Source organism: Heloderma suspectum, chromosome 2, assembly GCF_057233095.1.
Source record: "Heloderma suspectum isolate Gila_16-S chromosome 2, 16-S_ref, whole genome shotgun sequence".
NCBI lineage: Eukaryota > Metazoa > Chordata > Lepidosauria > Squamata > Helodermatidae > Heloderma > Heloderma suspectum.
Genome location: NC_139459.1, coordinates 206,443,212 through 206,549,303, shown reverse-complemented (window position 1 = coordinate 206,549,303; position 106,092 = coordinate 206,443,212). Strand labels below are relative to the sequence as shown.

The following is a 106,092-nucleotide window of genomic DNA, read 5'->3' as shown; positions in this document are numbered from 1 at the left end:
CTTGCTTGGGTGGTGTTGGCAGCAGATTGTTTGTAGCACAGTCCTGTGCATGTGTACTCAGAAGTAAGCCCCATTGAGTTCAATGGGGCTTAGTCCCAGGAAAGTGTGTACAGGATTGCAGCCTTAAGGTAGCTATCAGGTACCTAGAATTTTGTGTGAGAAGTATGACAGTACAGTACACACACATGCTGCAGGGGGGCAGGATTTTTTTTTATTTTTTTTAAAGAAGGATGCAAATTACAGTTGTACTTGCTGTTGGACAGACCAGGTACTATAGCCTCTCCTCAACTTTAGATATCCCTTCCACAGAGGTCTCCCTGATGTCAGGACATTTTTGTTTGTTTCTGCTCAAGCAAACTCTCATTGGCTTGTTAGAGGAACAGGCAAGTCTTAATTGTGCGTGTTAGTTTGTATTTTATACCCTTCCTATTCCTGATTTGACAGTGCGGTTATTTTTTACTAAGTAGATCAGACTTAAAAAGTTATACATATCTGAGGCACTTGGCCATCTCCTATGCTTCATAGCAGGCATCTTGGTACAAGTAAATTGTAGGAACTGTCCATACCTGCAGGGTTGGCATCAGCACCTGGCACCAACAGGTAGTTGCTGGGGCCCCAACACTCTAGTAGGGCCCACCAGCACGTGATACGACCCCGAGCCCCCTGCAGACGGTTACAAGCTGCCATTTTACATTTCCCAGAGCCTACAACGTAGCATTGCTCCAGGGCATTGTGGGAAGTGTACGAGAGTGGCTTGTGGCCACTCGCTGCTACTGCTGTCCCTAAGTAAGCCTGCAGCCCTAAATAAGCCCATAGAGGTTACTTTGCTGCGGGCACCCTCACAACTGGAGCTGGCCCTAACTTAAAAAGAAGCGGAAGCATTACAGACGTTTGACATTATGTTAGATGGTGACTTTTCATGGCCTAGCAAATATGGCACGAATAGACTGCTTTAAAAGTTCCTGGTAAACTGCAGGCTCCACTGAAGTAAAATGAATGTAGAGACGCTGAAGTAAGTTCTCACGTTTTCCTAGGACCAGGTTCACACCACACTCTCCCCACTGCCTGGTGCTAAATGTTCTCACTCAGATACACACTTGTATGGACAAAAGTAAAGTAAGAATTGTATGTGACTGGAGCAATTCCTGTGATATCTGCCACTATTTCCCAGTTCATAGAAATTGCTGTCAGCCTCCTCCATTATCATACGGTTCACATGCTACATATCTGCATTAGTATGGACTGCTTGTGTAGAAATGAAACCAAAGGAACTGCATAAACGAAACCCTGCAGAACATATTTTAAACACTATAAATCTATTTTGTTTTTCAGGGTGTCATGCAAAGCTGAGTCCCCAGTTCTATCATTTTCAGAATTTAAACATTCACTTATACTAGCAACAACACTAATAAAATAGACATATTAAATGCTGAAGTGCAGTATTTGGTCTAAAATTAGTACAATTTTTTTCACCATATGTACTATTATCTACTTTACAGGTATAGTTGGTGGGTATATTGTAGGTCAAAACCAAAATAGAAATAGAAAATAAAACAGCCCTGCATTATAAATATTTTGTTGAATTGCTCTGTCCTTTCTATAACACTGTTGTATTCCAGCCTGTGGAAGCTGGTGACTTTGATGTGAGTGGGGCGGTGAGTCCACTCTGGGGTTCAGTCATAACTCTAAAGAAGCACCTTGGATAGCTCCGTTTGAGTTCTGTCTGAAACCTGGAGTGGATTCACCACCCCACTGGCGTCAGAGTCACATCCCCCCCCCCCGACTCCAGCCAAACAGTGCCATGTTCTAGAACTTTTCTTTCTCAGGCTCATAATTGGGTTTCAGGGACACATCTCTGCTGCAAGGGTACAATTAGTGCTGTTGTGTCTGACCCAAGGACTGCTGCCACGTTCATCCACCGGAACATTTCCAGGGGGAGGGGGAAGCTCCACAGTGGTATGTGGTTGTAATTCACACACACTGTGCACCACTAAAATACACCTGCACATTTTCCTCATGCGTGTTCGTTGTTGCTTAGCATCACATTCCATGGCATTTACATAGAGTGCCAGAAAATCCTGGGAATTCGACAGCACTAATGCAGAAGAGTTATATTCAAGCTTCACACAAGAGAGGCTTAAGTGAGATTGGTGGTAAACTTTATGGCCCTAGAAATAAAAGTAAAAAGCTATCTGGGGTAGTCGAGGGAGAAGTCCATCAGCAGTTGATTGGGAAAAGAGCAGAACTGAAAGCTCTTAAAATTGGCAAGATCCATGAAAATGGATCATATCAAAAGTACTATGAATATGAGTACTATGAAAACTCAAAACCGTTGGCCAACCGTTTGAGAAGAAAATCATGCTATACATAATCTTATTAACAGACTAGGTGATTTAACCTCCATAAAGCCAAAGATATTAGAAATCAGCAAAATCTGCACCATCAGCAACTTCAATCCACTAAGGACACAATCCTATGCATGTTTAGACAGAAAAAAGTCCTACATTTCCCAGCATGCCTTAGCCAACCATGCTACCTGGGGCACGCTGGGAGTTGTAGGACTTTTCTGTCTAAACATGCATCGGATTGCCTCCTAGTAAGCAAAATCTGGACAATACCACTACTTTACCTGAGCAGATTGGAGAGCCTGATGTTGAGCGCAGAGCATGAAAAGCATCTAAATCAAAGAGTCTCAGGAGAGGTGATCCCAGACTTTAGAATTTATAAAAATCACTAGAATTGGATGGATTTATAACAGAGTTCTGTACACATTTAAGGATATATTAATTCCTCATCTAAGGAATGGTGGAGTTCATGTCCAGAGACATGAAGATAAACTGAAATAGTTATTCCTATGCCTAGAGAAGATTCCATGTCTCTGGGATCTTATAGGCTAATCACCTTGCTAAACCTTGCCAAAAGACTCAGTGCTATTATTGAACGTTATATTAATAAGGATGAATCAGGTTTTATTCCCAGTTACCAAGTCCATTAAATGTTATGTATCCATGGGTAACCATAGAACTAGCTCTGAACAATGTCCTTCCTGGGGGACAGTACCATTTATCCCTGGGGCTTTTACATAGCCTTAGAACTGTGCAAAAACAAAAAACAAAGGCAGCCATGTTGGCCATAAGGAAAAATTCAATACCCATATACCGTAATATATTCACTCTTTATATTGACTATTTTTAATCTAGCACAGCATCTAAATTTATCTCCACCTTGGTAATGTAAAGGCTGCCTAGTTGATCTCCACCTCTTTTTCCCACCAACCAAGGAGCCAGGATAGAAACAGCTTTGAGTTCATAGCTGGATTTTTATCTTTTTAAAAATGGAGCAGGAACAGCTATCTGCTTGTTCTGTCTTCTTAGCCATAGGGGCACTGAAACTATCATATCACCTGGTAGAGGCAAATCACCAATTTGAATGCCTCCTTCTCCATATCATCTTAAGGCTCTGACTATCCAGATGCTGACCTGGGGGGTGTCTCCACCAGTAATTTACTCCGAGCTGGCTGCGTGTTGAGGTTGTTAGGGATAGACGAAGTTGAGGCCATCCAGAGCTTATCAGAGAAAAAACAGACTTCCTGAGACTGCTTAAAGTCTGCTTCTTTTCCTCAAATCGGGTTCTCCCCAGTATAGCTGTTGTGTGCCCCAACCCCCGCATTGACCTCGGGTATGCCAGCCATGCCCAGGGGTGTGCCTTGTCCTGGGTCAAGGGGTGTTTCCTGTCACCTGTGTTTCCAGGCACAAACCAATTAGTGTCTACTCAGAAGTAACTCCCACTGTGCTCAGTGAGACTTGTGGACATCAGAATTTACAGATCCCTGAAGCCTGACAAAGAGCTTTACGGAACTGCAATTTTCCATTCCTTGGTTTATTGCCTTCGGAAGTAACTATGTCACACCTTTGTTATAGAGATCCTGTGGTTAGAGAGGGAGCTGGTTTCCCATCCCTGTGTCCCCCCTTTCCCAGCACAAGTATATATGTGTCTACTCAGAAGTAACTCCCATTGTGCTCAATGAGGCTTGCTCCTGAAGTGAAATGCAGGGGCATCTGGAGTTTCGGGGGAAGGGAGAAAGGGGGGGGAATGAGGGAAGCCTCTCTTATTGGTTGAGCAGCCCCTGCCAGTCAGATGACCTTCACTCCAACCCCCACCCCACCAGGAAGCATGTTCTGTGAAGCGATTTTTACAGGTGTGGAGAACCTGCTCGTGGAGCTCTGCATGGACCAAATCTCAGCAAAGCTGATTCCTTCTTAAAAATCTGGTACGGCTCCATTCACTTCTCCTTCTGTTGTCATGGAGACATGGTCCTGGTTTGCACATAATGAGAAGCTACTATGGGTGAATTCCTGCCAGGGATTTAATTGCAGCAGCAGCCACCATTTTGAATATTTGGGTCACGGCAGGGGGATGCCATAGCTTCTCATTATGTGAGAACCCAGAGAGGGTGGGCTGTTGGGATGGGTGGCAAGCCACCCAGAACCCATGGGATGTTTTAAGGTTCTGGGTTTGCATGTAACACCCTCACTGGGTTCGCATATAACAAAAAGCTACTGAGGACCCATATCACACCCAAACACTCAAAATGGTGGTGGGGAAATTTCCTCATGGTGGCTTCTCCTTACGTGAAAACTGGGGCACCCTTACTACAACATCCAGTCAGCCTCCCCCCTCCTCTCCACCACTCCATTCCCTCCCTCTGCTGGCAACTTGGCTTTTGTAACATCTTGCCTGATGGAGAGATCCAGAGATCTTGAATGCTTGCATATTTTGTGATCTCTGAGTTGGCCTAATCAAGGTATTGAAACCAATTGTTTATTCCTTAGGTCCACATTACTCACATGGAAACTCTGGGCAAGCAAGTTAGCCCCTCCTATCTTGCTTTTTATTCCAATTTGAGATCACTCGCTTTTCCAAGATGTATAAAAGTATGAACAGTTTAAAGAATGGGAAACTTGGGGAATCTATAGGCTGAAAGATTCATCTAGAGGCAATCATTCCCATTCTCATGAGTGCAGTAGTACATTTTGAAGTGCAGGAGCTCAGAGAGAGAGAGAGAGACATAATACATGATTTATTAGGATCAGTATGATCCTATGCTTACCTGGGAATAAGCTCAATTGAACTTGTTGGTACTTACTTCTGACACATTTAACAAAGGTCTTCAGCTAGCTGAGATGCAGACTTTAGCTTTTAATTAGAAATGCAAATAATCTTGCAAAGAAATATTATCATTTAACCTGCTAGTGGCAGAGTAGAAGCCCCATCAAATGGAAAATGAAAGAGGTGTCCAACCTCTGCTTGATTATTTTCTTAATGCTGACTTCCTATATGCTTATCTTTCATAAACAAAAGTAAAACTTGAAAGCCTCCTTATCACTTCATTCACTTGCCAGAGCAAGGAGCATCCATCAATTACCCTGGCAGTCTGACCAATTACTTCATACCTCCTGCTCTGAAAAACAAAATCTGGAACTGCACTCCCCTTCCCACCATTTTTTTTCTCCCTCCACCTCAGTACTGCACGAGAAACTAACTCAAAAAGTAGGAGGTATCAATCCCAATTGGTTAAAAAAAAAAAAAGCACTTTATCATACAATAAGGTAACAGGCTATTTGGCCACTGACACATTTTAAATTCTTGGCAATGAATGTATAATACGCTGCTTGGTGTTTCAGACAGCACCATGGAAAGGCAGAAATTTGCATGGGAAGTGGATCTGTTTCCCACCTCCCAGCTGAGCAGAGCAAAGAAAGCTGCTCCAGCTGGTCTTGGGACTATAGAAGCAAGCAAGCTCCCAGAGAGAGAGTGATCAGAGCAAGGGGGAGAAAACAGGAGTTGGCCAGGGGAGTTGCAGCGGAAGAAGAGCCAAAGACAAAGAGTGGGACTCTGTTTTTAACCTCCAGTGAGGAGAGGATCAGGCACAGGCTATTCTAGAACAATCAGAAAGCTAGACACAAAAGAAAAGAGCCTATGGAAGGACAAGACTCTCCAGTGGTGGTGACCTGCAAGGTGTGTGCAAAGTTTGTTTTCTTGCCTGTGAACAACATGGCCTACACCTGCAACAAGTGCAAGTTGATCACACTGCTGGAAGAAAAAGTAAGAGGACTGGAGCAGCGAGTGTCGACCCTCCAGGGAATAAGAGACCATGAAGAGTTCTTGGACAGAACAGTGGAACTGCAGCAGCAAAGTGAAGAACAGAAGCTTGAAGAGCAACAGCAAGCTGAGGCAGAAGAAGAAAATGCTGAGGTGAGGAAAAACGCAGTAGAGGATATTCCTTGGGAAAGAGTGACAGTTGGGAGCAGAAGAACTAGAAGCCACTCTGCACCAGTGGAAGCAGTGGAGCTATGGAACCGTTTCCAGGTACTCGAGGATGAGACTGGAGGACAGCCTGCAGAGGAAGAATTACAGGGGACCCTGCATGAGAGTGAGCTAGAGGCTGAAGGTCAGCCAAGCAGAAGCAATGAAACCAAGGCCTACAACAACAAGAAGAGAAGAGGAGGAGGAGTGGGAGACTCCTTGCTGTGTGGGACCTAAACCCAAGTATGTCATGAAGGCCCGTGGACTCGCCAGATATGCTGTCTCCCGGGAAGACAGATTAGAGACGTGACTGAAGGATTGACTGCACTCATAAAGCCCACTGACAGGTATCCCTTTCTTCTCAACCACGTGGGAACAAATGATACTGCCAAGCAGAGCTACGAAGAGATCACATCAGACTTTGAAGCTTTGGGAAGGAAACTCAAGAACTTTGGGACCCAGATAGTTTTCCCATCCATCCTTCCAGTAGTTAGAAGAGGGATAGAAAGGGAAAGAAAAATACTCCAGGTGAATGACTGGCTATGAAGGTGGTGCCGATGAGAGATATTTGGATTCTGTGGGACCACGGGCTATACTTTCTGGAAGATGGACTATTGGCAAGGGAATAGTTGCATCTCACAAAAGCTGGGAAGAATGTGTTTGGCCACAGCATGAAGAACTTCATCAGAAGGGCTTTAAACTGAATCCTATGGGGGAGACGTAAAGTTGGGGGTAACAATGGATGAAGGCTCATGTACCGCAATGGAGAGAACAGCTCTAATAGCACCCAATAATAGTCTTCACAAACATTTAGGAAGAAGGCCAGACCATGAAGCACATGGTCTTCGATGTCTATATACTAATGCTCAGAGTATGGGAAACAAACAGAACAAACTTGACCTCTTAATACAGGAGGGAAATTATGACTTGATAGGTGTAACTGAGACTCGGTGGGATGACTCTCAGGACTGGAATACAGCAATTGAAGGATATAACTTGTTCAAAAAGAACAGGAGGAACAGAAAGGGCAGTGGGGTTGCACTATATGTGAAAAATACATATCTCTGCACAGAAATACGGGAGGATGAGCTTGGTAGCCCCATCGAGAGCATCTGGGTTGAAATAAATGGAGCAAAGAATAAAAGGAACAAAGTGGTTGGAGTCTACTCCGGCCACCCAATCAAGGAGAAGACGAGGATGAAACTTTTGAAAAGCAAAAAGCCAATGTTTCAAGGAAGCATGATGTAGTAGTAATGGGGGACTTCAATTTCCCCGATATTTGTTGGGAGGCAAATTCTGCAAAACATGGCCCCTCCAAGAAATTCCTGACTTGTGTGGCAGATAACTTCCTCCTACAGAAAGTAGAGGAAGGAACTTGAGGTTCGGCTATCCTTGACTTGATCCTAACCAACAGAGATGACTTAATGGGTAAAGTAGCAGTTACAGGAACTCTGAGGGAAAGCGACCATGCTATATTTGAGTTTGTGGTTCTAAAGGAAGCAAAAGCCAAGTGTAGCGAAACCTGAACCCTGGATTTTAGGAAAGCTGGTTTTAATAAACTCAGAACAATGATCAGTAAGGTCCCATGGCAAGTGACTCTAACAAGAAAAGGAATCCAAGATGGGTGGGAGTTTTTAAAAAAGGAAATTCTAAAGGCACAATCACAAACAATTCCAACAAGAAAAAAAGGCGGAAGACAACAGAAGAAGCCAATGCGGCTTCACAAAAAGCTTAGGGATGACCTGAAACCAAAAAAGTACACATAGAAGAAGTGGAAGGAAGGCCAAGCAACAAAGGAAGAGTACAGGCAAGTAGCTTAGAATTGCAGGGATGGCGTCAGGAAGGCTAAAGCTGAGAACAAGCTGAGGTTAGCGAGGGATGCTAAAAGCAACAAAAAGGCTTTTTTCAGCTACATCCATCGTAAAAGACAGAGGAAAGAAATGGTGGTTCAGCTATTAAATAAGGATGGCAAAATGATAACAGATGACAAAGAAAAGGCAGAAGTGCTCAATTCCTACTTTGGCTCAGTCTTTTCCCAAAAGAGGGTCTGTGAGCCCCCTGGCAAAGGCGAAGTACAGGCTGAAGGGGCAGGATTGCAGCTTGAGATTCATAGGCATATGGTCAAGGAACACCTAATTACTTTGAATGAGTTCAGATCTCCAGGGCCAGATGAACTGCACCCTAGAGTAATAAAGGAACTGGCAGAAGAACTCTCAGAACCACTGTCTATTATCTTTCAGAAATCATGGAGGACAGGTGAAATGCCAGTTGATGGGAGGGGGGCTAATGTTGTCCCTATCTTTAAAAAGGGGAAAAAGGAGGAACCTGGGAACTACAGACCAGTCAGTCTGACATCAATCCCTGGGAAAATTCTGGAGCAGATGATAAAGCAATCCATCTGGAAGCACTCTGAAAACAATTCAGTGATTATTCGAAACCAACATGGATTTGTCAAGAACAAATCCTGCCAGACGAATCTGATATCATTTTTTGATCAAGTAACCTCCCTTGTGGACTGTGGGAATACTGTGGACATAACATACCTCAACCTCAGCAAAGCTTTTGACAAAGTGCCCCATGATATCCTGATGAGCAAACTAGCTCAAAGTGGGCTAGGTGAAACAACTATCAGATGCAACCACAGTTGGCTACAGAATCGGACTCAAAGACTGCTTATCAATGGGACCTTCTCAAACTGGGGAGAGGTAACGAGTGGGGTACCGCAGGGCTCAGTCCTGGGCCCAGTGCTCTTCAACATTTTTATTAATGACTTGGAGGAGGAGGTGCAGGGAATGCTGATCAAATTTGCAGATGACACAAAATTGGGCGGGATAGCTAATACTTTGGAAGACAGAAACAAAATTCAAAGTGATCTGGATAGACTGGCGCGCTGGGCAGAAAACAACAGAATGACATTTAACAGGGATAAATGCCAAGTTCTGCACCTAGGAAAAAGAAACCAAATGCACAGTTACAAGATGGGGGATACTTGGCTCAACAACACTACAAGCGAGAAGGATCTTGGAATTGTTGTCGATCACAAGCTGAATATGAGCCAACAATGTAATGTGGCTGCAAAAAAGGCAAATGCTCTTTGGGGCTGCATTAATAGAAGCACAGCTTCCAAATCCCAGGAATTACTAGTTCCCCTCTAGTCAGCACTGGTTAGGCCTCATCTGGAGTACTGTGGGCAGTTCTGGGCACCACACTTTAAGAAGGATGCAGACAAACTGGAGAGGGTTCAGAGGAGGGCAACAAAGATGATCAGGGGACTGGAAACAAAGCCCTATGAAGAGAGACTGAAAGAACTGGGCATGTTTAGCCTTGAGAAGAGAAGACTGAGGGGAGATATGATAGCACTCTTCAAGTACTTGAAAGGCTGTCCCAGAGAGGAAGGCCAGGATCTCTTCCTGATCATGCCAGAGTGCAGGACACGGAATAACAGGCTCAAGTTACAGGAATCCAAATTCGAGCTGAACATCAGGAAAAATTTACTGAATGTTAGAGCAATACGACAATGGAACCAATTACCTAGGGAGGTAGTGGGCTCTCCCAGATCGGAGGAATTCAGGATGAGCCTGGACAGGGATGCTCTGACTTGGATTCCTGCATTGAGCAGGGGATTCGACTTGATGGTCTTGTAGGCCCCTTCCAAGTAGAGATGTACGGATTCCCCACCTTCTGATCCTGGAGGATTCTGCGGAGCTGCACACCGGCTCTGTAACACTGGCGATACAATAATGGCAGCTGCCATTACCATATTCCTGGGAGACACACAGCTGCAAATGGCATAGTGGATGCCACTTGTGGCTGTAAAGCGCTTAGTTTAACCTAAATGCAGCCATTTACAGCTAGCCTATTGTGGGAAAAAACACAGATGCAAACTATGTATTGGATGCCACTTGTGGCCGTAAAGCCTTTAGTTTAACCTAATTGCAGCTGTTTACAGCTGCATTTAGTTTAAACTCAGCGCTTTACAGCCACAAGTGGCATCCAATACACCATTTGTGGCTGTGTGTCTCCCAGCAATACGGTAATGGCAGCCGCCATTACCGTATCGCCAGCACTCCGGAGCCGGTGTGCCATTCCACCTGCAATCCTCCTGGAGCGGAGGCAAGTGATCAGTTCCGCTGCATATTCCGGAGGCCGGATTCCAAAGAATCTGGCCTCATTTGAGTCTGCGGCAGAATTCTCCAACATCCCTACTTCCAACCCTACTATTCTATGATTCTGTGATCTGTAGGAGCCTTTGTCTGCAAGGGGGGAAAAGCGAGCATCTAGTGACAACAGCCTATCAGAGCAGTCACAGCCTGGCTTAGAGAACGCTAGTTGAAATTATTCCACCATTGTCAGCTGTCCGCAATGAAACTACACCACATTTATAAAAATCTACTCCCCAGTCTAGGGGGGAGTTTAGGGAAACAGGTACTTCCTTTCTTCTGTGAAGTTGTGGCATTATAGGTCAATATTGGGAATGAACTTTTAATGAGATCAGCAAAATACTTTAGGGCATGATTATCCCCACTGCCAAATTCCCTTTATTAAATATATTTCAAGGAGATCTTCAATATTCATATAACAAAAATCATGGTGATTGTTCTCTTGGCAGCCCAAATGGAAATATCCAGTCATTGGAAAAGGCCTCAGTTGCCAACCACTTAGCACTGTTATCAATGTGTTTGGAATTTAGCACTAACGGATAACCTCATACACCAAATGTGAGTTTCTAATGGGCTTGCTCGCTCAGATTCCATTGTTGAACAATAGTTCCCTTTCATTTCATGGTTAATAAATGCCAGGGCTAGAGACCAGGCAAAGGTCAAGGCTAGAGCAAGAATATTAAGGCCGGCCCCCCCAAAGACAGGTATAATCAGGGCTGGGTTGGGTTTCAGAAAAGAGTGGGGCAAGGCACTAGGAGTCTATTCTTGCTATTGATAGTAGTGTGTTACTTAGACTGGAGACCCAAACTTAGGAGAGTTTGCAAATAAACTTTATATGGAGAATCACTCCTCCTACAGCTATTTGGCAGGCTGATGGGGGCAGATTCTGCTGTCAAATGGGCGTGCAAGGAGAGTCATCCCAGCACATGCATTTCACAGCAGAATCATCCAATTCTGCTGGGAAATGGGTGCACAGGGCTGATTCTGCTTCACGGGGAGAGTAACTTGTGCTTGCCCTGTTTTCCAACAGAAGCAAGCTCCTGCAAGCCTGCCAAGCACTTGATTGGTGGGCTGGCAGGAGCTCGATTTTGTTGCTACCTACAGCATATGGGGGAGACTCTCCTTGTGCCCCCTATGGAGCAGGGGTGGCAGCATGTGCAGAGGAGGAATTGGGGGGGGTAGCATGTGCAGGGGTAATTGGGGTGGCAGAGTCACATAGGCAGCCTCCAGAGGCTGCATGTTGCCAGCAGATTTCCTGTTGGCTTCCCAAGTTACCTGATTCCTCTTAGTTGGCTCCCTTCCTCCTACTGTTAGGCTGGTGCTGTGGAGACCCAAGGCTCAGGCCAGCCTCTACCTGCAAACTGCCCTGCTGGTGCAGAAAGTAAGGTGTCTGGATGTTGGTGATAGATTTTATGGTTTGAGCCCACTGGTGTCTTGCGAGACGGGTGGGGAACCTATGGCCCCCCAGAGGACATTACCCCTGACATTGGCCATACTTGCAGGGCCTGATGGGAGTTGTAATCTAACATCATCTGGAGGGCCATGGGTTCCCTACTCCTGCCTCACAAGAACAGAGTATCATCCAACTACTTTTACAAGAAATGTAAATATTTTTGGTTAGCTGTTCTTGGTGTAAATGACAGATTTTTAGAACTTTGTCATATGTGCAGCGGGAAAAGTAACAGTGTCCCATGCACCTTGGTGTTCAGTCATGCCGGCCACATGACCACGGAAGCGTCTTCGGACAGCACTGGCTCTTCGGCTTAGAAATGGAGATGAGCACCACCCCCTAGAGTCGGACACGACTGGTTGGGGGCACATCTACCTTTTTACCTTTTAGTCTTATATTAGGCTGACCATACGTACCGTTTTAAACAGGACAGTACCATTTTTTATATTTCCCGACTGTCCCGTCGTTTTAACATAAATGTCAATTTTGTCCCGTTTTTAATTTTTTGTAAAAAAAAAAAATGAACGCGTTTATCATAAGGTTCTATGCTAATCAATGCGTGCGGTAAAACTACTAGTGTGATGAAAGAGGAAGTTCCATTTACTTTATCCAGCCAGAGCCAGGCTTCTGGAGCTGGCGACGATCAGACGCCGCCCCCTTGGTTGTCTGCAGTGGCGGGGAATTCAAGAGGCGGTTGCTAAGCCCCATTCAGCATGTGGGAGCCAGTAGGGTGAGTCTTACTGTTATTTCTACCATCATTCCGCCGATAAATGTTGAGACAATGAGGTCTATGTTAGTTGTAAAACAAAATTGTGTCATGGAGTGTGAGAAGTTTTATGATAAGGTGTTGAAAGACTGAAATTTGCTGCGTAAGATTACTTCATCGGAGAAATATTAATGGTACGATCGTGGTGAAATACGGTCCCCGGTACGTCTACCTAAATTTTTGTCTGAGTTCTGTCACTGAAGAATAATTGTTAGCTCAATATGTTCATGTAATAAAACTTTTGTTATCGTCTTTTTCATGAATATGGAATATTACATAACCTCGTCCCATTTTTGTCATCCCAATATCCCGTTTTTGTCTCAAGAAAATATGGTCAGCCTACGTATAGTAGACCTTTCTACTCCGTAACTCTCCAGTTCTACTATACTTTGGATGATTCACTTTTCTGTCATTTTTTTTTCTCGGTATCATTAAAAACCGAATGATCATTCAAAGGGAAAGTAAACTAAGTACTGTTAATTACTGGCCGATTTGTATATTTCATACACACAGACACCCCTCATTCACACAATGCAGCCTGCCAAGATGCCAGTCATTTCTTTGATTGCTCACAGGCCAGTAACACTTGTTAACATCAGTTACCCAATAGGATGAAAGGATCAGGGGAGAGGATTTGGGTGCTATCTACTGTAGAGTGACAGTAATTAGTAAAGGGAATTACATCTGCACATAAACATACACATGTTCAAGCAAACAGGCTGCTTCTGTTTAGTGTTGTTTTTTAGACCTGAGAAAACTGGAACATGTCAAGTCAGGGTGCAATCCTATTGATGGTCAGACGTCTCTGAACTTGGAGGTGTCTAATCATCCAGTGCAAGGTGAGAGGATGCGGCAAAGGCATGCAAGGAGAGTCATCCCTACACACACCTCCCTGTCTCCTGCCCTGCAGATTTTGCTTCAGAGGGGTCAGATCTCTGACACCCCATTCCAAGGTCACCCAGGGACCATAGGATCACTCTTTTAAGGTCCTTCACACACACCAACTGGTTTAGAGCCAGAGCGATGATTCAAAAGACATCTGATGATCTGTGAAATCTAGATGGAACGGTTTTAACAAAATCCATACATCCCTACCACTGAATTTAATGCATGTTTGTAGTCCCAGGCCCATCAAATCATGGACATATTAGAAAATCTATTATAAACGAGAACTATTTGGATGTGGAAGCATAAACCCAAGTTGACTATGGGTGGGAAAGGTCCAGAGAACTACTTTAGGTGTGCCCAATGGTTTGGGCCTGCCCAGTAGCATTGTTTACTTTTTAAAAAATTGAACAGCAAATCCCTACTACTCCCATGTAGAATCCCAAAGTTGCCTTGTGCATTTGGAATTAGTTGTACAGTTCTTGGTATCCATTCCTGGCCTATAAATGCAAAGCTTAAGACGATGTTTGATAATGTTCAGTATAAATGACACGTTACATCTTATAAGTTAAAAATGGTTGTTGGAGAGGCAATTGTATTAAAGAGGATTTTCTTGGATATTTTTCTGGAGTTCTTTTGTTAGGGATGTCGGAGAATTTCTCCACGAATCTCTGGGAGGCCGAATGCCAACACATTCGGCCCCCCGAAATTGGTGGAGAAACAGTCCGCCCCCCCAGGATGGGACTTACCTTGTGCGAATGTCCCTCGCGGCAGCGGGTCCCAGCGGCGGTGCGGCGGCGGCCAGTCTTCCAACTGGCTGCCGCCGCCACCATTTCCAAGTAAAAAACAACAACAACGTGATAGGCTATGTAAAGATTTACGTAGCCTATCACGGCTAGATTTTCAAAAAACACCGTGATAGGCTACGTAAATCTTTACGTAGCCTATCATGGCTGACTTTGAAAAAAAAAAAAAAAAGAGCGTACGCAAATGGCAGCGCCCATGGGCGTTGCCCTTATTTTCGCTGTAGTCTACGTAAATCTTTACGTAGACTACCCATGCCAAAATAAGGAACGCAAATGGCGGCGCCCATGGGAGCCGCCATTTGCGTATGCGCTTTTTTTTTTTCAAAGTCAGCTGTGATAGGCTACATAAAGATTTACGTAGCCTATCACGTGTTTTTTTTTTTTTTTTTTACTTCTTCCCGGCAGAAGAACTTCTGCGGCTGGAGAGGCAGGGCGCTCCCCTCCGGCCAGAATTTCGGCGGGGAGGGATGGGGCGCCTCCCCCCCCGGCCAGAATTTCGGCGGAGAGGGACGGGGTGCCTCCCCACCCGCCAAGAATTTCGGGGGGAGAAACGGAGCGCCTCCCCCCACCGCGAAGCAAGCTGCGGGACCAGGTAAGGGACTTTTTGTCCATCCCTACTTTTGATACTGGACAGTGGCTAGAAATATGAAAACCAATAAAGGAAACTACAGGATGCATCATACCGATGGACCCTGTTATCTGTCCTGCTTAAGGCCGGCCTTAGGGATGGGTGAACTGGGTGGTCACCTGGGCACCAAGCTGAGCTGAGGGGGTGCTGAGCTGAGCTCAGGGCAGTGTTTTTTTTAATGAACTGGCTGCACTGAGGTAGGGTGGCAGAAAACAAATGTCTGTAACCTTTCTTTTAAGGTTCTACAAGTTGTTTAGGTACTAACTAAAGAAATGATCTTCCTTCAATTCGCTTTTAAGTATTTTCTTTTTTAATTTCCACTTTGATGTCATTTGCACCAGGCAAAAATCAGTGGAACAAGCTTTACTTTGAGGCAACATTACCAAGCCCTTAGCACTTCAAATACTGTAAACACTATAAGTACTATAAAATAATAATAAAATAAAGCCAAAAGTGTAAAAGGTCAACTAGATACCTTTTTATTTATAACTTTATTACTTTTTAAAGATAAAAATAATGGATATTCTAAAATAAAGAACGCATACCAAAAGACAGGAACTGCTACAAAACAAAAAATATTATAAGTAAAACCTGTAATTGCTCTGCTGTGTGTTGCATGGTGCACTGCCTCTGCTGAGAATGTGGCTTTTTGAACTTTGGCATATGAAAACTGTAGCTCAGGGGCTTGGAGATCAAGTTTTTGAGCCATGTCGTTCTGATGGACATCACACCTGCACCAGGCTCCATAAATCCTCTTGATGGCCTTGCAAAACTGACTCTGCGGGAGTGTGGGGCACCAAAGGCATTCCTCACCCAGGGTGCTATTTATCCTAGGGCCAGTCCTGGTCCTGCTTGATTGTTTACAGCAGTCTTGGATGACACCAATTATGGAATGTTATAGAACAAACTACAACATTCAAATGTCAGTTACTAGTAATTGGAAGAGCAATAATTTTGTTGTTGTTGTTCAGTCGTTAAGTCGTGTCCGACTCTTCGTGACCCCGTGGACCATAGCACGCCAGGCCTTCCTGTCCTCCGCTCTCTCCCCGAGTGTGCTCAAGTTCATATTCATTGCATCGGTGATGCTATCTAGCCATCTCATCCTCAGCCATCCCCTTCTCCTTTTGCCTTCAATCTTTCCCAGCATCAGGGTCTTTTCCAGTGACTTTTCTCTTCGCATTAGGTGGCCAATATATTTGAGCTTCACCTTCAATATCTGTCCTTCTAATGAGCACTCAGGGTTGATTTCCTTTAGTATGGACTGATTTGACCTCCTTGCAGTCCAGGGGACTCGTAAGAGTCTTCTCCAGCACCACAGTTCGAAAGTATTGATTCTTTGGCGCTCAGCCTTCCTTATAGTCCAGCTCTCACAGCCATACGTTGCTACTGGGAAAACCATAGTTTTGATTATGCAGACCTTTGTTGGCAAGGTGATGTCTCTGCTTCTTACTGTGCTGTCTAGGTTGGCCATAGCTTTCCTTCCAAGGAGCCAGCGTCTTTTAATTTCATGGCTACAGTCACCATCTGTGGTAATCTTGGAGCCCAAGCAAGTAAAATCTGTCACTGCTTCCATTTCTTCCCCTTCTATATGCTAGGGAGTGATGGGGCCAGATGCCATGATCTTAGTTTTTTTAACGTTGAATTTCAAACCAGCTTTTGCACTCTCCTCTTTCACCCTCAACAAGAGGCTCTTTAGATCCTCTTCGCTTTCTGCCATTAGGGTGGTATCGTCTGCGTATCTGAGGTTGTTGATAATTCTCCCAGCAATCTTAATTCCGAGCTGTGATTCATCCAACCCGGCGTTTCTCATGATGTGCTCTGCATATAAGTTAAATAAGCAGGGCGACAATATGCAGCCTTGTCATACTCCTTTCCCAATTTTGAGCCAATCGGTTGTTCCATGTCCGGTTCTTACTGTTGCTTCTTGTCCCTCGTACAGGTTTCTCAGGAGACAGGTAAGGTGGTCTGGTACTCCCATCTCTTTAAGAATTTGCCACAGTTTGTTGTGATCCACACAATCAAAGGCTTTAGCATAGTCAATGAAGCAGAAATAGATGCTTTTCTGGAATTCTCTTGCTTTCTCCATGATCCAGTGAATGTTGGCGATTTGATCTCTAGTTCCTCTGCCTTGTCGAAACCCCGCTTGTACTTCTGGTAGTTCTCGGTTCACATGGTGCTGAAGCTTGTAGGATTTTGAGCATCACCTTGCTGGCATGTGAAATGAGCGCAACTGTACGGTAGTTTGAACATTCTTTGGCATTGCCCTTCTTTGGAATTGGAATGTAAACTGACCTTTTCCAGTCCTGTGGCCAATGTTGAGTGTTACAAATGTGTTGGCGTATTGAGTGCAGCACTTTAACAGCATCATCTTTTAGGATTTTAAATAGCTCAGGTGGAATACTGTCATCTCCGCTAGCTTTGTTGTTAGTAATGCCTCCTAAGGCCCACTTGACTTCACTCTCTAGGATGTCTGGCTCAAGTTCAGTGACCGCACTATCATGGCTATCAGGGACATTCAGATCTTTCCTGTATAGTTCTTCTGTGTATTCTTGCCACCTCTTCTTAATCTCATCTGCTTCTGTTAGGTCCCTGCCTTCTTGGTCCTTTATCATGCCCGTCTTTGCACAAAACGTTCCCTTGAGATCTCCAATTTTCTTGAAGAGATCTCTAGTCTTTCCCATTCTGTTGTTGTCCTCGATTTCTTTGCATTGTTCATTTAAGAAGGCCTTCTTGTCTCTCCTTGCTATTCTCTGGGACTCTGCATTGAGTTGGATATATCTTCCCCTTTCTCCCTTGCTTTTCACTTCCCTTCTTTCCTCAGCTACTTGTAAAGCCTCATCAGACAGCCACTTTGCTTTCTTGCATTTCTTTTTCTTTGGGATGGATTTCGTTGCTGCCTCCTGAACAATGTTACGGACCTCCATCCATAGTTCCTCAGGCACTCTGTCTATCAGGTCTAATCCCTGAAATCTATTCCTCACCTCTACTGTATATTCATAAGGCATATGATTTAGGTCATACCTGAATGGTTTAGTGGTAAGGCCTGGTGTGCTATGGTCCATGGGGTCACGAAGAGTCGGACACGACTTAATGACTGAACAACAACAACACAATATCCCAAATTCAAAAATACATGACAAAACATACTGCATGGTTAAGAGAGCTATGTAAGTTGAGCTTTACTTATTGCATTTTGGAATGACAGATATGCTAACAATGTAAATCCATCCAGTCTGTTTGCTTTGTTTTAGCTGCTACAACATCAAAATAAATTCAAAAATTAAACATGATTTCTAATCAAGATGCTCTTGTTTAACTAAACATCAGATGGCAAACTGTTTTTATCACATAACAGAAATTAACGGGGACCACCATCCATTAGCGCTTCCCCAGACTCTGGAATTAACAAGCTTCTTCTACAGTCAAAAAATCCTATCTTCAGCCCAAATTGTCTTGAATTAGCAGCAAATTGCGCCTCTTGCCTTGCCTGAGGTTATGTATTCTTTGGTGCTTTGCTTGTGTACTTGTGTGAAATGAAAGAGAAGAGCTCAGATTCACACCTAAAGAGAAGACAAAAAGGCTTGTGCACAGAATGCGGCGGCACATTTCAGAGAAGGGACCAGTTCAGTCTTGCTGGTCACAGGTTGGTTATAACTATTTATTTATTACATTTTTATATCGCCTAATAGCTGAAGCTCTCTGGGAAGCTCACAACAATGAAAACCACAAAATGCAACGTAACATACAATATAAGATTTAAAAGTTTAAAAATACAGTATAAAACTAAAATAAAACCTAGCAGCATTGCAGAGATTTAAAATACAATAACAGAAATAACTGGAGAAGGAAATGGCAACCCACTCCAGTATTCTTGCCAAGAAAACCCCATGGAACGTAACACAAGGCTAAAAGAGATGACACCGGAAGATGAGCCCCTCAGGTCGGAAGGTGTCCAATATGCTACTGGGGAAGAGCAGAGGGTATTTCCAAGTAGCGCCAGAAAGAGTGAAGCGGCTGGGCCAAAGCCGAAAGGACACTCAGCTGTGGATGTGTCTGGTGGTGAAAAGAAAATCCGATGCTGTAAAGAACAATATTGTTTAGGAACCTGGAATGTCATATCAATGAATCAAGGTAAGTTGGAGGTGGTCAAACATGAGATGGCAAGATTGAACATCGACATCTTGGGAATCAGCGAATTAAAATGGACAGGCATGGGCGAATTTAATTCAGGTGACCATCATATCTACTATTGTGGGCAAGAATCCCTTAGAAGAAATGGAGTAGCACTCATAGTTAACAAAAGGGTGGGAAAAGCAGTACTGGGGTACAATCTTAAAAACGATAGAATGATCTTAGTACGAATCCAAGGCAAACCATTCAACATCACAGTAATTCAAGTCTATGCCCCAACCACTGAGGCTGAAGAAGCTGAGGTTGATCGGTTCTATGAAGACCTACAACACCTTCTAGAACTAACACCAAAAAAAGATGTCCTCTTCATCATAGGGGATTGGAATGCTAAAGTAGGAAGTCAAGAAATCACTGGGATAACAGGCAGGCATGGCCTTGGTGTACAAAATGAAGCAGGACAAAGGCTGATAGAGTTCTGTCAAGAGAACACGCTGATCATAGCAAACACTCTTTTCCAACAGCACAAGAGCCAACTCTACACATGGACATCACCAGATGGTCAATATCGAAATCAGATTGATTATGTCCTTTGCAGCCAAAGATGGAGAAGCTCTATACAGTCAGTAAAAACAAGACCTGGAGCTGACTGTAGCTCAGATCATGAGCTTCTTGTTGCAAAATTTCGGCTTAAATTGAAGAACATAGGGAAAACCGCTAAACCGTTCAGGTGTGACCTAAATCATATCCCTTATGAATACACAGTGGAGGTGAGCTTATTTAACTTATATGCAGAGTACATCATGAGAAATGCCGGGTTGGATGAATCAGAGGTCGGAATTAAGATTGCCGGGAGAATTATCAACAGCCTCCGATATGCAGACGATACCACCCTAATGGCAGAAAGCGAAGAGGATCTCAAGAGCCTCTTGTTGAGGGTGAAAGAGGAGAGTGCAAAAGCTGGTTTGAAACTCAACATTAAAAAAACTAAGATCATGGCATCTGGCCCCATCACTTCCTGGCATATAGAAGGGGAAGAAATGGAAGCAGTGACAGATTTTACTTTGTTGGGCTCCAAGATCACCACAGACGGTGACTGTAGCCATGAAATTAAAAGACGCTTGCTCCTTGGGAGGAAAGCTATGGCCAACCTAGACAGCACAGTAAGAAGCAGAGACATCACCTTGCCGACAAAGGTCCGTCTAATCAAAGCTATGGTTTTCCCAGTAGTAACGTATGGCTGTGAGAGCTGGACTATAAGGAAGGCTGTGTGCCGAAGAATTGATGCTTTCGAACTGTGGTGCTGAAGAAGACTCTTATGAGTCCCCTGGACTGCAAGGAGTCAAATCAGTCCATACTAAAGGAAATCAACCCTGAGTGCTCATTGGAAGGATAGATACTGAAGCTGAAGCGCAAATATTTTGGCCACCTAATGCGAAGAGAAAACTCTCTGGAAAAGACCCTGATGCTGGGAAAGACTGAAGGCAAAAGGAGAAGGGGACGGCAGAGGATGAGATGGCTAGATAGCATCACCGATGCAATGAATATGGACTTGAGCACATGCCGGGAGAGAGCGCAGGACAGGAAGGCCTGGCGTGCTATGGTCCATGGGGTCACAAAGAGTCGGACACGACTGAACAACAACAACAACAGATTTAAAACAACAGAATCCAGGTTTTTGTGGGCCCTTGGAAAAGGCACCCTCAATGGGCCCCTTCCCTCAGTGAGTCTACATTCCCACTGCCAGTCACCAGCTGCCATTGCTCTTTGCTTTTTCATCATCATTATCATTTGCTTGCATGACAGGCAGACACCCAGTGAACAAGCAGGAAGTGGCATCTACTGCTCCTCCTTCTTGCCACCACCGTGAACAAGCAGGTTGCAATCACCAAGTGGAGGAGCAAGTCTAGGAAGCTCTTGTTAGTGGGTCCCTGCTGGACTGTGGGTCCTCAGCAGGTGCCCGACCATGCCTTCCTTGATGCGCGCCTTGCATATGAGTAAGCACCAGAGATTTGCCTCTAAAGGTGCATAAGCTCAGACTGGACGGCATGACAGCCAGATATGCCCTATTAAGGCTGCAATCCTATACCCACTTACCTGGTAGTAAAGCCCATTGAACTCAGTGGGGCTTCCTTCTGAGTAGACATGCAGAGGGCTGTGCTGTTTCTATATACAGCTTCATTTGGCATTAAACACTTTGCAGAAGCGGTGTCCTCCTATGTACGTTCATCAATTCCGATTATTCATAACTTTAGAACAAGTAGGGGTGGTTATTCTTTTAACGCACACCTATCCTGTAACTTTCTGTGGTGCAGAAAATTCTGACGCGCTGTGGCCAGGATGGTGCGGGTGGGCTGAACATGTTTATCGCTTGTTATGTATTAGCGCCCGTGCGAAGAGCCTGTTGAAATTCTTATTCCACCCGGCCTTGTAGAGGGCAGCGCGCTTCTTCGGCTCCCGTGATTGTGGAAGAACGTCTATTTTCTCTGTAAGGCCCACGCGCGTCGCTTTTTATTTTTATTTCGCCGGAGTGGCTGGTCGAGGGGAGGGAGGGGGACGACTTGCTCTGCCTGAGCAGCGGGGAGGGAAACTGGCTCCTGGCGAGAGACGACGCTCGCTCTCCTCGGAGGACAAGACACAGCGGAAGCGGCGGGGACGGCGGCAGCGGCTCCCTGGCGGGAGCTCGTCTCTGTCTCTCGCCGCCGCCGCCGGCTTAGGCCCTGCTGCTTAGAGCAGAGACGAAGACGCCCCGCCCGAGGGGCAGGCGGGCGGTGCAGCTCGGCCCTTCCGCCTGCCTAGGCTGGCTCCTTAGGAGCGAAGGTGGGTAAGCCGAGCCACGGCAGCAGCAGCGCGTCGTGGTCGACGCTCAGCCCTGACCAGCGGGCCGGAGGCGAAGTTGCTGCCCGGCGGGGAGCTGGGGGCCGCGGCTTCCCCCCGGCACCGCCGAGGGCTCGCCGAGCGGACAGGGACTGTGTGGGGCGGCAGTCGAGGGCCGGAAGGGAAGGGCGGCGTGGTGGGAGAAAACGGCGCGGCGACAGGAGAAGAACCGCGCGCGGAGGAGGGCGGCGGCGGCTGGAAAAGGGCTGGGGAGGGAAAAGGTGGGGCGGGCGGAGGCAGGCAGGGTGGAGACGGCGAGGAGGCAGGAAACGACGGGCGGTGCGGTAAAAGGCGGGAGAGCTGCGGCGCGGCAGGGGAGGCGTGTGAGCGAGAGGCGAGAGGAGCCTCCGCCTGGCGCCACCCCCGGCGCTCCACTTCCACGGCTGGGCGCCAGGCTTCTTGACTTGGGGACCCGCGTGGGGGTGGGACGGAGGGCTGCGAAGCCCATGGTGGCACACGCCTGCCCGTTGCAAGCCCAGGCGGAAGCCGCTGGCTAAGAAGGCTCGGCTGCAGGAGTGTTGGCTGGAGCGGTCAATCATTCAGAAGCCAGCCGGCCTGGCCTTGCGGGCTCCGACTTCTTTGCCTGCTGGCACGGAGCACATTTGCCTCTTCCCATTGCGTGGGGGGCGGGAGTTGTGTTTTTATAGCTGTGTGCTTCTGGTCGTTTCAAAGGGTTCCTTTTATTTGTGGGCATTTATGCATCGCTAATACAGTGCTTTTCTTTACTCGCCCCTTTCAGCGCCTGCTCTTATCCTTTCCAGAACCTCATTGTGTTACATATTAATTAGGCATGAAGTTGACATCGTTCCATTTCTACAGATAATTATATGTGTACGCAGAGGGGGTTAGCAGGGAGGGAGAGAAGAAGAGACTATCAAAACGGATTCAAGCCATGAGGCTTTACTACTTAAATAACAAATACACATTACGATGGCATCACTAATTATGTGACAACTGTGTATTGTGGTTGGCACGTGGACAGTAATTTAATGCTCTCTTCAGAACAAATCTTAAGGCTGTACTGTAAGAGGCGCAGCGCAAATGATGAGCTATTGTTAAGATACAAATTCAGTCATTATCAGTTGTCTCTGAACACATTCATGCTGCACAAACTCAGATTATGGGAAGGAATAAGGGCCCATATCAATTTGTAGACAAAGAAAGGCCATCTTGTTTAATCTGAGTAGCAGTTACAATTTATCGTTATTTTTCAACTGCTGTTATGCAGCTAAAACATGCTTCTGCAAATATTTGGTGTCTGATAGTGTGTTAGGAGTGTTTTTATTATTTAGCAATGAAGAGAGGCTATGAGAAAAGACCAAAAAGGAAAAAAAAATAATTCTCTGGATCCCACCTCACATTGACATGTCAGGTCCTCAACTGATGCTGCACCTTCCTGTGGTGCAGGGCATGAGGTAAACATGCATAGGATTGTACTGGAAGAGCAAATGAGCATTGTAAACTAATATGCCAGGATGTTTGTGTTCTCACCAACATTGCTTTGTGAATGTTCCCTATAACAGTCTGCACTTTTGGCATCTTATTTCCTTATAACCTTACTGTTTACATCTCTGCCCCCCAAGTATGTGTATATATACTTACGGTAGTACTTCATGTATCTGATGAAGTGGACTCTAGTACATGAAACTTTATTCCATAATAAACTTGTCAGTCTTTAAGGTGCCAGAATACTTTTTTGTTGTTTTTGCCGCAGCAGACTAAGATGGCTACTGGTCTGGAAATTTAGAATTATAGAGATGGAAGGGACATTAAAGACCATCTAGTCCAATCCCCCGCTCAGTTCAGGCTCTGCACTGCAGGATGCAGCTGCAGCAATCCCTTGCAGATGGCTGTGTAGTCTCTGCTTACATATCTGCAGTGAAGGAGAACCCACCACCTCACTAGGCATTCTGTTCCACTGCTGAACACACTTACTGTTAGGAAGTTTCTCCTAACAATGTTTGGCCAAAATCTGCTTCCCTGCAATTCCAGCCATTGGTTCTAGCTCTTCCCTCAGGAGCAACAGAGAACAACACTGCTGCATTGTCTTCATGACAGCCTTTCAGATATTTGAAGACTGTTATCATATCTCTTAATCTTCTCCAGGCTAAAGATACCCAGCTCTTTCAATCATTCCAAATAGGACTTGGTTTCTGGACCCCTGATCATCTTAGGGCGCAGTCCTATGGGGATAGTAGGCCACCTCCGAACTTGGAGGCTGACAACTATCCAAGGCAGGGCAGGCAGAGCATGGAGGGGATTTTCTCCTCCACGCTCCGCACACCCTGCATTTGTGGCTAGACAGCTGATTTTGGCTGTTCAACCAGGGCATGTGGGGGGGGGGGGAACCAGTTAGCATATAGGAAGCTTCATAACAGCGTTTACATGTTCCTTCCCCTCCCTGCCTCCAGGAACGCCTTTTCAACCGCTCCATGCAGCTCTTACAAGCGTAGAGCCAGGGGTGAATTGCACCTCCTATGAGGGGATGGGGAGTCACATTTCTGGGAACTGAGCTCGGAGCGCTGGCTCCAAGATCGATTCCCAGAAACTGAAAAATCCTATAGCCATCTAGACACTGTCTAGCAGCCATAGGATTGCACCCTTAGGGCACAATCCTATGCATGTTCAGGCAGAAAAAAGTCCTACATCTCCCAGCATTCCCCAGCCACCATTGCACCCTCAGTTGCTTTTCTCGAAACATATTCCAGTGTGTAAAGAACTGTCTTAAAATGTGATGCCCAGAACTGGATACACTACTGCAAATCCAACCTGGCTAAACACACAATAGAGTGGAATTTCCTTTGCTTCTGTTAATACAATCTAAGCTTGTATTAACTTTTGAAACAGCAGCATCTCAGTGCTGGCTCATTCACCTTGTGATCCACTAAGACACCTATGTTTTTCTCACAAGTATTTCTTTATTTTTATTTATTTAAAATTATTTTTAGGTCGTGTTTAAGGGTAGAACCATCTCAAAGCAACAGACTAGATTAAAAAATAGTATACAAGTAGGCATTAAATATACAATAAAAAACTACAAAAAAAACAGATTATACCAATGTACTGCTGCCAGGCCAGGTTTTTCCCACCCTATGCTTTTTTTTTTTTTTTTGTACCTAAATGCAAGATTTTACATTGATCTCTCTTGAATTTCATCTTGGAACCCAGTAGGCATGGGTTGTTCTGGCCTTTACCAGCCTTGGGACACAGTGGAGTAATCACTTCAGACCACATGTCTTCATTTCTATTCAGGCCAGGCTGATTTAGGCAGTGATGGGGAGACTGAATAGCTGGCTAAGCTGATAGTAGGGGTCCTGGAACCATGCAAAGAAGGGAAGTTAGGTTAGTGTATATGTGGTTGTGCTAGGCTGAAAACCCTGAAATACCTCAGCACGCTGTCCTAGGCTTTCATATGTCCATTGAACCCCCCCCCCCATGAGTTTAAAGTCCACAACCTTAATAGTCCTGCTGCCCCACTATGAGACATGGTTATACTGAAGTTATAGGCCACAGATATCCACAGCCCCGTGAATGTGTCTGCACATCCAAGTGGAGGTCCCCTTCCCATACCCCTTGTGATAAATGGGCTTCCAGTCTGTCTTTGCAGGGGTGGAGGGAGGACACTGCTAGAAAGGATGCATTTCTGAATGTGGCAATGGGTGCTTCACGGGTGAACCTCTGGGAATTCAAGGCAGCGAGGTGGTGCAAGCAAGAGAAGAACTCTGGCCCTGGAAACATGGGTTAGGCACCAGAGTAGAAGAGGGGAGAGTGCTAGGAATAGCATGAGGAATGGGCTGTGAGCCAAGCAAACACTGGGTGAATCTTGGTAGAGTGTCTACTCATACTGGGTCCCACAAATTTTGCAGGGGGTCCAGATGACATTAGTTTCAGTTTGAAACCCTCATGTGTTTTCCCACTGCTTTTTTCACCTCTCTTTTTTTTTTTTACCAGAAAACTTCCATTAAGGAGAAAAAGGTGCAATAGATGTATAATGCCTTTTGATTAGTTTCGCTATGCGTCTTCTGTCTGGAAGCACCCTTAGATTAACGCATAGCTTTTCATAAATTCCGATTTATTGGCATTATTGCTGAGCAGACCATAGAGTAATTCTATTCCATTTGCTAAAAAGTATCTAGTTGGCAGAAAAGACAGGATGCCTGTAATGTTTGGAGCTTAATCTTGTGCATATATTAGATTAAGGATGGGATAACAACAAGGCAGTATTAAAATGCATAGATGCTTAACTTGCAACAATTACATGGTATAGGAAAAGGTATGTAAAATGCAGTTAGAATATACAGGCCAATTTCAGTTAACTTGTATTCAGTTAACTATTATACACCTTAATTAAATCAAAATTTTCATAGTATTCCAAGGCCTTGGATTCTCCCTGAGAAGAAAAGTATTCAAACAAAGACTTTCAAAAGTGAACTACCACTAGTAATTTTTATCCACATCAAAAATCCTGGACATGAACTTGGAGGTTACCCTTGACATCCCTAGGTTTCTAAAACAGCATTTGCAGGGAGGTTTGTCTTATAGGGGTATGATCCTAATCCTTTGCAGTTGACACTTCAGTTATCTCTGATTCAATGCATTATCCTTGGGATGATTGAAAGGCCAGTGAGAGCCATGCAGCTGTACATGACCTCAGTGCAGGCTTCCTCCATGACACAAGCTAAGCAGGGTCAGCCCTGGTTAGTACTTGGATGGGAGACTGCCTGGGAATCAGGCCTCCTACACTGAGCAGGGGGTTGGACTTGATGGTCTTGTAGGCCCCTTCCAACCCTATGATTCTATGACTTCTATGACATCACCCCTGCTTTCTTTAAATATGCTTCTTGTGCTCCTTGTTTAATATTATAGCACTAAGTAGAATGTTGGAAGGTCCCTTTGTAGATATGTCTGTAGTTCTGTAAGCCCACAGATGTGGAATTCTCTGGTTTTTTAACAAAATCTGTATCTCTAAAATATAATTCAGTTCAGTAGAGGTTTCAGTCAAATATCACAGCCATTAAATAGCTAAACAGAATATCTCAGTCTGGTCAGGATTCAGCTGTCTTGAAGTAAAATCTACCTGCTCAATAACATTAGGTCTACTCCTAATTGGCTCTCAGTGATGTCTCATATTGTGTGCTTTTATTTCAGTATACCAGTATTTTAATTATTTTTTTAATGCTATGATGACAGTGCTGAATCCCCAGAGGGATTGTGTGTTCTTTACGTGAGAGGAGTGTCACCCAGGCAATGTTGACAGTTTTGATAGAAAAGCCCTTTAACCTTCTCCGAATGCGTTCTGTGATAAGTCAGATCCCTACAAAGAAGAAATGGCTGTCAGATTATACAACTGTGTCTAAAGCATAAATATGCCCCCCCCCGCAAGATTACATAAGTTTTAAAATACAAAATAAAACACCTTTCCAGAGAAGGGAAGCAAGTTTAGCAGTGCTAATTAATATTCTCTTAATATAGCAAATATGCCACCTGTGAAGTTGGGGTTATCTGTGCCATTTTTAAAAAGCTATTTCTTTTGAAAAGTAATATATAATTTTGCCTACTTTTGGAAAATACTAAACCTATATGTATGTTGAATTTATATCTTCTAAAACCCTTAACATCCAATACAATGAAAGAGAGATGTGCAGAGATGCATCTGCTGTACAGGAATCCCCTTCTCTGGATCAGGAATAACTATGGGTGTAAATTGTATGCACATGTGGACCCACATCTGAATAGGGATGTCCATCCACAAGACATTACTTTGAATAGGATGTGCATTTGGATGCACATTCAGATGCATATTGTTACAGAGAAGCACCATGTGTGCTGGCTGTCTAGCACGTGTAGCATGTGCTATGGACTGAATAGCCTGGCAGCTTCTAGGAATGATGTTAAGACTCTGGAACAGACACAGAGGGGCAAAGGAGCTATAGAATGTACATACTTCATCCCTGATTAAATTAAAGAAAGTTATTTGCTGCATCCAGGGAAAGCATTCAAATGCCTATCTAATTTCCATACTACCACCCAGCCAACTAATCTACGAGGGTACTTTTGAACTGGCGAATCAAAAGACTTGGTTGGAATAATCCTGAAGTGTCCCTACCTCCCAAACAAGTCAGCCATGTCAAGCACTTCCTGAACAAACAAAATGACATCTTTTTGTTTTGAATATTGAGCTACACTACTCTGTATTGCAAACTCAGAAAAATTAATCAAGAGGCAAAGAACCTCCCTCTGGCCTTCTATTCAGTGACCAGAACCAAGCTATTGTTTCCTTTGTTTTAAGTCTGCGACTGGGTCCAGTTTCAGAGCCATCAAGGTCTTCATTCCCTTTGTTCCAAATCTATAACTGCCTTGGTGTTTGGGCAGTCAGTATTCGTTTGTCTGTTTGAACATCAACACATTGGTGCGTCTCAACTCTGAAAATAAATCTGGGGTCTCATTTGCTTTTAATATCATTCCTCGTTACTGTTTCCAAGTACAACTCTCTGCTGTACTCTGGTTCCTATCCCACATTTCCAGGGCCAAAGTTGCCCCACTCTCCTGCTCCATTTGCCCCAAATAGATCAATTTCCCCCATATACTCAAAGAGAGCCACAGAGAAGTTCAGAGGCTTTCGCTTTGTTTCTATTAACCACATTTTAGCATGTTATTCAAACCCTAAATGATGGTTAATATTAACTATGGTTAACTGAAGCTGAATCCTGATAAGACAGAGGAACTGCAGGTGAGTGGTTCCAAGGTCTGGGAATTAGGGGAATTGTACTCCACCTGAAGTAACAGTTTTGCAGTTTGGGGACTCTCCTGGATTCATCACTGTCGTTGGAGACCAAACTGACCTCAAGTGACCTCTGTGTCATGGAGCGCCTACTACAAGCTTAGGCTGGTATGACAGTTGTACCAGTTCTTGGGCAGATATAGCCTAGCCACTGTGATCCATGCATTGGTAACCTCCAGATTGGATTAGTGTAATGCACTGTATGAGAGACTATCTTTAAGGCTGGTTTGGAAGCTGCAGCTAGTGGTTATTGATTGGGGTACTTTACCTTACATTTAGGGCTTCTTCACCAGGAGATTTTATCCTGCTATTGAGATGGCTTCATCACGGAAGTTTGCAGGTTCTCATTTTTTGATCAGGTAACCTCCCTTGTGGACTGTGGGAATGTTCTGGACATAATATACCTTGACTTCAGCAGAGCTTTCGACAAAGTGCCCCATGATATCCTGATTAGCAAACTAGCTCAGAGTGGGCTAGATGAAACAACGATCAGGTGGATCCACAGTTGGCTACAGAATCGGACTCAAGGAGTGCTTATCAATGGGATCTTCTCAAACTGGGGAGAGGTAACGAGCGGGGTACTGCAGGGCTCAGTCCTGGGCCCAGTGTTCTTCAACATTTTTATTAATGATTTGGAGGAGGAGGTGCAGGGAATGCTGATCAAATTTGCAGAGGACACAAAATTGGGTGGGATAGCTAATACCTTGGAAGACAGAAACTAATTCAAAGTGATCTTCATAAGACTGGGCAGAAAACAACAGAATGACATTTAATAGGGATAAATGCCAAGTTCTGCACCTAGGAAAAAGAAACCAAATGCACAGTTACAAGATGGGGGATACGTGGCTCAACAACACTACAAGCGAGAAGGATCTTGGAATTGTTGTCTATCACAAGCTGAATATGAGCCAACAATGTGATGTGGCTGCAAAAAAGGCAAATGGTCTTTTGGGCTGTATTAATAGAAGCTTAGCTTCCAAATCTTGTGAAGTACTAGTTCCCCTCTACTCGGCACTGGTTAGGCCTCATCTGGACTACTGTGCCCAGTTCTGGGCACCACATTTTAAGAAGGATTCAGACAAGCTGGAGAGGGTTCAGAGGAGGGCAACAAAAATGACCAAGGGACTGGAAACAGAGCCCTATGAAGAGAGACTGAAAGAACTGGGCATGTTTAGTCTTGAGAAGATAAGACTGAGGGGAGATAAGATAGTGCTGTTCAAGTACTTAAAAGGTTGTCCCAGAGAGGAAGGCCAGGATCTCTTCTCAATCATCCCAGAATGCAGGACATGGAATAATGGGCTCAAGTTACAGGAAGCCAGATTCTGGCTGAACATCAGGAAAAACTTCCTGATTGTTAGAGCACTACAACAATGGAGCCAATTACCTAGGGAGGTAGTGGGCTGTCCCACGCTGGAGGCATTCAAGATGAGGCTGGACAGCCATCTGTAAGGGATGCTCTGATTTGGATTCCTGCATTAAGCAGCGGGTTCGACTCGATGGTCTTAAAGGCCCCTTCCAACCCTACTATTCTGTGATTCTATGATTCTCTGACGCTGTTACCCTAAGGTGTCACCTGCCATTTTCCCCAGCCTATCCCATGTTTTCCCCAAACACAAAAATGTGGTGTTTTTTCCAGCCAATGGAACAGGAGTGCCATGACCTCCTGGTGAAATTTTCCAATAGCAGAAGAAACCAGCTGTGGGCATTTGTTTTCAGTTGTTGGGGGTGTGGTCAGGATGACAAAGGCATTGAGAAGGGGCTGCAGGGCTGTGGGCAGATTTGACAGGCATGAGTGCTTGTGCTCTCTCTCCCTTCCTTGCAAGGAGGGGAGGGCTCACGGTTTGGCAAAGACTCCTGCCTCCACTCAAGTCTTGCTGAGGAAAGAAAGATCTGTGCCCGAATCTCCCCCCGATGGCTCTTTTCCCCTTTGCTTCAAGGCGACCGCCCCTGCCAAACTGCCCAAAGCCTGGCTGCAACGCAGTGCACTGCTGGCTCGGCAATAGCACCAGACGGCACCAAAGAAGTGCATTGCTCTCAAACCTCTTGTCTGCCATGTTAATGCTTGAGCACATTTCTCGATTGGAGGGAGCAGAGGGTAAAATGCCTCCCTGCAACAAAGGGAGACAGATCTGATCCCCCACCCCACCAAGCTCAGAAGCAACGTCCTCTGTTGATTCAGAGCACCCTATTAAGTTCATTGGGGCTTCCTCCCAAGTAAGTGTGCTGAGGGTTGTAGACTTACAGCATGTCAGTCCCCACCCACCAGTAACATGCAAGGGGAGGGAAAGGGCCAGGAACCAGGGAGGAATTATCACTACACCCCAGGCGGCATCAACACCCCTGTGAGAATGAACGAAACAAAAAATAACACAACCAGGGACAGCCATCTCAAGAGAATAACACAGTCTTGCAATGATACTGGATGGGTATCAAATGGTATCAAATTTCTAGACAACATTTCTCTGAAAATAGTTTTCTTCCTTGGAATTCTGGTGTTCAGTTTGCTGGAGGGCATAATTCCCATAACATTGTAACATAAAAATTTCATTTTTATATCGTCACAGACCTGCTTATAGTTTGTTTTGCTTTAAATATAAATACTTACTGGGATAGACATTCTAGAAACACTTTGGCTCAGCTTAGACATCATTTTCCCCATCAAACAAGCCTTCGTTGTTGAAGCAGGAATAAGCAATTAGTTCAAATGCAATATTCTTTCCTTTCATACCTTGCTTTACGGAAAATTTCCTGTGATGTCTATACCAGGAAGATATGATTTAAGCTTTCCCCATAAACCAGGATCACAAATAAAGTTTTATCCCAGATTGCATTCCTGATTTGTAAGAAGCACTTAAATTACAGTTTAATTCACAATGTATTAAAATATTTAATTCCTTTGAAAAAATCTATTACTATGGAACAGTTGTCCATATAATTTGATGGAACACTTAATTGCATTGCTGGTGCCTGTGAAAAATACTTTTGCGAAATGCCTACAGGTATTTAAAAATTCATTTTAGAGTAATGTATTAATGTGAACTGTAAAGAGAGCACCTTCTCCTTTACCAACCTGCCCGGTCACTGAGGTTGTCATAGGGCATGTTCCTGGTGGTTCCACATGGACCCCTGGCCCAATTGGAGTCTACCAGGAAAAGAGCCTTCAGTGTGGTGGCCCCCTTCCTTTGGAATTCCCTGCTTTTGGAGGTCAGGCAGGTGCCAATATTGTGTTGCTTTTGGCGTCTCCTGAAAACATTGTTATTTCAGGAAGCCTTCCGTGAGCAACTGGCCGTGGTTTATCAAACTTGGTTTTATCAGAACTCTGTCTCTTTTAAAACAATTTTAGATTATTTTAACATGATGTTTTTATTCTTTATCCTGTCTGCTGTTCACCGCTCTGAGATCTTTGGATGTGGAACAGTATACAAATACTGTAAATAAATTTTAAAAATAAAGAGCGTGACTGGATCTTGTGAGATAATGCTCACAATAGACTATAGGTTTGACAATATTAAACTGCTGGTGTAATCTTTGTCTCTTTTAAGATAAAATATTTAAACACAACTACTTCATTAAAGAATTGTCCTTATATTTCAAAGATAATATGCTACTAAGAATGCTGACTGTTCTATTTTCTGAGGTCCCTTCATGTTGTTGTGTTGCTTCAGTAGATGTCACCAAATTAATTTCATCTTGGTTTATATTTGGAATATTTTCTTCCAATCAGAAAGCCTGGAAATTTATGTACCTAATTCAATCCAGGGCTTTCCAGTATGTTTTTTAGAAACTAGTGTCCAGTGTCAGAACCTGAATCTTGCATATCACGCACATGCTATTAACAGTTTTCCCTGTGCTTGCAAGGCTGGATGGACAGAAGAGTTTTCCTCTCCTGTGCAGAGGTGAAGTCTGGTGAAAATGTGTGTAATAAAATTTGGAGGGCTGTTTGTGAGGAGCAAAATTAAAAATTCTGAGATTTTGGCATTTTTCACCAGAAAATTTATAACTCTCCTAAAAATGAACAATAAATGTACCACCTTTCTAAAGCTTATCTAGAAAACAAGAATTAGATTATCATCGTATATCTAATTTAAATAAAGAGCAACTGTTTATATATGGGGCTGTATCCACTGTTAGTCCTACTTAGAATAGTCCCATTAAAATGAATGGGACATTAGTCATTAGTAACTTGATTTCCACTCATTTCAGTGGGTCATTCTAAGTAGGACTAAGGGTGTTTCTACATTAAGCAAAACCCCTGCAAAAACCAACATCCTTTCTGGAGCTTTCTGCTTTCGGTTTCTTTGTGGGATTAGGAAGGGCTTCTTTACATGGCAGACGTGGTTTGAACTGAGGGAGTGCCTTCCTCCCTCCCTGGCATCCGTGCAAAGAGGGGGCGGGAGTCTTGTTTTCATAGCTTAACTTCTGCTGTACGGTTTACTCACAGCCCCCAGGAAACCTCTGATTTACTTCTGAGTAGACAAAAAAAATGTAAGATTGTGCTGTAAGTCTGCAACCCTTGGCACACTTATGTGGCAGTAAGCTGCATTGAACTTAGTGGGACTTACTTCTGATTAGACTTAAGATCACCCTGTAAGTCTGCAACCCTCGGCACACTTACTTGGGAGTAAGCCTTATTGAACTTTGAAACAACCGAAGACATTGCTTCTGAGCCTGGTGGGGTGGGGGATCAGATGTGTCTCCGTTGCAGGGAGGCATTTTACCCTCTTCTCCCTCCAATTGAGAAATGCAGAGTCAGGAGATGCAATTGTCAGGCAATTCTTGTCCTCGCGTCTGTCAAATCTCATCCAGACCGTGCCCCCAACAACTGAAAACAAATGCCCACAGCAGGCAGACATAGTGGTTTCTTCCACTATTGGAGAATTTCACAAGGAGGTCATGGCACTCCTGTTCCATGGGCTGGAAAAAATACCACACTTCTTGCGTTTGGGGAAAACATGAGATAGGTTGGAGGAAATGGCGGGAGACACCCTGGAGGACACCCGGCATCATCTAAAGAGCCCACAAACTTCTGAGAGAGAGCCATCTCAACAGCAGGATAAAAGCTCTGTGATGAACCCCTAACATTGGATACAACTCACGGTATGCTGCTAGATTGTGTAACATAGACTTATCTCCCTGAAGGTGTCTTGTTTCTCAGAAGTCTAGCCATTAATCGGGTAGTTATAATGTCAACAAAAGTTTCTGTAAGAGTCAGCTGTTTGTTATTCCATAGTTATAACAATATGAATGTGTGGCATTTTAAAAGGTACAATTAAACATATTTTATTTGCTTTTCAGGCTACGCGTGGAAAATGTCCACAGATGTTCCAAGACAAAAAGGAGTATGGCGACAAACCAGAGCTCTTTTATACAAGAACTGCCTAGTTAAATGGAGGACTAAAAAGAGTAGTGTTCAGGTGAGTTTACCAGCAGTAATCTAGACTGTGTTTTCGAGATTTAAAAGCACCTTAATTCGGGGAATTAAAAACAATGTGGATGCCTTGTTGGCAGTGGTTTATTAGGTTGGAATTCCATTTTGAATAGACCTGTCAGAATTGTTCTTGTGCTCTTGTCATAAACTGAATTGTACAATGTGATTAATTACACCAAAGGTAATGTTTTACTTTAGCAGTTTCAATGCTTCATGCTATACATATTCTAAATAATATAGTTGATGAGTATAAAGAATGCATATGATGATTACGATGAGCTTAGTGTGAAACAACCTTTTCCTCTGAGCTGATGCACTCACGATGTCATTTCCGTACTACCACAACTCCAGAGGGAGCCTTGGTGCCTTTCTACCCATGCTGCTGCTGCTCCTCCATAGTAGTCTTTGTCTTCTTTTTGTTATTGTTATTTTTATCAGCTGAGGGGCCAAAAGGTTTTCCAGACACACCACTGCCACAATAGATATACTGATATAGCACCCCAGATATGCTGGCAGAGCATGGTGCCAGTGGAGCTGTTCCACCCTTGATTATATGCCTGAAGAATAGCTGAAATGGGGCAGAGTCATGGGTGGGACATGGGTGGCACAGAGTAGGAGCATGAATACATCATATCCTGTGCCCCTGCAATCCATGGCTCTGTCTCTGGTACAAGAATTTCCCTTCCATTGGCTTCTCTTGGCCTCAGGATGGGACTCTGGCAGTGAGCAGAGAGCTTGTTGAACTCAGGAGCAGTGACTCCTCTTCTGCTCATTCAAGTTCCATAGATAATGAGGGGGCAGCTTCTCAGGGTGCACAAGTGGTATGGGTGCTATTGCCAAGATTTCTGAGGCATTTGGGGTTGGGCAGGAGAAGGACAGATGACAAGGGGGAGGGAAAAGGACAGGCATTTAGGTCTGCTGGGATGCTACCCGGTTTATCAGACAATGTGGACTGGGGAGAAGGATGGTAAATGGGTTGCCTGGAAGAGCAGTGGACCAAAAGGGCTCATTGGGCCAATGACGTGCTCCTACTGATTTACTCAGTTATGCCTTGGTGGATGGCTGGGGGCTCCCTTCCTTCCTAGTGTGCAGTTGTACCCTGAATTTAAACTAGGGACCTCCACCATGTAAAATATAAACTGTTCCACCTGGCTAGGGCTTCTCCTGCAGCCCCTGTGCTTGTAGCATCTATGATTGGGTGTTGAGGTGTGTGTGTGTGTGTGTAAAACAAATGCCCTTGATGCTGTCTGCTGCTGTGGATGAGTTAGGGAATTGCTCTGTGATGTTTGCAGTATGGATTCAAATTCCAGGAGTTCCCTCTTTTGCCCCCAGTGTGACTATTTTGGCCAGGCATACAAAAGATGAATAGGGCTAAGTTGCCCCATTTCCCCAGTGGGGCTTAAGCTCATATCTCCTGGTTCACAACCCCAGGCACTATGGAGTGAGCTGCTGCTGCTGCTTCTGTCAGTGTGTTATGTGTGTTATGTTTCCTGGCCCATCTCCATGGCTGCTTGGCAAAAGAGTGAGGGGGCATGTACCCATCATCATGAGTTCATTGGTTGCCTCCATGTCTGGGTGGAAGGTGGGTGTCGTTGACACAGTCCATGATTTGTGGGCACTGGCAGAGTTTCCAGATATGCTGTGGATGTGTCTGGTTGTGTGTCTTTTCTTTATTCTCCTATGCTTAATATGTATTGGAAACAGCAGCTGTTCTGTCAGCATAATGGCATTGTATCTCCCCCACCCTCCCATCATGAAGTGAATTTAGGATTGCTTGTCCTCTTATGTAAAGATAAATAAGCAGCAACAATAGCAGCAACACATTTCAGGGAGCTGGAAAACGGAGGGGAATAAAGGCAGACACAAGGTAGCAGTGGATATACAAAATATATACAAAAGCAGTTACTTATATTTAGATGGTCCAGTTGGGATCAAGACTAAGGGGTTAAGCCAGAGGTCTACAGAAGAGTTGGGTTTTGAGTTGCGGTTTGAAGGAAGAGACAGACACCATATTTGTATACTGTGAGACAGTAACCCTTAGGCCCATGCACAAGGTCCTTACACAACCCTGCCAGTGGCATATGAGAATGGGGACAAGATAAAGTCTTCATGGCAAAAGGGGTAGAACCAACCAATTGCTACTTGCACCAATAACACTTAGGATTTGTTTTGAGAACGTGTGGAAGCATTACATGAGCTGGTTTTGGCACACTTCTATTAGTATTAACTGTTTTGCAGGGTATTCATGGCACAATAGAGAATAACTGCTAAAATCTGGAAACCTCTTTCCCCAGTAGCACAGGACAACAACCCCATTGCTATCATGATAGAGGTGTGTATGTTTTTGTACAAATGACACATTGGATAGTACCTGTGACCATCACTGATCACAAGACACCTTACCACCTCCCTTCACACACACAGAGCCCTCAGTTTTGGAACAGTTTTAAAGGGATTACATATAAATAAAATTTCAGTGAAGAATAATACTGATCTGCTTTACCATAAGCATTCTGGTTAACTTTTAAAAAGGTCAAAACTATTCTTTCCTCTGTACTAATGCATTTTAAGAAACTTTTCTTATGTTTGCACTCCTCTCAACTTAGCACTATACTTAGCATCTCTGTTCAAACAAGAAGATGAGAACAGCCTCCCCACATCCACTTTACTCTGTTACAAGGACCTAAACATTGGGCATTATGTTTGTACAGTGATTGCAGTAATGTTGGAAGTTAAAGGATAGTATCTCCTTGATCCACAAGAAGTTGCTCCCATTACCCTGAAGGAAATGATAATTTGTAGAACCCCTAAAGCACATTCTTTAAGCTTTTCTGCTTCATAAGATTTGTGTCTGTTAGAATAATCTTCATGAATTTGATGTACTACTGGGAGGGTTGGTGCAAACCTGTCTCAGTTTTGTGGGGAGGGGACAGAGGCTCGTTTCTGCCTTTGTGCGCAATGGGTGCTCTGATTTTTGGAACACTCATCGAGCGCCGAGCAAGCCCACGCACCTCCCTCTCCCCTCTCCAGCTCAGAAGTGGAAGAGGGAACTTCAACAGACCTTTGGGACTGGGAAGGGGTGGGTTTTATCTCCTCTCCTCTTTAGCTCCTGGTTCTGAGGAAGCCTGGGCCTCATCTCACTTGCTAGAGCTTGGCTCCTCTCTGACCTTGGAGAGGAGGGTGAGCAGGATTATCGAACCCTATACATGCATAGTAATATGTGATGTTTAAATACTGAAACAGTGCTTAAATGGCATCATAAAAAATGAACATAATTCATGTCTAGTAATTAAAATATCTAGGGTAGTATCTGAAGATCTGTGTGTATGTATGTATATATGTATGTATGTATTTATTTGTGATACTTCTATACTGCTTAATATAATAAAGTAGTTAATGGGATGTATGAATGGAAAGCACCTGTTTATGCATGGTGGAGACAGGTTGGGGGGTGTTGCTGATTTTCTCCCCATGCTGCAACCCAACGAGTTGCATTATAGTACGCTCTGGAGAAAGAAAATCATTGACACATTCCCCCATCCTCCCTGATGCAAACAGAAGTGGATCTTTGAATCAAACCAAGACTTCTTTTTAATTATTTAGAAGTGTTTTATTACCACTGTCAGTTAATTACAATGCGTTCTACAAAATCTCATTTATATTTACACTTTGTAATTAGCACTAGGATTATCATCCTGTTCCTGATTATGTATGCTTAAACCCATTGCCTTTTATAGGGTTAGGTGCAGGAATGTAGCCTTAGATGGTTCTTTCTTACTGTTGTACATTTAACTTGTTCATTTCATTTGTGCAGGAAGTTCTGCTTCCACTTTTCTTTTTATTTTGGCTAATATTAATGAGCATGCTGTATCCAAACAAGAAATATGATGAGGTGCCTGATTCTGATCTTTATACTGTGGATCACTCCAGCATCTCTGAGTTTATTGTTGGCTACACACCACCGAATGACGTAACACGAAAAATCATGCACAAAATGTCTGCAGAATACTTTACAGAAGGTATTGTGAGCTTTTATGCTACTCTGTCCTTCCAGAAATGTGTTCTGTCTTTTTTCTTGCATTTACTTGGAAGATAGAGTCATTAGAATGACCAGTGAAATATGTTCTCTGCATGGAAAAGTGTTTCTTGTATCATTTGACTTTTATTCACATATTGTTATACTACTAACCAGGCATCTAGTCACACAAGGGCATCCAGTTCAGATGCAAATAAGGGCTCAGGCATGTCTCAGGAGGAAGGTCTCTATACTCTGAATAGAACCGAACCTCCCAACATGCCTCTCGCTGGTGAGAGTGTTAAAAGCCCACTCTCACACAGCTCAGCTGCCTCTGATATCAGGAGTGGGGCATGGAGGCCTTGAAGAATAGAACTTCCTACTGAGCAGTTTTCCCTTTCCTGTCTTTACCCACAGTCAGGTTCCAACACCTTAATGATAGGAATGTCACATAGTATTTATACCTTCCGGGAACAAAGAAAACATGCTCAAGATTTTTGTTTCTCTTAGCAGAACAACTGGATGACTATCCCTTCAGCTAATTGGCATCCTGAGTCTGGCAAGCAGAATAGAGTTGACCCATCCCCCATGTCTTGTGTTACTTGTGAGTGAAAGAACTGGGTTCTGCCATGATATTGCCAGTTTTTACATTGCATGAGTGGGGAGACACTTGTACCTTATCCATCATGAGGAGCACACACATAAAGCTCTAAGCTATAGGATGGAGGAGGAAAAGGAGGAGAACTCCTGTTTTGCAAATATATGATAACTGTGTTCATTTACAGGATGTGATACTTCTCACAGAGGCGTATGATTTTAACTTGGTTATATGTTACTCTGAGTAACTTCAGGGACTCTCCCAGCCTGCAAAACTAGACATGCCTAACCAGCATATATGTGCAAATAGGGGATTTTTTTTGGCTGGGCTTATAAATGAGGAGAAAGCTAAAATACACGATTGCATTTCTTTTGGCCCAGATGTTTAGATATGAGAGTAATTAGGAGAAATGCTTATCTTTTGCAGGAATAATTACAGAAGAATTTCTAAGTGAACAAGAAATGCAAGAGGCTAGTCTCCGCACCCCCCGAAACTTTGTGGGTGTAATTTTCAAGGATTCTATGTCCTACCAACTCAGATTTCCTCCTGCAAAGGTTCCAGTATCTGTGATTCATGTGGAATCAAGAGGTAATATATATGTATGGAGAGCTGAGACCTGCAGCAAATGATGCAGTGCACCCTTGTGTCTTAACAGAAGTGATCATGAGCACTCCTGCAGCCAGCCTGGAGCAAGAGCCTTGTAGAAGACACTTTTCCCATTTCCCTATATAGTGCTGAATGGCTGAGTTTTGTGGTCGGCTGCCAGCTGTGAACTGAGCATATTGTTATATGGTGGTGTGGACAGTTTTTTTTTAAATACTATAGCACAGGTCCCCCCTAATGCTCATCTCAAGGATACTATAAACACATTCGGCATTCCATGGCTAAACTGCAAACTTAATTGATAGACTCACACAGTTTGCCTGATTTCCAATTCTGGACTCTCTCATTTCTTTTTTCTCCTGTGAAAAAATTGACATGAAAGCAGCCCATAGAGAATGATGAAAAGAAAAGCACCCCATAGAAAGCCGCACCCCACACCCCTGCACAAAGGTAGCAGCAAAGACAGGAGTTCTTGCCTTTGATATTCAATGTGGACCAGGAAGTTCCCTTTCTAGAATTTTTTTGTATTTCTTTGACCTCAACATTCCAAAGGGCGTGTGTGTGTGTGTGAGTTAAATTATTTTTCTATTAATTTGCAAACGGATATTCTTCTACATACTTAGGGGACTCCCTAAGTAAAAACACCACCTTATTTTTGACAGTGCCATTTCCAGATAAGCATACAATCATCTGAATTTACTATTAGAGGAGATTATGTATATGTGTTTGCATGTGTTGCCAGTTATTTTGAAAGAGTCATCGGACTGAAGATGAAGATAATGATATTTAAAAACAACAACTGCCTAATAGTAAGATAGGAGTCCTTTCCACATGTTTTTAAGTCATGTGCATGTTTTCAAGCAACTCCCACTTGTCACCATGCTTGTATCTTTTATGCCTGTAGAACATATAGAACACATAAAACAGTTTCAACCATGGGAGTAGCTTGCAAGTTTTTAAAACTGTCAGTGCTGCCTTGACTGTCTCTTAGAAAGAACGGTGTATTAAACACCCCCCCCCCCCCATACTGTTATATCATCTCTCTACACTAGACTCTTGGAATCTTGTACAGCATGGAATCATAAGGCAATCTATCCATGCCAATCCATAGGTTTTTGGCATCGAACATATAATGCAGAAACTTAATGGTAATCCAGTCTTAGTGTATTTAAATAGTTAAAAAGGGAGCTTAGTTTGCCCTTTTTATAATTCGATTTTCTTCTACAGCCAGTTGTCCAAGCCCTTCCAAGATATGTGAAGCTGAAACATACTGGCGCTATGGATTTACAGCTCTACAGATCTGCATTGATGCAGCAATTATACAGGTAAATATAAATAATCAGAATGTGAAAAATCCAAAATCATTAATTCTTTGTAATAGCTGAAATATTAAAAGGCATTATGTTTTTGTTTCTTCTTGAACTGTAAGAAGGTTCACATAATGGGGTATTTTCACCAAAATTAGTCACAGTGATATCATGACTGAATATTAAGTTTATTATTATTATTATTATTATTATATAAATATTATTTATTTATTTATTTATTTATTTCTATAAGGACATCTATGCCAGTGATTAGCTGGATATAAAACACTTTTTCTGAGTGATGCCACTTACATTTACACAAATGGATACTGTGGATATACACGCAGTACAAGGAGTAGTGGCCAATTGTGGGTTCTTATATATGATCACAGTGTAAATCCTTGTGTTAAAAAGCACACGTATGTTGCAGGGTTTCACTGTAGCAAACTTCAGTACATGCTCAGTAAACACTCTTACGATACAATCTTATACATGTCTACTCAGAAGTAAGTTCTGTTGAGTTCAGTGGGACTCCCCAGCCATGGGCTTTAATTCTATACACACTTACCTAGGAGTAAGTCCATTGAACTCAGTGAGTTGTATCCACCAGTGGCTATCCCCCAATGGGTTGACCCTCTGGAGCAGATTCGGGGTGCATGTGAGGAACTGCTGGGGGAAGAGAGCAAGGGGAAGTCCAATTGCATGAGAGGAAGTGTGCTCATGCAATGTTAGATTTAACCCAACAGTGCTTACTTCTGAGTAGACATGTATAGGATTGCACTGTAAGCAATCTGAAATACAAACAAAGAAAGTGTGCTCCTTTAAGGTCCCTTACTAAAAGGTGTACTAATCTCCTCATCACAGGTGCTAGATTATAATGCCAGCCATCACATCCTGCTGTGCTAATGATGTTATTCCAGGACTTTGAGAAATGGATAATTTTTAGTGATTGATATTGCCTTTCTTTACGTAGTAAAATCATTTGTTCTAACACACACACACACACACACACAGACACATGGATTGTGAGATCACTTCCTGGAAAGAAGTCTCAAAAGCTGGTGAAACTAGGATATTACAACTTGGAATCTGGATGAGATTTGTAACCAGAATTATTTATATATTTTTAATTGATCCACTTTTTCTCCTTCAAGAATCCCAAGCTGATAACAGCAAAAGATTTAAAACAAACAAGCAATTGGGATAATAGTTTTGTGAAATTCAGAATATTTTTTGAGTTTCATGGGTGTCAGGGTTGCCTCTGAGCATACAGAGTGTCGGAGCAGTTCGGATTCTGAGGAAGAGCTGCAACACGTGGGGGAGGAACTTTCCCAGGCTTCAGAGGCACAGCTGGATGGAGAGGCCCTCCCTTCACACATCCCTGTGAGTGATAGTAAACGGGGAGGCAAGGGAAGGACAACTTGAACTCTTAGATGCAAAGCGCAGATGCAGGCACAAGCAGGAAATCGCAGGGGCTGAGCTTAGGCGCTCTGCCTGATTGGCTCTTCGTCAACAGCTGCGCCTAGAGGTGTCACGGGAGAGGGGGAGATCTCCTTAAATTATGAGAGTTTGTCGCCTTTTTCCCAAACGGAGACCAGCTTTTGTAGCTCCCCTTTGAACTCCTTGAAGGCTTTTCCTCTTAGTCTGTGAGTCTCTAGCAGTTTGCATCTGTATCCCTCATTTAAATGGAATTAAAGCCTTGGAAATGCAGCCTCTTGTCTGAGTGTTGATTTGGCGATTGGAGTTCCCAGCAGGGCAAAAGGGAATCCTGACAATGGCTATACATGCAATACAGGAGTAGTGGCCAGTTGTGGTTTGGATTAGGAGTGTAAACTAAGTAAAGCAGACATATTGTTATATTTGTGTTTATGGCCTTGGAAAGAAAAATCACTTAATAGTAACAGCAGCAGCATAGAAACTGATTTAATATTCCCTTTCTTTTTTTAGTTGAAGACTAATCATTCAGTTTTGGAGGACCTGGAACAAACAAAAGCTGTCATGATGGGAGAGTCTGCCATTATGGAAATAGATAATTTTCCTCGTGCCATCATTTTAATTTACCTAGTAATTGCATTTTCACCCTTCGGTTATTATTTGGCAATCCATATTGTGGCAGAAAAGGAGAAGAAATTGAAAGAATTTTTAATGATAATGGGGCTTCATGACACTGCCTTTTGGTATGTATGTGCCTTCGTTGTTTGATGTTAAGTAAACTATAGATATTGTCTTATTATACCACTTCATTCTGTTACTCTGGGAAGAAGAAGCATATCATATCTTGGCCTTAACTTATTCTTAAGATAATTCAAGTTATTTTTGTGACAGACATTTTGTGCTATTCCTGTATCCCCAGTCTGTTTTTGAAAATTAGGTCGGGCTCTCTCTCAACAGTAAATGCTGTGAATACTGGGCTGTTTGGACCTAAGTTGCTGCTGTAGTTTTGAAATGTTACCACATATTCTGAAGTGCTTTGTAATCAATGACCAAAATTATATTGGTAAATCATAGTTGTATATTTGCATTTGTGCTAATTACAATACAGTTATATTGTGAATATGATCAAAGCTTTTCATGGCTAGTAGGGATGGACATTTAAATATTAAAATTCTCATCCAAATGCATCCCTCCCCACCATTCCCTGATGGGTTTAGGGGGATCTTTTTCATTCAGCACTAGTCTTTTAAAGACTAGTCTTTTCAAAGCTCAGTCTTTTCATCAAAGCAGATAAATTAATAATACCAAGACATCGGAATTCAAAGTTTTCCCCTTAAGAGAGGAGGGGTAGCACTCTATGGTGAAAGCACTCTCTATCAGGGCCAGGAAGCAGTTTCCAGTCTTGAACTGGAAAAGAAAGGGCCTCTCCCTTCACTCTTCAGATTACTTTCTCCCCTCATCACAGGAGGCATGGTCCAGTGGGTCTTGGCTTCTAAGCTCGCCACCACCCCACAGAAAGGAAAGAGAAAGAGACTATCGGTACTGTCAGGAAGACAGAAGAGAGTGGCAGACCGGGTTAGGTGCAGTGAGCAACTCTTCATTCAGACTTTCCTTCTCAGCGCTCCTTCATGGAGTGGGCTACCCTCACCCCACCCCTAGCTCACTCACACTGTGCCTCAGCTATCAAAAGCAGCTGAATGGTGTGTGCTTGGGGCTGCTGCCAGCACAAGCCTGTTCCTCAATACTATAAGTACATTACTTACCTATCCTCCATAGGCAACTCGAGGTTTTATCATCATATGTCGTAGCCTTTTCTCCCAGTAAGGGTTGTGTAGCTTATGACTGGAGAGAGAAAAAATCCCTTGGTGGCTTTCTGGGCAGGAAATGGAGGCAAAACTGGCATTGCCATTCTGGGTTCCTAGGTAGGTAACATCATCCAAAGGTTCTGTTGGCCACAACTCCCATTCCTTTGGGCATGGCATAGCCATCAATAGACTCCTTTAGAGCAGAAGTAAGGAATTTCAGTGTTCCCCTTCCCCATCAAAGGAAAGTTATTCATTCCACTTGGGACTAAGTCTGTTTTTGACCACCACTGCTGTGCCCTTCAATCTCATTCTCTCTCTCTCTTGCACATCCATCCAGGAGAGTTGTCAGTGCAAGATGGAATCCGATATAGGGAAAGGAGTTTTTCTCCCCCCATGGTCCTTTGGGTGCCCTCTATCTTTCCCACTGGCACTCAAAAGAGGGGTCGGGACAGGAGTTCTTATAGGCATTATTCCTCCCATAGACAAAGACACAAATGATGTGGCACATCCTGGGGAGGATCTTTACGACAAAGGAATGGGAAGCGCGTTGGAGTATTATCCAGGTTTTCATGGAATCAGCTTTGGTCCATCAGGGACACATGAAGCAAGATAAGCCAAGTATAGTGTACCTTTTAAATCTGGTTTATTTATTTATTTATTTATTACATTTATATCCCACCTTTTTTCCTCCAAGGAACTCAAGGCGGCGTACATAATCCTCCTCCTCCATTTTATCCTCACAACAACAACCCTGTGAGGTGGGTTGGGCTGAGAGTCTGTGACTGGCCCAAAGTCACCCAGTGAGCTTCCATGGCCGAGTGGGGACTAGAACCCGGATCTCCCGACTCTCAGTCCAGCACTCTAGCCACTACACCACACTGGTTTTCAGGGGTCACACAGCACATACTTCTGGGTGGGGTCAGGGAAGTAAAACTGAACGCCATCAGACTGGCAGGGGCTGCTCAGCCAGTGAGAGAGGCTTGTTTCCTGGCCCATGTCTAGGCACCCCTCTGCTATTACATTATTATAAATGGAGACCAATTAATAGGCTTCCTATGGGAGATTCCCCCCCCCCCCCCAATTTCGCCACAATCCAGCAATCTGCCATGGAGTTATTCGTCTCTCCTTTTCCCCAATGTGCACACTTTTGCCTTGAGAAGCCAAAATCCCCGGTTCTCAAGCGCAGCATCTGAAGGCCCCTCCGAGAGCATCTTGACTCCCGCCCCAATTTTGGCACATTCCACAATCTGCCGTGGAGTTATTGCTCCCACCCCATTTTCCCCATGTGCACACTTTTGCCTTGAGAAGCCAAAATCCCCGGTTCTCGAGTGCAGCATTTGAAGGCTGTCCCTGAGAACAGCCTCACTCATTTCGCCCCATTACAGCAAACTGTTGCGGAGTTGTTACTTCCACCACCACCCTCCCCCCCTGCCTTTCTCCTTCGCTGGGCATTTTCTCCTGGCTTGCAATGACAGCCTACTGAGACCTTGCCAGATCGGAGAAGCGACTTTATATAACATCAAAGAAGTGACTTTACACACTATTGGGGATGTGATTTAACACAACAATGGAGAAGCAAAGTAGTGCAAACATCAGAGAAGTGTATCATCATGGAGGGTAATTACTGGCAAAATGGGAGTGCAGGGTGATTCTGAAGGCTGGAAAGGCTCAGTGAGGACATGGCTAGGTGAAAGACACACCCCTGGGCAGGGCTATCATGCTGAAGTAAATGAAGAGGATAGGGGCACACAGCACCAGAAGCATGGAGAACCCGAATTAAAGAAATAGAGTAGAAGTAGTCTCAGAAAATCTGGCTTTTCTACCAGAATCTGCAGCATCTCCAGGGATGCTGCAGATTGGCCACAATGTCATCTGCTGCCAACAGTCTTGAAATGCTCCAAATTTGCAGCAGATCCCCCATGAGGACAGCCCCCTGGAGTCTAGCTGCTCTCAAAACCACTGTAGATTTCCCTTATACCATCACAGGCTCAGAGACAGGAATTCCATGATGTCTGATCAAGGAAAAAAAAAATTCCCCCATCTCTGCTCCCAGCCTTTCACTTCAAATTGGGCAAGATCCCAAGAAGCCCTGGGAACAGTTCCCTCAGACAGCATCTTGGGCACTATTTTCAGAGGTAAAAACCTGCATAGGTTGAGTTAAATTATAACCCTAGTACATTGTTACCTACAGTGTTCCAATTCCCCTTATTTTGGGAGGTCTGAAAAGAGAGATTTTTCCCGCTTCAGAGTAGTCCTGTATCTTGAACCAAATGATCGGTTCATTGATAGAATTAGTATGACAGCCATTTTTGAAATTGTTTGGTTAGTTATGTACCTTACCTCCTTAAGGAATTCATTTCAATATTTGTGCTGCAATTCTGTGCTTCATTCATTTTGAGATTGATATGAGGGCTCATTTATGGGTGCCACTTCATACAGCACTGTATAACATTTAAGGCATTTGACTTCAGCTTATACTTCTTCATGGTTTCTGTGAAATCCTATAATTGGGTTCTGCACCTATGCAGATCAAGTTCAGAATTTTTTAGATCTTTAGTTGAGAAGCTGACAATCCTACCTCTCCCTTCAGATAGAGAGGCAAGCCCCTCTGAGCAGGTTCTGAGGCAAGCCTTCCCTTTTCGGGTCATTTCTGGCCACTGTGACAACAGCATCATTAAGTACTTTCTCCTTGAGTTCCTTTTCTGAACTGCTTACAATGCAATACTATGCATATTTACTTGGAAGTAAGTCCCACTGTGTTCAGTAGAGCTTACTCACAGGTAAATGTGCAGATGGACTGCAGCTTTAGTTTCTAACTTTCTAGTCAGAGAGTGGTCCATTTCTTTTTATTTTTATGCATGTGGGAAAACAGTGGAAAGAGTTAACACAAGGAAACAAAATAAAAGTTAATATAACTAGACTGTGCTGTAACTGTTGTGGTACGCTCTCCACACTGTACAGCCATGGTAGTCTACCTTGCCTAGGTGAAGGCCACTAAGTAGATAGCTGTGGTCATTGCCAGATTTTCATCAAACAGGCATCCAGAAATTGCTCTTCCAGCCTTTTCATCTTTGTGTGTGTGAGAGAGAGAGGGAGAGAGAGATACTTGGCAGCCATTTCCTCAGTTATGGATTCAGTAGAGATGGAGGAGAAATTTGTTCAGTCCACATTTTAAAGTTCAGATTTTAATGTGAACTTACCTAAATCTAGGGGTGTACGGAATACTCACCCCATCCGGGGGAGGGGGGAGGCGATCCGTCCCTTCCCCCCGGAGTCCTGTTTGGCTGTCTCTGCTCCGTGGTGAGTCCGGGGAGCCCCTGGCTGGGGCTGCCTGCAGCCGGACTTCCGTCCGCTCCCGGGCTGCGACCGCAAATGGTGCCCGGCGTAAGGGACGCCATTTGCGTCCCTGCCCTTGGCCATGATTGGCTACATAAATATTTACGTAGCCTATCACAGCCAAGGGCAGGGACACAAATGGCGTCCACTATGCTGGACGCCATTTTGTTCCACAGCCCAGCAGCGGATGGCTGTGGAACAAAGATGACAATCTGGACCAGCCACCGCCAGGTAGGGTCCGTCCCAGGGGGATTTCAGGTGGTGGTGGTGGTGGGGTAGTCCGTTCGGCCACAGACTCGGGGGGGGGGGCAGATTCTGAAGAATCCAGCCTCATTGGAGTCTGTGGCGGATTTCTCCGCCATCCCTACCTAAATCACACTTCCTGAACCAATACAGAAGCCAAATCCTTCAGTATTTGTAATTGTCCAGATTTGTGATACAGTTCTCTGATCAAAAAATGATTACAAAAATATGAGTTTTAGGGGGAAGTGTGTACAAAAATGCATATATTAGTGAAATTAACACACAAAAATGCATTACATTAGGGGGAATTGCTTGTAAGAATGTGTATGTTAGGCAAAGTTGTGTGCAAAAATGTGTATATTAGGAGAGATGCACATGAAAATGTGCAAGAATTTTCATCTGACTTTTAAAAAAATCGTAAACTGATGCAGGAAAAGGACAGAATTACTTGCTCTTTGTGGGCAAAAGACTCAATTTTGAGACTGCACAGATTACTATTCAAACACTACAGGTAAGTAATCTGTAGTTGTACCGATGACTTTAAATTCATAAAACTTCATTGTGTTTTTCCTTTTTCTAGGCTTTCTTGGGTCCTACTGTACACCAGTCTGATATTTGTCATGTCCCTTCTCATGTCGATCATTGCAACATTCTCTTCGCTGTTTCCCAAAAGTAGCAGCTTTGTGATATTTCTTCTTTTTTTCCTATATGGAATATCCTCCGTAAGTGTGTGTGTGCATATATGTGTGTGCTCATTGTCAGTATACTGTGAATACTGAGGGTATTGTGTTTTAGAGTCCTTGTTATTGACATACTTAAGCAATTTGTTTCTGATGTGTTTTTCTCTCCTCTGAATGGTAGCAAGTTCCTTACCCCATCACATAAGAGGTCTAAAATAGTTACATCTGTGTATACATTTTGACAAATATTATTTCCCATTTCATGTTGAATGTATTAAAATGGGTACTAAATACAATCCTTCCACCTCCTTCAATATTAGATTTAATTGCAATATTCACTGTTTTCTTTTTTTAAAAAATATAACACTTTTAAATAGTTCTTAACTTTCCAATAGTAAGGTTGCCATTATCTTGGCAAAATTATCATTGATTTTATGATAATTTCATAGATCAGTTTCATAGCTGATACTGAGAGCTTCCAACTTACTGAATGTTTAAGTCCTACCTGAATTTTTAAGGGACATCTAGTGGTTAATGTTTCACGGTGCTTGCAGACATTTAATTATATCTGTGGTGGGCAGCTACATGCAGTCTCTGTGTACCGATAATATTCAAATTATTCTAATAATGTCAAGATACCCTACATCAATGAGCATCAACAGTCAGGCTCTTTATTGGTTTCTAATTGGTTCTCTGTTCTGAATTTGTTGCCCATCCTTGACATGGAACAGTTTGCACCTTGCAGAATCAGCTTCCCCCGCCCCCTTTTTTTGTGATTCTCAATCTGCTCATCGATGAATAAAATAGTGTAAAATCTCATACAGGGTTAGATCTAGGAAAATGACATAATTACCTAAATTGTATCTCAACCATTTAAATTATTTCTGAACCTAGACTCATAATTGTAAGGTGCTATTTTTTGAAAAGGCAACCTGTTTTAGGGTACTGTCAGATATTTTTTCATCACGGTTACCTTCTTTTCTCATTCTGGTCACATAATCAAAATGAGACAATGACTGTTACATTGGATCAACATCAAGCACCCTTAGGAAAAAGTTCTCAGCATTATGAAGCCAGTTGATTTCTTGCACCAGGTGCATTAATTGTCTGTAATAGGTATTACATGAGTAATGCATTGTAATCGTTTCAAAAGAAAAAAAAAGCATACATCGACATAAAAAGTATTACTTTAGTATTTTAAAGGAACAATTCTTGTGTATTGAAATAATTGTTCTATTTCTGTTTAGGTTTTCTTTGCATTCATGTTGACTCCTCTTTTTAAAAAATCAAAACATGTTGGGACAGTTGAATTTTTGTCAACCCTGGCTTTTGGTTTTGTGGGCCTGTCAATTGTCCTGTTGGAAGACTTTCCAAAGTCCTTTGTGTGGTTACTAAGTCCTCTGTGTCAGTGCACATTTTTAGTTGGCATTGCACAGGTTAGTAAAGTATCTTATTTACTTCCTACTATGGTATGCCAACTCATATGAACAGTAATTCCACTGTGGTTCAAATATTACATTTGATAAAATTTAAATGTTTCATCTCAGACTAAAAATATATTAACATTTTATATTTTTAAACTTGCAGTAAACATGTTTGATGGTTTTCTCATCAGTTAAAATATTACTTTCTGTTTTAAAACAAGAACTATGATTTCTGTAAACAAAGAGTACTCTTAGGAACATTGGTGCAAACTCATTTAATCTGGTACAAGATATGGACAGCAAAATCATTAGCTGGCACTATCAGCTGCATCTGGTACAAGAGCTTTCTCAACAAAACAGTATTGTGACACCTTAAAGACTAACTAAATTTGGGGTGGGTGGGGGGTAGTGGCATAGGTTTTGGTGGACTAGACCCACAGTGTTTTAAGGTGCCACAAAACAAGTGTGTTACAGAAAAAACAAGAAACACAGCTACCTCTGGAAGGAAACATTTGTACTAAGTGTACTGTCTTACACTTAGTACAAATGGTGATTCCTAATGCTTTCCCCCATGTCAATTGATCACTAGGTTTCTATAGGGGCATTTCATGCCACATCAGCAAATGTGTTTGCATCATACTCATGGATTTTATTCCAAAATCTATGGTCAGGCAATACTTTTAGACCTACCAAATAAGCACAAAATTATGGGCAACTTTTTAGGATTTCCAGATGTCTTCTTCAGGCAAGATGTTACAAAAAGTGGGGTGGGGGAGAGAGGGAGGAAGGGGGAACACTGACTTGATGCTGAAGTCAGGAAGTCTGCATGGTCAGAGTCTTAAGATGGAATGGAGAAAGAATCACAGATGAATTAGACTTTTCTAGGTATGATGCAGATTTCAGGTTACCCCTAGGATTGTTGGGAGATATTATGGCGGATTCTCCCATTTTTGAACATATAAAAACCAGTAGTTACTTGAATTCATCTCCAACCTTAGTCAAAATACACAGGTTCCTTCATAGGCAGAGAGCAAAAGTGAAGGGAAACATAGTATTTTTTATATTAGCAAATATATCTATAAGACAGCAGTAAGGGTGCCAGAAATGTACATGTCTTTAAAAAATCTGCACAAATTTCTGTAATTTTTGGATTAAAAGATGCTTACTTTATCCCTGTAATTTGATGATTCTTTTATCAAAGATATATTTTTGAACTAAAGCATTATACACTCAGCAAATATACACTAAGGCTGAACCTGTTACCGCATATACTATTGATTTGCATGGAGGATGAGATAATAAACAGGCCTAACCAAATTCTAGTTGGTGTTACCTCAAAAACTACCAAGATCCAGAAGATTGATATTCCTCAAAAAGGGATGAAATGTATGGCTGTAGGAGAGCCATTAAACACACCTCCATTGGCATAGCTGCCCAGCCACCAAAAGGGGAGTTATGACTCTGCAGTAGTCACAACAGTTCAGAAGCAGTCACATATGATTAAAATCTTTTTTGACAGAAGATAAGGCTAAGCATCCTATAGTTTTGTGCTTGTTTGGTATTGTTTATTTAACTGCTACATGAAGCACCTTTTATCCAAAAAGTACAGGAATCTGCATGGATCCAGTCATTACTGGATCTACTTGTACACAGGTTACTATGGGTGCAGAAATTCCCGAAAAATTGGAAATTTCCTAAATCTTTGGATGTCAATTATAGCTGTGCTTATGCAGATTTTGACACATAGCACTCTACATTTTTGAAAGAGATCTTAAATTCAAAATGAACCTGGAGAGAGCAATCCTGTGTTCCCTGGAGAGCATCCCTGGGAGCATAAGATTTTTCAGAATCCTCCTCCCAAAGCTGTAGACACTGTTATGTCTTTGGGAGGGGGACTCCAAAGTCCAATACCTCCTCCACCCCCTCACAGCCACCATGGAAAGAACTGCTGCACTTGCTTTCCAAGATCACAAAAGTGGCCTTGGAAGACCTTGTAGAGGTCTGAAAGAGGGCATTCTGAGGGGAAAGGAGAAGAGAGGCCAGATTACAAAGAATCCTATGGCCCCTTCAGCTTCAGCCCTGCCCCCACCAGTGCACCTTTTCTAGACTGGCTCAGAGGCCTGCCTAGAGAGAAAAACAACGGGAGGATGGAGAGGTGAAAATTGTCTCTATCACTCCATCTACCCTGCTGGTAGCAGCCTGGCAGGGCATTGGATACTCAGGCCCCATTTACAAGAGCCTTTTACTCCGGGGCGGCTGCAAATTGAGGTCCCTCGGGATAGGTGATGCAATCGCCACTTCATAGCCATCCTTGTTTTTCTCCTGGAAAATGCGGATTTCCAAGGAGGCGTTTTGCTGCGATGTTTTTCATTTCCTACGTGTTTCCCGCGGTTGCGAGCCATCTGTCCCTTCCCCAGACCGACTTCACATTTTGTGGTGGGTGTGTTGTAGACGTGCATAGTGCTTGCATCACTCTGTGATGCTCCTTTACTCCCCCGTCCCTTCGCAGCTGCACGGTTACAGAGGCACAGAGAGGTGTTTTCATTTATTTAATCACATTTTCACACAGTTTTTCAGCTTCATATCTTTGCAGTGGTTGTTTTGGACTCGGTGCCCAAGGGCCAGGGGGGTCTTGGGGGAGGACCAACTTCACTCTGGCCACCATTGCGGAGTGATGGATAGGCACGTCCTGCTCTCGCGAACCATCGCAAGAGTCTCGGGATGAGGAACTGACAAACAGATGGTGTGGAAATGAAGGGACACAGAACACCCACTTTTTACCTAAGGTGGGATGGAAAAACACAACAGAACCCATAAAATACAAAACAGACACTGCAGTGTCACACCCAGATGCTCATGGGACTGCACAGCTGCACATTAAGGTATAATGGCAAAAAAAGATGGCATGGCGATGTCCATTAGGGAAGCATGCAGTAAATCGCGAGTGTATACCACCAGAAGCTAATTCGAAGCTGCAATGCTGTGCAGCTACGACAGAGTGGGGGGTGAAAGCGGTGCCATGTAAATGGGGCCTCAGAAGTCTCTGAGTTCGGAGGCTTCTGTCTTACAGGGGAGCAACCCATAGGACTGCACACTTAATGACTTTTGTAGGTAATCTCATTCTATGGCAAAAAGAATGCGCACACGTTTTATGGGAAATGCTCCGTTCGCAGTGACAGGGAAAAATATTTTGGCTGTAAATGTATTTCAGTACGTATAATGACTGCAATATTTCAACAAAATCCATGACCATCATGTGCCAAATTTTGTTGATTTGTCATAGAGTACCCCCATAGTGTTAGTTATTTTCCCTAAGTTCTATTTTTAATGCAGTAATGCTGTTCCATGGCATCTACAGCTTTCTTTTCTTTTGTTGCAGGTTATGCATCTGGAAGATTATGAAGAAGGAACTGCTTTCTCAAATTTAACTCATGGCCCTTATCCACTAGTTATTGCTCTTATGCTATTAGCCCTTGATAGTATGCTTTATCTTCTCCTAGCAGTTTATCTGGATCAAGTTATTCCAGGTATGCTTGAACTTCTAAAAAACAAAAATACTTAAGAACAAAACACCTCAAAGTGGGGTATTAAGCTCCCAACTCAGTACAAAGTTAGCAACAAAGTCATGTAGGGCAAAACCTTGAGGGTTCATTGCCCATCTGCACAGGGGTTTGCCTATTCTGATAATTAAATAGGATGAATGTTGAAAACTAAATTTAAAATATATTTTTAAAAACTATAATCCAGATATAAAAATCACAGTACTAGTCATGATTTTTTTTATTAAAAGTTCCAGATTTGGTACTTGGGGCAAGTTCTGTTGGCCTAAGGCATGCGTTTTTAGTCACCAAAGACATATCATTGATGTACTCCATATTGGTCAGAGGAACGTGCCAACCCATTAAACAAAGAAAGGTGGTCAGTTGCCAACTATATTGCGGGGGGGGGGGGGGGAGATGTATGAAACACTCGAGGGAATGAAGTCACATGTATACTGGAGACAGGGCCATTGAAATATTTCAAATCATACGTTTCTGTCTTCATCTATCCTTCCTTCCTTCCTTCCTTCCTTCCTTCCTTCCTTCCTTCCTTCCTTCCTTTTTTTCTAGTTTAAAACTGTAAATCCGAAAAACAAGTAACAATTTTTATGTCTCAGATAATACTTTTACCCACAATGGCTTAGCATTATTTGTCCAAACTGGGCAAAAATGCTAGTTGGGAATTATGGGAATTGCAGTCCAACACATCTAGAGGGCACTAGGATGAGGAAGGCTGGTGTAAGGCAAGTGGTGGGAGGAATGCTTAGGTGAATTAATATAGTGCCAAATAATGATTTGGTGTTACATCTGAATGAACCTAGTGTGTTAGATATGAGACAAAGGAATCCTTGTGAACAAAGTCTCCTAGGCTGCTATTCAAAATAATTCTGCAAAGTCTTTTTAATGTATACTCCTGTTGGATTTGGAAAAAACATTTACACTACATGTATCCGCTGATGTATTTGAGCAAAGGAATTAAGCTTTAGCTTAAATTTATTTATTTATTTATTAGATTTATTAGATGACATACTCTTGTACTGGCAAACTTTCCTGAATCAGGGACTAAACCCAAAATAAACATTAAGTTTTCTCAACAATCTAAAAATCAGGAAGTCATAAATTTGGAAAGCAGTCAAAATATATGCACCTATATACTATGCCCAACTTGTATTTACACTTTACAGACTTTTCTTCCTCTTTTATTGCTCAGGGGAACATGGATTGCGGCGAAGTTTTTTCTTCTTCTTGAAGCCCTCATTTTGGTTAAAGCGAACAAGAAATTATAAAGAATTGTATGAGAGCAGCATTAATGGGAGCTTAGATTTCAATGAGATCATCGAACCTGTATCTTCTGAATTTCAGGGAAAAGAAGCTATCAGGTATGATTGATAATGCTGTGATTTAACTTCAATTGCCGATGTCAGTTATTAATATTTTTGTGCAAGTTTTAAGTTGTAGAAGGGAGCAATCCTATCCGGATCGACAGTCGCCTCCGAGTCTGGGGACGACCGCCCATCCAGTGCAGGGCGGGAGGAGTGGTGAGGAGTGGATGTCCTCCACGCTCCCACCACCATGCTTTCACAGCTAGACAGCCGATTTTGGCTGCCTAGCTGCGGGACCTCGGAGTGCGGAGAGAGGCGGCCAGACAACACATAGGAAGTGTCATACTGGTACTTCCAACCTCCCCACCCTGCCCCGCCCCTGGGAACACCCTGTTTTCCCCTTTCCGCACTGCTCTTCTGAGCATGGAGCACGGTGCCAATCTGTGCTGCCTATGAGGCAGTGTGGGAGGGGGTGGAGGTCAATTTTCTGGGATCCAACCAATCCTGTGGCCATCTAGCTGCTGTCCAGCGGCCATAGGATTGCACCCTAAGTTAACTGTGTAACTTGTATATGCAACCATTGCGACTGGTAATTATCTGTTTGCTCGAGGAAATGTTACGTGATTTTCATATGTAAATATATGCACTCCTCTGTGAAGCTATGATTTTTATCATATTGATCATAGGCAAAGTCTACATTAGGGAAAGACAGTGTTAACTAATGGTGTCTTTGTCAAATTACAACACTGGGTTAGATCCAGACTTAGTCATGCTTTGAGTAGGCCCAATGAAATCAATGAGACTTAAGTTAGTTATGGCTGACTCAAGTCCCATTGATTTCAGTGCATCTTCTGTAAGCATGATTAAGTCTGGATCCAGTTGACTGTAAATAAGCGTCTGTGTATGTGGCCCAAAAGTACATGCATGTAGGGGTTGCGTGGGATGCAACTATTGCATGTATCAAGCATTTCTTTGCTGAGAAAAGGCAACAAGGAAGACTCTGCATCAAGTCTGTTGGATTGTAACTTTTGTCTAGCGGGATGAACCAAGGAATAAAATATAGCTACTTTAATTTATTGCTCAAGAGACAGAAGCTCTTTTCAAAGTGAAACTTAGCGTGATTTCTTGTTAAGGCAATTAAATTTTCTTCTCTAAGTGCTGAAAATAGTATGTAGGTCTTTCTGTATGAACTAACTTAGTGCTGATAAAAAGTGGTGCATATTCCTTCCAACATATATGTGAAGCCATTTAGCCAGATTTTTATTAATGTGACATGCATGCAAACACAAATAAAGTGGGTTTTGTGGTTTAGAAATGTACCATTTAGTCCTTTACAGCAGTGTTGCACTGTATTCTGTAGCCAAGCCTGTTTTCACATTAGCTATTGCTTATGTCTCTCAAAAAATAATTCATGAGAAATCTAAGTACAGAAGAAAAGATGGTCAAGTACCAAATATGGTTCAGGAAAACATATTTGGTACTTCCTTTCTGAGCAAAGAGTTATGGGAGAGAATTAAAACATGTATGCTCCACCTTCATTTTGTCTCAAGGGAACTGTGCTTCTCTGAATATGTAGATCACCTTTCATTATGAAGTGAAGCAGTATTAGTTACAGTAATATAAATATGTAATTGCTACATGTTGTTTGCTTTCATCCTGCTAGGAAGAGTCTACCAGAGTTCTGCATCACTTTTTAAAAGTAAAATTAGCTTGTCTTTTTTCAGAATCAGCTGTGTCCAGAAATCTTTTATTAAGAAGGGTGAAACTGTGGAGGCTCTGAAAAGTAAGACTTTTTAGGTTTTTAGCTATCTGGCAGAAGTGGGAGTCCTTGTAGTTCAGGTGCTTCCCATTTGTTGCATTCATTTTTAAAAATTAATTAATTATTTCCCCACCTTTCTGCCAAATAAAAATGGCCCCTAAGCCAGCTAACAATAATAAAATAATATTTAAAAAATTCAAATTAAAACATAACATGAGAACAAATATTAAAACACAGTTTAAAACACAACAATAAAAGAAATAGATGGTACCCAACTAATTAAAACCCCCTTCAGCAATATACCAGCTTATATACCAAAGGACTGCCTGAATAAAAATGTTGCCTCCTGGGAGAGAAGAAACAAACCTAACTTCCTTTGACAGGGAGTTCTAGAGTCTGGAAGTAGCCACAGAGAAAGCCCTTTCTCACATCCCCACCAAACAATGGGGGCCACAACATAACATGGGGGTGGGTTTCTCTTAACAATCAATGATCTATTAAGCTATCTGGGTGTTTAGTTATGTTAACTATTAAATGTTATATTAAATGATGAATGAAAATGCACTCTAAGGATGAATGGAAGTGTATTCTATATGGCAGTGTCTGAATATTTGGTAGGGATGCTTGGAGCAATGCCTTCTATCATCATTAATTACCCCCCACCCCCACCCTTGCTCCACTCTTTTATTAGGTTTATCCTTTAACATATATGAAGGTCAAATCACAGCATTACTTGGACACAGTGGAACAGGAAAAACAACATTAATGAACATCCTTTGTGGACTGTGTCCACCTTCTGATGGTAAATATTGTCAAAATGTATCCAGTGTGTCAGATTTGGGGGCAAGAAAAAAGCTGCTGAAAGAGGCAGTATTTCTTTCTGGTTTTTGTCTTGAAGAGTTTTTAATATATTTCTAGAAAAAATTAAACAGATGGAATTACTTGCTCAGGGTTGAGGAGTGCAGCAGCAGGCATCAAGCCTCCTGCTACACTCTTTTGTGTACATTCAGCCAAGTTCCACCCAGAACCCCTGGATATGACTGGGGGAGACTCCCCTCGCTTCTCCACAGCAGCATCTTGCACATGTACTAGAGAAAATTGGTTCACCCTTGGGTGTTTCAACTGCAGATGAGCTTATTCCTCCTGTTCTGCTCCATTATTGTTCTGTGATTCTATTCTGCTTTAGGTTCCATTGCAGAGTTCTTTCAGCAAGAAAAGATAATTTCCAGATGTTGATAATGGATTTTGCTTATATGCCCTCACACTTCGCTTACTACACATTTTCTCAGTTTGGTTTTCAAAAATTTCTTTCTGCACTTAGTGCATCAGTGTAGAGTAACAACAAACAAAACGCTGCTCCTCCTCAAAAGAAATCATCCTTTTTATTTCTCCCCCTTTCTGCACGACCCCAGGAACTAGTTTAATGTAATGGCTTCCTTTCTTCCTGCCAATTATGGAAACGCAAATGCAAATAAATAGCAGATTCCACTGTTGTAAGTGTGGTTCTAGTAATTAGGAATCCCAAAGTAGGGGAAATTCATTAGGGAAGAATTTCACAAGGATCACTAGTTCCCACATATAGGCTGTTGCTCACTAAATCAGAGTGGCCATTTTATGTTGACGGCCCTATCAGCAGTCCATGAATATTTTCAGTCTAATCTTTCTTTTATGTGGTAATCTTTTCTCCCATCATTTTTTTCATTAGGGTTTGCATCCATCTATGGATACAGAGTTTCTGAAATAGATGAAATGCTAGATGCAAGAAAGATAACTGGAGTTTGCCAGCAGTTAGATATATATTTTGATGTATTAACAGTGCAAGAGAATTTATCAATAGTTGCCTCAATTAAGGGGATACCTCCCAATGATATGATACAAGAGGTGAGTAAATTTGATACAACCTGTATAGTGGATACAATCATTTTTAATGTCAAAATGTTACCATGAATGTTTCCGTACAATAAGCTATATATTATTTTATATGAATGATTTCAGATTTTATTTGTCTAAGCTTTTTTAAAAAAACAAAAACAAAACTCTGGTCCCATAACATTCTGCTTTATTTTAGTAGTCATTCGAAAACATGGAAGCATGTCAGGGGGTGAGAGAAGAATGACATTAAGTGGGCATGAGCATCCATTTTTCCCGAGTTTCCTTTCTAGAAGTACCTGCAAACACCTCTTTAATTTCACTCATGTTTAAAAAGAAGTTTGATCTGGTACAAGAGGTTTCGTAAAAATAACAAAATATGAATATAGTGCATGTGCACCAACAATGTATTATCTTTGAAAAGTTCTCACCTCAAATACTCAAACTGCTTTTTTGAAATTTGGGGGAAGTTAAATTGAAGTTTGAGGTTCTGGATCATGTCCATAATCTATTAGATTGTTCTAAGATATACAATTGTATATAAGCCACCCTGAGCCTTGAGGATATAGCATGATAAACATCAAAATAATAACGTATTACTTGCTTTAATTACCACTAAGTACTTTTTATGCTTGATTTCATAAGGTCCAGAAAGTTTTACTAGATTTGGATATGCAGCCCATTAAAGATAACCAAGCAAAAAAACTAAGTGGAGGACAAAAAAGAAAGCTTTCAATTGGAATTGCAATTCTTGGAGATCCCAAGGTAAAGACCAGAAGAACTGAAAGGTTGATTGGTGCTGTAATAATTCGTCATTTTCATACAAAATATATTCAGAGAGGTAGCTGTGTTAGTCTACTGCAGCACAAGCTACAAATTGTCTTGTAGCATCTTGAAGACTAAGACACAGATATGCCTTAGTCCTACAGATGTGCAGGACCAAATTCACACAGACACAGCCCAAGAGGCTTTACCAGGGGTCTTCTGTCTATTACATAAAATAGCCAGATGAGGCAGTCCTGGGCATCTTATCGTTTGGGGCATTGTGACTAAGTTGGGATGTCTAGTTTTGAATAATTCATTCATTTATGTCTGGTTATATGAACACCACTCCCAGATAATATCAATTATATATTGGAGCCATCAATACTCCAAGTTACTTGCAGAACACTACTGATGGTTGGTCTTTAAGGTTCCACAAGACTATGCAATATACACATGACTCTGCACTGCTTGTATGTTACAGTTGAGGATGTGTAACAGTTAAACAATCCAGGAATTGGGAGTGTTACGTCTGAACCCACCCAGTAACTTAAGTACTTAAATTTGCACTTACAATAATCTCGTTGCCAAATATTGTTTGTACTTGTAAAACGAATACTTAAGAGTTTTATATATTGTTTTCCTGACCAATCTTTAGGTATTATTGTTAGATGAACCAACTGCTGGCATGGATCCATGCTCCCGACATACAGTTTGGAACCTCCTGAAAAACAGAAAAGCCAATCGAGTGACAGTGTTCAGTACCCATTTCATGGAGGAAGCAGATATTATCGCTGGCAAGTACAATTAGGCACCTGTGTGTTAAATATATCCCAGTCGTACATAGCATGAATAAGACTTTTTGTTAATACAGCCAGCTTGTTTTTCCTTTCTTTGTGACTGTACAAACCGTTATGACTAAAGGCCCCTTCTGCTCTTGTTTCTAGATCGGAAAGCTGTGATTTCCCAAGGAATGCTGAAATGTCTTGGCTCCTCTCTCTTCCTTAAGACAAAATGGGGAATTGGCTATCGCTTGAGGTATCTTTTAGTAGACTGCAGGCCTATTTCAGTTATATGAACTCCACTAATCACCAGAATACCATATCAGAGTGACATGCTCTTAAACCCACTGAAATCAATGGACTGTGTCCAATATCTACATCTTCACTGTTAGGAGATTAAATATGAATTCGTAGTTATAACTGTTGCTATTCAGTTGGACAAGAAAACACAGTTTCTCTTTAAATTGACTTAAAGTATATTCTTGCTGCTTATTTCTATAGTGTAAAAAATGAGACCCACTTTGTAAACAATAATGCTTCTATCTTGTGTGTGTATTTTTCCTTAGTATGCACATAGACAGGTACTGTAACACAGAAGGTACAGCATCTTTGATCAGACAGCATATCCCTGGAGCCAATTTGTTAAAACAGAATGAAGAGCAGCTTGTGTATGCCTTACCATTTAAAGACATGGACAAGTTTTCAGGTATAATTAATCTCTCTATTGAACATAGGTGAAAAGTGAGCAGATTGGGGAATTTCTGAAAACCAGGGAAAGCAAAATTGAAAAGGTCTTCAAGAGGGATAACTCATACTAGGCTTTGACTTCAGTCCTATTATGCAGAAGAAAGCAGTGGCTATTCTGAAAGAGGGCATCTGCCCCCAAACTCTTTTTTTCCATATTTTTTATTCAGGTAACCTTGTTTCTCTCCTTTGTAAGTATTGGGGTGGGGCGTTGTACAGTATACAGGAAATATATGACCCAAAACCTTCAAAACTCAGGTACAATTTTGTCACTATCATGATTGAAGAAAAATATTTTGCATGGCATTGGACCTTGAAATGTACAGTGGTTAAACAATTGTGATAATGAAAGCCTTGTTGTGATTGCGCTAAGCAGCTTAAAGAAACAAGAGAACATGATTGCAAAGAAATGTAATTGTATTTCCTAGTAGTAGCTTTACTATTACTGCTAGTTTTTCTTCTTCTTTTAGCACTGTTTGCTGATCTAGACACTCATTCCCATTTGGGTGTTATTTCGTATGGTGTTTCTATGACCACCTTGGAGGATGTGTTCCTCAAGCTGGAAGTTGAAGCAGAAATTGACCAAGCAGGTGAGAAGCAACTGCATAATTTCCTGTAGTGTTTTTTCATATGATCTGATAATCACAATCACATTATTAAAACTTTATTTCAACTCATAAAATACCATTTGTAATGTGGGAATACTGTACAAGATTGCATTCTTCTGAAGTATTTAGAATGTAGTGTGCAATCGTAAACTCACTTACTGGGGCTTAAGGCACATTGAAGTCACTGAGGCATCTTAGGATTGCGGTGCAAGAGTAGGTGGAGCTGTGTGGTTTGAAAGGGCCCTGAGCCCCCCATGCACTCCACCACCCTGCTTTTCACTGCCTGTGCTGTCCTGGCTTTCTCCTACCCCCATCCTGATTCCTCACTCTCATTCCCCCAAGAAAGGAACAGTTAATTAATTTTTGTTTAGAAGACATCATACAGCATGCTGGGCAGCCAGACAACCTCTGTAAAAAAACTTTTAAAAGAAAGGAAAGGGGACCAAACCATTTCTTTCCCACTTCCTGTTCATTCTCCCTCCTCGCTTACTCTCCCTCCTTCCCTTTTCCTTGCTGCAGTAGCAATGCCTTCTTTTCTTTTTTTAAATACTTTTTACAGAAGAGGTCAGGCAAACTGTGGGGTGATGCTCCAGTCACACACCCATCTTCATTTCTCCAAAGTGCCTCTGGACCTCTTGCGGCACAGCACACCTGACCTCTTCTGAGAAAAGTTTCTTTAAAACAGAAATTAAGGTGTCACTATCACTGCTGCACTGTCATTTGGGGGCCCTATAGGCTGTGGGGCTCCAGACCTGTACCCCAGACCTAAAAGTACCACCTTTCTAGTGAATGGTGGGGTTGGTCCTTGAATTTGTTCTTCCCATGCAGCCAATTTTTTGTTTAATTATTCCCCGTTTAAATTAACAATACCACTTTTTTCTTCCTCTTGGATAGTTCTTATATCTGGCACTACTAAAGACTGTACATCCCTTAGAATACTCTGATGCACCTAATTTAGCATTTTACTAACAATGTCAGGAAATGTTAGTATGTTACTAACAACTGCAATAAACACTAAGCTTTATGGATCAATGGTCTGGTCAGAATGACTAAATTCTAGGTTGCTTGACCTATTCGCCTCTCTTTCCCAGATTTCAGTGTATTTAACCCAGAGCAAGCTGAAGAGGAAATGGATACAAAATCTATTGATGAGTTAGAGCAAAGCCTACTAATGCTATCTGAGACAAAATCTTGTACAGTGAGCAGCAAGTCTCTTTGGAAAAAGCAGGTCTTTACTGTGGCAAAAGTTCATTTCCTTAACTTAAAACGTGAAATGAAATCAGTCACGGCAGTGTAAGTATCTAATCTTTGGGTTTATTTAATCAAAATATTAGAAAGCAGCTTATTGATGTGCGAAGGAGAAATAAAAATAAGGAGCATCAGTTTGACAAGCTGATTATATATAATCTTCCAAAAGTGTAAAACCTGTTCAGGTGCAAGCCTTTAGTGGGTAGGATTGAGTAGTTTTAGTTTCTTCCACTGATGTTAGTATATTTCAAGACCATGGGTGGCTCCAGGGTCCTTCAGTGGGGGGCCCTCTAATGGCTCCCCCGTTTACCTAGCACTGGTGGGCAGGCAGCGGCAGAACTCCAAATACCGCAGCAGTAGGAAGTGGCTGGCCAGGCAGCAGCAGCGGTGGTGTTGCAAGTGTACCTCTGGCTTCCATCTTAACTACATACAACAGGGGTGGAAACATCTTGGGACATTCGGTAGGGAGTTATAACCCTCTCTGTCCAGCACGTCATGATGGGGATGAAAATTGGGGGGCCTCCCCTCCCCAGCTGATCTGATTCTCCATTACAGCACACTGGGTGGGGAGGTTTGAACATGCCACAATGGGGCTGGAGGTCATGGTAGGAGAGGGATGAGGCCAGGGGCATGGCCTGGGAGAGTGCCATGGGCTGGATCAGGAGGTTCCCTATCTACAATGTCCTGAATATAGTGTTACTCTAGGATCAACACCACATTTGGGGAGTGAAGGACAACCATTCTTAAATAGACTGGAATATAATTTACATCAGTTTTACTTATGCTTTTTCTTTCAGGCTCTTGCTGTTCACAGTTTTTCTTATTATTCAGATTTTTATGTTTCTTATACATCATTACTTCAAGAATGCTGTGGTCCCTATCAAACTGTCTCCAGGATTATACTTTCTTAAGCCCAATGAAACTCGTCACAAGTACAAAACCACTCTTCTCATTCAAAACTTGACTGGTAAGAAGTGAAAAAGCAACTGCACTTTAATTGGGCTGCACTTTCATCAACTAGCACCATCTGGTCTGGTTTTATGGGATCACTTTCAATTCTTGCAGCCTGAGGATGTGAACAAGGTGCTTAAAAATGTTCACCAAATCAACTGTAACCTCAACTCATGCCCAAAGGGTGGGTCCAGGAGATGATTCATGCCTTGAATGAGGTGGTTGTGAAACCACGTTTTAAGGGAACCAGGGAGAGGGCCTTTCAGTGGTGGCCCCGCATCTCTAGACTCAGCTTTCATCAGGGCCCTTCTTTGCAGGTGTACAAGAAGGCTCTGAAGACCTGCCTGTTTTCACTGGCTTGCCTATCATCTGTGGGATGCAGGTTTTATTGTGTAATTTGTTTTTATAGTATTTTATTGGATTTTTATTCCCTATTTGTATACGTTGGTATGGGTTTTTTTTATCCTCTATACTGCCTTGAGAGGGTTTTACCCTTAAAGGCTTCCTAATAATGATTTTAAATAAATATGACATCCTCACTGATTCCAGAAGATTGTAACAACTATTGCCCAGTTGCAAATATCCCCATTTTTTGCAAGGTTCTTGGGAGGCTGGTGGTGGCCCAACTCCAGTTGCTGTTAGGTGAAACAGATTATTTAGACCAGGACCCTAGAACCTCAGGCCTGGGGGCCAAATCTGGCCCATCTGTGGTCTTGATCTGGCCCTCTGGGGTTCCCTGGAAGGCCACACCCCTTCTGCTGGCCCTACGCTTTTCTCCCTCCCACAGATCATTTGATGGTTTCCCAGCTTGTGTGCCTTTTTGCCATTCTAAAAGGTTGAAATGCCTCTCCCAAGGCTTAGTTACTGACAGTAAGAACTTTAAATTAAAATGTGCTGGTATTTTTGGCCCCACCCCTTTTGCCTTCCACCAGCCCCCTTTTGCCTTCGGCCTCACCCACCACTGGAATGTGGCCTCCAAGAGCTTGTCTGAAATAGAATTTGGCTGAAAGAGGTTCAACACTCCTAATTTAGACCCAGTTCAATCTGGGTTTAGGCTGTGGTTTGGCACTGAAACAGTCTTGGTCACTCTGATGAATGAGCTCTGTCAAGAGAGAGACAGGAGGAGGGTGACTTGATTCTCCTTGATCCCCCTCAGTGGCTTTGGTACCATCAACCATGATATCTTGCTCTACCATCTCTGTGGATTTGGGTTGGGAGATGCAGTAATACAGTGGTTCTAGGGTTGGTTTCATAAAGTAGTACTGTGGGATTTCTGCTCGTCCCCATGGCATTTGAGGTGTGGGGTCGTGCAAGGTTCTATCTTATCCCCCATGAATTTTAACATCTATATGAAGCCACTGGATATGGCATGAGATGTCATCAGTATGCAGACAAAACCCAGCTCTATTTTTCTTCAGCGTCAGAGTCAAGTGAGGATGTAGAAGTCCTGAACTGTCTATACTCAGTAATAGGTTGGATGACAGCCAATAAACTGAAGCTGAATCCTGAAAAGACGTAGTCATTGTGGGTTGGTGATTCTCTGGTTCAGGGAGTCAGTGTATTATCTGTTCTGGATGGGGTCACACTTCTCCTGAAGGAGCACAAGCACAGTTTGGGAGTGCTCCTTGATTGAACGGTGTTACTAGAGGCCCAAGCAGCCTCAGTTGTTTAGAACACGTTTTATCAGCTTCAGTTGCTTCATCAGCTGCAGTCTCTAGACAGTGATAGCCTGACGATGATTCAGGCTCTGGTAACCTCAAGGTTGGGTTACTGTAAAGCATTACATGTGGAGTTTGGAAACTTAAGCTAGTACAGAATTCAGTTTCTAGAATTCTGCAGGTTTACCTAGATGGAACCACGTTACATCAATTCTGGTAGAACTACATTGGCTGGCTTTTTGCTACTGAGCCCAATTCAAGATGTTGGTGCTTGCTTCTAAAGCCCTAAACGGTTTAGAGCCCAAGTACCTGAAGGAGAGCCTCCTCCTATATCAACCTGCCATGCTTTAAGATTATCAGAGGAAGCACTTGTCCACATGTGATCTATAGGATAAGTGCATGTACAGAAGAGAGAGCCTTCTCTGTGGTGGTACCCTGGCTTTGGAATGCCCTCCCAAGACAGGTATGCTTGGCACCAGTAGTGTATTCCTTTTGGCAACAGGTTAAAACCTTTTAATTGGCCCAGGCATTTAAAATTATTGCATTTTCAGCTGGCTGCATAGTTTTTTCCCCTTTTAATTGTAATATATTGTTTAACGCTTTTGTTTGTATTGATTTTAAATGTTTATGTTTACCACTCTGAATTCCATTTTTGTATGAAGGCACAGTTTAGAAATTCTCCAAATAAATAAATGAATAAATCCTGTTGACCAAAGGCTTCTGGCACCTTTGGGCACTGACATGCTCTAGGGTTCAGTGAGTGCTCAGCCTCCTCCTCTGACTCCACAGGCAAGGTAGGTTCATCAGGAGCCCTGTCTGTGGGTTCCTCACTGTTGCCAAATGGCCTGGTGTAGCATCTTTGGTGGGGTGGGGTGGGGTGGGATGGGGGTGAGAAGTGCCTATGGGAGTGCTGGAGTTGGGAGATCTCATGGAGTCTTTGGCTTTGGAGTCTTTGTCAGAGGAGGAGATTTCCTGGCAGGGAAGTTCTTGCATTTTTGAAGCTTTGTATGTACACTGAAATTCAGTTGAGTGCAAGGAGTCTCCACATTTGTGATAGTCTCATGTCACTTTCTTTGTTGTCTTAATCTAGGATTAAACATTGATGACATCATCACCTCTCTTAGAAACCAGAATGTATTGACAGAGATATTCAATGGCAGTGATTATGGATCAGTGGACTCCCACAGTACAGCATTAAATGGCAGTGGTTATGTATCATTTGCCCCACACAGTGCAGCATTAAATGTATTTCGTTTAGACAAGGTGAGAAGAAATAGTGGTCCTTTGGGAACATAGAGGGCTGTAATAAATTATTGTGTGTATAATTGTGTACATGTGGTTATAGGGTGTGATCTGAAAGCATATGATAAAGCAACGTTGCTGGCAGCTAAGCAGGTAAGTGCCTGGATGGGAGAATGCCTGAGAAACGTATGTACTCTGTCTTGAGTTCTGTGATGAAAGAAGCTGGGATGGGGGGATTCATTTGGTTCAAACGTTAAGACAAACTGACTCAATTCACACTTCCCGAACTAATATCGAAACCAGGACTCAATTACCCTTCAGTTTTCACACTTCTCTGGATTTTGAGATGCAGTTCTGTGATTAAAAAAATGTGTACAAAAATGTGTGCATTTTTGTATGAATTTCTGCTGATGTATGCATTTTTGTATTTCTCCTAATGCACACATTAGCAGAAAAGTATACAAAAAAGAAGTAATCCTGTGTTCTAGTTATTTTTTTTAATGATAGCCTGGATAAAATTACCACTGCATCACTTCATGGTTTTAAGTGCCAGTACAGATGTTTTCAATCTGCCAATCCTTTCTAGCTCCCTTATTTTGAAAAGAGTTGTTCTACTGCTTGCCATTAAATTATGCTTGGTATTATGTTGGGTTCATATATGATATTAAGATTTTAAAATATTTTTCACATGCTGTTGTAATGATCTTGGCCACTTTCCTGGTTTAAAAGCACACTAGGGTGTTTCTAGATGAGGCTTTTATCATACAATTCCCCAGTCTCATTTACAGAATTTTATGTGGGGTCTAGATGACATCATCTTCCACTTGTAATCCTCCTGTGTTTTCCCACTGCTTCTTCTGTCCTTTTTCTTCCCACAGAAAATTGGCTAAGGCAGGAAAAAAGATGGAATTCCTGCACAATATATTTTGATTGGTAGTACTAGAAGCCCTCTGTCAGGAAGCATACCTTCAAAATTAAAATTAAACTTTAAATTAAAAAACAAAACAAAACACTGTCTTATGGAATGTTATGAAAGCAAATTGATTCCAATAGGATGACCTCTGCATTCTGATTAAAATGAAATTTGAGATGAATGACATTACCCTTACCATGTGAAATGTCTAGGAATTCAGGGAAATGTTTATAGTTCTTTCTTCAGCCATATGAATATATCACAAAGAAGAGACACAGGTTCTCAGGATGCAAAATTGAATTTATTGTAAGAAGCCCAGTGCGTTTCGGCTCCCCCCCCCCCCATTTTTAAGCCAATACCAGGTATTTGCATGCCTGATGTTGTGTAAGTAATCCTATTTGAGTCTTTCTAAAGCTATGTCAGATTGTTTGCTTTGATTCTGGGAGCTAATTTATTAAATAACTTTTGTTGTTGCAGAGCTACATCTTTACAGCTGCTTTTAACCGTACCATGGTACATTCTTTGCCTGTTATGATGAATATCATTAGTAACCTGTATCTGCATAGTTTAAATGTAACTGAAAGGATCCATGTCTGGAGTAACCCTTTCTTTCAAGTAAGTGAATGTAAAGCCCAAAGCATGATTTTGTAACTAGAAGTAATATTGTAAATTGAAGTAATAGGAAATATAGATAGTTTTTCTTAAGGATGAGCAGGTTCCCTCTATTCCACTCCACAGTCTGCTCCAGTTGATTTATGTCAAGAAATGACAGTTTTCCGATAGTAGTTTTGGAATTTGCACTTACACCCTCACCCTTTGCTTGTCACACTTCCATCATTTATATTCCTTTTAATTAAAAATAACATCTCCTATCTGCATAAATGCATAAGCACTTCAGTGCAAACAGATTAAACTTAGAAGTGCTACTTCATTTGCTCTGAGCAAATGAAGATACCAGAGCCTCAGCACACCTGGCTGCCTGATTCCTGTAAAATGTGTTTTTTGCGGGGGCGGGGGGGATGTGGCAGCATCAGTCCCTGTATGCCCATGCAGGGTGCTGACACAGGGGTTGTTTCCTGCCACCCTGCAAACCCCCTCCCCACATCATCTACCACTGCCCCCGGCAGTCAGTTGGGGGCCTACTAGCCTGTAGGACCCCCTGGACATATACTACAGTCCAGCCCTAATGGCCCCACTGTTGCTGGCGCATTTAAAAAACTGGCATGTCTCATGTACATAGCCATACACCATTTTATCTTATCATGAGGTATGAAAGTGTGGTCTGCATATATACTGCCCACCACACATCACACTGTATGCCATATTCTCATAGCTAGCTAAAAAAAATACACTGCAGGTATTTTAATATTTCTATGTGCATAACCCATATTTTTAATATTCTGAAATATATGCACAGGAATTTTCAAGTGCGTCAATAATAGAAAGTGGGGAAATAGGAAGCAGAAAGACTAGGAATTGGGGTGGAGGGAAGATTGCTGTATGCTAAGTCTTTCCAATTCTAAAAAGCTTTTCTAGAATAACTATGTATGCCTTTATTGTCATTTATTTTTCAGTGCGCATATACAAATTCAGGTCAAGCTGGGATTTGCTTCTGTTACAGGATGGCACAGGTTGAGGCCCAAAGTGCCATGTATTGTGGCCTACCAAATACTTGACAATCCCCTATTTGTGCAGTCCCAGGCAGGCAGCCAAAAAGATATTTATTTGCACCCATGATGGACTTCCATACATAGGATCAGGGCTTATTTTTGTTTTGTTTTGTTCCATTTTCATTTTCTCACTCTAAAATCTATTAACTTGCAGGAAATTACTGACACAGTTTTCACACTAGTTCTGTACTTTGAAGCTGTGATACTAGGAGTCATTGTAACTGGGATGCCACCATATTTTGCCATGGACAATGCAGACAATCACAAGGTAACGTATTAAAAAATGTTTAAAACAGAACACAAAATAAAGTCTTATATTCCAGTCTACCACAGTGCCTTTTCTGGCCAAATTTATATCATATGGATAGATTGAAAATCAGGCCATCTGGTTGTCTTCATGACCCATATTAATTGATCTCATACTTTGTAGTGGAGCAGCTCAGGACCAATAGATCAATATCATAGTGGAGCAATTCAGGACCAATAAACCAATATACATAATGCACTTACAGAGCCCTAGAGCTCAGCTGAACTTGTTTATAGAACACAAAAGTCTACCAAAAGCCAGGGATGTGGGAACATTGGGGGTGAGGCTTGTGTATACACCCACATCTCCCTCTCCACTTTAGCCCTACACATGAGCAAATAAACACCTACATAGGGCTAATATGACATAGTCTTCTTGGATATGGGGTCACTTCTTCCTTGGTGGTGTTTTGAGTATCCTGTCTCTGTTCAGCGAGTTGGACTATCAGCCCTATATTTCTGTGATTGTATGATCTGTTCAGTCCTGTATTTTTAAAGTTAATCCCAGTTCATAGCATGTAGATGTGTTTAACATCAAATGTATTTGCAAACCAAGTAAAAAGAAGAGACAGAAAAATCAAATCTGATTGTTAGGCATACTGCCATTCTCCATATTCGACATGTATTTTAAAGGTTTATTTTTGCACATTTGCAGATCAAAGCCTATACTCAACTTAAGATCTCAGGACTATATCCATCTGCTTACTGGTGTGGACAGGCACTAGTTGACATTCCATTATTTTACATTATTCTTCTCCTTATGATAGGAAGTTTATTTGTATTTCACCACGGAATTTATTTTTTTCCTGAGAAGTTTCTTGCTGTGGTAAGTATTGTTATTTATTTATTTATTTTGTTTCAAGCACATTTCTTATTATTTTCCTCTTTGTTATTCTTATCTTTAGATTTAATCCATCTCTCCCCAATAATGGAGGGTAGATAATTATCAAGGTTCCCCTGTTGCCTACTGAATACTCCAATAGCCAAATCAACACTCAGACCAAAGGGCTGCTTTCCAAGGCTTTAATTCCATTTACCCTAATGAGGCATACAGATGCTCATTGCTAGAGACTCAGAGAACTACAAAGGAACAGCCATCTAGGGGTTCAAAGGGAAAGTTGATCTCCGTTTGGGAAAAGGGCGGCAATTCTCTGAACTTAAGGGATAGGAGGGGAAGATCTCCCCCTCCCGTGATGCTTCTGGGCACAGCCGTTGACGTGGAGCCAATTGGGCTGAGCACAGACGCTCGGCCCCTGCGATCTCTCACTCGTGCCTGCGTCTGCGCCTTGTGTCTAAGGGTTCTGGTTGTCCTTCCCTTTCCATGCCTGGTTCGCTGTCACTCCCAGGGATGTGAGAACGGGGGGGCTCCCCCTCCAGCTGTGCCTCTGAATCTGAGAGTTCCTCCCCCATGAATTGCCTCTCTTCCGCAGAATCAGAGCTGCTTTGGGACTCTATGGGTTCAGATAAAACCCTGACATCAATACTACTTTAGATCTCAGGTCTTTATCCTCCTGCTTACTGGTGGGGACAGGCACTAGTTAACATTCCATTATTTTACATTACTACTTAGGAATACTATACATTATTTAGGAATACCAAATTCCTACTAAAGTAGAAAACTATGTTACCTTTTAGATCCCACCTTAGCAATGGAAATCCAGCTCAGACACAAAGTTCTTAGAGTACTTTGCCAAAATTCCCTCTTTATGCAATCTTTATGTAAGGATGCTATAATCATAAAAAAAAAAAAAATTATCTCTTTAAAGTTAGATGGGAACATACCTGTATGGAGTTTGTATGCCAAGGCCAAGGCCACATCTCAAATGGTGTCTGGAGGCACTAGAATTGCAGGAGTATGGCTGGCAAATTGCTTCTAGGGGCCACTCCGATCAGGAGGCGCTATAATCTTCATGTAGATTCATGAGGGACCCTTAAGCAAAGCTAATGTTTTTAACTAACAAAAACTAAAATTATCCTCAGTTGAGCAGCTTTTGGGATCCAACACATTCACCCCTCCTAAAGTCGGCATATACAAGCCGCGATCATCAGTAGCCTGCAAGACCAGTCCTGGAGAGGAACAGGGCCACTGGATCAATGTATGTGAGGCACACATAGGCAGAAGAAAAGTAGGAGGAATTAAAGGGCCCGAGGGGAGAACATGGATCACTGTTGTGTGTTTTCATGTCAGAATACATCATGAGTAACACTAAAAAATGTATTTTTTTCCTACAGGTTTTTTGCCTAATTGGTTATGTACCATCAGTAGTTCTTTTCAATTATGTTGTCTCTTTCACCTTTAACACCATACAAAACACCAAAGAATTTTGGTCATTCATTTTTTCAGTGGTAAGTTAAAATGCTGTATTGAATTTGTGTTTCCCATTTACCATAATTTAACATTTTTTATATCAAGGAATATTGGGTTGGATCCAGAATCCACATTCTACCAGCAGAAGGATACTGCTGGTGGAACAGGATTTCTGTGTCCTCTCTTCCCGCTCTGCTGCCCCTGTGCACCACCCTCCAGATCTCTTCTGGCGGGTCTCCCAACCCTCCAGAGGATATTTGGAGGACAGAACAAGAATTATGGATCCAAGCCATTATATTTTTCTCTACAGTTTGGATGTGGCTCAGTCCTACAAACACATAACCCCTATTCAGGTTTTCAGTTTTCTGACCTCATGAGGGAGTTATATCAAGAATGTGTGGTGTAGCCTTGTCCCCTAGATGCTGACATATATGCAGGCTGCACCCCCAGCCACCGTGGATTTGATGTCAGTCTGTAAGGGGCTATATATATGCACACAGGGCTCCCTCCGCTGGGGTCGAAAGCCACTGGATGAAACTAAATCACACAGTTCTTTGTTTTAATTTCTTTTCTCTTTCAGGCAGCCTTGGTTTGTTCGGTTGTCATCGAAATAGCTTTCTTTATGTGGTACTATACAGTAGCTGCTGTTCTCCACACTTGTTTTTCTGTCTTCATTCCAATCTATCCTCTTATCGGCTGTCTAATTTCTTTTATAAAGGTAAGTTTTCAGAGAACTGAAACACTGATGGATTTTGTTTGTGGCATGTGCCAGGAGAGGAAGTGGAAAGATATTAAACTGCCAAGTGTATTTTTTCCTCTACCTTTTCTGGGGGGCAGGAGAAATATAAACATGGCACTATGACATATGTTAACTTCCTCCTCTGGCTCACACCACAAAGCACAACTTAAGACTCTGTTAAAAGAGCATAAGGAAAGGTGGCCTGGCAAGAAAGACAGTGTGTGGAAAGAGGGGCAATATCTTTCACTGACAGAAAGAACTTAATGGGGAAGGAGCCCCAAGTATAGCAGCCTCTGCAGTAAAAAAATGGCTGACACTGTCTTCATGTATGTAGTAATCTTGGGTTTTAGTCATATATAATATAATATAAATATCATAAAAATATTAATATACTTGTGCAAAATCCAGCGTCTGCTCCCCAACCCTCCAGAGCGGATTGTGAAGGCAGGGGAGGGGGGCGGCTGCAGGGGGGAGGGGGAATTGCACCTTTCCTATTCCACTAGCATAAACAGTTGTGTCAGCAGGCAGGTTAACTGGTTACCACCCGTTATTGGTTACCATCTAAAGTAATCTTGGACAGAATAGGACTATCATGCCCCATTGTGCAACTGGAAACCAAGACATAGGGAAGTTTATTAATTTTTCCAAGGTTAAGCAGCAAGTTTGAAGCTCTGAACAGAGCCAAAATTGCACATACATTTTAAAGCACTTTAACTATTGGCATCTTCCCCTACTTCAGTTAGTCTGCATTACTACATGCCCTATTTAAAATTTCACGCATCCCTTCCAGTTAGTGTGAGAGAAGAGACTCCCCCATCTGAGTATTCTGGATGCTGGCCTGTATTGTCCTGTAGCTAGACTTACTTGATGCAATCTCATAGATATCTTTCTAGCCTGCCAACCACCATTTGCTTCAGTACCACCACCTCTGCAGTCCTGTAAAACTTAGAAGCTTGCAGGGAACCTTTGTCAGTTTCACCAATACCTTGTCAATAATGATGGCAAACTCTCTCCCTGGTTCAGTTTGGAATGGGCTCATTATTTACAGGTTTTTAAGTAAGTGTTTAATCTGTTTCTGAAAGTTCTGTTCTTGCTCCTTATGGTGGTACTTTTGTGGTAACGGTGCTGCATGTACCTTATCACATTGTTTCCTGGGAACTGTATTTCCCCTTACTAGTCACAGCAGAGAATACTTGGAAATTTAACCCCCTCCTCTTCCATGTCAAAACAAAGGCATCTGGGGTTTTAGATTTGAATGGGAGAGAGCAATTATATCCAACATTAGCAAGCAACAGTCATAGGAAGTGATTCAAACAGGAAATAATCCTCAAAGAAAAGGATTGGTCAGGTGGTCTGGCTGTGTTCAGTCTAATCAATGAGAGTTTCCTGGACAGCAAGGGACTAACATAAAAAATCATATACACATGGACCTAAAAGCAGTGTTATTAACCTGGCTGCTGACTGTGCATGTGCAGAATCTCATTCTACATTCTGAGACAGAACATCAGGAGGAAATGACACTCCGTTTGTAATATAGTCAAGCATTACAGGCTAGACAAATTAGTATTCTGAATGAAATAAAAGTTCATGACATCTCTACTTGTCAGGAGCAGGGTACAGGGTGGTTAAAGAAAAAAAAACTGTGTTTTTTTTAATCACTGGTGCAACAAACAGAGCAAAAAATCCTTAAAAATATGTGCCATCATCAAAAGCCAAAGTTAAGGGAAATGTATACTTCCAAACAATATTGTTTAATATAAATGAATATAAATAGTATAACAATATAGCAATGACTTATATATCAATATATACAAATGTGAATGTAGAGAACCTAAAAGCTATTACACAATAGGCCAAAAGCATTTCAACATCAGTTGGCCTATAAGAACACTTAGCCTAAACTCTAGCAAATAAATGTTTGATTGGAGCGCTGAATAAATCCATCCATGCAACTGAAAAGTACGTTCAGCCTAGGTAAGCATTTGCTTGATAATATGGTCATCAGAAGAGATTAGGAACAGCTAACAATGTAGATGAAAAAATGCATAAAATATCTGTCTCCTCTGCTTTCCTGAAACAGTTTCAAGGTTTCATGGCATCTTATAACTGTTAGAGAATGTAAATAATGTAAATCCCTTAAAGGTTACTTTGAGATGGGCTCTAAGGCTCAAAAATGGCAAAGAGGCAATGATTATATTTTATAGCTAGGAAGGAAAACTTTTAAACTCTCTGGGTGCCATCCAGAGAATGGTAGGGCAGAGACGTTCCATTGAAATCAACTGTTCCTGTAAGTCGACAATTGATTTTGTTGAGAGTTAGGCATGCCTGGTTTTCTCTGTATGTTGAATTGCCAGGTAGATTGTATTTTAAGGTTGGTGTCTAAAATCATTCATAGATAAAACAGTATAATTAGCCTCCTTTGGAATACTGTTATACTTTGGAAGCAAACTTTATCAAAATCTTTGGAAAAGCATATGAATACATTTTATGAATTATAATAGTTTAAATTAGATTGACCTGTGAAAAACATCAGAAGAGTTGTAGAAATAAGAACTTATTAAATAGCTTGGAAACGTGATCAGAAGTTGGAAAGACATTCAGAAAGATTGTTGGTTTCAGTAGTAGTACTAAGCACCCTATTTTTTCTTTAAGATTTAAAAAATTGGCTATAAATAAGTATTTCTTATCTTGTTAGATAGCCCGGAAACTTGATCACAAGATGGAAAGACATTCAGAAAGATTGTTGGTTTCCGTAGTAGCGGTAAGCACCATATTTTTCTTTAAGATTCAAGAGATTGGCTATCAGGTACACTTTTGAAAGTTATGACAAAATGTTGCTGTTTATATTATGATTGTTACTGTTTATAATTTGTGCAAAGCTATTATGTTCCTGCATAAAATGTTTTAAAAGATTGGTTATATGCAACACTGCAGTGAATGTTAGTGTAGAATAATATTTTCAACCGGAGGAATATGATGGTCATTAAAGAGATAATCCTGGAAAGAGATGCTCTTGCATCATTATGCATGCTTTGGTAAGATTCAGAGTGGATTATTTATTTATTTAATGAATTTATATTCCACCTTTCTACTACAAATAGTGCTCAAAGCAGCTAGCACTAAAATGTAAGATAAAATATGTAATTATAATTAAAACATAAAAACAAATCAATTTAAACATATCAATAAAAAAGAAATATTATTGCACTGTTTTATCTCTGCGATTACCTGAAAAGTGTATAGAAATTTCAACAAGTCCAGATATGGAATCCAGATTATTAACTGGGACTTGCCACAGGGAGCATATAACCACAGTGCTGAGAGAATTTCATTGGATTCCAGTTTGTTTCTAAGCACATTCAAAGTGCTGGTTTTAAATTTTAAAGCTGCATTTAGGGTACATAAAGGACTAGCTTCTTCCATAAGAGATCTGTCAGTTATTTTTTTCAGCTGAGGCCCTCCTCTCAGCGCCTCTGCCTTTGGAGCTTAGGCGAGTGACTGCTGAAGAAGAGGACCTGTGATAGCACCCCAGTTGTGGAATTCCCTCTCTAGACATTCATTGGCTGACTTTTACCAACGGTGGCTCCTCTTTATTTAGGTTGTTATTATCTTTTAAAAATTATGTTATAAAATAAAATAGTGTTTGTGTGGCAATACAATAATACACATAAATAATAATAATAAATGCATAATAGTTGTAGATACATTTAGGCTGCAATCCTATACCCACTTTATTTAGTATTACTTTTATGTCCTGCCTTTTTTCCTCTTGCAAGGAAACCAAGGCTGCTTACATGATCCTCCTGCTCTCAATTTTATCCTCACAGTAATAATAATTAATACATAATACATTAACAGTACAGTCCTATATGTCTGTTCAGAAATAAGTTCCACTGAGTTTAATGGGATTTCTCACAGGTAAGTGAGAGCCAGTGTGGTGTATTGGTTAGAGTGCTGGACTGGGACTCAGGAGGTCTGGGTTCTAGCCCACACTTGGCCATGAAACTCACTAGGTGACTTTGGTCCAGTCCCTGAGTCTAAACTACCTCTCAGGGGCCACTGGTCTTGCTTCCAGTGATATCACAAGATGCACTGTGAGGCTCCTAGCCAACCTTAGGGGAGTCCTTGTTGGAGGAGGAGGATTGGGAATCCGTGCAAACCCCACTCCCACAAAAGATGTTGGGCAGTCCGCAGAGTCCTGTCACAAGGCTGTCTGGCCTGGGATCTTGAAGAACCCATTTGAATGCATCCTGCATTCTGGTAGTGGCTCCCAAGTCACTGCATCCTGGTAGTGGCTCCCAAGTCTCATCTGAGGGCTCAGATGCACCACCCAGAGCATTGGTGGTGGTGGACCAGGTGGGAGCCATCATCCGAGTGCCTGCCTAACCACGAGAAGACCTTTTCACCCAGGGGCTCCTCAGGTGGAAGGGTCTCTTCAGCAGGAGGGAAAAGACCCAGCTACAGCTGCTGATCCAAGCTGATAGCAAGTATATAAGCTTTCAGTCTCCTCCCAGACCTTTGCTCGGTTAACAGCTGTCATGAAGCCATTGCTCTGGTTCAGAACATGCAGGACCAGTTTGCACATTAGGATAGTTCGTGGGTTAAATAACCCATGGGCTCTCGGGGCAAGCGGGAGAGAGCACGCACTCTGCCTGTAGCACTTCCGCTTTTACTCAGCAACCCACAATCGGCTTCTTTGTAGGTTTCAGAGTGTGTTGTCTGAAGTGAACCCAGACCACTTGGTTGTTTAGGAGCTAAACAATCTAGCAGTTAACCCAACAACAAACAATGTGTTACTTCTGGGTTGTTCAGTAAAAGCAGAAGTGCCGGTTGCGCTGCAGCAAGTATGTTCACTCTCTCCCACTAGTTCATGACAGCCCATGGGTTGTTTAACCCGTGGGCTGTTGTTATGTGTGAACAAGATTGCACTATGCTTGACCCTGCCACCATTGTGACATTTTAATGCTGTTTAAGGATATAGAGTAGGGACAAGATAAGTGTCAGGATTCCCTTAGCCCCCACTTTACTTCCCTGCCCAAACATACACAGACGAGAGGCTTTCAGTCTATTTAATCAGCTTTTAATCCATTACTATACAGGGTCATACAGATGCAAATTCTCAGAGACTCTCAGTCTACAAAGGAATGCCTTCAGGGGATTCAAATGGAATTTACGAGAGTTGCCCACCATTTGAAGAGGGAGGCGGTCTGGCTAACCTAACTTAAGGCGGGGAGGTCCCTCTCTTCTCCTGAGGCCTCTAAGCACAGCTTTTCATGCAAGGCCAATTGGGTAGACCGTCTAAGTTCCGCCCCTGTCTTCTTTTTCTCCGCTCTACGCCCGCATCTGGCATCTATTAGGTCATCCTCCCCAAACCCCGCCTCCTCCTGTTCGCTGCCTCTCACAGGGCCTCATGCTCAGCCATCTGTACGTTTGTAACCTGAGAAGCTGGCCTACTCATATCTGGACTAGTTTGGGAAAACACCTCCCCCATGTCTGATGGTTCTCCTTCAGAATCTGAGCTGCTATCCCACTCCCTGCGCTCAGAAACACTCGACAATAAGAGACTTCTGAGTAATAATAATAAATAGTCCTAGACATGGCTTTCAGTTGGATACAGAAAGGGTAACAATGTAGTGTAAGATGTGCCATCAACCTAATAGTGCAATTTTACCTTGTGGCATCTTGCAATAGGGGAGTGTAGGGATTCTGGTAAAGGTTTTCCTAGTGGCAAGTAGAAGCTTTGCAACTACGAAGCGTAGGATACTGCTTTAGCTGGCACAGTACAGATCTCCGTTTTTGCCATGGAAACTAAAGCATGTTTACAGAATTAGGCAGCACCGCACAGCACTGTTTACTGATTTAATACATTTACAAATTGCACCTTTTGCCTAACGTGGATGAAACACTTCATATCATTAAAAAATGAACACAATCATAAATAAAATAAAATCTGAGAGCTACAATTAAAATTAAAGTTGGGGAGTGTGATACAACAACATCAAGCAGCATTAAAAGCCTGACAGAACCAAACAGTCTTTTGTTGTTGTTGTTGTCGTTCAGCCTAAATCACATTAACAAGTGTTGCCAACCTCATCTCCCTGAAAAGGGAGTTCCACAATCAGGGTGCTGCTACAGAAAAGGGCCTCTTGCCAGTATCCACCAACATAGCCTTGCTAACTGGTGAGACATATAACAGGCCCTCTAATAATGATATAAAATATAGATAGATTCATATGGGAGGAGGCTGTCCTTCAGATATCCTGGCCCAAGCCATTTAGGGCTTTGTAGGGCAAAACAACTAAGAAGTCTTTTGGGAAGAACTGGCCAGTTTGAGAGGGAACCAGCACTTCCTGGCATTCAGCTACCAGATTGCCATTGAATTTTTTTATCACTACAGACCCTGCATCTCTTATAAAAGTTTGCACTGATGTCTCTGCTTGACAATGCCTTAGTATCATAAATACACGGCTGGCATAACGCTATGGATTATAAATGTTGTACCAACATAGCAGTTGGCGTGCTATGTTACAAATGCAAATAGTAAAGCAGCAAAATTGTTTTAATAAACCCTTTCTTCTCTTCATTTTAGCCTTATCTGCAATGTGTAATTTGGCTCTTCCTTCTACGCTATCTTGAGGTAAAGTGTGGAGGCAAATCAATGAGAGAGGACCCATTTTTCAGGTTGGTGTGTCCATATTTTCCTTTTAAAGATCTTATTGAAATTACTACACAAGGGATTTACTCCTAGCCGGCTGCATGTTGAGATCATTAGGGATACATGACGTCGTGGCCATCCAGCAGCCACCCCAGAGCTTATCAGGGAAAAGACAGATTTCCTGACACTACTTAAAGTCCAATTCTTTTCCTTAAGTCGGCTTTTCCCCGGTATAGTTGCTGTATGCCCCAACCCCCCGCATTTAGCTTGAGTATGCTAGCACTGCCCCGGGGTGTGCCTTTCACCCTGACCCCAGTCAAGGGGTGTTTCCTCCCATTGTGCTGAGAATGAGGCTTGTCCTCTCAATGACCACAGAAATAACAGAGAAGCCCCTCAATTGACACTGCACATTTTAAAGCCCAATTCCTTAAGTGCGTTTAAGCACGATCTCGAGGCTCCGATTCATTGCCTTAGGAAGTAATTACTTCACAGCTTCCTTATAGAGATCCTGTGCATTAAAATAGGGTCTTGTTTCCGTCTCTTTCTCACAACAAACCCATTACTGTCTCCTCAGAAGTAACTCCCATTATGGTCAATGAGGTCCTGTGAGTTAAAATGGGGGCTGTTTTCCCTCTTTGTGTTCTTCCCCCGCATCTTTCCCAGCACAAGCATATGTGTGTCTACTCAGAAGTAACTCCCATTGTGCTCAATGAGGCTTGCTCCTGAAATGCAGGTGCATCTGCACTTTCTGGAGAAAGGAGAAAGGCGGGGGGAGAGGGGGGAAGCCTCTCTTATTGGTTGAGCAGCCCCTGCCAGTCAGATGATGTCCACTCCAACCCCCACCCCCACCAGGAAGTATGTTCTGTGAAGTGATTTTTACTGGTCCAGAGAATTTGGTTGTGGAACCCTGCACACAGCAAAGCCAATTCCTTTTTAAAAATCTGGTACTCCTCCATTAGCTTCTCCTTCCGTTGTCGTGGAAACGGCCCAGGTCAGAGTTTGCCAGCAGTAAACTGCAATGAGGCATGCACTACAACAGGTTCTTAAGAGTGTTTGGAGCATAAATCTCTTTGTTCTTTACAGGCCTGGCAATTCTCCTCCCATGAATCCTTGAGTGAACTGATTTAATTATTTGTCCTGTTATAATCATCATTTTAAGGGTGACGCCAAGCTAGAAATAATAGTGAAGCCTTAAAAAAGAAAATTACATGAAGAATGCTTTGAGTTAAATTAGTATTTCGAATCAGAAGTATGTTGAATAGATGTTTGTTCCAACTTTATATATATGCCTAGACTCTGTGAGTAATAAAAGGAGCTGTTTGATTTTATTATTATTAAGGGGGGGGGGGGACACCACAGTACTGCACCAGTACCACAGGGGGAAAAAACTTTTCAAAATATAGAAACCTGAAGACCCAAAGCTCATTTAATTTACACTGAAAACCTTATGAGATTAGCCTATAATATCCAAAATTTCAAGGAAAATGTACATTGTTAGGTAAGCGTGTAGGATTAAGAATGTGCTAGGAGGTATTTCCAGAATATGCCAGGATAGATGTTCCAGAACTGTTGGTTTACAGAAATGTTTCTCAGCATTTTTGAACACAGTCCTCACTCTCCCCCACCTTGCTGCCCTGCACTTCCAAACTGATTCTGTCTTCTAGAAAACCGTCCCCACATCCTATCTTTTACCAGGCATCTCTGTGGTTGGCAGGTATGTGGTGATTGTTGCCCACAACAGCTTTCTTCCTACTGCTACATGTGACAGATTGAATCGGGGATGAATGGGTATTATCAGCTACTTTAATAGGAGCGCTACCCCCTCCTTTTTACCCAGTCATCCTCTCTCATCTGGCAAAATAGCCCACGGCTGCTGTGGCATTGACCTAAAGGACAAGGACTGAGAAGTGCTGTCTTTAGCTGCTTACTTGGAGAGTTTGGGTTTTAGCAGGGAGAGAGAAAGTTGTTTCTCCTCTTTCAGCAGTGGTGGTGGATGACACTAGGAATCCCAGCACTCGGGAACCCTCTCCAGTTAAGTGTAAAAGTGCTTTTTTATGCTTAGTCCTTGACATGAATGCACTGCCTGAAAAATGACAATCGCATTACAAAACCCTTGTGTAGAGAAGCCCATAGTCTTTCACATGAAGGCACCTCCAGATCATTTGTCCACCCAGTTCTGCCACAAGGACGCCTTGTATAGGAAAACATCAGTAGGGTTTCAAGGGTAGAGCATTCCAGTTCACCAGGTCTGGCCTATTGAACAGACTGGTTCCCACCCCCGCTCCCTGTTAGTTGTATCAACTAACCTGTTCAGAGGTCCTATGAGCAGAAATGGATATATTTTCAGAACTCCTGTGAAACTGAAGCCCTGGAAATTTCCAGATGTGCCACATGAGGAGGATGAGGATGAAGATGTTACAGCTGAGAGGTTGAGGGTTAAAGAGATGACAACCTGCCAGAGCTGTGAGGAGGTAAATCTTGCCCCTTTGTCTTAATCCTCTGAACTTAAGTGGCACCAGATCCCATCATAAAGTAGCATGCACAAGGCGTGATTTGCCTGGCCACTTGTACATTGGTATCATTACACAGAGATCTGGAAGCAGCTGGTGATGGATCTCTTTCTGGGCATCACAGAAACAACTTGTACTAATATGAAAAGGTGATTATTCCAATAGTAATATGCCTGACTTCCACGGGTTGATCCATACCTGTGAGCAAGCCACATTATTAGTATTATTATTTTCCACACAGTCTCTCCTATGCACGAGACCTTGTAGAGCAGCCTTCCTCAAACTAGTGCCCTCCAGATACGTTGTCCAGATTGGCCATGCTGGATGGGAATGATGGGAGGTGCAGTCCAACACATCTGGAGGGCACCAGGCTGGGGAAGGCTGATGTACAGAAACCTCATAGTATCATGGAATGTGAAGCAAGCTGTGCACAGAAACGCCCTGTGGTCATTTCCATAGTTATAGTGCCCATAGCCCCACAAATACAGAGGTGGCTGAAAGCTGTCTCTGTGGGCAGGCTGGTTCACCATGGGATTTCTCTATGTAAACTTTGAACTGGGAAGGATCAGGTGGGGGGTGGGGGGGAAGTGGCAGGTCTGTATACCTCTAACATTGACTGACTGGGATTTGCGTTACGTAATCAAAGTAATTTGTTATTAAGTTCTGCATTATCTTTTATTTTATTAGAAACCAGCAATTTTGGTCAGCAGTTTGCATAAAGAATATGATGAAAAGAGAGATTTTCTTCTTGGAAGAAAAATAAAGAAAGTGGCAACTAATCATGTCTCTCTTTGTGTAAAAAAAGGTTGGCGTTAATTGATTTACTACCGAATCAATAATTTTAAAAAATAAAATGAAATGGAACATCTTGTTAAGGAAACCTGCAAATTCTCATATTTGTTTTTCTTCTTTAGGGGAAATTCTTGGAGTGTTAGGGCCAAATGGAGCTGGGAAGAGCACACTGATTAATATTTTGGTGGGAGAAGTTGAACCAACTTCAGGCCAGGTATCCAACTGCGGACTAACTACTTTGCCCTCTCTTCCTCCCATGTTTCATGTATACCCATTACAGGATTATCCAGAACAGGTTTCACAGCTCATGCAGTAGTTCCTATTTCTAGGTTGATGAAAATAATGTTTCATACAGAGGCCACATGCAAGAGAATTTTTATGTTGCCGCTATCGCGTCTGCCGAGTGCCGTCCCAGAAGGCTGTTCCAAGTGGTCCAGAACCTGGTTGGTCCAGTTGTTCCGGAACTGATAGAGTTAAGGCCTCCTTTGATGAGTTTGCAATGCACTTTACAGATAAAATCGACCAGATCAGGAGTGCTATTCCGTGCGCTGTGGATACAGTTAGTGAACGAGGGGTAGCCAGTGGCAGACTGGTTGTGCGGGATCGGTTCCAGCTTCTTCCTTCTGAGGAAGTGGACAAGGTGCTTTCATCTTTAAGGCCGACCACCTGCTTACTTGATCCTTGCCCAACTTGGCTCATTATGAGCTGCAGGAAGAGACTTAAGGAGGGGATCAAAGCGGTGGTGAATGTCTCCCTCGAGGAGGGAGAGATGCCATCAGCCCTCAAGGAGGTGGTGATAAGACCAAGGAAGGCTCCTTGGATCCCCAAGACTTGAACAACTTTCTCTCAGTCTCGAATCTGCCGTTTTTGGCCAAGGTGATTGAGCGGGTGGTGGCTTTGCAGTTGCAGGCACACTTGGGAGAAGCCAATTATCTGGATCCATTTCAGTCGGGCTTCAGGCCTGGGCATGGGACAGAAACAGCCTTGGTCACCTTGGTGGATGATATGGGGAGGGCTCTGGATAGGGGTGAATGCTCCTTCCTTGTTCTCCTCAAACTCTCAGCAGCTTTTGATACCGTCGACCATGGTGTGCTCCTGGAAAGCCTGGTGGGGTTGGGCATAGGGGACACCATATTACGGTGGTTCTGTTCCTTCTTCTCTGGCAGGTACCAGAGGGTAGTTCTGGGGGAGGAGACTCCAGACCCTTGGCTGCTCACTTGCGGGGTGCCACAGGGTTCTATTCTCTCCCCGATGTTATTTAACATCTATATGCAGCCATTGGGGACTATCATCAGGAGGTTTGGGGTACAGTGTCACCAATATGCGGATGACACGCAACTCTACCTCTCATTTAAATCCTCACCAAAGTTGGCTGTAGAAACCCTGTCCAAGTTTCTGGAGTTGGTGAGTGGCTGGAGAGAAAGGACTACGCTGAAACTGAGCCCTGACAAAGCCGAAGTACTTTTTGTGGGAGACAAGTGGAGGTTGGGTGTTGTTGACCTGGTGTTTAATGGGGTGCGGCTACCCCTGAAAGACCAGGTCCGCAGCCTGGGGGTCATTTTAGACTCCCAGCTCTCCATGGAGGCTCAGGTGTCAGCTGTGAGCCGGGCAGTGCTGTACCAACACCATCTGATGCGGCGGCTGTGCCCCTATCTCCCTAACTATCTGCTCCCATCAGTAGTTCATGCCCTGGTCTCCTCTCGCCTAGACTACTGTAACGTGCTTTATGTGGGGTTACCCTTGAAGACGGTTTGGAAGTTGCAACAGCTACAGAACGCGGCGGTCTACCTGATTAGAGGCAGCCATCCGCAAGATCACATCACTCCAGTGCTGAAGGAGTTGCACTGGTTACCAGTTGTTTTCCGGGCCCAGTTCAAGGTGTTGGCATTGACCTTTAAAGCCCTATATGGTTCCGGCCCACTCTATCTTAAGGAGTGCCTCCAACAACACCAGGGATGCCACTCAACGAGATCAGCCTTAGTAGGCCTTCTGTCTGTCCCATCAACCAGGACAGCTAGACTGGTGAGGACTAGGGAGAGGGCCTTTTCTGTGCTGGCCCCCACTCTGTGGAATACCCTCCCTAGTGACCTCCGCCATGCCCCCTCTTCGATGAGCTTCTGCCAGGCTTTAAAAACCTGGCTGTTCAAACAGGCATTTGGGGTGGGTTAGAGTTTTTTAGAGCAGTGTTGTTTTGTTTTGTTGTTTTGTTCAGTTGATTATGTAAATTCATTGTATTTCATGTTATTAGAATTGTATGCCGCCTAGAATGGCCGAGTACCTGGCCAGATGGGCAGCTAATAAATCTAATAAATAAGTACATACATACATACATGCTTTAGTAGATATTATATGTGGAAACAGAATAACACTAGAGGTACATTTCGTACTAGTTGTAGGGGTGTACGAACCCCACTCACCCGTCTGGTTCAGGGCACCGGCTGGGGGGGGGTGATCCGTCCCTCCCCCCGGAATCCTCCCTGGCTGGCTCCGCTCTGCGGCGAGTCCATGGAGCCGCCGGCTGGGTGGAGCCGCCGGCAAGGCCCGTCCGCAGCCGGACATCTATCCGCTGCCCGGTTGCGGACTCAAATGGCGTCCGCTGTGCCATTTGCGTCCCTGCTCTTTGCTGTGATAGGCTACATAAATATTTACGTAGCCTATCACAACTAAAGCAGGGACGCAAATGGCATCCACTATGCCAGATGCCATTTGCGTCCGCAGACTGGGGCCATGGATGGCAGCAGACGGACCCGGACCGGCCGGCGGCAGGTAGGGTCTATCCGGGGAGAATTTTGCGGGGTGGCAGGGGGGAGTAGTCTGTTCCGCCACGGACTCCGGGAGGATTTCTCCGCCATCCCTAATTAGTTGGCATGGAAACATTGATTACCAAAGAGTCACCATATAGACAACTAAATGGTACACCCAATGAGTGGTGTACCTACTGTTGGAAATGTCCATGCATACGAACTTTCAGTGTGTAACTTACTTGTGGTTTAATAAACAGTTTTAGAAGTATGAACTGGAAAAAAGTCCATAAAAGGACTACAAAAATATGTGGTTGAACTGAATAAACCATCATTAAGAGTTAAGAACAGACTCTTGGTTTCTTGGTTCTGACAACATTGCAATCAAGAGTAAAGCTGGGGGTAAAATGGGTACTCCTCATATAAGTTATTTGACTTACAGTGCAATCCTAAAAATGTCTACTCAGAAGTGAGTCCCACTGAATTCAGTGGACTCTTCTCCAAGGTAAGTGGGTACAGGATTGCAGCTTTAAAGTCGGAAATAGCAGTGGGATGTTGTGACTGCCCATCCTAAATAGGAGGGCTATCCTGATGTACAAAAGCGTGATCATATAGTAAAAGCAAGCTGAATAAAACTTTTGAGCTAATACATCTTGTCATTCTTTTAATTCAGCTTTTCATTGTATTTATTTGTATTTCTATACATTTCTATACCGCCCAATAGCCAAGGCTCTCCTGTCACCTTTAAGTATTTTCCTACATGTTTACTGCAAACATTATATAAAGGTATTGAATAAAGCCTGGTATATCCACAGGTGCTGATGGGAAATTATTCTTTAGGTGAGAATAACGAGGATAACTCCATGAGATTTGTGGGATACTGTCCACAGGCAAATCCACTTTGGCCTGATATCACATTGCAGGAGCATTTTGAAATTTATGGAGCTATCAAAGGAATGAGTGAAAGTGACATGAAAGAAGTCATAAAATGGTAAGTGGTTCATTTTAAATACTTTATTTTCTTGTACATTAGCCATTTTTTTCTTTCTCTTATTTTACTATTATATGGTCTTCTTGAAAATGGTCACTGGCTTGATCTTTCTTACAAATGCCATAGAGTGGCGATTGTTGTATGAAGGACAAGGTGCAAATTATGTACAAACTTCAGGTATGTCTATAATGTAACCTGAAAAAGTACACCATTCTCATTTTTAAAGAATAATGCACACTCTTCTTGGAATTATACCCTCTGTTCAGTGGTACTTATTTCTGTATTTCATGTGTTCTAGCTTGCACAGTGTATTTTTTTTTATTATGGAAGATCTGTTCTGTGTGTAGAGCAGGTGTCCACCTTTTCTGTAAAATGTATCCTTATTCCTAAATACCTAACATGGATGTGGTTTCCACTGGGTGCCCTACTCCATTATGGAATATAAGAGCTTTCATCAAGTGTGATGGAGTCACTCATGTGAAACTTGGCACAGTTTTAAAATACTTGGAAATGGGACTGAGCCTTTTCTCACAACTTTCCAGCATTTTTAAAAGGTATTTTACACAGGTGTACCTTTCACACTCGACCACTGATTCAAAAGAGGAGGTGAACCAAAAAAGGAGACTCAGTGCCTCCAAATGGTTTTATAGAAGTAGAATATTTATTGTAATACATTGAATGTCCAGGATCTATGAGTATGCCCCACTTTACTCCTACTAAAGGAGGTGGGGAAAAATAGATTAAAATTTTCTTGCCCCTGAAGAAAGTGATACTTTGACAGGAATTGTGCATATTGTAGTAATTTTTCTACTACTCAGCGTAATTTTGAGGCTTGATCTCAAACCAGTTGAAGGGCTTAGCCTTTTTTCCACTCAAACTGTAACACATTGCAAGAGTATCTGGAAAATTCTTCACTTCGAAATAATGTTCGCGATGCGTGCCATAATCAGGAAATGTAACAGAAGTATGAATCATTCTAAATCTTAAGGGAATGGACCATTCACAATGGGTGGGGGCAGCGAAAAGGGATTAACTAATGCTAAATCCATCACCTTTGCCTTTCCTCCTTATTGGACAGTTTTCACCATGTATCTGCTGTACAGACAAATAACATAAATCTAACTAGCACAGTGAAAAAGAAACATAATGAACATATTCTGAGATTTTAAAGTTCTCTGTTGCTGGTTGTTTAGAATGCTAACAGGCTTAATATATCACTTTCAAGACTACAAAAATGTGCATTTGGTTTTCTGCAGCATTTCCAGTGCGCTTGACTTTAAGGAACACCTGCAGAAAAGAACAAAGAAACTTGGGGCAGGAGTCAAACGAAAGGTATTTTATTGTTAAAAGAAGTTGAATTTTCAATTCATACTAAATGAAACTAAGGATGGGATGACCATTTGACTGTGTGAGCATCCCTGTTTAAATTGCTGCAAGCAGAATTGAGGTGGGCACAGCTCAAACAGCTTCCTTCAATACCTCTTACCCATTTTCTCTCTCCCTCAGCTATCACATTTTGCCTCCTTAGGAAAATTGTACCCCTGGAATTTAGACCACACTAAGGTGCAATTCTGTGCTCCGCAGGAGGGTGCCCAGAACTCCTTGGATACTGTGGACGTCCCCTTCTGTGCATTGGGCAGAAAGTTCCTCCCTCAACCGCATCAGAGCTTCCACCACCGTAGCTGCTCCACCAGTGATAAGGGCAAAAAGGAGGCATTCTACAGACAGTGGTGCATCCAAAGGGATAGTATCTAGTGTTAGCCCTGCTTAGAATAGACCCATTGAAATGAATGAGACTTGTTAGTCATGATTAACTTAAGTCTCATTAATTTCAGTGGGTGTGCTCTAAGTAGGGCTAACATTGAATACTACCCAAACTCCCTTTCTTTCCCAGACATGCCCCCAGAATGGGAGAAAAATTATGCAAGCCCTGGTACTGGCATTATTCTCTCCCTTTGAAACCAATGGGAGGGAAAACAAACAAAAGGAAAAATCAAACCAGCAAAAGGGGGGGTGGAAGCTGGCCCCCACCTTTTGCAAGATTGCAGACAGAAAAAGTTGAATGTCAAAAAAAATTGAGAGATATTAATTCTAAAAACATTTTTATTTTTCTAAAAAATCAAACAGATTATTTATATAACATGATATGATTCCTAACAGCATAGGGAAAAAAACAGTAGTGGCAGTGGTAGCAAGGATAAATGTTTCTAAAGCTTTAAGGATTGTGAAGGAGCATACTTTTAAATCCAAAATCTTACCCAGCTGAACTTTCCAGGTGTCCCAAATAAGAAGTCAAGATGAGGACAGATGTTCTCATCCTAAAATATCTGGTCACTGACACTCATACTTATCTACTAAATTCTGATGAGGTTTCAAAGAATCACTAATTTGAAAAGAATCATTGAACATTGGTATCTAATAATGAATTGTTTAAGTTACAGATTATAAGCTCCCAGTTTCTTTCTCTCCTTTTGTCAGCTTTTCCAAACAATTCATTACTTCCAGTTCCACAAACAAGACTCTTAAGTTTAGATCATACTTGCGTTTCCTTTGGTTGGCTTAAATCCAACATCACACAAGCAGACTTCCACTCATGCAACAGGACTTCCTCCCTCTAGCCCACTGCACGTCTTCCACATATTCCCTGGCAGGTCCCCCAACCCTCGGGAGCAGATTTGGGGGGCATAGGGGGGAGGGGAAACCTGTTCCACCAGCAGTTTCTATTCTGCTGGTGGACAGTCAGGGTTGGCTACAACCCTTTGATCACCAGTGTCTTCGGATGAGTTTTATTATTAAGTTTTATGCTTAAAAATATTTTCTCTCATCTTTCTGAAAATCTTCTTTGATTAACCTACTCTTTCTCTGACCTCATCCTTGTTTAAGCTTCTTAATCTTACTAGAGACAGAGAGAGAAAGACAAAACATCCTAGGTAAAAAGTTTAAAATTACCTGTAGTGCAAAATTCTTAACAAAGTTCAGGTGAGCTAAAGGTAACTAAGTTGCCAGAGTGGAACTGAATCAAGCAAGAACGTAAAAACAGGTTTTTGCTGCATTTACAGTGCAAAGGTTTCTGGGATAAGACTGAATCTGATCCCAGTAACAAAAGTGGAATTGAGTCCATATCTTTCTCTAATAGCTGTGACACAACAACAAAAATCTCACCTTGGGGAAAGTGAACAGATTAGCAGGCAGCAGAGAGTTCCAGTCATGCTCTTAGTGTCTTTTCCTCTGGGGGAATGGAGCTGGACTATTAAACCTCATCACTCCCTGCAAAAAATGGCACTCAGAGTATAATTTCCAGTCAATGAGAGGACAAATGGGTATCTCCTGTTGGAGATGTTTGGGCCGTCATGCCTGCTACCTACTTCCTCACCCCTTTCCTAAGGTAAGGGATTATTTTTCCTTGTGGGAAAGAGATGGGATAGCAGGTGGAGAAGGGGTGTCAATGCACTCTCAAATGATAAACTTGAATGCTTGGAGAACTCCCTTAAGGTATTCTGAGCATGTGATTTTAATCCTCATAGGGTGCAATGCATTTTGGGGGACAGCACAAAGCTACTTGCCTGTTTCTAGAATAAACAGCCATCAGATTAATATTTCCTTTCCTTTTCTCTTTTTTAGTTATGTTTTGCCTTGTGTATGCTTGGTAACCCTCATATTGCTCTACTAGATGAGCCATCTACTGGTATGGACCCTACAGGAAAACAGCATATGTGGTGAGTACCACAAAATGGCATGGAGTCTGTATTTTTGCATGGAATATTACAGCAATATATTTATGTAGTTAAAGATAGATCCCACCCTTACAGCATCACTTTCCAGAGGGCTAACAAAAGCCATTAATCATTTTAAAAATCAATACAGTAAAACAAAAATTGACAGAAGCATAATTTAAAATGGTAGCAACACAAATTAAACAACATTTTTAGTAATTTCCAGAGGGATATCCTTGTTAGCCAGTTGTAGCAAAACTAACAAACAAAGAAACTTGTGGCACCTTAAAGACTAATACATTTATTATGGTATAAGCTGCAGGTTTATTTATTTATTTATTTATTTTATTAAATTTATTAATCGCCCATCTGGCTGGTCACCCAGCCACTCTGGGTGATGTACAACATATAATAAAACAGTTTAAAACAATAAAATTCTACAATAAAAACATTTTCTAAAATACCCTAACCCACCCCAAATGCCTGCCTGAACAACCACATTTTTAATGCACAGCGGAAGCTCATTAAAGAGGGGACATGACGGAGTTCCTTAGGGAGGGAGTTCCACAGAGTGGGGGCCACCACAGAAAAGGCCCTCTCCCTCGTCCCCACCAGTCTAGCTGTCCTGGCTGATGGGACGGAGAGAAGGCCATCTGAGGCTGATCTTGTTAAGCGGCCTGTCTGGTGTTGCTAGAGGTGCTCCTTAAGATAGGCTGGGCTGGAACCATATAGGGTTTTAAAGGTCAAAACCAACACCTTGAATTTGGCCTGGAAAACAACTGGTAACCAGCGCAACTCCTTCAGCACTGGAGTGATGTGATCTTGCCGGCGGCTGCCTTTAATCAGGCGAGCCGCTGCGTTCTGTACCAGCTGCAGCTTCCGAACTGTCTTCAAGGGTAACCCCATGTAGAGCGCATTACAATAGTCTAAACGAGAGGAGACCAGGGCATGTACTACCGATGGGAGCAGATGGTCGGGAAGGAAGGGGCGCAGCCGCCGTATCAGATGGAGTTGATACAGCGCTGTCCGGCTCACAGCTGACACCTGAGCCTCCATGGACAGCTGGGAGTCCAAAATGACCCCCAGGCTGCAGACCTGGTCTTTCAAGGGTAGCCGTACCCCATTCAACACCAGGTCGACATCCCCCAGCCTCCTCTTGTCTCCCACCAAAAGTACCTCGGTCTTGTCAGGGTTCAGCTTCAGCTTATTCCTCCCCATCCAGCCACTCACCTACAAGCACCATGGCACCTGCGGAGACCTACCGCTGCACCTGTGAGTCTCTTTAGTGACTCACAGGCAGTATGTCTTTGTGTTCATGTTGAAGAACATGAGCAGGAAGGTACTATTTCACTCACGTCCTGCTTGTGGGTTTCCCATGGGCAGCTGGTTGGCCACTGTGTGAACAGAATGCTGGACTGGATGCACCCTTGGTCTGACCCAGCAGGGCTCTTATGTTCTTATGGTGCCGACCAGGCTTGCACCTTCCAGCCTGCTGCTGTTTCTACCACCAACACAATCTTCCTCACTCTACAGGGTGACGCAGTACATTTTGGGGGATCTAAGTGAACATGAGTTGCGGATGGGAGCCAAGTGGGTCCCATACAGAAGCAGCAGCAGCAGCCTGAGGAATGGTGGGGCGGGGGGAGGTATGAATTTATTATTATTACATTTATATCCCGCCTTTTTTCCTCAAGGAACCCAAGGCAGCATACATAATTCTCCTCCTCCATTTTATCCTCACAACAACAACCCTGTGAGGTGAGATGGGCTGAGAGTCTGTGACTGGCCCCAAGTCACTCAGTGAGCTTCCATGGCCAAGTGGGGACTAGAACCCAGATCTCCCAGCTCCCAGTCCAACACTCCAGCCATGTGTTGTCCCAGCCGTGGGCATTGAACTCTTAGGTTAGAGGTGCCAAGATAGTGATAAATCAGATTCCAAGGTTTACTTACAAGGAGACTTTATTGGGTAACTTACAGCACACAGGCGTACCCAATGGTTGGATCAGACCGCTTCTCTGAACCATGAGCCATTGGGTCAAATGGGTTTTATACCATACATGTTAGCAATAAGGCAACACGACACTAGCAAGCACCCCTAGCGTTCATTCCCAGCTTAAACTAACAGCACTTGGTTCTCAGCACAGCCACCTGTAAACAAACTTCGCTTCCCAGGCAGAGTGCTTGATTACACTCTCACTCATTAGTATGGAATATGCTAGGCCGCACTATTGGCCCTTTGAATCATCTTCACATGCTCAGAGGCTTACTAGCAAGGCTTATTATTGCAACAATAATGAACTTAAGCAAGCATGGATCTCTAGGCCTCTGTAACACTACAAATGACTTGGCTATGCTCCTGGGGCCAGTACATGCCACTATGCCACACTGGCTCTCATGGTAAACTGATGGAGGTGGGGAAAAAGGAGAACAGAGCAACCGGGGAGGAGTAGAACAGAATGACCAAGAAGAAGCAATGTAATCATGTGTGGAGGAGGAGGTTAAAGTGCAACTGGCGGGGTCGGGGAGGAGGAGAGCAGAGTGACCAGGGAGCAAGGGAGGAGGAAAAAAATACACAGAAAAATACAATATGCCAAAATAAAAGTGTTAGTCTTTAAGATGCCACAAGACCCTTTGCAGACTATTTTGAGGTAGCTGCCATTTTTCTCTTCGGAATGTCCAGGAAAATTTTGGGGGAAAAGAAAATTGCAGCTAATAGTTGTCTTAGGGAACCTCAGCTGCTGCTGCAGAAACAAAGAAGAAGTTTAAAATTAGAAATCTATTGCCATCGCCAGTAATAAATCCCTTCAGACCTCCTGCTGCCAGTTGTCAAGCCAAAGGGTATTTTTGAGAGATCTGAGTAACTTATAAATGATGGCCAGGATGCTGGACCTACCTGGCATTCTTGGGGAAAGGGTGCAAAAATGTTTGGCTAAGGAAAAAGTATGTGTGTGGTGGTGGATTTGTCCCTTCCTCGCATCTCCAGCTTGCTAAGTCATGTCCCTTACTTGTGACTGCTATGAGAACCACTCAAAGAGCACCAGTTTGCAGGTTAGCCACTCCACATTTTCACTAAGTATTTCTTGTGTGTATTTTTTTAGGAAAGCAATTCGAGCAGCCTTTAAAAGTAAAGAGAGAGCAGCCATTCTGACAACTCATTATATGGAAGAAGCAGAGGCTGTCTGTGATCGGGTAGCAATCCTGGTGTCTGGAAAATTAAGGTATTTCTTCCACACGTAGCGGCACCTTTTGGGGTTCAGATTTATGTTTAAAACAGCATAAAGGTATTGACATTAAATTCACTTTTAAATTAATTAAATTCACTTTTCCCTGCCTATCTCTTTTACTCCCTCCTGTAAACAACTGGTAGGTGTATTGGGACAGTTCAACATCTCAAGAGTAAGTTTGGCAGAGGATATTTCTTAGAAATGAAATTAAAGCATGTGCCAGACACACAGAAGAAGGAGCATCTTCAGAGGGAGATTTTGCGCATTTTTCCAAATGCAAGTCATCAGGAAAGGTAAAAGGCCATAATTACAAATAGAGTGTGCGTATGTATGTATGTATGTATTTATTTCATTTCCATGTTGCCCAATAGCCAACGCTCTTGGGCTGGTTCACAAAAGTTAAAGAGAATAAAGAAGCTCGGTTGCTTCCCTAGTTATGCTCCCTGTGGGGGTTGGGGAGGGAAACCAAGGCATGATGGGTTGGCACACACCTGCCAACGATAGCACAGTGCACACCCCACTGTTTGGTCTCACCGCAGGCCCCACCTATCTGTTAATCGGCTCTGCACAGGTCCAGCAGCTGGTAAAACCTCAGAAGAAGATATTGAGTCTGTTTTAACTAGTTGAAAAGATCTCTTTCATATAGAGCCAAGTCGAGAACTCGTGGTTTTGCAGCTTCTGATAGAGTTTGAATTTTAAGCATCTTGAGTTCAAGCTTTCTAAACTTGGCAGTTATACCAGTCACTGAAGCAGTATGAGTTTAGGCACTAATATGCTGATCCTGAAGTTTTCGAAACAGGTCTTTGTTCCTTATTATAACCCCAGAATAGATTTGTTGACTATAACAACATTTGCTAAATCTGTAGGTACATTACATTCCCAATGGTTACTGAGTATGACATTTGATCCATCGTTTAAACTTAAAATAAATGTATATTTTTTTAGCAATTTCACTAATAATTCCATTACATCATTCTTCCTCTCCTTGAGAGTTACAAAATTCCACAGTTTCCACCTGATCATGGAAATATCTAAAATATTGACTTTGGGGGGAAATTGTTTTGGAGAATGCTGGAGAATATCACAGGATATAATTTAACAGTTGATCTCAGGTTATTTTGTTTTATATTATCTGGTAGTATTAAGGTTGAGGTTTACCAAGAGGAGATGGAAAAGAGATCAACTTTACCACTTTTAACTGCTGTTAAAACATCAATTAAAGATGGAAACAAAAAGACAGAGTGAAAGATGAGGGTATGGGATATATGTTAAAACTTACAAATATCATCAGAATAAGAGGAGGTAGATGGAGAAATAAAGGTTTTATTGATAAATGGTCTATGTTTGTTTTATTTTGGAATAATAAGGTTCAGGACATGGTACAACTATGTAATTTACTGGAAATTTTGTGAAATACTGTATAGTGAGAGTAGAAATAGGCTGAAATATGTTTATTTCTATTTGCCTAAGTTCAGAATATATGAAATAAATGTGTAAAGATGAAAATTTCAAGACACTATCTTTTGCAAAGACTTAATCTTGACACTGAGTTACTTTTAAAGGTGTCTTCTATAAAATTATGACTTGGTATTACTTTAGATGAAGTCACTTGTTACATATGTGTACAGTGAATCCCACGTTTACTACATCCCGATCACGTATATTTTCTCTGATGGATGTAATTCTACTTACACAAAGTCCTGCTGACAACTGGTGTTTTAATAATAAATCTTGGTCTTACTTCTTCATGTCTCTGTATATCATTAATTAGGAGAAGACTTGTTTGCTATTTTTCATTGTTCATTCCTGGAAGTGATCTTTGTGTTAGGGAGCAATCCTATGGCTTTAGGGAGCAATCCTGTGGCCATAGGATATCTTGTTTTCTGGGAACTGACCTCGGAGCCCGCACTTGGAGGTCGGTTCCTGGAGAACCGACCTGCCTCCACTTCTGCGCTGCCTCGGAGGCAGTGCAGAACAGCCCCATCCTCCATGCTTGCAAGAGGAGTGTGGAGTGGCCAAAAGGGGGCATTCTGGGGGGCATTTTGGGGCGGGGAGGGCAGAAATGCCTGTACAACACATCCTATGTGTCATACAGCAGCCTCCTCCCTCGCTCAGCCCTCCCATGGCTAGACAGCTGCAATCACCTGTCTAGCTGAAAATGCAGGGCAGGAGAAGCACGGTGGGAACAATCCCCTCCATACTTCTCCCGCCCTGCACTGGATAGGATAGGAACCTTTGAGTTCGGAGGCGGCCGCCTATCTGAATAGGACTGCACCCTTAGTGTTTTAGGTTGCTCACATAAATCCAGAGTTTTAATCTCTATAATCTGAATCTATCCCATTATTTTATTAGTGGGTGGCATTGCCATATAATTAAGCAGATTTATTCACTTGTGTCTTTTGACATTGCACAATACTTCATTAAAAAATAAAGTGTATAAACATGCTTTGTTATTTTGGAAGGATTTATGAACCAAGATCCAGTTATCTTTCCTTCAAACTTCATTTACCTATGAGGGCTTTGAATTTTTTGGCTCACACGTTTTTCCAGTCGCAAAATTGCATTCCAGGAATGTCTTTCTTTCATTAGTCCGGTTATTCTTCCATTTTTCACTTTTACCAGGGCAAAGTTCTTCAGAACAGTTATGACTATAATATGGTCAACTAAGCGAGGCTGGAAATCTTGGTTGATTAACAACAACAAAAGTGATGTTAATTCTTGAAAAAATAAAGTATTTTCCTTGATTATTTCAACCATAGGGAAGGGACTGATTCCATAATATTCCCATTGTCTTATTCTTGACACAGGTAGTGAGAAGAGTCTTGAGTTGACCCTGTCTTCCCTTCACTTCAGCAGGTGCTGTTGTAAAGGTCTATGGTCCAGAATATGGCTCCTTGGTTTCCTCTTCTGCACATCAGAATTTGATAATTCCCTATCATGGCATCTTCATTTCAAGTATAATTTCTGTTGTCTCAGTTGACATTCAGATACTAATACAGTTACTTATTTGACTTTGTTTCAGCTGTTGTACTTGGCCTTACACATTGATCAGCTATTTCATTAGCAGACCACATTCACATCAATTCATATTCCACATAATAACACAGTCCCACTGTGGAATAACACATATCAGCTTGATAGTTCCTTTGTCTTTCTGGTCCATGAATAGGGATTTCAAAATTGTATTAGAATTGTATCATTCTTCCATGTCTTCATTTTGCATTTTAGCAAATGTTACTGAGTTTCTCGTGTCTTCAGGGAATGCTGAAGTGCAATTTGAGCACTATCAATATTCAAAGCAGCTAAAAAGAAAAATATGCCTTGATCTTTGGTGGATTTCTGAAATGTCATTATTTCTAGGCCATTTTAATATCTAATTCCCCATCTTGAATCCTTATAATCAGACATAAGGGGTTTTATTAAAACCATTTCCTTCTTCTCTTGTAGTCTTGATGGAGGATAAGGCTTCATGTACTTTTCAGGAATTATCACAGAATAATTCATCATATACTGGTTTGTATTTTTGTGAAGCCCGCTTACAATTATCAGTAGTCAATTGTTGTTTCTCTTGGCTCAGCTGGACCTTCACAACTATACTATATATGCACTCCTGTCTTAATTGCAGTCTCAGCATATAACGCTCTTCTGGATCAGGTGGCCAGGCATCAGGAATCCAAACGTAAGGCTTAAGAGCATCAAATTTTCCAAGCAAATTTTTTTTAATCGTACTTCTGCCAAGAGACACCAAGAGGGTGGCAAAGATTCCAAAGAAGTTTGTAAATCAGGGGTACAGAACCTCAGTCCCTCCTCCCATTCTGGCCCTCCAGCATTCCCCAGATGGCCATGCCTCTTTACCCCAACAGCCAATTTTGGGCTCCATTTTCCCCCTATTCTAAAAGGTTGAAATGCCTCTCTTAAGACTTACTTACTGGCAGTAAGAGCTTTAAGCTAAATTATGCTTGTATTTCTTACATTTTAGCCCCACCTTGCCTTCTGCCCCACACCTTTTGCCTTCAGACCCACCCACCACTGGAATGCAGCCCCCAAGAGCTTCTCTAAAATGGAATTTGTCCTCAGGCTGAAAGAGATTCAACACCCCTGTTGTAAATTAATAACATATAACAATTTATGGGGAGTCATCCCTAACCAGCTCTAGGGAGGTGATTCAAACCAAGATGTACGTAAGGGATTAATAAATACTGTGCCTGAAGTCTTTTTTCTTAAAGCTTTGTGAGTGCTCATTTTTGCCTTTGCATTCTTCCCTTCCACCATCCCACTACTTTGTGGATGAAAGAGAGCACCATGTTTCAAGATGATTCCCATCGTTGCTGCTCAATCAGACAGCATAGGGGAGAGAAATGCTGAACTCCTGCAGAGTTGAACACCCTTAGATGTCCCAGGCCTGTGAAGGATGTGAAAGTGATCATGGTGATTTCAGTAGTCTAAGACTGAGTGGGTTATCAAATCCTGTACGTGCATCAATAAAAACCAGTACATTTGCATGCCCATGAGAGGTGATAAGGGTTCAGTAAAAATCATGTGAATTAACTCCTAAGGAATAAAAGGATATCTTTTATAATATATGGAGATCTGATGGCAGTCCTTGAATTAACTTGATGGCATATCATACACTGGACACTATATTTGAGAAATGACCTTATTGATGTATATGTTCCACACTATCATGTGGCTGGGCAATTTAAATATCTGCTTTGCCAGCAAAGCAGAAAAGATTTTTAAAAAATCATCAACCACAAGGGGTGCTCAGATAGTTTGTCTGTAAAGACATAGTCTCTTGACACTGGCTAGCAAGACAGAGGTTTCTACTTTTGGTGGGTTCAACTTTACCATATAAACATTTATACCCTCTTTTATTTCATATTTATAACACCTTAGGAATCTTGAAAGATTAGGTAATTCTGAAGTAAGACATTATACAAGCTTGTTATGTAACATACCCTGACGCCTTTATTTCTTCTTAAATTATGCTATTATATTTATTTGCACCTTTTTGTGATGCTGCTTGGGCTAACATATCTGCAACCATGTGTCATTCAAAAATGGGACTAGTACCAGATTTATTTGTTCTTCAGCAAAGATATGAGTCATTTTAATTTCTGGTTTTGCATGTTTTAAGGTTATGTCATTGGCTGCATGCCCAGAGAGGCAGCATCTGATTGGGTCAGCTCACTACTAATCAAACTTAGCAAACAAAAAGGCTCTAATTTGAAATCGGGTGTCACGGGGTTGCAGCTTCAACTGGCTGGCTGCTGCCTGCAGCGCTTTCTTTTGGCACTTCAACAACATCATCTTTTAGGATCTTAAATAGCTCAGCTGGAAGACTGTCATCTCCGCTAGCTTTGTTGTTAGTAATGCTTCCGAAGGCCCACTTGACTTCACTCTCGAGGATGTCCGGCTCAAGTTCAGTGACCACAGTATCATGGCTATCAGGGACATTCAGATCTTTCCGTATAGTTCTTCTGTGTATTCTTTCCACCTCTTCTTAATCTCATCTGCTTCTGTTAGGTCCCTGCGTTCATTGTCCTTTATCATGCCCGTCTTTGCACAAAACGTTCCCTTGAGATCTCCGATTTTCTTGAAGAGATCTCTAGTCTTTCCCATTCTATTGTTGTCCTCGCTTTACATTGTTCATTTAAGAGGGCCTTCTTGTCTCTCCTTGCTATTCTCTGGAACTCTGCATTCAGTTAGATATATCTTCCCCTTTCTCCCTTGCTTTTCGCTTCCCTTCTTTGCTCAGCTACTTGTAAAGCCTCATCAGACAGCCACTTTGCTTTCTTGCATTTCTTTTTCTTTGGGATGGATTTCGTTGCTGCCTCCTGAACAATGTTACGGACCTCCGTCCATAGTTCCTCAGGCACTCTGTCTATCAGGTCTAATCCCTGAAATCTATTCCTCACCTCCACTGTATATTCATAAGGGATATGATTTAGGTAATACCTGAATGGTTTAGTGGTTTTCCCTACGTTCTTCAATTTAAGCCGAAATTTTGCAACAAGAAGCTCATGATTTGAGGCACAGTCAGCTCCGGGTCTTGTTTTTACTGACTGTATGGAGCTTCTCCATCTTTGGCTGCAAAGGACATAATCAATCTGATTTCGATATTGACTATCTGGTGATGTCCATGTGTAGAGTCGCCTCTTGTGCTGTTGGAAAAGAGTGTTTGCTATGATCAGCGTGTTCTCTTGACAGAACTCTATTAGCCTTTGTCCTGCTTCATTTTGTACACCAAGGCCATGCTTGCCTGTTATCCCAGTGATTTCTTGACTTCCTACTTTAGCATTCCAATCCCCTATGATGAAGAGGACATCTTTTTTTGGTGTTAGTTCTAGAAGGTGTTGTAGGTCTTCATAGAACCGATCAACCTCAGCTTCTTCGGCCTCAGTGGTTGGGGCATAGACTTGAATTACTGTGATGTTGAATGGTTTGCCTTGGATTCATAGACCATATGCCACAATAAATAAATATACTGTGCCTTCACAAAGGTAGTATCTGATTGGTTCAGCTCACCGCTATTCAAACTTAGCAAACAAAAAGGCTTTAATTTAAAATGGGCATCGCGGGGCTGCAGCCTCACTTGGCCACTGCTGTGGCATTTTCCTTTGGCAGCAGCATGGCAGGAGGAGGAGGAGCCACTGCTGTCCCACCCACTGCATCGCCTGTCAGGTCATTTTGGTATTTCCCCAGACCATGGGGAACTTATGCCCCATGGTCTGGCCCTAGAGGTGCCAGGGACTGCTGTTCTTTGTAAAATAGCAACAGACCAATCCATTGGGAGAGGGGGAGGAAAAATCCATGGCAGGAGACCCACCACATCCTAAGCTATGCTGGATTGTGCCAGCCAGGGCAGAAGGTCAGGAGGCAGAATCCCTCCTGCCCACCATTGCCTCCAGTGGGAGATAATTTATTATGCCAGGTCTTGGGCTGGAATAGTTACCAGCCTTGTTTGAGATATGTCTGGGCAATGAAGGAGCCTAGACACACTCCCGAAACTGGGCAATGAAGGAGCCTAGACACACTCCCGAAACTGCCCCGTTTTCAACAGCACCACCAGCACATGACCACCAGTGGGACAGCCAAGGTGGGAGATAGATCTGCTACAGCCCAGGAAGGACCTCCATGGGTGAAGGGGGATCTGAATGTCCATCAGTCCATCAGCAGTCTTCCCAGGGAGCGTGGGCTTGTTCCTTAAGCATAGCCACTTCAGCTGTTACTGAAAGGGTCATCACCTGTGACTCTTGCACTAAATTCAGATGTTTTCAGGATGACACGATGGATTGTATGCCGTAATCCAATTTCAAAAGCTCTCTAGAAGTTAGGCAGTTAGAATCAGCAACAGCTTGTAATCTAATTGTCAAGGCTTGCAGTGTTACTTGATTCCAAAGTGTTCAACAAGTTTCAAGGCATACAAAGGTTTTACAAATTCTGCATGATTTAGAACAAATAGCCTGACAAAGCGTTTAAAATCCTCAAATGGACTTTAACTCTTCTAGGCTGCAATCGTATGGTCAATAGAAGGAAGTCCCAGGGTCCATAGGATATAGCTGACCTCCCTCTCTATAGACAAAGATGGAGGTCTACCCTCAGATGTCTTCTTAATGTGGCGGCTGGAACTTCTGGCATTGCTCACCCACCTTCAGAGCTCTGATGGCAGTAAGAGCCCAAAGAAGGTATTCCAGGGACATTCTGGGGTGAATCATGTGAGGCTCTCCTTCCATTGGCACAGCCCTGGAACAGCAGAGAAAGCACTGTCTGCATAAGCCCAGAATGGCTTTAGATTTGGTGGTTCCTCTGCCACAGATTCTACCTCTGCCACCACATTAGGATTGCTTTGCTGAAGTCTTCGACCTAGATTGTAAAATAGAGAGGAACATCTATCTGAAAGAATTGGTCCTTTTTCTTGCCCAGAAATTTTAAACCCACCCATCCCATCTATTTAATTGCGTGCAAAATAAGTGTTTTTTTTAATGATACTGCCAAGAGTTGGGAATTTAAAACTTTGAGATGTTTGTATCACAAGGATTCTTGTATCACAAGGAAAAAAGAAAGTTTAACAAATTTTCTCTTTCTTTGCACTTTACTAAAGATGACAGTAGATGTCACTCGTGGTCTGTTAAGTCAATGTTGCCCATGCTGCTGTGTTTTAGTTTTGTCTTTATACTTCTAGTTCTCTTTTGATTACTGTTTTTAGCCTCTGCTCTTTTTCACTGATTGCTTATTGTGCTGGTTCTGTTTTTTAAACATAGATTTTATCTTCGTTTTTATTCGACACTGCCCTGAGAGTTTTTAGCAATAGGGCAACTAATAAATATTGCTCATAAATAAATAAGGACAAACGCCTAGTGTATTAAACAACTAGTTCTTTTATGGTCAAAGCATTGCCAAGACTCAGATTGTGATGTATGTCTTTTAAGAAAAATAATGCTTCTTCACTTTATTATATGTATACACTTTTGTTCTGCTTTTGTATTAATAATATAAAATTTATCTTTACTTACAGTTTACTTGAGAAGAAAGTTTAGTTTAATTCTTCCTTTTCCCCCCACAGATTTTTTCACTTGCTTAATATTTCTTGGAAATGGAGTTCATTTTATTTGTGCTTATGGTGCCTCATTTTAATTTGGATTCACTCTTTCATTATTACTGTGAGCTGTTGCATTTATTGCTCTTGTTTGTTTTTAAAAGTAACCACTGCATATTGGGCCCCTGGAACCTATTTTCCAGCATTATTTCTAATATAAACACTTTATCATGGTCAAGAGTAGTAATACAGCCTAATCTTTCTCTCATTTGATTGATTTGGCTATTCAGTTTTCCTTTTTGCTGTCTGTCTCTGTCTCTCTCTCTCTCTCTCTCTCTCTCTCTCCCCCCCCCCCCCTAGTTCTTTAATTCAAGTTAAGCTTAACTTTCAAATTTGGTTTTCTCACTAGGACGGATTTTTTTTAATTTTGCAAGCCACCAGTTTAGGCACCAGTTGTCTCAGATGTTCTCAATAAATAAGCTTTCACACCCGTAGTATTTAAGCCAATCATAAATTTCTCAGCAAACTAAGAAGTGTGAAACTACTATGCAGGAAGTATACCACTAATGTGTGCCTTTAGCTATATTGGGTTATATCCAATGTTAGTTCAAGTTCAAAGTTTATTGTACTAGTCAAAGGCCATGATAAATACATCAAAGAAAGAATATACAGAAGTACAAAAATGTCAACATTATGAAATAATACAGATGTTATTTGGAATATTTTTCTTTTGAATATCATTAAGTGTATGATCAACAAGACGAGCACGCTGTGTTGAATGTCACAGCCCCAACCCTCTTCCATTCTCTCCTGGTAATTTTTAATATTTGAATACCTTCTTAAATATCTACCTAGAAATAAGTTGAAAGAACAGATAAAGCATCTAGTCTGATCCAAAACAATTGTGCCCGAGCAGCTGTAAGATAACATTATATAAATCTGCCAAACTCCTGTAACATTACTCAAGCCACTTGTGATTGTCATTGTTGTGGCATGTGCTCATGTCTTCTTTGTGTGTGTGTTGCAGTTTTGCTTCGATTTTGGCGTATAAAATTCCAAAGGAAGATGTCCAGTCGCTTGCACTGTCTTTTTCTAAACTGGAGGAAGGTGAGGCAACCGTTTACTAAGCAAACTGATTATGGTGAATCCTCCATCATCTGATTCTTAGTTATCCATCCAAATCTCCTGATAATTTGAAATCACCCTGTCAACTCCCACCCCCATCATCATGTCATCCCATAAAATAGTTACCTTTATAAATAACATTCCCTCACAGCCATAAACTATGTTTGACTAACTCTAACATCCTTAAATATTAACATATTCCAGAGGCTCCTGATTTACACAGGAGGTGCACACTGTTGTGCAACACACCCAGTGGCTTTCCCAGTCCCTGTGATGTTAAGGAATAGCTGGGTTCTTGCACCCCTGATAGGACTTTTCATGTGGAAGTCAGAACATGCCATGAGGTCTGAGTGCATATCACAGTGCCTGTGGAGCTGCAGATTGATCCATTTTTACTAGCAATAGGAGGGATAATATGCTGTTTTAAAATGCACATTTATATTAAGTCATTTTAATATCTAACTACCGTTGAGGAGTAAACGGTTCTTTCTAACATTTTTCACAGCAAAACATGCCTTTAACATAGAAGAGTACAGCTTCTCTCAAGCAACACTTGAACAGGTAATTTCATCAGACCTATTCAAAAATATAGTGCAACATATTGTTTCATGGTTTTCACATTTCTTTTTACATTTGGTTACATTAAAATAGCTTTTCATTAATTAGCTATATTCCCAGAATACATTGTCACATTGTTACAACTGTCATCAGTGGTACTGATTTTTTTAAAATAGTTTTCTAAGTACACCAAAGATTTGTAACTTAACATTGTCAGAGTTTATTCTGCTGTGAAGATGTGCAACTCTGTAGAAACCTGAGCTGCTGCTTTGCCACCAGCTCATCAGAATTCACATGGATTGTGGTTGCAATTTCATGAATTCATGAAGTTCTTACTCTTTTTAGGTATTTGTGGAACTTGCTAAAGAGCAAGAGGAGGAGGACAGTTTTGGAACACTAAACAGCACACTGTGGTGGGAACGAGCCCAGGGAGAGAGAGTTGTTTTCTGATCTGTTCCACATTGTAAAATTCAACAGCTTCACTCTTCAGGATTTTTCAGAAGAATTGTTTTTGTTTTGGTTTGTTTTCTTCAGCGTGTCCACTGACCACTATGAACTAGCAGCATATTCTCAAGCAAATCAGAGTATAAATAATACTGAGTCCCATACCTAAAATGCAAAATTGCGCCTGTTCACTTAATTTGCCTTACATACATCAACATGATAAATCCCTTTTTAGGTAGTGTAGGATATAATTTTTGATCTAGAAACTCATATTCTGAACTTCATCAGACATACAGTAGGTGATATCCATATTATTAGAAAGTGACAACCACTTAAAAAATTTGATCACAAGGCCTTTATTTTATGAAGTTTGATTTCAAGAACCACCTTCTGCAGATATAGGCAGAGTATTTTTTTAATTATTAAAGTGTATATTAGTTTTTTTAAGTACTGAGAAATAACACCATTATCCCCAATGTCCCTAAAATTGCCCCTCCATCACCCTCAACAGAACTGGCACCAACTCTTTTGATGCCAGTGTTGATTAGAACTGGCATCACCTCTTTAATATATAGTTCAGCCACACATACAGACTTAGGGCTCCTTTACACTGGGCTTTTATCCCGCTATGGAGATTGCTTACAGAAGTTTGCGGGTCCTGTACACAATGCAGCCCTCATCCAGGGAACCTCTCACTCTTTGTGAGCTCTATTGCATTGCTTTCCATGATGAGGAAAGTCCGTCATTTTTCCTTCTCTCGCCATGGACTTGACAAAACTGAGGGTGTACAGTCTTTTATTACAAATGAAACATCGCCACCTAATGGCTTTGAAATGGAACACATAGATCTCATTGAGAAGTTGCAGGATTTTTAGCCTTGTGTGATGAAGCGCTTACAAAACAGACCAATCAAATCAAATCGCACAAGAGACAAAAGATAGAGAGGGAAGGAAAGCAGAAGGGGAGGAGAGGGAAAGGTAAGGGGACCTGAGTACCAGCTTTTATATTCCCGCACAGATCTTGGATAACTAGGAGTATTTTGTGACATTAGTAAACACTCTGAAGTTTAATAATCATTTGTTTATTATGGATCTTTTTCAGAACAACATTTTGCTAAAGGCCACGTTGGCAACTTTAACAGTTACTCTGGAAATTTTGTCACAATTTTCCTCTGCACAGATGTTTATGTAAATTAAAAGCATAAGAAAAAGCACTTCCTTAAACTGCCTGTCTTTTGGCAATCATTATTTGGCCACAGTTCAGGTGTCAAGGTACACCTTGACTAGAAATAAGCCACTAAATCAGGAGTGGGCAACTTCTGGCCCTCTAGATGTTTTGGCTTACAACTCTCATCATCTCTTGCCATTGGCTGTTCTGGCTAGGGCTGATGGAAGTTGTATGCCAAAATATCTGGAAGGCCTCAAGCTGCCCACTCCAGCACTAAATAGAATACATAGAATTTAATGTATATGTATCTTTTAAAAACTTTAATCATTCTGGTGGAAATTCATATGGGAATTTCCTTTGTACAATAAATCCTGAAGTTGATCATATTTTTTTAATGAAGCTATGCATCATTTGAGTTGAGTCAGCATTGAAGGACTTGTCAATTTATGCACTGCAAGCTTTTTTAAAAAGCAGTTGTGCATCAGAATAAATGACTGGTGCATTATGCTCTAGCCCAACCTTCCCCAGTCGGGTGCCCTCAAGATGTGTTGGACTACAACTCCCATCACCCTCAGCCAGTATGGCCAAGGAGTTGTAATCTAACACATCTAGAGGGCACCAGGTTGGGAAAGGCTACTCTAGCCCCACCTCCCCCAGCCCTTTATGCCCCTTTGGGTTATAAGGTCTGGGCACCATTCACATGATCTATAACATTACAAGTATGATAGGCATCATCAGCACTTCACTCATTTGGAAGAAGTACTCTTGTCTGGGTCAAGCCACAAAAATATATTGTACTTGCACTTTAAGCCACTCTGAATTACTGCTTGTCATTCAATAACGTTCAAATACTGTCCATGTATGTATAGTGTAGTATAAGGCTACCAACTATATAGTTGTTTGTTTTTGAATGGTAAGTCTAAATTGTGTCACTGTTGCAAGTTGCACAGAAGCCTATACTGCATGCACAGGTCCATTTAAATAGCTTGCACAAATAAATAGGTTTCCTTTTTACAAATGCAAATTGTGAAAACCAAATGGCAAAATCTCTGTACATTACTTATTAGCATATAGCATGTTAAATCGTTGCATTATCTTGTTTATTTTTGTTGCATTTCAACAAAATATAAGACCTACAACATGTTTGGCAGGCTAACTTTTCAGTGTTCAGTTTTCAAGGTCTTTCCTTGATAGTGCAATTGTAGCCTTGTACTTATCATTGTTGTGACAATGATAACTATGGCAAAACAATAATGAATCTATTCCATTATCACTGGAATAAAAATATATAAGGAATAAAGATTTATGTTTGATATAGTTGTATTGTATAGTTCTGTTGTATTTGCATGTAATCAATTTTGGATTAGTAAAAAGAATAAAGCCTCTAAAAAGGAAAATGTGGGAATCACATCATCACACCGCTATTGGAAACTGAATTCATGTGAAAGCCCTATATCTCTGTACTTCACTTAAATATATACCAGACATCAGCTAAGCTCTGTGGTATATGAAGGTTAGGTGCTGGCTTCTAGCAGATTTACATTTTTTCAGCA

General features: G+C 42.2%; 2 protein-coding genes across 14 annotated transcripts; one reads left to right on the top strand and one right to left on the bottom strand.

Moving 5' to 3' along the window:
* Positions 1-16,804: 16,804 nt before the first annotated feature.
* Positions 16,805-21,958, bottom strand: LOC146353872 (uncharacterized). The gene is made up of 2 exons (XM_084837539.1): positions 21,227-21,958; positions 16,805-18,561 (listed from the first exon to the last, which is right to left on the bottom strand). Exon 2 carries the CDS (start codon positions 18,151-18,153, stop codon positions 17,116-17,118), a length of 1,038 nt encoding a protein of 345 aa, XP_084693665.1. The 5' UTR covers positions 18,154-18,561; positions 21,227-21,958; the 3' UTR covers positions 16,805-17,115.
* On the top strand, positions 21,458-105,856 carry LOC146353871 (cholesterol transporter ABCA5-like). 13 transcript variants are annotated; one of them, XM_084837535.1, is made up of 41 exons: positions 21,659-21,949; positions 23,379-23,421; positions 29,067-29,146; positions 34,083-34,201; positions 38,030-38,234; positions 39,255-39,416; positions 40,659-40,756; positions 42,686-42,915; positions 48,137-48,278; positions 49,484-49,672; positions 53,040-53,187; positions 54,410-54,578; positions 56,246-56,304; positions 56,972-57,082; positions 57,986-58,161; positions 58,795-58,914; positions 59,570-59,708; positions 59,859-59,949; positions 60,260-60,399; positions 60,908-61,027; positions 62,137-62,338; positions 63,091-63,260; positions 65,993-66,165; positions 67,535-67,672; positions 68,882-68,995; positions 69,689-69,859; positions 71,266-71,379; positions 71,922-72,059; positions 74,776-74,841; positions 78,670-78,761; positions 81,083-81,206; positions 81,933-82,050; positions 82,160-82,251; positions 85,594-85,769; positions 87,026-87,101; positions 89,391-89,485; positions 92,581-92,700; positions 92,850-92,999; positions 102,273-102,352; positions 102,876-102,931; positions 103,274-105,856. In XM_084837535.1, exons 4-41 carry the CDS (start codon positions 34,097-34,099, stop codon positions 103,376-103,378), a joined length of 4,974 nt encoding a protein of 1,657 aa, XP_084693661.1. In that variant the 5' UTR covers positions 21,659-21,949; positions 23,379-23,421; positions 29,067-29,146; positions 34,083-34,096; the 3' UTR covers positions 103,379-105,856. The 13 variants fall into 13 exon arrangements, 10 of the variants coding, with proteins under 10 accessions (XP_084693656.1, XP_084693660.1, XP_084693661.1 ...); XM_084837533.1 differs by having other exon boundaries at positions 23,299-23,421; XM_084837536.1 differs by lacking the exon at positions 23,379-23,421 and adding an exon at positions 38,741-38,834 and having other exon boundaries at positions 21,660-21,949.
* Positions 105,857-106,092: the final 236 nt, after the last annotated feature.

Bases quoted from the DNA above. Each gene is read 5' to 3' on its own strand.
- LOC146353872 (XM_084837539.1), bottom strand. From the start codon at position 18,153: ATGCAGTATGTTTTGTCATGTATTTTTGAATTTGGGATATTGTGTTGT.
- LOC146353871 (XM_084837530.1), top strand. From the start codon at position 34,097: ATGTCCACAGATGTTCCAAGACAAAAAGGAGTATGGCGACAAACCAGA. The intron at 78,762-81,082 runs GTTGGTGTGTCC...ATATATTTTCAG, and splicing joins AGAGAGGACCCATTTTTCAG to AACTCCTGTGAAACTGAAGC. The intron at 85,770-87,025 runs GTAAGTGGTTCA...GGTTTTCTGCAG, and splicing joins ATGAAAGAAGTCATAAAATG to CATTTCCAGTGCGCTTGACT.